Here is a 137,001-nt window from a genome sequence, read left to right as displayed (position 1 = left end):
TGGTTGCTTGATTTCTTAAAAATCATAATCAAGTTTCTATTAAAGAGATGCCTGACAATTCCAGGAGCTGAATCTTCTGCTGCTCTGTTCCTCTTGTTTATTTTTCGCCCCGTTTTGGTTCTCATGCTTCTCTAGGCTTGCTTGTTCCTGATTTAGGACCAGACCTGTTATATAAAAATCCCAGGAGATGATCAGAAGCTCTGAAGGATGTTATCACCCTCCAGAGAGGGTTTCCTTCATCATCTATCAGGTGATGGGGCTAAGAGGATGGTTGTAATTCACTCTAGAATAGAGTTGACTTAAAGTGGGTCTCAGTCTACGAGGCAGGTGGCTTTCGGCTCCCCTTTCCCCATGCGTGTGGCGCTCCGGGGTCCCAGCTCTGACCCTCGTGGTGCACTCAGTCCCTCCAGCCGGGGGAGACACAAAACTCCCCTCCCTTCCTCCAACTCTCAGCTGCTGAGATCGCTTTAGGAACGTGTAATCTCCCGAAGATTCTGGCCCCAGCACTCTTATCTCCTCTCTGAATCTTACACAAATAAATCCCGGCAGCCCTGTTAAACCTCCATTGTCTTCAAAAACTCTGTTTTGCTCTTTTGATGTTTTCTCTGGTTGTTGTCATCAGGAGAGGTCAAGCGGTGTAGTCCGTCATTCCCAGAAGCTGCATTCCTCCTCCCTTTTTTATGATCTGGGAACTACTGTTATTTTCTAGAAAGCTCAGCACTGTTTTAAAGGCTCATTGTTGAGCACGTCTGGCTGCTTTTACGGGGCAGATAGCGGGGCTTTCTATTCTCCGTGCTGCTGTAAATTACGTCTCCGCTTACTTTCTTAACCGCTTCCTGGAAGAATGTAGAAAAGATGTTTACACAGTGCCAGATCCTTCAGGAAAAGAGCAGTCACGGAGACGTGCCGTCGCGAGGGGTGTGGGTCTGTCTCGGTGAAGGATGGCATGTGTGCCAGGTGCCCCTGGGGCCATTAAAAGTAAAATTCTCCCTTTTCACGTTGACCAGACTGAGTCTGAACACAGCCCCGCCCTCTGCATGGGGTCTCCGAGAGGACACGTGTCCCCCACCTGGGGATCTTCTCCAGCCTGGAAACTGGGGGACACGAGCCTGCCGGCTGTGAGTGGCACCCGAGTGGGAGGGGCAGGGGTCCCGGGTGCGGAGTGAGGAACCCTGACAGCTGAGCTCAGGGCCTGCAGACCCTGTGATGCTGACGTGTCAGCTAAGGGCAAACACACGACGTGGAGCTCGTGGGAAGCGTCAGTGGGGACTCACGAGGCAAGCTCCCGGGACCGTGGAGCGAGGCCGTGCTGCCTGCCGCCCAGAGCTACATGCCTTTGGGTCAACAGCTCCTGCACATACCCGGGCCCTGCCCGCCATCCGTGCCCACGATGAGCTCAGTTCTGTGCATAGCAACTTGGAGGTGGTACTCCGAGACCAAGCCCAAGTGGGACCAAGGTGCGCACATACGGTAAGTGACCAGCTAGTCCAGAGCCCCGAGTCCCTGGCCACAGGGCCCTCCCCCGCCGCGCCTACGGCCACAGGAGGGTCCCTCGGGACCAGGTGCGGGAAGGAAGAAGGCTCTGCGCTTAGTGTCCCGACAGGCTGCTCCACACGCAGGTGCGAGTCAAGAAGGATGGTGGCTGCGTCCACCCGGTCTCAGGCGGCCTTGAAAGATGTTGGAGAAGGAAAGGCACCCCGATGGGCGGGGCTGAGCGCCGTGCACCTGACTGCCCACCTGTGTGGAAGGGGAAGTGGCCCAAGCTGAGAAAACACAGACTTCTGGGCAGGGCCCAGTGGCTGGGCTCTCTGGTCGGGGGCCTGTAGGAAACGCACTGAAGGTGGGAGATGGGGAGAGTCTCACGTAGCAGAGCCTCCAGCCGGGGAGCCCCAAGGGGAGGATGCGGGGCAGGGCCCGTGAGCACGGGGTCCACCGGCCATGTCCACACCATGCCACACGGAGCACGGGGATGGTCCTCTGAAGGCATCACGGAAGCACCACATGGAGACGACGTGACGGAGGAAAGGGCTGTCATCCTTCGGCATTAGTGACGCACACCCAGTCCACCTCTACACTGCTCCCCGCAAAGAAGGACGCTTGGGTCCAGGAGAAAGGGTGGGAGCGTGGCTTAGTCAGGGGCCTCTAGAGAAGCAGCCCCAGTAGCTATAGAGAGCCCCGAGGAGATTTATGATAGGCACTGACTCAGGCCATCGTGGAGCCCCATGTGCAGGAAGGGGGGCTAGGGCAGCTGGTGGTGGTACTCGGTCCACGTCCGAAGGCCTGAGAACGAGAAGGGCCAGTGTCCTAGGGCAGAAGACGACGGAGGCTCCCACTCTAGCAAGGAGCACATCCCTTTGTCCTATTCAGGCTCTCCCGGGCTGGATGATGACCTCCTGCATCGAGAAGGGCGTGTACGCGGCCACCCGTCAAACGCCAATCTGGGAACGCCCTCACAGACCCCCGAAACCCGTGTGGTACCAGCAATCTGGGCCTCCCTCGGCCAGTCGAGCTGACGTGTGAAGCTGACTGTCACAGAGCAGAGGCAGCCACTGGCCGTCACCCCCCAGGACACTCTGGGGGCCGTGTGCTTCCTGGCCCCACTGCCCTGGGCCCAGCACAGATGGAGGTTCCGGTCCCCGAAGGAGGCACGCTCTCCCGGGCACGTCATTTGACCTCGCTGTATGACCTTCCCGTGCCGCCCGCCATGCCCAGCCCCACCTCCCACCCTCTGCAGCTGATGTGGTAAGGTGACTCAGTTCTGGCCAGCGGTTGCAAGCCCGTGTCCAGCAGCTTCTGGAACCTTCCCTGAGAGACAGCAGTTGTTTGGCCTTTGTCCTCTTCTTCCTTCCTCCATTCATCTGATGCTCCCTTCATCCAGAGCACGGCAACGGGCATCCTTGCCCACAATGTGAGGGCCACGGGCTGGGGACGATGGAGTGGTGAGCTGAGCGGATGCTGCCGTGTCTTAAGGAGAAACTCACTCCTAGTGCCAGCCAGAGACCCCCCACTCACACCTGACCCTAACCTGTACCTGTGCCCTGGACTCAGGGTGGGTGCCGCAGCCTGCCAGAGGCCCAGTGACATCGGCCAGTGGAGCCCGTGTCCCGCCTGAATGCTTTCGCGCTTGCGTTGGTGAACTCAGGTGGCCAGAACAAAGTCCCACAGCCTGAAGCTTTAACCACGTTCACTGTCACCCAGTCCTGGGGCAAAACCTCCTCTTCTTACAAGGACCCCAGTCACACTAGGTTAGGACCCACCCTGGTGACCTCACTTTTACCTTAATAACCTCTTTAAGGGCCCGGCTCCAAAGGGTCACGATCTGGGAAGCTGGGGGTCAGGACTGCAGCGTGTGGCTGTGGGGGACATAGACCAGCCCATCACATGGCGCGCAGCACACAGGCAGGTCCTCTACAGCCCGGGGCACGTGCAGAAGGACGCAGTGGGAAGGCTCGGCCAGGCCGGCCTACTGGAGGGCTGCAGCCGGCAGGAGGACGTCAGGGAGGGGTCCGACTCTAAGCCTCGGGCGGCCCCCGCCCCTGCCCACCCCCCAGCACTGGCCCGGCTGCGGGAAGAGGAGACACAGAGCAGAAAAGGTGCTGCTGTTGAGTGCCGAGCGGAACCAGGGAGGCGTGGAGGTGGCCCGCGGGTGGCAACCGTGCGAGGCGGCCAGGGGAGCCTCTGGGCACCTGCACTAGCCCCCCGCCCCAGCTTCTGGGAGCAGAGACCTCCTTTCCCTGCAAGAAACAACCCCTCCTCCTCCGCTGCAGCCATCTCGGTGGGCCTGCGGAGCTCCCCCTACACGGGCCTTGAAGGAAGGATGGCAGGAAGGCCCCGGCGGGAGTGTCCACTTGTCCCCTGGCCAGGAATCCGCGTCCCCCGTCCAGCCTGGGCCTGGTCCTTTGGCTCCTTCTTGGCTTCTGCCCGCTACCCCTGCTCCTCCCCTGAAACCTCCTTTCCTTTTTCTCGGCTCGGGGTGGCCAGGGACCACCTGTTATTTGTCACTGGAGAGCCTCACCCGATGCCCGGGTCCTGCGATGATTACGCTGGAATTTCCTGAGGGCAGTGGGGCAGGGAAGGCGCTGACGCCTGGGGCTGCGGGCCAGTGGCCAGGCTGGGAGGCGTGGGCACAGGTGGCCTGGGCCTCAGCGAGCCCTGTCACCTCCTGGACGGCCAGCGCTTGGGGCAGCCCAGGACAGCCTTCCTCGTCGTGCGCGGTGCGGTGTCCCAGGAGAGAGGCCCAAACCCCACCGCGTGCGCTGCCTTCGGCGGGAAGGGCCCCGCAGTCCGCAGCAGTGTCTCCATCCGCGAGCGGATCCGGAGTGTGTACCGTCCGGGCGCACTGAGGACCCGGGGCCTTCCAGAGGATAAGCCATCATCTGAAACGGCTGAGCTGCCCAAGCCGCGAGCGTGTTACTCCGTTATCAGTGACCTTTGTGTGACGCGGCCCTTGTCCCCCTGGGTGGGGACCAGCCGCTGATCTCCGGGTCCGGGCACCGAAAGGGAGCAGCTGCAGAGCCATGTGGGTGCTTCCAGGACAGAGCTGCCTGGACGGGAGTTTCAGGAGGCAGCGGAGGACAGCTCCAAACTGCCCGGACATGTACAAGGTGGCGTGTGTCAGCCCACGCTCAACGCCCTCCCTGTGGGAGCAGGAAACTGGAGGTGCCCCACGGGTCCCCAAGTGGGGTCTGGTGGGACAAACCCTGGGGTGGCCGCTGGATGGTACGGGGTCCTGCGCGGGGGAGGAGGGGGCCCACAGGGCGAGGCTGGTCTGCAGGGCCGGAGTCGGGGGAAATGCAGGGGCAGACGGGGTGAGGACCTGGGTCGATTTTTTCAGAAAGGGTCTGGACGTGAATAAAGACATTTTAAACAGGTGGGAGAGTAAATCAAAGCTAACAAAAAAGGTAACCCAAGGGCACAGAGGAGACCACCCTGCGGAGCCTCCCGTGCCCTACAGCTGGGACTTCAAAATCACAGAAATGAGCCATGGAGTGTGAAACCCAGTGGGGTCAAAATGAAGGAACCAGCCGAAAGGGGAGAAGATGAAACAGAGAACTGACCGCATATGCGGAGGCGGTGACTTAAGCACCCGGAGGACTTTATTTCAATCCACTTTAAAGGACAGTCATCTGAAGACAACTGTCAAATGTGGTGGACTGTGTGTGTGTGTGTTTACATTTATATGCTGTGTGTGTGTGTAATTGTGTAAAATGCCCTTAGGAAACAGATTTTCAAGTTGGCAGATATAAATATACAGTTGAAGGAGTCAAGAAAAAGGCTTGAAATTCTGCACTGGAATTGGAAATATCGGTCAGGGTATTCTTTATTTTTAAAAATTCCTATTTCCTAAGTCAGACACAGAAGGACAAATCCTGCACCATTTCACCTGAATAAGGTTCCTAGTGTAGTTCAGTCCATAGAGACAGACAGTAACAGACAGTAGGATGGTGGGGCCTGGAGCTGGGGAGGGGGCGGGGGATGAGAGTTTAAGGGGGACAGAGTGTCAGTTTGGGAAACGGAAAGTTCTGGAAGTGGTGGTGTGATGGTTGCACAACAGTGGGAAGACACTTAGTGCCACTGAACTGCGCACCTAAGGGTGGCCAAGGCTCTGAATTTTCTGTGTATTTTATTACAATAAAAATAATTGAAAAAATAGGAATGTCCTCATTCTGTCCACTGAAAAGCCTGGAAGCAATGACCACACCAGCAGCAATGAGCACCCCAGAACCCGAAGTGGGACCCCTGAATACCCACTAACGTCCCTCCAGGAAGGAGCCCAGGATTCCTGGAGAAAAGGCTGGCACGGGGGCTCATATAAGGTGAATGGAGAGCTCGGGTCCTGCCTGAATGCATGGAAACGATCAAATCCTGCCGCATCGTTGCAAAATGACGCACTGGCGAACTTGGTCCAAGATTTGACCCCTTGGGCACTGGTCAGGATGATAGGTACGATGAGCTGCAATGCATCTCAGCCCGCACACCTGGCGTGACCCCCATGAGTCCTGCTGTGACACAACCGACTCCCTCCCCTCAGTGTGGGTGGGGGTCTGCGACTAGCTTCTGACCTGCAGGCGAGGGCAAAGGTGCGGGGTTTTCGGAAGTGACGGGTCCTTTGAGTTAGTCGAGGGCAGCTCCTCCGGGTGGGTCTGACCTGAGCGGGAAGGCTCTTTCTAAGAAGGTGGGGGCCTTCCCTGGAGTTAGAGGCTCGAGGGCGCAGACATGGGAGTGAACCCTGCTACGACCTGAGTGGGGCCTTCTCCAGCCTAGCCTCTGGATAAGCGCACCGCCCAGCACACGCCTCGGCCCGGTGAGGCCCCAGGCAGAGGACCTGGCCCAGTCACGAGTTACGCCAGGACTGCTGACCACAGAAATGCGAGGTCATAACGGCGTGCGATTTAAAACCTTTAAGCTTCTGGTGACGTCACTCAGCAATAAAAACTACTACATGCATGAAATGTATTTAAATATGTTCAAATTCATGAGTTCATAGGATATATATGCATGTGTGTATCTATATGTGTCTGTATATATATAATAATCAGTATCTCTGGACCTTTTCTGCCTTCCCTGTTTCAAATATGTGATGTGGGGAAACGTATCTTCATAGAAGAATTCTTACAAATAGTTGCTGAAGAAACGCTGGGCTTAGAAAACGGCCGCTTTGCAGCCCCTGATGAAATAGTGGATCCAGGCCTTCGATACTCAGGCTGGGGAGATTTTATCCCCCAGAGCACAGTTGGCAGCGCCTGGAGACAGTTTTGATCGAGATGGACGGGGTACCACTGGCATTTGGGGGGGCGGGGGTACTGATGGACGTCAAGGGAACAGCAAAGATGTGTCTGTGGTGGGCTGACCCTTCCTGCCCCTGCCCCCTGTTGTTCATGCCTTCATGCAACCCCACCACCTCACCTGAAGGGGACCCACGCCTTCTTCTTACAGAGTGGCTAAGGGGCGGGGTGTTACTCCTGGGACCGGGCCTCGCCACTGAAGATGCTGGGGTCACTCCCTCCTGCTGGCCTTGCAGAAGCACCATGTGGGAACAGCCCGTGGTGGGGCCCATGTGACGGGGACCCTGGGTGCCCAGAGGAGGTGAGGACCTCCTTCTATAACCACGGAGAAGTGAACTCTGCTCACCTGAGCGAGCTTGGAGGCGCACCCTCCCCAGTCGGATCTTCAGATGAGAGTGCAGAAGCCACACCCAGGTCGAGCCGAACCACAGCACCTGTGAGAGAATAACAACTGTGTGTTCTTTTCAGTCTGTGGTGATTCGTTTCAGCACAGAAAATGCACACACTGGCCCCAAAGGCCAGCACTGCCAAGGCTGAGCAGCTGATCTCAATTATTTTTTTCTGTAAAGGGCCAGGTAGTAAATATTTTTGGCTTTTCTATCATCACACAACAAATGACTATGGACTTAGCAGCCGAAACCATACCCAGCGACCAGCTTGTGGTTCGGAAGGACTGAGGTTCGGTTGGGTTCTGCCAGGTTCTCTGCTTAGGGCCTCATAGGCTGAGCTCAAGGAGGGCTCCCTCCTGCTGGCTGTGGGGGTGAATCCACCTCAGGGCGCATCCCAGTGGTTGGCAGAGTTGCTCCTTGTGGCTGCAGGACTGAGGTCCCGTTTTCTGACCGAGTGTCAGCCAGGGGTCCTTTCAGCTTCTTCCACGGAGCCCCCTCTGTCTCAGCCGTGAGAAACCTCCTTCCCGTCAACCTCTTGCTTTGACTTCCTCCGAATTCCCCTCTGATACCAGCTGACACACATGGGATTAAATTAGGCCCACTTGGGTCATCTCTCTATTTTAAAGTCAAATGATAAGACCCTTAATTACATCCTCAAGAGTCCTTTTTGCCGGCAACATTACACAAGCGCAGGAGGGATCTCTTATGTTATTCACAGTTCCTGGAATTAGGGCAGAAAATCTGGCCAGGAGTGGGATTCCTTAGAATCAGGCCCACCATAGCCAACGTAACATGAAAGAAGCCATGGACAGTCTGTGAACAAAGGGTCGTGGCTGTGTTTCAGTAAAACTTTATTTACAAAAACAGATGGCAGACTGGATTCCACCTGTGGCTACCGTTGTTTGCCAACCCCAGTCTAGCAAAGGTCACCAGTGGCTGCTAAGACCATGGGAACAGCTGACGGGGAGATGGACGGAGCTCTGGCTCACCACACGCCGCCCCCCGATCAGTTTCACAGACGAGACACGCCGGCCACCGCACGCCTCCAGCGCCGGTGCAGCAGGATGTACCATTTCTACCTTCGAAGTGGCCTTGCCCGTAGATTTGACCTCAAACGGATCAGGGCTAACAAGAAATACAGAGCGTGGAAAAACATACGGTGTGATCCATGAAATCCGGAATATTGGAAATTCCCTAAAACAGACGGTCTTGCTCCTTCACAAATAACTGCAAGAATGAAGGAGGGGATACTTCTGGATGAAAGGGGGGCTTTGGAGACACGGCAATAATGCCTGTGTGAGTTCTGTGTGGATTTTGACTTGAAGAAATCACCTGTAAAACCCGTTTATGAGACTATTGGGAAAATTTGGACTTGTCCGCAGATCTGATGATATGAAGAGTTATCGATGTATTTTTAAGTGTGATGACGGTATGGGGTCTTTTTTAGAAAAGAGTTCTTACCTTTCAGAGACGTGAGAAGGGATAGGGGCCCACAGACATCGAAGGATGAAGTGTTTATGGGTGAAATAATATGGTGTCTGAGGTTTGCTTAAAAGTATCTGGAGAGTGAGGTAGGTGGGCGTCCAAGACACAAGACTGGCCGTTGGTGGTCATTGTCAGGTCCAGGCAAGCGTTATAATGTTCTCTATGCTTTCGTACGTGTGTGGAATTCTCCCAACAAAGGCTTCTGATTGCAGCACAAGGTTTCCTAATGGACAAGCTGGTGGGTGGTGGGGAGCTCCTCGGAGCTGTGCGGGAGCCGGGACCCCTCTTGTCAAGGGACCTCAGGGGAAGGGGCCTTGATGCGGGGGTCAAGGGACCCCAAGGACTTGCTGCGGGGGCCAGGCGCCAGGCGGCGGCCAGAGCTCCCCAGACACTTGCGGTGTAGCTGAGTGTTTACGAGTGTTTATGAGCGTGTGTCTCGGGACCATCGGTAGCCGTGAGATCCTTCCCCTCCGTGTGACCCCGAGGGGCACTGTCCATGTTCCCAGAGGCCCAGTGGGCCCTGAAGCTTGCCAGTAACCCGGGACACGGGGGCTCAGAGCAGGGCTGAGAGCGAGACCATGCCTACACCAGGGGCAGCTTGAGGGAACGAGAGCAGACCGGGCAAGCCAGGACAAGAATTGGTGAGCAGTGCTTACCGTGGGGGCCTGCGGTCAGTGTCTACCTCTCTCACTGGCCTCCACCCGAGTACCATGTAGCAGGACCTGCCTCTGCTTCCTGGTGGGGTCAGAGGTGGGGTCGCCCACTGACCACATCCCGGGTTGCAGGTGGCTCCGGCATCCTCTGCTCTCCCAGGGGCTTGCCCGCACACTCAAGAGATCTTGTCAGCTCCCAGCTGGGTCCCCTTTGGTGCAGAGCCCTCACCCAGCTCAGGCTGAGAGCCTGGACTGTGGGCAGAGCTGCTGTGGCCCGTAGATGCCAAGTCCCACATCCCCTGTCTCGTGCTGTCCCCTCCAGGGACGGGGACTTGGTATTTCCTCTACCTTGTCCCTTGCTGAGCAGGTCAGGGTCCCAGGCTGGTCAGTGGTGCTCCCAAACCTCCTGGCTGGACCTCAGGGCCCCACATCCTGCATTCCCAGCCCTGCACACTCTCTGGAGGCTCTTCCTCCTCCAGCCTCAGTCCTCTAGAGGGTCTTGGCGAGTCCTGCAGCTGTGGCTAGGCTGACCTCCGTGTTCCCCAGTGTTGGACACCTTCAGCTGATGAGGCCCAGATATCTTTACCCAACAAACTTGTGGGGGATCTGGGGCTTGAGGGGCCCCATTCCAGGTGTTGGAAGGCTTCTGGGAGAATTGCTTGTCAATGGTTACTTACATATGGACACCCCCGCCCCAGACCATCAGAATCCTTGTGCACAAGCTCCCATGCCCCACCCTCAAGATGGACTCAGCGAGAAGGAAGAAGGGAGGGAAGGAGGAAAGGAGGAAAGGGAAGAATGGCAAAATGGATGGATGGATGGAGGATGGACAGATGGATGATGGATGGATGGAGGATGGATGGATGGAGGATGGATGGAGGATGGAGGATGGATGGATGGATGATGGACAGATGGATGAAGGATGGATGGATGATGGATGGAGGATGGATGGATGATGGATGAAGGATGGATGGATGGATGGATGGATGGAGGATGGATGGAGGATGGATGGATGATGGATGGAGGATGGATGGATGGATGGAGGATGGATGAAGGATGGATGGAGGATGGATGGATGATGGACAGATGGATGGAGGATGGATGGATGATGGATGAAGGATGGATGGATGATGGATCGATGGAGGATGGATGAAGGATGGATGGATGGATGGATGGATGGATGGAGGATGGATGAAGGATGGATGGATGGATGGATGGATGGATGGAGGATGGATGGATGGATGGATGGATGGATGGATGGAGGATGGATGGATGGAGGATGGATGGATGATGGATGGAGGATGGGTGGATGGATGGATGGATGGAGGATGGATGGAGGATGGATGGATGTGTGGATGATGGATGGATGGAGGAATGGGTGAATGCATGGATGGATGGGTGAATGGCGGGATGGGTCGGTGGATGGATGAATAGATAGATGGGAAGGTGGGTAGGTGGGTGGGCGGGTGGATAGATGGAAGATGGTTGGAGGGATAGATACACACATGCATACAGAGAGTGATTGTTAAGGACCCACAGAGGATGGAGGAGATAACAGACATGAATACAGAGGCAGACACAGCCCAGGGGTGTGGTGAATGTGCACGGGTAGGAAGAGCCACTAAAGCTCCCACTACCATTCTCAGTTCTTCCCGTGTGGTAACTCGTTCAATTCCCAGCAGCCCTCAGAGGGGGCCTCTGCTATTCTTCCCAGTTACAGAGGAGGAAAGCGGGATGTGGAATGGCTACCCAGCTGGCTCAGGGTCACAGGCTACAGGGTGAGGAACCCGTACCAAGTGCTTCCAGGCGCCGAGCTGAGACCCACAGAAGCACAGGGGTCACGCAGGCCCCCAGAGGTCAGACGGAGCCACAGACACGGGGATGGGGTCAGCCTGGGACAGACCCACAGCGCACAGAAGTAGCCCAACACACGTGGGAGCAGTCGGGGAGCCCACAGAGGGGCCCTCAAAATCAGGGCCCCCAGTGGGGGGCCCACACATGCAGACCATAGACCCCAGGTAGGTCAGTTCCCAGGATCCCAGGGCAGTGACTGAGCGGGTCTGTGGAGGTACTCATTGGGGAACCTTTCCGGCCCCATGGCCCCTTGTCGTCTAGCTCTGCCCACACCTAGGCCAGTGGGAGGTGGCCGAGAATGACCAGGATTTCTGGTCCCCAAGAGCCGACTGAGCTGACCAGCAGCAGGTAACAAGTCTCACCTGAAAACCTCTGAAGCTAGCAGCCCCCAGCCCCCACTCCCACCCTCCCAGGTCTAGGAGCCACAGCCCTGGGCCCCTGCAGGGCGGGCGGGGTCTGAGGTCGGCCCCAAGCCCTCTCCGAGGGTCGGGCCTGAGCCTCGGGGCGGGGCGGGGGGGGTGGGGGTGGGGGTGGGGGTGGTGCGCCTGTGTTCCTGTACTTAGGTACCCTGTTTCCCAAACCTGCAGCCTCACCAGGAGCCATCCCTGCTTCAGCTAATGCCCCACCACTCCGTCCCGGGGCCACAGCCCTGCTGGATTTGCACTTCCTGCCTCTGTGCTGAGCATGTGAGGCTCCTTCTGCCAGGAATGCCCACCCCGCTCCCTAGGATGCCCACCAACTCCACCCCCAACTCCTTTCCCCCAGCACAGGGTAGGCCTCTCCTCCCTCCCGTGGGCAATCGGCACCCCTAGCCCAGCGCCCCTGACCCCACCTCTATCTGCGCCCCCAGGAGAGGACAAGCTGCCCTGTGGGGTGGGTCTGCTTAGATCCTGGGAGGCCCTTTCCCCAAGGTCAGGGTCAGCGTGGAGGCCCTTTTCCCTGTCTAGGAGAGGGCAGCGAGGAGGGAGAGGCCCAAGGGGCGGGCATGGAAGGCTGCCCTGGAGGCGGCAGCACCCCTCCCCAGGCCAGGGACGCTCCAGGCCCTCAGCTTCAGTGCAGTGGGCACAGGCCCTGTGGTCAGAGGCAGAGAGCTAGGCCACTGGGCCGGGTGGGGCTGGGCAGAGGGTGCCCGGCGGAGAAGCGTGCCCAGCCTCTGCCCCGTGCTGCTGGGCAAGGCTGGCTCTGGACCAGGTGCTGGCCGCATCGGGCCCCATGTGCTCTGCTTGGGGCCCAGGGCCGTGGCCCAGTGGTTGGTTAAGAGCAGAGAGGGAGGCAGCCAGCCCCCAGCCCCCAGCCTGAGCCCTGCAGGAAAACGCTGGGCAGCCCGGCCAGTGTGCACTCGTGCCCAGGGCTGGGGCAGCCCCTGCGGAGGACCCTGTGTGTGACAGCCCAGCAGGGCAGTGAGGGGGCTTGGGAGCCGGTGGCCACTGTGGAACAAGACTCCCTCCCCCCGTGGCAGGTGTGGCTGAGACAGGGCGGGGGCAGAGCGACACGCTGCCCCAGGCGTGCGGGGTCCCCAGGGGTGCTGACGTGGCCTCCTGAGAGCTCCTGGAGGGAGGGAGCGTGCATGTGTGTGTTACATGTGTGCCAGCGTGTGCACTCGCCCACGCCCGCAGGTGCGGGGAGTCACCCGCACAGCCCGCCGGGAACCTGCAGGCTCCGAGGGCCCCGCCTGGGTGTGTGATGGCAGCTTCATGACTGGGGGAAGGGGGGCCGTTCCGCCCCTCCAGGCCTGGTCCACAGGCAGCCCAAGGCCCACGCTCCCCTCCCACCTGGCGCCCACCTCTCTGCCTGCGCCCCCACCCGCACCTTTGTCCTCACAGCTCCTCCGGCCCCACCCATTGCCCTACCTCAGCCCTGACCCCGCGTCCCCAGGGCTGTGGGCTGATGGCCTTTGTACCCCGTTGGAAGGTCCTGGCTGGTCCCCAGCCTGTCCTGGGGCCCAGGTGCCGGGTGATGTCCTTGTGCATCCCCGGTTCCCTTCTCCTCTGTCCCGGCCACACAGAGACTCCACTGGTGGCCTTTGAGGCCTTGGTGTGACCCTCTGAGTGAGCGTCTGGGGTACGATCTGAGGTCAGGGAGCTAAAGCTCTTTCCCAGGTGATTGTGGGTCTCCCGGGGCCCCAGCAAGCCCTGGCCAGAGCTTGTCTGGGGAGGCGGGGGCCCCAGGGTGGAGAGCTGCTCAGTTCGGGGGCTTCTGCGCAGACCAGGCCCTCAGGGTGGGGGGCCTTTTAGCCATTAAGAGGGTCGCATCCTGGCAATTCTGTGGGGAGGGGCCCAGGATGGAGGGCCTTGAGCAGTTGGGGTCCCAGGACTGGCCTCTGGGAGAAGGGGGGTCAGACCTCGGACCGCGCATGGAGGGGGCCCAACACGAGGCCAGTGTACGGAAGGGGGCGCCCAAACGCCTGTCAGGGCAGCTGGCAAGGGGCTGGGCAGGAGGCAGGCGGGTGGAGCCAGGCGGCGGGAGGGAGCCCAGGGTCCCCGGAGCAGGAGGTCAGGCCTCCTCCAGGAGCGGCCAGCGGACAGCAGGGGGAGCTTGGGACCGGCTGATCTTGGCTCTGCCGGACCACCCGGCCACCTCGGCCCGGGCCTGCCACTCTGGCCTCCCAGGCGAAGTCGCTGATGGGCCGTTCAGTCCTCTCGGGCCACTCGTGGCCCTGGGGGTGACCGCCTAGAAGGCCGAGAAAGGCCCACGAGAGGGCACCTGCAGGGAACGGATCCTAGGTGGTCCAGGGCGTAACTCAGTCACCTGTAGAAGGAGCAGGGGGCCTGGTCAGGGCCCTGCAGAGACCAGCTGCGCTCGGGAAGAGAGGGCAGGGACCTCACAGCAGCCTCACGGGCCCCTCAGACCCAAGTGGGGACGGGAGGGGCGTGCAGCAGGCTTCCGGGTGGCCGCGAGCCCCCAGACCTGGATCGGATGGCCTCTCTGGAGCTGCGGGGGGACTGGGGTGGGAGCAGGGGACCGCTGGGTGGCCCAGCTGTGCCCTAATTCTCTGTTGTGAGTCATCATGACGTGGTGGGGTCCCCACAGAGAGATGTCCAGTCACCTCAGGCTCGGGGTCCCCTAGCCGCTGTGCCCATGTGACAGGTGCCTCCCAGCAGCCCAGGGACCCGAGACGTGACCAAGAAGAGGGCCACTGGCTACAGAGCTGTCCCTGGCAGTGACGCATCCGCACACCCTCCTGGGCCCCATCTGCGCTCACAGACCGTGGCCCAGGCCCTGGTGTCCGGGCCTGTGGTGCCCACCAGGCCGGGTTCAGTGTGGCCCACCCGCCAGCCAACATGCAGGGAAGCCTCGGGTGCCCCCACCAACCCCCCAGGCCTGCTTGAAAGGGGCTCCCGTGCATCTTGCCCGAAAGCCCGGTGGGCCCAGGGCAGCCCTGGGGAGCCTATGGAGGGGCGGGGTTGGAGGACTGGCAGCCGGTCCCTGAGCTCCAAGAGAGCGGCCCCACGGAGAGCAGAACTGGCCTGGACGGCAGGGATCGGGGGAGCCAGGGGCCCTTCAACCCGGGGGGACGCCCGGACCTCTGGATCCTGAGAGAGGGGACCCTGCCCGGAAGGCCCTCCCAGAGAATACACCAGCCCCCCACCAGGAGAGCCTGGACAGCCCCCCTCACAGGCGGAGAGCCTGCATAGCCTTCCATCCCACCCTCGAAAGCCTGGACTGGGCCCCTCGCACAGGGCCCTAGAGGGCAGGGCTCAGGTCCTGGCACCCACAGGGACTTCTGGGAAGCTGCGGTGCTCCCTGACCCCCAGGAACCCCCTGGGCAGGAAGTGGTCACATTCGCACAACCTCACATCCTGATACGAGGTGGGGGACAGTGGAGCCAGCCCCAGCCAGAGTCTGACAGGGAAGGGGCGCTGGAGCCAGGGGCCCTTCCCCCGGGGCTTTCATAGAACCGAGGTGGCGAGGTAGTCAGCCAGCCCCCGGCGGGGGTCATGGCAGGGGGACAGGGGTCTGCAGCCACCAGAGGTGGCATTCCCCTCTGCCCGCCTCTGCTCCCCACTCTGGCCTGGGACCCTGGGACCCTGCCCCAAGCTGATGTGGACTGTCTCGCAGCCAGGATGCCCCCACCCTTCCTGGCCGGGCAGCCGGCGGGTGGGCTGCAGGGCCGCCTGGGCAGGATCCGCCAGGCGCGGTGGAGGGGTCTGGAATGTGCACTCCGCCGTTGGCAGCCTGTCCGGGACACGCACCGCGTAGGGAAGGCTTTGATCGCCGGCTCCCAAACCGAGGGTCCCCAGTCTCCCCTCTACATGTGCGACCCCGCCCCGGGTCGCTCCCCAGCCCTGCCCCCACTTGCCGCTAGTGCCAGCAATCCCGGGGTTTGCGTTGGCTTTCGGCCAAACCCCGGAATGTGCCTCCTGGCTGCACGGCAGCTGTTCCTGGAACTGGGGTGACAAAGCGCAGACTGTCTTGGAGACGTGGGCGGACAGGGTTCAGCCTGCCCAGAGCCACGCATGAATAGGGCACAGAGATGCCGGGGCGAGGATGGATGGGGTCGCAGAGGCCCAGACACCCGTGAATGGGCACCGGGAGTCCAAAGACGCAGTGGAACTTGGAACTGGCCACGGGGGGCCTGAGACCTGGGACGCGGGCCTACGTGAGGTGTGGGATGTAAACCACCAAGGGTCTCTACTGCTGAGATCCCCAATGAATGGAGAACAGAGCACCCCAAAACTCAGACTCAAGGGCACACATGACTCAGGCACTCAGGAGTGGGGTGCAGGCTGCAAGGCCCAGAAAACCAGGTGAGCGTTGACATTCACAGCCAAAGGGCGTCCCGCGGACTCGGAAGCGGGGGTACGAGGCATCGGCTATCCATCGTCACAGGTGTGCAAGGACCCAGAGCCTTCCACGAACGGGGTTCACATCCTTCAGAGGCTCCAGGGATCGCGGAGACTTCAGACGCCCAAGGAAGGGGTCTAGGACCCTTGGACGCTTGCCTGCCTGGAGCCCCACGTGAGCCCAGTGGAGACGCCGGGGCGAGGACGGAGAGACTCACAGAGGCCCAGACACCCATGAACGGGCACCGCGCATCCAAAGATGCGGTGGAACTGGGAACCGGCCACCAGAGGCCCGAGACCTGCGATGTGGGCCCACGTGAGAGGCAGGCGGTGGGGTTCAGGCAGCTCAAGACCGTGATGAATGGGATTCAGGCAACTAGAGAAGAGAACGTGGGAACCGGAGGGTGCCCGTAGCCCGACACTCTGAAGCGTGGGGTACGCCGATGCCTGGAGGATGAGGCGTGGACCGCACAGAGGCCCTGGAAACGGGGGCAGGGTACCCGTCAGGTTGACAGCTGGAGTCCTTGTTACCGTGGTGACCAGAGGAGTGGGGTACAGGCTGCCCAGATACTCAGAAAACCGTGGGCCAGGACCTTACAACGGAGCCACGGGTTCCTGGGGCCTGAGGCTTTACGGGGAAAGGGTACAGACTGCAGCTGGACCCAGAGGGTGGGGGGCGAGCGGTCTGGACTCAAAACAGACGAAAGCGGGGACTCCAGAGCTGAGGGTGGTGGGTGCCTGGCCCCGTCTATTCAGATGAATGAGGTTAGAGTCGTCGGCCTCAGGGGAGCTGGGTGCAGAGACAGGGAGTTACCAGCCCCCCTGAGGATCTGCATACACAGAATTCGGGGGGTGGGGTACCAGCGGCACCAGCTGAGATTCCGAGACTGGGCCCCCAGACCCTCACGTGGAGGAGTGGGACTCAGCTCGTCTCATGGGGCTGGGCTGTCTCGGCCAGGGTTCCAGTGCCTGGGACCCCTGGCCCCCAGAAACTCAGATGCTCTGTCCACGTTGCCCTGATGCCCAGAAAAGTGGGGGGCCAGGCCCCCAGTTTCTCAGTCAGATGGGCATAGATCATCAGGGTGACAGAAGGCAAAGACTGGATGACGAGGAAGCCACCCTCATTCTCCAGGGAATGGGGTACACGTCCCAGGGCCCCACGAGCAGAGCCTGCAAGGACTCGGTCACTGAGGTGCCCCTAGGCATCTTAAGGGGTTGTGGACTGGGCAATTCAACCCCCGAGCAGAGTGGGGTATGGGGCCTCAGACACTCCACTAGTGGGTCAGAGGACCCCGACACTCCAAATATTGGGGTCCAGGATCCAGACATTCACACTAATGGGTACAGAACCCAGACACTCCAACTATTGGGGTACTGGATCCAGGCACTTAGACTAATGGGGGTACAGGACACAGTCCAATTATTGGGGTATAGGACCCAGACACTTAGACTAATGGGAGGTATAGGACCTAGACACACTAATGGGTATAGGACCCAGACACTCCAATTAATGGGGTACAGGACTCAGACACTCCAACTATTGGGGTACAGGACCCTGACACTCAAACTACCGGGGTACAGGACCCAGACACTCACACTAACGGGTACAGGACCCAGATACTCCAACAATTGGGGTGCTGGACCCAGACACTCCAACTATTGGGGTACAGGACCCAGATACTCCACTAGTGGGGTACAGGACCCACACACCCAGACTCATCGGGTAGGACCCAGACATGTGTTGGGTGGGGGTCCAGCTCTTGGGAAGCATAGGTACAGCCCCAGACACCTGGCCGTAGGGCTGCAGGCGCCCAGCTTGGGAATGAGTAGCACATAGAGCCAGAGACAAGGATGAACGGGACACACACGGGGGTGGGGGGGGGGCGGGAGGGGTGGATGGGGCACAGGACCTCCAAAACCACAGCAGCGAGGCCGCGGGCCCTGACCTGGCACTCAGGCCTATGTGAGACGTGTCGGGGGCTTTCAGCACCCAGGAGCCCCACAAATGGGTACAGACTTTCCAGGAACCAGGTGACCACAGAACAGAGTCCTGGTGTCCAGACTAGCGGGGAGCATGCCCCCGGCACCTGGGGTACGAGGCGAGAGGCTGCCGGAAGTTCAGATGGTCAGGTGTGTCTCCAGGTATCCGCAGGAGCGGGGAAGAGACGCTCTGACAGCAGGGGTGCCCCGATGAATAGATACCCCAAGAGAAGGTGAATGGGGCCCCAAAGGTGCAGAGGAACCAGGTCCCGGCCAGCAGGGTCCCAGAGGCCCTTGGGAGAGGCAGTCAAAGCGGGGAGGGTGCAGGCGGCCCCAGGAGGGACCCTGAGGCCTGGGCCACGGAGAACCCCAGGTCTCTGACGTGAGTGCTGGTGAATGGATTACACACACACTACACGCGCAGCCAGACGACGGGGAATGTGTTCCCCGGTCTCCAGGCGAATGGGGTATAATTCACGCAGATACTCCGAGAAGAGGGAATTGCATCCCATGGAGATCCAGACTCACAGCTGCCAGGCAGACCTTCGGAAGATGGAGAGAAGCTCAGGGAACCAGCACTGCGATGCCGACACTCGGAGGAGGGTGCTCACGCGGGTGACAGGGCGCAGGCTCCTCAGAGGTTCACATGATGCGTACAGGTCCCCCAGCATGCCAACGATGGGGCACAGGTGCTCGGATGAAGAGGGTACGGTGAGCCTGAACCAAGGATGACTGGGGCACGCACAGGCTGGGACCCGGTGAGCGGGCATGGGGTGCCCCAGTCCTCGGAGACTGGCAAGCCGAGCGCCCGCTCCCGTCCTTGGCCTGGGCCCCGCTGCACGGGGCGCCCCAGCTGAGCGGGATGCGGCAGCCGGGTCAGTGCGGGCAGGGTGCACGCGTGCCGTCCCAGCACGTCTCACGGTTCCTTGCCAGCAGCTCCCGGCTCCCCCAAGCCGGCGACTGCCATGAGTTCCAACCTCAAACATTCCCCAAGCAACCTCAAAGGAAGCATCCCTGTCCAGGAGCCCCGCCAGGGTCTCCATGTGGCTCTTGGCTGCCAAGCCGCCGTCTCGGGGGCCGCAGGGCTGGCCTGGGGCTGCCAGCTCTGTTTGGTTTTCCCCTTCCTGCCCTGGAACCTCAGACGCCCGTCTCGCCACGGAGGCGCCCGGATCTGGGGAAAGGCACAAAGGCCCTACACAGTCAGGCTGGGGAGAGTCGCATGCAGGGCAAACGCGCTGCGGGCTGGATCCCGCCGCCCGTGCGCCCCCATCACGCCCACCCACGCACCTCGCTCCCGCAGCACGGGAGCCTGCATGCCCGCTGCCCTGCCACAGGCCTCCTCTGCGCCCCAGAACTGTTTAGCTGCCTCTTCTAAACCCCCACCTCTGGGTGGGATGAGCAGAGGGACCCAGGCCCTTTTTAGGGGAACACGTGTCCCCAGAGCCACGCGTGACCAGCATGCACGCACGTCCCACCTGTCACGTCCCCAAAGCAGCCTCAACCTGGGCTGAGTCTCCCGGAGTCCTGCCCGATGAGCCCTGCGGGCTGGGTAAGCGTTAACCCTCTCCTCGGCGGGCCGTCCGTTGATAGTGGGTTTGGAGAGACACCCTGACCTGGGTGGGCCACTCAGAGCTGGGCCCCTCCAAACCCAGATGTCCCTGTGGCTCGGAACACCCCGCCTTGGGGTGTAGAACCTTCACGAACCGAGTCCAGCCCCACCTCCCTCCCTCTGCTTCACCCAAAGGTCAGCTCAGATGGGCCGGTACCTCCTCTGCTAAGGCCTCTAGGAGGGCTCCAGACGCCCCAGTCCCAGGGGACCCCTGCAGGGGGCCCCGGGCCGAGACGCCGGGGGCTTCGGTCTCGGGAGGGGCCCTCCTCCCAAGGGAGTTCCCCGACTCCTGATGGCCCGAAGCCCTGCCCCCCCTCCCCCCACCAAGGAGAGTTTCTCGGGTCACTAGAGGCCAAGCAAAGCCACAGGCTCCGAGCACGGGATCCAGTGCCCAGTGTCCGAGAGGAAGGCCTGGAGGCCAGGGTGGGGGCACAGGAAGTGCAGGCATCAGGTGAGAGTGTGTGACACCTGCGGGGGGCTGCCACCCCCAACACTTGGGGGCATCTTGCTCTTTCAGAGGGAGGCCCCAAGAAACTTGGTCCTATCAAAGCATAAAAAATTCCAGTTAGACCAAAGGGGGAAGGGGTCAGTCAGCACAGCTTTGATAGGTGCCCAGCTGACAGGGAAGGCCCTCCCCCTGGGAAAGCTGGCATTCCTGACTCGGGGAGGGTGCAGGGTGGAATCCAGCATAACCCCAGCAGGTCGGTCGGAGGGCCAGGGCCCGGAGTGAGCAGGGAGGGCTTCCTGGAGAGGTGGAGCTCACTCAGGTCTCCAAGGCCAAGTAGGATGGGCAGGGGGTGGGAGGGGGTGAGAAGGAGGCCGTCCTGCCCAAAGCAGAGAGTGGAGCAGCTGGGAGGGAGCCCCGGAGGAGGTGGCTGGGGACTGGGGCTCCATTTAGGAAGGATGCCTGTCCCCCTTTCCTGGGAAAAGCAGCCTTAGCACCTGGAGGTTTTTCCCCAGCTGGCCCACAGAAAGTAGACCCCAGGAGGGACCTCCTGCCTTCTGAGGGGTGGCCCAGGCCAGGAGAGCTTCCAGAGGCATGGCACGGGGACAGGGAGAACCGGTCAGCCCTCACAGGACCTGGAGGGCTGCCCCTGGGGCACCTGCCTGCCGGGGGCGGGGGCAGGGTGGGGGGCTCCTGCAAGTTTCCCCCAGGAGCCGGGGCCTGGAGGCTGGACGGTGGCGTAGCTGGGGCCAGTGGAGCAGACGGCGCCACCTGGTGGCTGTGTGCCTGCCGGAACCCTCACCAGCACGGGGACAGGGCAGTCCTGAGGGACCCCGCACCTCCCCAGGCTTCAGGGCCCCCCACTGCTTGTGGCTGGTGTGCCTAGGGATCCAGGGTCCTCTCGGGTCAGCTCCCAGGCACCCCGTGTTTCTGGGGCTCAACCTTCACCAGGCTGGCCTGGGAATCCCGCCAAGCCAGCAGCACCAAATTCCTGTGACCCGATGCCCACCGCACCCCGGCCAAGGCCAAGAGCAGGACACTAACCGAGCAGGGGTGCGGGGAGAGGCACACACATGCCCACAGAGGCGTGCGCACGCAGCCGCACGCAGGTGCAGGTGTGCACGCGTGCGGGCACACACAGATGGACGTTCTGTGAAGACAAAGGACAACTGACCCCACACTCTCAACCGTAAGAACCTCGACTGAAGCTGTTTTCATTCCAGAGCACACCTAGACTGACATTTCAACAAATGAAGATGGGCTTCCAATCCCACAAGGGCAGCCGGGCCTCTCTGCCCTGACCACTGGGCTGCTCCAGGGACCCCTGCGCACCGTCGGTTCTCAGGCCAGCCCATGCCACCAGCCGCCACCAGGGGCGCTCTACCTGCTGACCTGGGAGTGTCCTTGGGAGGAGGGTGGGCAGTGGCCAGAGGGGCGGCTGAGACACCTGTGAGTCCCCTGAGTGCACCCCACCGCACCACAGGGGCCTCGCCCGGTGGCCCCCCAGCCAGAACCCGCTCCATAACTTGTGGGGCCCCGGCAGGAAACGTACAGCCTCTAGTTCCAAATGGTTAGAACTGTAAGTCGGCTGCAGCAAGCAGTAGAGCAGGCCGGGCCCTCCTTCTGAGCCAGGGCCGGTGCACAGGCCGCCTGCCGTCCCTTCACTGCGTGTGTGGACGCCCCCGGCCTGGCCTCTGCCCTGCTGCGAGCCTCAGATGGCTTTTCCTCCAAAGACCTCACGGGGACAAGACACGCGCGTTTGCGAGGGAAGGGGAGGCCAAGCTGGGGCCTGGGCCCCCCGCTTTGAGCTGTGGTCCCTCCTGCAGACAGGTTGGCTTGGTGCTGGCAGTGGGGCATCGATGCTGTGCGCATGGGGGCTGGGGTGGGGTCTCTGAGATCACGGTCCCTCCCCACGCTGGCATGCGGGTGGGCAGGGAGCGCAGAGGGGCAGGAATCGGGCTCCGGTGCCTGGTTATTCCTGGACTGGGGCCCGGGCTTGGTCCTTGTGACCTGGCTGCCCGCGCTCCTGGGAGGAAGGGCGGCTGGGGGAGGCTGAGTCACGGAGGCTAGCCGTGGGCCCGGGGTCCCAGCATGCAGGCCGAGCGGGTCCTTGCCAGGCGCGCTCCTCCGGGGGCCCCGGGGTGCAGCGGAGCCGGCCCACCCTCCTTCCCACCCCGAGCAGGCAGGCGGAGCTCTGAAGGGCAGCAGGGCAGGTAGTAGGCAGGAATGTTCTGGCCGCTCCCAGCTACACCCGGCCCTGCCTGCCCCCACCTCACCGTCCTCCCCTGGCGCCAGGAATGCACCTTCAGCCCGGACTGGCTTGCACGGAGTTCCCGCAGGCAGCCGATCCCCACTCCCCAACCCTCCCGTCCCTCATGACCCTAGCAGAGCCCCTACCCCTCAGGGCCTCCATCCCCAGGCTCCCAGTTGCTCCAGGGCCGGGACCCCACATGTAAACACTCTCCACCTATGTCAGTGGCAAACCATGGGGGGCCCGAGGTCGGGGTGGGGGTGCCGGGATGGGACCCCAGCGGCGACCCCCAGGAGGGCCCGGGGCCCAGGGAGAGAGGTCAGGAGGGAGGGGGCTTCCTGGAGGGAGAGGCCCTGCGGGAAGGAGTCGGAGGTCTCCTCCGCGAGGCCTGGCCCGCCTGGCTGGGCGCTAGGGGACGTGGTAGGAGGCCAGGCCTGCAGCAGCTCAGCCCGCACCTTGGCCAAGGCCCAGCGCCCCCCTACCGTCGGTGCCGTTCGGAGCCCTCGCCCCGGCCGCCCCGGGCTGCCTCCTTGCCCAGGCAGACTGAGCTGGCCTCTGCTGGGCAGATGGGACGGTAGGCAGGGGCCCAAGGGGCCACCCTCACAAGTGACCTGGCTGCCCCGGCCGTTTGCTCCAGGCCAGCAGTGAGAGGAGATGAGTCGCCCCCCAGGCCCCCACAGCGCCCGGGCCCCGGCGGGCTCCACGGCTCTCCCCGGGCGCATTCCGGACCTGGTCGCCCGGATCCCCTGCGAGTTTTGGGACCTCTGGAAGGGGAGTGGGGATGGCCTGGCTGGGCGGGGGGCAGCCGCTGGCCATGGATGCCCCTCAGGCCCATCTCTGTGCTCCCCCCCGCCCCCAGGGCTCCGCTGGGCGCTCATAGCCGCTGCGGTCGTGGCTGGCGTCCTCGTTGTTTCCTGCCTGCTCTGTGCCATCTGCTGCTGCTGCCGCGGCCGCCACAGGAAGGAGCCCAGAGACGAGGCGGCCGTGGGCCTGGGCAGTGCCCGCAGCACCATCAACACGCAGCCGGCGAGAAGCGGGCACCCAGCTGGGCCAGTGCCGACAGGCAGCCCAAGGTCCAGGCTCGGGGGCGAGCTCAGCCCCCAGCGTGCTCTGGTCTGCCCAGAGCGGAGGCGGGGGGGCGCCTGGCTGGCGAGGCGATGAACAAGGTGAGGGAGGGCGTGGGCTGCGAGAGCCACAGCAGTTCTGGAGGAGGGCAGCGGCAGAGAGGTGGACTCGGGGCAGTTTCGGCCGGTCCCGTGGAGCTGAGCTGGGATGTGAGCCCTTCTGGTGCCCTGGCCTGGAAGTTTGACCCATGATGGACCCGCTGCCTGGGACGCCGGGGCTCTGATGGGGGCACGGTCCCAGAGCACCTGTCGCCAGCCCCTGTGATACCACCCGGGTGCAGCCAGATGTGGATAAGGAGGAGCCTGGCCCTGGGGGGCCCCAGCAGTGGGAGTGCCTGCAGCTGTCCGTGGAGTACGACTTTGGAAGCCAGGAGGTGAGGGGCCCCGAGGACGTGCGGGATTTTGGAGGGGCGATGGGGGAAGGGTTGGCACTGGGTGCTGGGTGGTGCGGGGCTGACCAGGAAGGGGGCCCTGGCTGAAACACCCCCTGGCTCCTAGATCAAGGTGGGCCTCAGGCAGGCAGCGGACCTGAGGCCCCGGGGCCCAGGCGGCACGGCGGACCCCTACGCCTGCGTCAGCCTGTCCCCTGAGGCCGGGTGCAGGCACGAGACGAAGGTGCACCGTGGTACCCTCTGCCCCACGTTCGAAGAGACCTACTCCTTCCACGTGAGTCGGGGCTGGGTGGCCAGGGGCCTGGGCCGGGCAGTGGGGGCCGCTCACACCCCTCCCCGCAGGTCGCCCCCGTGGAGCTGTCCCGGACCGCCCTGCGGGTGCAGGTTCTAGACTACAAGCTCTTCTCCCAGCATGGGCTGCTGGGCGCGCTCAGCCTGCCGCTGGGCACCGTGGATCCGCAGCCCGTCCTGGAGCTCTGGCACCCTCTGGGCCTGCCTAGCACTGCCGAGGTGAGCCTGCTGACCCCCGGGCTCCAGTCCCGCCCTGCCCGGTGTGCCCGGCAGGGAAGCTGAGGCCCTTCTTGCTGCCCGCAGCCCGAGCAGTTGGGGGAGGTGTGCTTCTCGCTCCAGTACGTGCCCGGCTTGGGCCGGCTGACCGTGGTCGTGCTGGAGGCCCGAGGCCTGAGCCCGGTTCTGGCAGGCAAGAGCCGGACCTGCCCCTCCACATGGATGGAGGGAACCCTGTGCTCAGCCCTCAGACCTGGGACGCCCTATGACTCCTTTCACTTGCCCAGAGCCCTACGTGAAGGTCCAGCTTGTGCTGAGCCAGAGGAAGTGGAAGAAGAGAAAGACATCTGCCAGGAAGGGCATGGCCACCCCTTACTTCAACAAGACCTTCACCTTCCTTGTGCCTTTCAGCCAGATCCAGGTGGGCTGCCTGGAGGAGGGGGCGGGTGGAACCTCGCTCAGGGCCAAACTGATGTCTATCTTTCTCCCCCTCCCACTGCACCTCTGCCTGCCTCTACCCAGAGCGTGGCTCTGGTGCTGGCCGTCTGGACCTGGGGCCCTCAGTTCCAGGCCAAGCCCGTGAGCAAGGTTCTGCTGGGCGCCCGGGCCTCTGGTCAACCCCCACAGCACTGGGCAGACATGCTGGCCCATGCCCGTCGGCCCAGCACCGCCTGCAGCCGGCCAGGGAGGTGGACCAGGCCCTGGCCTTGCAGCCCCACCTGCGCCTGCCCTTGCCTGGCTCCTGAAAGCAGCCCCGGCCCTCGGTCTCCCTGGGCTGGGCCACGGGCCCCGTGCAGGCTGCCCTGGGGACCCACCATAATAAACGCCTTCTCCCCCATGGCTGTGCGTCCTTCCCGAGCCCCGTGGACACAGCAGGGTCAGGGGCTCCACCGACATCGCCAAGGACAAGGAGAGGGTCTCCTCTCCAGGCTCAGCCAGGCCCTGAGGGCTCTGACCCATGCCTGACCCCTGAGTGAGGGTGAAGGGGCCCTTCCTGGCCCAAGGGGGACGATACTGGGAGATGCGAAGCCCTCCCCATCGGTAGCAGCTGGAGAGTGAGGGATGGGCCCCTGGGGACACAGTGGGCAAGTGGGAGATATCTGGGGGACGGTGACAGTGGACAGAGGGGAACCCAATCCCAGGGACCGCCCCAGCACCCGAGGGGCCCCAAACCCTCCAGATGGTGACTGCAGGGCGTCCCCTTCGCGAGCAGCAGGGGGCAGTAGATGCCTTCAGAAGCCGCCCCAGGCCTTTGGGGGCTCAGCCTGGCCCGGAAAGCAGCTCTAATCCCCGCACATCTGGACGGCTTTAGCTCTCCCTGACCCTCCCCATGGCCCGAGAAGCCGGCAGGGCTGGGGCCATGCACCCCCAGCTCAGAGGGTGCCAAGTCATGGTTATCCGGATGCCTCTGCTGGGTGGGGGCCCGGGCAGGGGGCGCAGGCCTGGAACCGGGGTGAGAAGGGCAGTGCCGGGCCTGCCTGGGGCAGCCAGGCGGGCCCCAGGCCCCCTCAGGTCAGGGAGAGGTTCCCAGGTGGGTGGCGCCGAAATCCTGGGTTTGAAGGATGTGTTCCGAGCTGTGCAGGGAGCTGGCCCGCGGGCAGGGCGGCCCAGGCAAGGCTGCACGTCCGTCCAGGCACCCCCCCATCCTGCTCCTGGGTGGGAAGCTGGGATCACGCCCATGGAGGGAAGCCCTGCCCCAGAGACCCTGGCCACTGCCGCAGGCCCCAGAGGCCGTGTTTGGGGGTCCGGCCTTGCCCCGGGCCAGCTTGGGGACAGGAGGACATGGCCAGCTCATGCCCGAGACGCCTGCTGGGTTGGGGGGGGGCAATAAGGAGCAGAGTGCGAGGCTGCTGCTGTTCCCCGGGGGGCCCGGAGCCCTGGGGAAGCCGAGGAAAGCAGTGTGGATCCGGACTCAGAACAGGTGGGGCTGGGCCGGAGTGACGCCTTGGCTGACCCCTGAGCTGTGCGCCACGGCTGGCGAGGCCGTCGTCCTGTCCTCAGGCTCCTTGTAAGATACAAGGGAGGCATCTCGAAGTCATCACTGAGCCCTAAATAGACCAACCCAACCTCAGCACCGCCCCCCCCCCCCACAACTAAGACTTCTTGGCCTGGAGGGCAGCACGAGGCTGGGCCGGGCCAGGCAGCCTGGGCAGGTGGGGAGGTCCCTGTGCCCCCATTGGTCTGAGGAGGGCTCCATGCCCTTTCTGAGCAGGGGCCCAGCCTGGGGGAGGCCATTTATACCCCTCCCCCTGGGCCCACCAGCCCAACTCGCCGCTGCCGGCCTGACCCCACTCCCAGCGCTGCTGTCCGGACGCGAGGTGAGGCCGGCCCGGAGGCCGGGACAGGCACTGCTGGAGCTCGCTTGCAGGAAGACTTCCCGGGGCGGGGGCCTGGGGGCCAGGGCCGCCGCCAGCAGCCTCTCTGGGGGTCTTGCACGGAGCAGGGGGCGAGAGGGAGATGCCTCCGGAGGCAGGCTGGGGTGGCGAAGGGGCCCCGGGCAGCACCCCGACGGCCAGGCCTCACTGCTGGGACACGGGAAGGGGTTTTACGGATTGAGGGACCCCAGGCCCAACTGGCGGGTCGTTTCTTATATGCACTTGGGGCAGAAGCTGAAAGAGCAGAGCTAAAAATAACTGGTCGCTCCCGCGGCACCTGCGATGGCCGGACCGCCCCTCCCTCGGGGACAGCTGCAGCGACTCCAGGCCCGCCTGGGACATTTTGGGAACACTTTCCTCTTACTCCTCCCCTCCCCCGGGGAATTCCAAGAAGCGTCCCCCAAGGAGGTGGGGGTTGGGCGGGGTTAGTGTGTGGGGCGAGGCGCTGCACCCCCAGAGCTGGGGTCCTGGGCCGGGGCCCTAACACCCCTCCCCTTTCCCTCCCACAGGCTCTAAGCCCAGGACCTCAAGATGGGCGAGTAAGTGTAGCCCCGCAAGCCCGGTGCCCCTGCTGCCCCCCCCACTCCCCACTGGGCGAGGGTCTCTGCATCTCTCCGCCAGGCCGCCTCCCGCCCGCCCCCATCACACAGCCCCATGGCAGGGCCCTAACCTCTCTTCTCTCTTCTCTCTTCTCTCCCCACCTGCCCCCCGGGACAGTGAAGAGGTGAGTACCTGCTTGGGGGTGAAACACGGAGGGGGTGGGACCCCCCAACTCAGGAGAGGGCAGAGGTCGGAGTTCCAAGGCCCAGGGAGGCCGCCCAGCCCTCCCCCTTCTGTGAAAATGCCTCACCGCACCCCCACCTCCCCCAACGGAGACACTGACAAATAGAGGAAGTGGCTGCCTGGTGCCCCAATGCTCCCGGAGCAGGGGAAGTGCGGCTGTGGCCTGCTCACCGGGGACTCGCTTCTTCTTTCTGATGGCTGCATCCCCTCCCCCGCCTCCTGGGCCCCGCCAGCATCCCCCTGCCTCAGAAGCACAGCCCCTTCTCCCGACCCCAGTCCTCCCAACCCGAAGGGCCACGGGGGCAAAGGGTCACCGTGCAGCGCCGTGTCCTGGGCCCAGCCTCCCCACCAGGCCCAGGCCCAGCCGCCCCTCGGGCAGGACCCCCTGGCTGGACGGCTGAGCCCCGCCGACCCTGACTCTCCCTCCTGCATCTTCTCCCTGCCCTGCAGAAGCGCAACAGAGCCATCACGGCCCGCAGACAGCACCTGAAGGTAGGTGCGGGCCTGGGGAGGGCCGCCCGGGCGTCTGCAGGCTGGCGTGCCCCAGGCCCTCACCACCGCCTACCCCCCGCCCCTCCAAACCCCCCAGAGCGTCATGCTCCAGATCGCGGCCACGGAGCTGGAGAAGGAGGAGAGCCGCCGGGAGACGGAGAAGCAGAGCTACCTGACCGAGCACTGCCCGCCGCTGCACATTCCCGGCTCCATGGCCGAGGTGCAGGTACCCAGCCCCCACCCCGCCCACCCGGCCGCCCAGCAGCCCCTGCCCACCGCCCCGTCTCCCCCTCGGTCCAGAGGGCAAGCAGGGTGGTCAGGGCGGGCGGAGGCCACCCACCCACCCACGGCGCCCCCCCCCCCCCCAGGAGCTCTGCCAACAGCTGCACGCCAAGATCAACGTGGCCGAGGAGGAGAAGTACGACATGGAGGTGAAGGTGCAGAAGAGCACCAAGGAGGTGAGAGGCCGGGGAGGCGGGCACGGTGCGGGGGGCGCCCCGACCGCGAGGTCTCGGCCCCCGCCGCCTCCCGCCCAGCCTTGCTGCCCGCCCCGCAGCTGGAGGACATGAACCAGAAGCTGTTCGACCTGCGAGGCAAGTTCAAGCGGCCCCCGCTGAGAAGGGTGCGCATGTCGGCCGACGCCATGCTCAAGGCGCTGCTGGGCTCCAAGCACAAGGTGTGCATGGACCTCAGGGCCAACCTCAAGCAGGTCAAGAAGGAGGAAACCGAGAAGGTAGGAGGGTCCCCACCGCGCGCCCCGCCTGCCGGGCCGGCTCAGACCCCGGACGGGTCTGCCAGGAGGGGACTGGGAGGGGAAGTGAGGCTGGAGGCGGTGGGCCTGAGCCCTCTCCCGGTGCCCCTGCAGGAGCGGGACCTGCGTGACGTGGGAGACTGGAGGAAGAACATCGAGGAAAAGTCGGGCATGGAGGGCCGCAAGAAGATGTTCGAGTCCGAGTCCTAGGCCGCCGCCGCCCGCTCCCGCCCGAGGCCCTCCGAGCCGGGCTCAGCTCCTGTCAATAAAGGATTCCAATCCCCCGACTGCTCTGCTGTGCTCGGGTCCGGCCCTGCCCCAGCCTCTCTGCCCACGGGCCGCCGTGCGAAGGCCTCTGAGACCGGGGACCCTGGGCTGGGGGTGGAGGAGCCGCACATGGGCTTCGGGGGACTTCGGCTGGGCCGGGAGGGCCACTGCCGGGGCAGGGACCCCACCCGCCCGCCTGCCGCCTGCGGCTGCTTGGTGATGTTGGTGTCAGACCCTGTAAGCTTGGACACAGGTGCCCGGGGCCATGGCAGAGCCAGTTCCCTAGATGACCATTGGTCCATTGTCACTGTCACCATGAAGGTCCCCACAGGGCCCCGAGACCCGGTCCCTGTGGCACAAGTCCAGGCAGGGGCCTCGTGGGCCTGTGTCCCGTGCCCTGTGGGCAGCCCCTTCCTCCCAGGCTGCTCCTCCCCAGACCCCCGCCCCCGCCACCAGGGGGCACGCGGGGCAGTCCTGGATCAGCTGGCCCTCCGGGGAGTCTTGAGCTCATGGGGCAGGGGTACGCCGGGTAGGGTCCGTGCTCCCACTGGAGACTGATGACAGGCCCAGCTGGCCTGACACCGGACCCAGTGAGAGGGCTAGCTTCTCCCTTCTGCACAGCCCCCGGCCCTGGCCCACGCCACACATCAAGGGACGATGTGGCCGACAGGCCCAGACACAAATGTCACAGCAAGGCCGCCGTCAGCCTCCTCTGTGAGGGATGGTGCCGTGGCCCGCCAAGGTCCTGCGCTCAGATCCTTGGTGGGGAGCCCGGGGAGGCCAGGCTGCCGCCACTGATGGAGCGGCCGTCCACCCTGCCCTTGCCCTCAGAGGCCCCAGCGATTGATGTGCCGGGGCCGGAGCCTTGAGCCTCAAGGGACAGACGTCAGCCTGCCCCGCCGGCCTTGGCCAGTGTACTGTTCCCCGGCCCCACGGCAGCCCAGGGCTCAGCTCCGTCCTGCGAGCAGCTCCCCACAGGCCCTGGCTGGGCTCGTCAGGCCCTCGGGCCCAGGCCTGGTGCCTTGGCTGCCTTTCCCGCTCGTGGATGCGGGGTAGAGGGGACCCCTCGACGTTCCAGGCTGAGGCTCAGCCCGTGCGGAGTCCAGAGCAGGCAGGGCAGCCAGTGAATTCAAGGAGCGAGTGGGTTTTGGCAGCGAGAGCTGCCGGTGATAGAGGCAGTACCTGCCTCGGACCCGGCAAAGTGAACCGGGCAGCTGCGCAGGGGCCGCGCCCGCCGGGAAAGGGAGCGCGAATCTATGCCCAGGGCCACGGCGGGTGCAGAGATCCCAGGGATGCGGTTCCCACAGGCAGGACCCAACTCGGTCAGATGTGGAAAATGGTCTTCTTTTCAAAAGGCAAGGGAATGTCAAACACAGAAGTCCAGACAGTGATCCCCCAGGGTGGGGGCCAAGCCGGGGACAGGTGGGGTGGAAACACGGAAGCAGAAGTAGGTTTGGGGGATGATGTTGTAATTCTTGGGCAGAACAGTGGATTCATGGGTGCTTGTTCCATTTTCCAATGAATGAGTGAAGTGAAAGAGGGCCGTGAAGAATGAGTGAATGAGTGAAGTGAAAGAGGGCCGTGCAGAGCAAACCAAGGCAGTAAGCACCTGGCCAGCGCCGCTCGGCCTGGCTCCACGCCCCTCTGCGCCCCTCTGCCACTGCCCTTGCTGGGTGACCTCGGTGTCCCTGCAGCCGTGTGGACGTGGGGCTGAATGGGGCAATTCTGGGCAAGTGCATGGTCCAGCACCTTCTAGAAAGATCTCTGCAGGGTGGAGAACAGTGGAGGCTGGAGGTGGGAGAGGGGAGGGGGGCCACTGTCACCTCCTTGGGTGGGTGGAAGGCGGTGGTGGATGGAGAGAGATTCGAGAGGCAGAGCCTCCAGGACTTGGTGGACGAGGGAGAAGGGGCACCCAGGCCTGTGCTGAAGGGGAGAGGGCGGAGGGCTGTTCTCCAGGGCAGGAGCCTGGGGCAGGTGAGGGGCTGGCTTTGGGCTGAGATTTTGGGGGGCTGGGGAACGTGGCAGTTCCCAGGCACAAACAGCTGGGTGCAGGGGTCCGGGCTGGAGATGGGGTCTGGGCGTCCTCAGACGTGAGTACTGGGCGACGTCCCTGACAATGGACGGAACGAGACAGCAACCCCTGGAGGGCGCGAGCTGGACGCAGGGCAGCAGAAGGAGGGCAGCAAAGGTGCAGGGGACATGGCCCGCTCCGCGGGTGATGCTGGAGGTCAGGGAGGGAACACAGGCACAGGAAGCCCCGGGGCACGTGGCTCGGCCGGACAGCGGTGGCAGGCAACGCTGGCGGGCCTGCTCCTCCGTGGTGCGGGGCATATGCGGGATTGTGCCCTCAGCTCTCTCCCCGGCCTGCCCCTGCGAGTGCGCCCGGGCCCCCGGGCCTTGGTCCCTACACTGTCCTCCAGGAAGGGACCAGGTCTCCGGGAGGAATGGCTGACCACAGGGACAGCTGGTGCACAGAGAGCCTGCACCCTCTCGGTGAGCCAGAAAGGACGTGGGCAGAACAAACAAAAAACAAAGTCACCGAGGGGAGCCGGTCACAAGGACACAGACTGGCCGATGAGACGACCGTGGTGTTTCACATCTGCTAGACTGAGGTTGGTGTCTGCACTGTGGTCAGGGGAGAGGGCGCCTCCAGTTTCAGAAAACAGGTCACGAGGGCCTTAGGAGTAGAGGAGGGGAGAGAGTGAGAGGCAGCGACAGCAGGTGATGGAGTTAAAGATGCTCTTTGCATTAATCTTGAAACTTTTCTATCAGTTTGAAATCATTTCCCCAGATTAAACTTTTCTTTAAACATCAAAACAAGAACACTTTTTTAAAAAAATTAATTAAATTTTGGTTGCGTTGGGTCTTTGTTGCTGTGCACGAGCTTTCTCTAGTTGTTTTGAGCGGGGGCTACTCTTCGATGCGGTGCGCGGGCTTCTCATTGCGGTGGCTTCTCGTGTTGTAGAGCATGGGCTCTAGGCGCACGGGCTTCAGTAGTTGTGGCTCGCGGGCTCTAGAGCGCAGGCTCAGTAGTTGTGGCGCACGGGCTTAGTTGCTCCACGGCATGTGGGATCTTCCTGGACCAGGGCTCGAACCTGTGTCCCTGCATTGGCAGGCGGATTCTTAACCACTGCGCCACCAGGGAAGCCCCTAAACAAGAACACTCTTAAACAACCGCAAAATAGATGAAGCAAAATCAACAAAGATGAATCGCCCAGACTTCTGAAGATGGAGATGTGGGCGGACGAGCCCAGAGAGCTTGGGAGACCGGGCAGGGCCCGTGGGCTGATGACAGGGCAGCGGGCTTGATGGACGTGGGAGACCCAGACAGGGGTCTTGGGAGGGCTCTCCACACGCCCTTCTTCAGCAGGTTGGGTGAGTGCAGTGGGCCAGAGAGACGGGGCAGGGTGGGCGGTGCCAGCCTGGGGGGGGGTTGGGCAGAGCCGAGGGTCCACTTGGAAGTGGGTGGAGCCGTAAGGACTAGTATGGGTTGCGGTCCCCCTGGGTTTCCTGCACCTGTGGGACAGGCCTCCCCTCCCCCCTCACCTGTACCCCCACCTGGCCAGGGGGAAGCCAGCGTGGCCTGGAGGACACAGAGCTTCTCCGTGGGCATCCACCTGCAGGGCTTCATGGCGCCCCACCCTCTCTCCAGCTTCGCCCGTGACCACCTGTCCACACCTGTCCCCTTTGGTCCCCAAGCACCAGCTCCATCCAGGCCCAGATCTGCTCCCCCTGCCCCTTAACCAGCAAGCCACAGGCCTCCCTGTCACCCTCCTCCTCAGAGCAGCTGGACCTCGGTTTACCTGACAACAAAATGGGTGTGCATGTGAGTATACCCGGCTCACAGGATGGACAGGTGAGGAGGGAGCTCTGGCCCCTTCTGGGAGTCCTCCAGCTGCCCCCAACCTCTCTGCCATGCCACACCCGCCTCAGCGCCAGGTCTGGAAGCGTCTCCTGGGCTCTCCCTCGGCTGCCCCCTCCCCACCTCCTCAAAGAAGCCTTCTGTGAGCCCTCAGCCCCGAGAGCCTGGCACATGGTCCAGGCCATGGTAACCCTGTGTAGAGGGCAGGTAGCCCTCAGGCGGGGCAGGAGTTTGCGTGCCCACTGTCCACATTGGGTCCCAGGGCTCCTCTCACATCTGGACCTACCTCCTGACCACCCCCATCACCAAAGTCCTTGCTGGACTCCCAGCTTTCATCTTCTGTCGTCCTTGGTGGGGGGGGTGGTGCCCGTAGGAAGACCCTTTGGACAGCTTCTCCCTGCTGTGCCCACGGGGGTCATCGTGGACCCTCCACCTGGGCCCCCTCCTCATGGTTTCTCCTGCTTCCGGAGCCTACTCCCTGACTCCCTGGGGAATTTCTGGCAATTCCAGGCTCACCGCAGCTGCCCGCTTCCAGGGAGACCCGGCCCGTGCGGGGGGTCTCAGCTGCGCCCCTCTGCCTGACCCCCAGACCCCATCAGGTGACACGAGTGTGCACAGACACCTTTATCTGCTCCCCTGTCTCTTCCGCTGTCCCTGTCCCCGGTGGCTCCTGTAACCCACCTGCCGCCCCGGACTCTCACCTTACCTCGTCTCAGTGAATCTGCTCAGCACAGCCACTCCTGGCTGCCTGTCCTCGTCCTCCCGGGCCTCCCTCCGACCTGTCTGTCCCCCGCCCACCCCGCAGACTCCCTGCCCTGTGCCTGTCTGTCCCCAGGCACCTCCGGCTCCAGGACCCAGCTTGCCTGATGGGGAGCGTGGAGGGAGCTGCACCAGCAAACCCTGCAGCTCCCCCCCAGGGCACACACGCAGCACGTGTGCACACGCGCACTGGCTGACCGGCCTGGGAAGCCTGAGCGCAGGAATGAGGGCCAAGCCCCAGCGGGAGACCCTGGGCCTCCCTGCAGCCTGCGGACCCGCTGGCCGTCTCCCTCCCCGCGTCTCTGCTCTCTGCCCACACCCACACGAACGGCCCTGGCCACCTCTGCTGGGTTTCCACAGCACCTCAGCCCCGGGCGTCCGTGTCCACATCCTCTCGTGCCCCTGACCTTCTGCTTCGCACCTGTGCTTAGTGATGGCGCCCCCGCTGGACCCCTAGCACATCTGGGCACCCCATCTTCTCGCTCCCTGGCCTCTGTACCTCGTGGTGGCAGGAGCTGGCTGGCTGCCCACCACACTGCCCACCTTTTCCTACTGGGCACACACTTTGAGGACAGATGAGGCATAGACCCCCCCCCAGCCTCCCTCATGGTCTCCCCGCCCCTCCCCTGCCAGCTGGGACTCTGAGGTCCTCGGGGGGCGGAGCCTGGGGTCACAGCACGAATGTGGACCACCTTCCCGCCCGCCGTGGCCGGGACTGGGCTGGTGCTGAGCCCCCGAGGTGTAGGATTGTTTGTTACAGCAGCTTCTTCCTTCCCTGACTAGCACGTCCCTGTGTCAGTGTCCGGGGCACCCACAAAACAGCACCGCAGCCGGGGCGCTCTAACAGCAGCGCTCACTGGCCCCCGTCCTGAGGCTGGAATTCCAGACCCAGGTGTGGGCAGGGCTGGTCCTCCTGAGGCCTCTCTCCTCGGCGTGTAGACGGCCGTCTCCTCCCTGCGTCCTGTGTCTGTGTCCTGACCTCGTCTTCCTATAAGGACCCCAGTCCTGTGGGACTAGGGCCCCACCCTGGTGACCTCATGTAACCTGATCATCTGCAAAGACCTTATTTTGTAATAAGCTCACGGGGCCTGGGGGTCAGGACCGGAACATGTGAAATTTTAGGGGCCACAATTCAGCTCACAGACCTCCCAGGCCCCCTCTCTCTCCAGTCGCACCCCCCACCCTGGTGTTTTCAGAGCCTCAACATTTCTCTCCTGGATCAAGACGCCCTTCTCCTCATCCATCCTGCTTCTCCCACTGTCCCCCCTCCAACCCACGGAGCCCCCAGTGGGCTCCTAAACGGTGCTCCTGTGGCCTCTGCCACCCCTCGGCCCTGGAAGGCCACTTTCCGACCCTTGGCGACATGCCCTCCTCCCACTGGCAGCCGGCCTCAGACCCGTGCTGGCCGACTTGTGCCCTCAGCGCTCCAGATAGACCAGACTGACCACTTCTCCCATCCCCTCCCCAGCATCTAGTCACCCAGTGTCACTTTGTCACTTGAGCGTGTGGTCCTGACACTGGTCTCCCTGGGGACCCGTCCCACCTGGGCCTTGGAGGCCACCTGGTCCATGGACCCAGCCGCCCCTGGACGTTCCTCCTTGATGTCCCACAGGCAAGGCAGAGTCAGTGCGTCCCGTGTCTCTCTGTCCCCGTCTGCCTCGCCCAGACCTCCTCGGGGTCTGGGCTCAGCGTCTCCGGGGCCAGAAGCCTGCCTGGCGTCCACCCCACCCTCCTGCAGAGCCTGTTGCGTCCGGGCTTCGGACTAGCTCGCTGTTTGCCTCGGTCATTCACTGTGTCACTGGACACTGCACCGGGCTTGGGAGAGAGAGGGGGGACTACAAGGGGTCTCTGCCCTCCCAACAGCCCCTCTAGTTTGAGTGAACGATGCCAATGGAACAGATGATGGCATGTCTGCTTCTTGGGTGGACTCTTAGTTCTTCTGAGGAAGTCCGGCTCTGCTTAACCTGCCAGCAGGGCACAAAGGCCCCCAAACCTGGACACTGGGTCCCCAGGGATGCCTCTTGCTGACCTTGGAGGGAGGAGTGAGAAGGGCGGGTCCAGGGCGCTTTTGTTTGAAGGTGTGAGAGCTTCTAGATACACACACACAAATGGGATCAGTGGGGGCGCAGAGGCTGGAGGGATGGGAAGAGGCCCTGGGATCTGGAGAGGAGCTGAGTGCTGGGGAGAGCAGAGTCTCAGAGCAGGAGCTGGAGCTTGAGAGGGGAGGGGACGGGGCCCGGATGGCAAGACGGGAGATGAGGGCAAGGGGGGGAGGCCTGGATGACCATGGAGGGCACTGCAACCCGGCTGGGGGTGAGGGGAGGATCCGGGGCATCCTCGGGCATGGCCGCCATGCGCTCCCACCTCCCACGCATGGAGAACGGGGTGTCTCCCACTCTTAGCCCCAGGAAGTGTCAGATGGGGCGGCTCCAACGTCTCCCAGTCTTGGAGGTGCCACGGGAGCTCCTCCTGGGCTCTGAGGGAGAACCTGCTCTGGGCCCCTCCCCCAGCCTCTGGTGGTTTCCTGGGGACCTTTGGTTTGTAGACGCGCCACCCCCATCTCGCTTTCGTCTTCACATGGCGTCTCCCGGCGGGCAAGCCTGCCTGCAAATTTCCCCTTTTTATAAGGACGCCAGTCACCTTGGATGAGGACCCACCCTAATGACATCCTAACTGATTATATCTGCAATGACCCTATTTCCAAATAAAGTCCCATTCTGAGGTGCTGGCCATGAGGACTCCAACCTATGAATTTGGTGGACACAGTTCAGCCCTTAACAGGAGGCATGAGTCGTTTCTGGGCCTTCGAGGGTGGGGATGGGCAGAGGGGGGAGAGGGCAGGCTTTGGAGGACCCCGGGGTCTGGTGAATGCTTGGCAGGCGAGGGCCAGTTCCGAGGCCCCTGAGTGCAGGAGGTGGCAGAGTCCAGGGGCAGCAGAGAGACTGGGGACCCCAATAGTTCAGGAAAGTAAAGAAAACGGCAAGAGAAGACGTGGGGCCTGCAGATGGGGCAGCTCATGCTGGGCCCCAGAAATCGCCTGGAGAACACAGACCAGTGAGGGGTGAGCCAGGCGATGGCCCGAGGCTCTGGGGTAAGAGTGTCCGAGCTCTGGGCACACTCCCAGAGCATCTCCCTCCAGAGAGGTCACCATGCCTAACGTGGAGGCTCGGGGACCAGGACGGCGCCCTGTGCTTGGGGCCACCAGCCACGCACAGGTGGGCTTCGGGGCCAGGGCTGCAGGGGGCCCAGGGAGTCCCAGCCCCTGCACCCCTGCACCCACGTCTGCCTCCACCCGTCCCTCTGTGCCCTCCAGGCCCCTGCAACTTGCTTAACGTTTCCTGATAGCTGTTTTTTTTTTCTCCTCTCCTCTTACAGCAACAGATTAAAAAACAACACCCCAACCCAAGCTCCGATATGCTCCAAACCTCAACCTGCCGCCAGAAGGGGGAAGTGAAACCCGGCTGGGGGTGAGGGGAGGCTCCGGGGCAGCCGCCCCAGGAAGCGCTGAGAGCTGCAGCACACACGCACAGCAGGGACCAGCAGGGACCAGCCAGAAGCCAGCCCCAGCCCATGGCCATGGCGGAAGCTCCCAGCCACCCTGGCTCCGAGGAGCTGCTGGTGGAGGAAGGCACAGGGTAAGGCCCGGGCCGGGCCGCGTGAGCGCTGTGGGCCCAAGAAACCTTGGCCTGTACACGTTGCCGGTGGAGGGGGGGGATGCTTAACTCGGAGGCCAATGGCACCCTTGGGGCTCAGGGGAGGCACACAGGCTGCAGGGGACCCCGTCTCACCCAGGGCAGGAAGACGCCTCTTCTGTCTGCCTCTGCAGCTGGGTCTCACTGGGAGAGTCCGGGTTCCCCACCAGCTAGTGGGATGCTGACCCAGGACCAGGAAGCCTGGACGCCTGGTACAGGTCCAGGATGTGGCCTGGACACCCGGGGAAGAAACCAGGCCGTGAGCGGGCAGTGCCGAAGCCGTGTGGGCAGGAGGTGGGGAGGCCCCAGGCCAGGAAGCCTGGCCTCGGGATCCTCAAAGCCTGTGCCGGAGGCCTGGCCGGGCCCCCTCCCCCAGGCCGCCCCCTCCCGGTGCTGCTGGAGGCCGAGGTTGCCGCAGGTTCTGAGCGCCAGGCAGGCGCCGTTGGTCGGGGGTGGGATGTGAGGGGACACGAGCCGAGGCTGTGTGGCTTGCCAGCGAGAAGGCCCAGACGTGTGGCCGCAGCCAGAGCTGGGCAGAGGAGCTATGTGACCCAGGCTCCCTCAGGAGGCGCACTCCCCGCGGCCCCCCACCCCCACCCGGGCCTGTGCAGGGGCAGAGGAGGAGGGCCCGTGGCTGGGGGAGGGCTGCCGAGGGCAGGCATCCACGCTGAGCCACACCGTGGGGGTCCGACTGCCCCAGGGGGCAGGTGCCAGAGAGATGGGAGTGGTCAGGGCTCCGGGAGGGACACGTGTTCTGACAGTCAGGGGTGGGAGCTGTGTGGAGAGAGACCACCAGCCCAGGAGGAAGGGGGCAGGGGCTGCGGCTTCTGCCCCCGCGAGCCGAAGGGAAGGAGCAGGGGCTCCAGGCTGGGGGACATGTGCAGCCACAGCACGGGCTGGAGCCGCCCAGGGCCGGCCCCCGCTTGCCCCAGAGCTGCTGCTGGCGGAGGGGGTCCCACTAGGACCCCCGCTGAGCCCCCGAAGGCAGGGCTCCCCACAGCCTCAGGGTTGACTTGCAAAGTGGATCCAAGCCCAGCTCTTCTGCGTGATTCTGTGATGCTGCCTCTATCGATAACGAGAGGACAGAAATGTGTGCAGGGCGTGCGTGCGTGTGTGTGTGTGTGTGTGTGCGCGTGCGTGCGTGTGTGTGGAGGAAGATTGTCTTCTCCATGCTGAATACCACGGGGACCCGGTGCGGGGGCTTCAGGGGGCCGAGCCCTGGGGGAGTGGAGAGGCTGGGCAGCTGGGATCCGGCGGGGGGCTGTTGTTGTGGGGGAAGGGCATGCTAGACGGGACCCATTGCTCGCTTGCCGCCAAGGAGGGGAGGGGGGCACGGCCCAGGCTCTGTGCCCTGAAGACAGCCCCATCCTTCTAGGGAGGCAGGTCGCTCCACACACAGCAGGTGACTGGGGAACAGCTGTGTCCCCGCTCAGAAACGGCTCCGTACGTCAGCGCTGTCCGGCCCTGGGCGCCTCCAGCCACCTCATGCCCATAGAAGGGCACGGCTTGAGCGGCCTGGCAGGGCCTGGCCCTCCTTGGCCCCCTCCTTGACCCCCTTCCCAGCTGTCGTGCATGCCGAAGAGAGGGAGGCGGCGGTGGAGGGCACGGCCGCCAGCCCAGGTCGCGGCGGCGCGCTGGTGCCTGTCCCCGGGCCTCGGGCTGCACCTGTGCGGGGTCCATCGGGGGCTCCGTTGGAGAACCGGCTGGACGCACCCCCAGGCCCTTGGAGCCTGGGCGCCCCAGCGACATCACCCCCACGGGGGTGGGTGTGCCGCTGACATTTCAGAGTGAAACTGAGACCCAGGGTGAGTGGGGTTCTCGTTTCACAAGGTGACTAAGGGAAGCAGGGATTTTCCTGTCCGAGGTGAGGGAGAAAGTCCCCGACGCCTAGGCAGGGGACTGAGGCTGGGAAGCCCCGCCCAGGGGCCCCCAGGACAGCCAGGGTCTGCTGGGGTCAGAGCCGAGCAGGTGAGACCTGCCCCCCTGCCCCCCTGCCCCCCATGTGCTGCCCATGGGGGCTTTCAGGTCTGTGGATCCAGGGCAGGCCGTGCCCCTCCAACTGGCCAACTTGGGCCATCCCCTCAGACTGCCCCAGACCCCTCGGGGGCCCCATGTGCACCCCAACCCTCCCCAAGGCCGGACGGAACCACGCTGGGCCCTTCCCCTGTCTGCACCCAGGCAGGACTCCTGCTGCCGCCGGGAGATAGGCTTGTAAGCCCCCTGGGCCGCCCCCTGCCGCAGCCCAGCCCCTCCCTGGTTGGCCCGGATGACAGGGTGGTCTCCAGGCCCCTGCCCCTGCCACGTGCTCTTTCTCTGGAACGCCATCAGGCCACGTTTTCCCATGCGTGGAACCACTCACCGTGGAGCGCTGGAAATCCATGCCCCAGGGCGGCCACTGCAGCCACCTGGCCTCCCCTCCCCCGCCACCTGGCCTTCCCAGCTCGACCCAGCTCGACCCAGCTCTGGAAGGCGCCGGCATCATCGCAGACTTTGCACAGGCCCTTCCTCAACCTACCTGGCCGCCCCACCCCCTCTGCAGACTTCCCTCCCCTCCCCCGGGTGGTCGCTACCCCAGGCTCCCTTCGCATCTGCCACTGCTCGTGGTGGGGGCCGGCGTGGAGCGTGGTCTGTCCTCTCCAGCACCCGCCCCGGGTAGGCTGGGCTGCTCTGGCCCTGGATGACCCTGAGTGGGGCGGGATGGGGGAGCAGGTGTCTCCATGCCCCAATCGCTGCCTGTCACTGCCTCAATCACTCCTCTGCGTGCTGAACTAAGGGGGCAGGCAGGGTGGGGACAACTTGCAGGGCCACCCTGGGCAGGGTCCCTTTCCCGGCCATCTGTCCCTGCAGACCCTCTCGGCCTTGCCCTCTGGGCTGCAGGGTCTTCAGGAGAGAGGCCACAGGTCCCCACGGGGCTGCGGGCAGCTGGCAGCTGGAGGGAGGGGCTGAGCCAGCCGGGAGGCCTTGCTTGCCTCGGTCCCCCTGAGGGAGCTGGCGGTGGGAGGAGCCTGTGGCATGTGAGGGGCAGAAACCCACGGGTGGGAACCCCCCCACTCAGCCAGGTACCTGGTGGCCCTCCCTCCCTCTTGCCCTCTCCGCAGGACCGGCACCACCTGGTACAGCCGGGCACACGGCCCTGGAGGAGCGGGCAGTGCCAAAAGCCACTCAGGAGGATGGTGGAGCCGGGCGGCATGAGGCCCCGGCCCCGGCAGCGGGCTGATGGGGTGGAGGGATTGGGGGCCGCACGCTGGGGCTCCTTCCCCAGCCCTGCCCAGGGCCCAGACCCAGAGGCAGCAGTCAGAGCTTGGTCAGGCCTTGGGACCCCTGGGTGGACCTGGTCTCCTCCGCCCCACGTCAGGGGTCTCGGGCGCCTGGAAATTTCCCAGGACGGGGGGAGGCCTAGGTCAGCCCAGATGATGGATGCCTTCCTCCTGCGCCCACCTCCTGCCTCCATCTGGACACTTCCCATTCCCTCCTTGGGTGGGGAAGAGGGAGAGGACCTTGACACACATTTGGGGAAGTCGCTGCACGGCCCACCCTGCTGATCTGGGAAGCTGGAACCCCTTCCCTGCATGCCCGCCCCCTTCCTGGTCCCCAGTTCTCTCCTCATAAACAACCCCGGAGCCACCGGGGCAGAGCCAGGAGGGTCTCCGGTCCAGAACGGGCGGGCCCCCCAGGGTGGCACTGTGGGTTTGGGCATTGCTGCCCTCCCTCCGCGACCCCCCCTCCCCCGCCTGCCTCTGCCTCAGTATCCCTCAGAGGGTGCCAGAGCAATGGGCCAGCCCTCAGTGGGGAAGATGAGGGTCCTGACAGCAGCAAGAGGCCCCCGGAGCTGGCAGGCGTGGGGCCGTGAGTGTTGCCTTTGCTCTCCTGGGCTCTGAGTTCCAGGTGCAGGCGGTAGGAGGCGGGTGGGCACAGAGCCCCAGGGCACACGGCACCGGCTGCTGCACCTGGCCTAGTACTTTCTGGGGCGACTGCGCCTTGGCCCTTAGGCCTCAGTTTCCCCATGTACACGGTCAGAGTCACAGTACTCAGCAGTCACTCAGCCACGCCAGCCTCGCCAAGCTCTGCAAGCCAAGGTCCTCACTGTACAGCCAGTGAGGCAGGTGCTAGGGCCTCCCTTTCCAGGGGCAGAAGCTGAGGCTTAAGGGTTGAGCCTGCTGCTAGCATGTGTTTCCTAACGCGGCTTCCCTGCAGCGGCTCCTTGGGGAGCCCAGGCCCCCTGCGACCCGGCTAGGACTCAGGGTGACCCAGGGTCTGGGCTGCCCCTCGTAGGTGCTCAATAACCCCACCAGTGCTGGTCCCTGAGGTTCCCATGAAGACGAGGGCCACCCCGAATAGGGCACAGCTCAGCAGACACCCCTAGGGACCTCCTCCAAAGCAGAAAGGGGACTTAGCTTGGCCATAATGAGCTGGTCCTCTCCAGAGCCACCTGCAAAGGAGCCCTCAGCTTCTCTCTCAGGCCCCAGCCCTGAGCCCTTTGCATCTGGGGATCCTCTTTCTAGGGGGGCCCTGGGCCATAAGACAACCAGTGAGGGGAGTCCCCAAAACTCCCCAAACCCCGAGTGCAACCGAGGCAGACAGAGTCAGACCCTCTCTGCCGATGATGAATTGAGACTTAGAGGGGAAAGCACAGGCTGGGGGTGCAGGGCCAGGGGATGTTCAGCCAAACGGGAATCCAGGCCCGTGGTTGGGAAGCCAGCCCAGCCCCTGCCCCTTCCCCCATACCCATGAGCCTGAAGGGAGGGGGCTGGGGCCTGTGCGGGTGTGGAGTTTATTGGAGATAAGAGGATTGAGAAAATCAGGCCTCCTAACACTGCCCAGCCAGCACAGCCCTGCAGTGCCAGACACAGGCAGATAAGGGGGGGTGGGGGTGGGCGGTGGCGGTGGTGGCGGGAGAGGAAAGCCCCGGCCCTTTCCCGGGGTCAGGCCAGTCTGTCCAAACTCCATCAGCTAACTGTCTCCAAGCCGGGAAGGTGGGAGTTGGTGGGTTAGCAGGGGGAGCACTGTCTGGTCTCACTGGCTGGCAGGGAGGGGCTGTCTGGGAACCTAGGAACTGAGTCCACCTCACCCCGTAGGAGTGGGAGGACCTCGGGGCTCTGGCCTCAGAGCCTGGAGCAGGGCCAGCTCTGGGGGTGGGCATTTGCAGAGGTCAGCAAGGACAGCCGGCAGAGGGTGGGGGTGACAGTAACTGGGGGGTAGTAGTGGTGGGTACAGCCTCGGCTTCCCCACTACCCCAGGAGCTGTTGGTGAGGACAAGAGGCTCACTGCCCTGCTCTATGCCTGGCAGGTGGCATCACAGATGCTGTTCCTTCCTGCTCCCAGGGAAAAGCACAAACCCCTCACTCTGAAGGTGTCTGTACCCCCTCCTCCCTAGGGAGAGGAAACTGCTTTGTTGATGGTTTCCCTTCTGAGGTCCCAAGGCTGCCAGCTCACCCTCTCCTCCTCTCTCAGTTGCCTCCCTTCGAAAGATAAATGGGACATGGGACAGATGCACCTAGCTAGTTGATTCTAGAGGAATCTGGAAAGAAGCCTTCAGTCCTTCCCCAAATCCCAGCTTCATCTCTATACCCACCACTACACCACCCTGGCTCCTCTCCCTTTGCTGGACCTAGGCACATATAAGACAGATGAGTACTCAGAAACACCACTCTACTTGGAGTCTCCCAGGAGCCACTGAAACCACCAGCCCTGACCCCTCTTCTGCACCCCACCCCCCATGGGCTCTCACTGCTTAATGCACCTTTCTTTGGGATACAGCTCTATAAGCGTGGACTCGTGTGTGTGTGTGTGTGTGTGTGTTGAGAACATCTGAACAAGAGGGCAGATCCCTCCCTCTCCAGCCTCTATTTAAGTTCTATTGTGGTACTCAGCCTACTGGGGAGAGGGTATGCTCTCTTATGTTCTTCAGCCACAAGCTTATGAGCCATGTCTTAGTCACAGAAGAAAGAAAAAAGGCTCGACAAGAGAGAAAAGTGTGAATGAAAGAAAAGGTAGATGAAGAAAGGTAGGAAGCAGGAACAACTGGATGATGGATGGATGAATGGATGGATAATAGGTGGATGGAGGGATGGATGGATGGGTGGATTGATGAGTGAGTAGATGGATGGATGATGGGTAGAGGGACAGATGGGTGGATGAATGGGTGGACGGATGGATGGTTGGATAGATGGGTGAATGGATGGGTGGATGGATGAATGGATGGTTGGACAGACTAATAATGGCTGAATTGATGAGTGATTGCATAGATAAATTGTTAGTAGATGGATGGGTGGATGGATGAGTGGGTGGATGGATGAGTGACTGGATGGATAGATGGAAGAGGGAATAGATGCATGGAAGGATGAAGGGTAGAGGGATAGGTGGATGGATGGAGAGGTGGATGGGTGGATGAATGGATGAGTGGATGGATGGAAGGATGAAGCGTGGATGGATAGGTAGATGGATGGATGGAGGGATTGATGGATGAGTAAATGGGTGAATGAGTGAATGGATGGAGGGACGGATGGGTGAGCGAATGGATGGGTAGATGGATGGATGAATGAATGGTGGGAAGATGGATGCATGGGTGGGAGGGTGGATGTTTGAACAGATGGGTGGATGGATGGATAGGTGGATGGATGAGTAGATGGAGGGAAGGATGGATGGATGCATGGTGGGCAAATGGATGAATAGGTGGGTGGATAGATGAGTGGGTGGATGAATAGGTGGGTGGATGAGTGAATGGATGGATGGATGGATGGATGGATGGATGGATGGGTGATGGGACAGATGAGTGGTGGGTAGATGGATGGGTGGATGAATGGATATAGGTTGGTGGATGGATGGATGGATGATGGACGGATGGATAGGTAGATGGATGAGTGAATTAATGGATGGAAGGATGAAGGGTGGATGAATAGATGGATGATGGGTAGATGGTTGGATGAATGAATGGATGGATGGAAGGATGGACGGACAGATGGATGGATGGATGGATGAGTGAATGAACGGGTGAATGGATGGGTGGGTGGATGAGTGGATAGATGAGTGTATAGATGAATGTTGGGTAGAATAATGGGTACAGAATGAAGGGATGGTTGGATGGATAGATGATGGGTGGATGGATGAGAAGACAGGTGAATGGATGGATGAATGAATGGATGGATGGATGGATTATGGATGAATGAATGTGTGGATGGACGGGTGAACATATGGATGATGGATGGATGGATGGATGAGGGGTGGATTAGTGGATGGCTGAATGGGTGGATGAATGGATGAGTGAATGGTTGGATGGATGGATGGGTGGATGGACGGGTGATTGGATAGATGAATTTTGGGTAAATGGATGGGTGGATGGATAGGTGAGTGGATGGATGGATGTATAACGGGCAGATGGATGGATAGACGGATGGGTGATGTATGCATGGATGAGTGAATGAATGGATTGATAAATGTATGAATGGAGGGATGTTTGGATGGATAATGTGTGAATTGATTGGTGGATGGGTTGATGGACGGATGGATGGATTGGTGGTTGGATGGATGAGTGAATGGATGAGTGGATGGATGGGTGGATGGATGGATAATGGGTAGATAGAAGGGTGGATGGGTGGATGGATGGGTAGATGGATGGATGGATGTGTAATGGGTGGATGGATGGATTGATGGATGGATGGGTGGATGAATGAAGGGATGGGTAGATGGAGAATTATGGGTGGTTGGATGGGTAGATGAGTGGATAGATGGATGGACGACTGAACGGTTGGATGGGTGGATGGATGGATAGATGGAGGGATGAGTGAATAGATGGACTGATGAATGATGGGTGGCTGAATGGGTGGATCGATGAGTGGATGGATGACTGTATGGGTGGGTGGATGCATGAATGAGTGAATAAAGGAATGAATGGATGCATGGATGATGGATGAGTGGATGAGTGGATGGCTGGATGGGTGGATGGATGGATGGGTGGATGGATGGTTGGGTGGATGGACGGGTGATTGGATAGATGAATTTTGGGTAAATGGATGGGTTGATGGATAGGTGAATGGATGGATGGATGTGTAATGGGCAGATGGGTGGGTGATGTATGTGTGTATGTATGTATGGATGGGTGAATGAATGGATTGATAAATGTATGAATGGAGAGATGTTTGGATGGATAATGTGTGAATTGATTGGTGGATGGGTGGATGGATGGATGGATTGGTGGTTGGATGGACGGATGGATGAGTGAATGGATGGATGGATGGATGGATGGATGGATGGATAATGAGTGGATAGATGGGGGGGATGGGTGGTTGGATGGGTGGGTGGGTGGATGGATGGATGGATGGATATGTAGTGGGTGGATGGTTGGATGGGTGGATGGATGGATGAATGAATAGTTGGATAGATGGAGGTTGAGTGAATGAACAGATGGATGATGGGTGGATAAATGGGTGGATATATGGGTAGATGAGTGAATAGATGGATAGATGGATGGATAGATGAATGATGGGTGGATGAATGGGTGGATGGATGCGTGAATGAATGAACGGGTAGATGGATAGATGGATGGATGAATTGGTGTATGGACACACGGAGTGGAATTATGAATTGGTGGATGGGTAGATAAATGTAATGTTACAGATAAACGACTGGACAGATGAATATAGATGTAATTGGATAATGGGTAGAGTTTTAGATGAACAGATAGGCAAATATAGAAAGAGACAGAAGAATAGGAAGACAGATACTGAGTAAATAGATGTATGGCTTGGTGCTGGATGAACTATTGAAGAGATAAATTGGTGAAGAGTCAGACCTAAATCAGGGATTTTTCACTCACTGTTCTCTTTTCCTAGAACACTTTCTTCCATCGATGTGTGGAGCTACTCCACTCAAGTGTCTTTACAAGTAAGGAAAGGCTTATTCCTCCCCATGAGGCTTTCTTTGACTCTCATATATAAAATGTCACCCCCCCTCCATAACTCCATATCCTCTTACCCTGAATTCCATCTTCTATAGCATTTACCGCCATCTGATACATTGCAATATATATTTCCTTGTTTATTTATTTTTTATTCCCACTAAATGTCATTTTGTGAGAACAGGAACTTTGCTAATTCTAAACAACTCCAGCACCTAAAAAGTGAATACAGTCAGCATTCAATAAGTTTGTGGAAAAATATATAAAGATAAATTTAGAGATGAATGACTACGTGGTTGTTTGGATGAGATGTGGATGAATGAATAGATGAATGAAAATAACCGTAACTAACATTTATTGGCAATTTACTATGTTCCAACTACTGTTTTAAGTATTAACTCATTTGGATGGCCTTATGGGCAAAATAATGGACAACTATGTATATGGCAGGACAAACATATACGTATTCAGGCACAATTGGATGTCTGACTTGCTAGGTGGCAAGACGGTTAGACATATGGATGGATGAATAGGCAGATATACGAATGGATCTATGAAAGGGAAGGATAAATAGTAAAATATTTAGATAAATGGGAGGACAGTAGAATATTTGGAGAGATAGAAGAATGTATTAAAGAATGAACAAATAGTTCACCAGTTGCATATATGGGCAGATAGATATACAAATTGATGAATACATAGATAATAGTAATTAACATATTGAGTAGATATTATGTTCAGGATAGGTGGATGACTAGCTAAATGCTTCTTTTAAGTGTGTTACATGTTTTACATGTATTAAGGCATTTAAATAAATGGATGGATGGATGGGTATGTACATGGATGGATGAATGGAGGGATAGATGAGTGGGTGGGTGGGTGGACACTTGCTCAATGAAGAAATGTAAAGAAATAGGGATGGACGTGAGTATATACACATTGAATGGATTGAATGAATTGATGGAAGAATATATTGCTTACATGGACAATTGAATGGATAGATATATTGAGAAATTGATGGATTCATAGACGATACAAGGAAAAACAGATAGCTGTATAGAGAGGACAGATGGAGAGCATGGATGGATGGATGGATGGAGGATGGATGGACAGATGGAGGATGGACTGATGATGGATGGAGGATGGATGGATGGGTGGATGGATGGATGGATGGACTTACGGAGTATGGATGGATGGACGATGGATAGAGGATGGATCAATAGATGATGGGTGGAGGATGGATGGATGGAGGATGGATGGAGGATGGGTGGATGGTGGATAAATGGATGGATGGATGGATGGATGGACAAATAATGGTACAGTTGACAGCAAATACTCTGCCCTATTGTTCGCGTTGGGACATGCCCTAATTGGGAAACTGAGTCCTGACCACCGCATTTAAAGATCTTTTCTTGCTACCTCCCACCCATCAGTCTGATGAATAATCGTGCAACACTATTTAAGTTCTAGTGACAGGAAACTCCTGCCACCCCAAGGCAGCCCTCTACCCTGTGGAAATATTTTTCCTTCTTTTGAACCAAATATACTTTGGCACATTTCATGCCTGGCTGTCTGTGACTGGGATTCCAGCAGTAAGAGCAGGAGGCAGGGGGAGACGGGCAGGTTGAGATGGAAGGGAAACACACGCTTACTTTCCCTGGGTGATCTGGCTCCGCTCGAGGCCTGGCCCCGTCGCCCTCCCTCCTCCCACCAGAATCCTGAGGTCTCCGCAGCTCCGGCTGGAGGCCGGGGATGGGCAATGGGCACAGCTGTTCTCTGCGGCACACCCCACATTCTCTGGCTCCTCTGGGTTGTGCGGGGGGAGGGGCAGGCTGTGGGCCACGGGACACGGCCTGTTACGTGGGGGGGCGTCTGAGCCGGACGTCCCGACCCCCACAAAGTCTTCACCAGACAGCCACCACCTGAGCCACTGGGACCTATGGGCCACGTGGAATTCTTCTGACGCCGCTGCCCCCTCCAACACCCAGGGATTCACCCACGTGTCCACCTGCTTGCCGGTCCGAGCCTAACCTGACCCTTTGTCCACTCACACATATGCAGGTGCTCACTGGCCCTGACCGCCTGGCACAGCCAGAGGGCAGACTAGCTGGGGAAGCAAGAGGGCCATTGCTCTGCGTGCGGCCGTGGGGTGGAGGGAGGTGGCCGGGCCAGTGCTGTGGTGGCCAGCTGTCGGTAGACGGGCTTGGTTCCGGCTGTGCCGGGCCCCTGCTCTCCGACCTCGGGTACTAGTCTGAGCCTCGGTTTCCCCATCTGGGACACAGGTACGGTGGCGTCTGCCTGTCAGGGTGGTCGTGGGCGTTGGCGAGCCTGGTGAGGTCCTGGATGTGAGATGGCTCGGCCCGGAGCTGGCCCTCGGCGAGTCCCGGCGAGTCCCAGCGAGCGAGCCCGAGTCTGGTCCCTCCCTGGTCCGGCCACTCGCCTCGCGTGTGCTCCAGTGAGTCACGGCGACTCAGCCCAACCGGAGAAACAGTGGGCTGGGCTGCTCCTCCTGGGGCCTTGGCCAGAGCCCGGGGGCAAGGGGGGCCGCTGGCCAGGCCACCACACCGACCTCGTGCCACTGGCCACTTCTGGGGAGCATGGCTCTCCCATCCCGACGGGAGAGGCTGTGTTGGCCTCTGCCTTGTGGGGTGTCGCTGCTCCGACCTTCCAGTGCCGTCTGGCAGGGGACGGGGGAGGGCAGCAGCCTCCCCACTGGGGAGCAGACAGGATTCCTGGGGTGCCCCGGCCTCCCCCGTGAGGTGATAACAGGAGCAGAGGGCTGGAAAGAAACAAAGGGAAAATGGAGAACGGGAGGGAGGGGAGAGGAGGGAGGGGGAGGAGGGAGAAGAGGAAGGGAGGGGAGAGGAAGGGAGGGGGAGGGAAGGAGGGAGACAGAGATAGAGACAGAGAGACACCAGAGGGAAAAGAAAGGAGAGAGGGGCTGAGTGTGGGACCAGGGAGGCCGGGGGGCAACGGAGGAAGGAGCACGGGCCCCGGGCCGGGCTGGGCAGGGCCGTGGAGAGGGCCAGAGGGCAGCTAGGCCAGGGCTGGGCAAGGGGAGAGGCGGGCAGGGATGGGGAAGCAGATGTGGGGGACCAGGCACCAGTGAGCGATGGAGATGGGATGCAGGAGGGAGGAGCCTGCAAGGCAGGGAGCGGCCGCCAAGGTGGCCAGGGCAGGGGAGGGGGGAGGCGGGAGAGGAGGAGGGAGGGAGGCTGCCGCCTGCCCATCACAGGCCTCTGAGGTCCTGCTAAGCCCCCAGGCTGCTGGGCTGCGAGGGTTTTCTCTCTGACATTTTTACTAGTCTCAGAAGGAGGGGGAGGTGGAGGTGGAGAAGACCGAGGGGGGCGGGGGAGGGGGCTGGGGGGAACCAACGGGAAGCAGCTGCTAGGCGTCCTGGAGCGGGAGAGGGGCCGCGAGACCCAGAGTCCGCGAGGCCGCAGAGGCAGGGACAGAGGGGCACTCGGACAGCCCGGGGGCAGCCAGTGGGGAGCTGGCCCAGGGGACCCCCAGGGGCCAGAGGGGCCAGGACAGACAGGCGGAGGGTCACAGACCAACAGACACAGAGAGGAGGCAGGGGAGGGGGTGTCAGAGCCAGAGACCAGCCAGCCAGCCAGAGGGAGAGACAGAGCAAGAAGGAGGGAAAGGGGGAAGGAGAGAGAGAGGGGGGAGAGGGTCCCAGTGGCAGGGGGAGTGGAGGGGGCAGGGCAGCCGCAGAGGGCCGCAGGCAGGAGCCTTTGAAGAAGCAGCCGCAGCGTCCCGTCCCCAGGGCTGGGGTCAGGCCAGGTCGCCGGCCAGGCGGGCGGCCGCATCATGAGCAGCTCTGCGCTCCTGAGAAGGAATTCTAGCAAACAGGGCCTGGAGAGCCTCCTGAGGTAGGTCCCTCCGCCCAGGCTGGGGCGCGGAGGGCAGGGCAGGGTGCCCGCGCTGGTGCCACCCACGGAGGACTGGCACCGCGGAGCCTGGGCCGCCTGGGCGTGGGGCTCCCCAGCCTCCCCCAGGAGCCTGGCCCCAGCCCGGCAGCTCTGCGGCCCCTGTGCCGCGGGCAGGGTGTGGGGTGCACCAGGCTGTGGGCCTGGCGTGCGCACGTGCGTGTGGGTGCGTGCGCGCGGGCCCGTCCCTTCCTCTGCGCCCCCAACATCGCGTCCTCTTCTCCCAACTGCACCGCCGGGCCTCAGGCAGTGGCCACTCTCTGCTCGAAGACCCTTCCCCGGGCCCTGGGTCTCTGCGCAGGCTGCACTCCCCGGCTGAAGAGCGTGGCCCCAGCGTGGCCTCCGAGGCCTCCTCTGGTCCTGCAGGCCCTCGGGGACTGTCCAGTCACCCCTTACTTTACAGATGATGAAACTGGACTTAGTACCACATTCACCACCCCGGCCCTTCGGGCACCAGCCCAGCGCGGAAGGGGCCGCGGGCCACGTGAGTTCTTGGGCCTCAGAGCCGGATCTTCCCGAGCTGGAATCCTGGCTCCTGCATCCTCGGGCCATGGGCCAGTGCCCAGTCCTCTCTGGGCCTCAGTTTCCTCCTCTGTAAGGTCGGGGTGTGGTGGCCCTGCCTCGCAGAGTCCTGGAAAGAGAGCAGAAGCAAAGTGCCGCAGGTGGGCTCAGAGCCGCTGCGCACTGTGGGCGGCTCCCTGCCTCCCTCTGAGCCGCCTGCAATGCCCTTCCTCCTCCTCCACCCTTCCAGGCATCTAAGGCCCAGCGGAAATGCTGCCTCCTGCGTGCAGCCCGCCTCGGCTTCTCCTGAGCTTGGAGGACTGCCCTCTTCCGCCAGGCCTGCGGGCCTGCTCCCTGCCCCCTTGGACGGCATGGCACAGGCTGGGCAGGCTGCCAGCTCCTGGAGGGCACCGGCATCCCTCAGCATTCCCAGTCCACCCCAGCTCTGACTCTGGGATGAGGGGGTCAAGGTGTGCAGGTGGGCTTAGCAGCCTCTGAGGGGAGTTGAGAACAGCCCCGGGCCCCGTCAGCAGGGTCTCTGCAGTCACGGAGGGATGGCTCTCTCCCTGCCCCACCCTGGCCTGGCCTTAGGGCTGCGACCCCAGGGTGGGGCCCAGAGAGAGGGTTGGAGGGGGCCCTGCTGGGCGTGCTCCCTTGGGGCCCCGCTCTGCCCGTGGAGAAGGCAGGCCCCCCTGGGTCTCCTGGGCTTCACACCTGCCCAATCCACGTGTCTCAGGCGGGACCTCCCGTTCCTGTCAGTTGGGATGTGTCCTCCCAGGAGTCACTGCTGTCCCCCGTCCCCAGTCTGTGGTCCAGGAACAGAGGAGTGCCTGCTGGGTCAGTCCCCGGGGCTCCCCAGCGCCATGTAACAAATGGGGAAACTGAAGCCATGGGAGCGCGTTGCCCAGCCCGCTGTGGGGGGTGGTGCAGGGAGAGCCCCAGGGCCTGGCTGTGTGCACAAGCATCTGTTGTCACAAGCATCCGTCCAGGTATGACTTTGGCTCAGCTCCCAGACCTGGTGCCAGGTTGCTGACCTGGGTGAGCGGGGGGCGAGCTGGAGGCGCCAGCGGGGCTCAGGGGGTGCAGCTGGACTGAGGGTGGGGGCAGGTGGGCACGAGCCCCGAGGACCCAGGCATGTGGCCAGCCAGGGCAGGGACGGGAGGAAACCTCCCTCTGAGCTCCCCGGGGACTCCCGCTGTGGAGGGTGGGGCGGGGGGGGGAGCACGCAAGGGTCCCTCGTGAAGAGTCGTGGAGTGCGTCTGTCCGTCCGGCCACGCTGAGCAAGCCCCCTGCACGTGGTCATGCTCCCGACGACGTGCACAGACCCGCACACGCTCCAGGCCCCTGACCCAGCGGCCGGCGGGGCTACACATCGCACACCACACACAGATGTGACTTCCTGCCGCCCTCTCTCCCGAATCCAATGGGCCTGCCGGCCGACAGGCCCCTTGTCCCCGATGGGCAACAGAAAACAAGGCTCGGAGAGGCTATGAGTCGCCCCGGGTCCCCTTGGGAGTGGGGAAGCCGTCCCCCTCGCCCCCTGCCTCACCCCAGTCCCTCACCTCGAACGCCTGGGCGCAGGGGAAGGGGGCCAGCAGAGGGGGCGCCGTCCCCTCCGTGACAAGCGCCGCGAGGGTTTGCTGACACCAGCAGTGGCTGGGGTGTAGACTGAATCCAGTTTAAGTGGATTAAAAGCGACCCTATGGGCCCGTAGGGAAATCGCCTCCCCGCCCCGCCCGCACCCCTCACCCAAGCGGCTCACGCTGGGCTGCGGCGTGTGGCCACCGGGTGCTGAGCGGAGCCGGTAGGCGGGCAGGGTCGGAGCCCAGGGCTGACCCCCTCCCCAGCCCCCGTGCCCCCAAGCCCAGCTCTGGCTGGGAGTCACTCCCGGACTCCTCCAGCCACCCTGGGGGATCCAAGCCTCTCCCCAGGCCCCCCCCCCAGTGTTAGGGGCCGTCGGAGGGCAGCGAGAGGACCCTGGGTCCATTCACTCCCAGAGGACGCTGACGCGGGGCCACCTGCCGGGTCACACGGTCCTCAAGGGCCTGGCTTTTTAAGGTAGGGGCTGAGCTGGCACAGTGCAAGGGGCTCCTGGTCCCCCAGGGGAAGCTCTGGGCGCCAGAGGAGCCCCCAGCCCCCGGCTCCCAGCACACATCCACCTCGGACACGTTGGTGATCTCCATGCCTGGCTCTCCCACCCTGGCCAGCCTGTCCCAGGAGGCCTCTAGGGAGCCCAAGTGGCAAGAGGGCGAGGGATGGGGCCGGCTGCGTGCTGGGCTGGCCCACGGGGACCGGGGGAAGCCAGGCCAGAAACTACGGTGTCAGAGGGGCGTGGCTGCTTTGGGCCCACCCAAGGGCCCGCATCCGGGGGTGGGGTGGGCGCCGGGCGCCCGGTGGGCGGTGCTGCCACGGGTCCGGGTGGTCTGTCGTTCAGAGCGGGTACTGCCCTGGGAGCCCGGGCGAGCCAGCAGCCGGGGGTACAGGGACCAAGTGGCCCAGCCCCTTGGGCAGGGTGTCAGGGCCAGAGCCCAGAGCGCTGAGGTTCAGGCCAGGCTCCAGCCCCGACCCGCAAACCAGAGTGGGAGAGAGCGGCAAGTGAGTGGCGGCCAGCGCGCACCGGGCACCTGGGGGCTGGCGCCCCTGTCCCTGCCAGAGCCTCGAGACGGCGCCCCACGGCTCCTGGGCCCTGAGGGACAGCTGGACAGGGTGTGGGCCCCAGGAGCGGCTCAGCACAGGTGGGTGGCCAGGGGCTGACCCACTGCAGGTGGGCGCTGGGTGGCACCAGACCCCGGCCCACCCCAGGAGGCGAGGGTGCCGGGCACATGAGGGACGGCTGCTGCCCATGACGGGCGGGGAGGTCCTGAGGCTTGTGGAGGTGAGGCTGCGGCTGGGGTGTGCCCTGTGGACCCTGAGGCTCTCCCGCCGGGATGTGTCCTTCCCGGTGGTGGGTGGAAGAAGTGGGGGGAAGACAGAGTGGAGAGGGCAAGGGGCAGCGGGGCCCCTGTGAAGACAGAAAGGGGACGTGTGGGGACAGGACGGGATGAGGGCAGGGGACAGGACAGTGGTCAAAAGGAGGGAGAGGCAGCAAAGGAGGGGCTGGACGAGGCAGGAGATGGGGATGCTCGAGGGGTCCTGGGATGAAGGAAGGGGCCCCCGGGGGCCGGGTGGAGTGGGCACCCAGTATGGGGGGATGGGGAGGGCAGCAGTGACCACCGCCTGCGGTGACCCTCCCGGGAAGGTGGGTGAGGGCAGGCAGGTGAGAGAAGGGAAGGCGGGGAGAAAAGGGAAGAGAAGGAGAGGAAAACCCAGTGAGGAGAGGGGAGGAGGCAGGGGGGCCCGGAGGCGGCACCCCATTCCTGGGCTGGGCCCTCCTGGATGGTGACCCAGGGGCTGCGGGGTTGGGACCCTGCCTGTGCCTCCTTGGGGTGGGGGGCCCCCAGTGAGACGCTGCATCTCTGAGCCTCAGTTTCCTTGCCCGTGGAGGGTCACTTTGCCCCTTTAATGGGGTCGTTCCGGCCGAGCCCCTAGCTCTTGGCCAAGACTTTGGGGACAGAGGACCGGGGTCTGGTGGGACATCCAGAAGCGTGGCGCCCCACAGAGCCGCTGAGGCTGAGCCCACGCCCCCACCTGTGCGGGCGGGGAGGCTGGGGTGTTGGCCCCGCCCTGGGGGACCGGCAACAGGGTCTGCAGAATCACAAGACACACAGCCAGGGGTGGCACGACAGAGTGAATTAGGGCCGGTCCAATGGCAAAGCCCCTGCACCCCCAGAATGATCGCTCCCAAGGGGTCAGGGATGAAGGAGCACCTTGAAGGAAGGGCTGGGGGCTGCGTGTTGGGGGCTCCGGTGGCACAAATGGTGTGGAGGCATCAGGGAGAGGGTCCCGCTGCTCCGTGCACGTGGGGACCCAGGGATCTCGGGGAGGGCGGAGCCAGGAGCAGACGGACAGGTGGTCAGATGCCAGGCTGCACCTCCTGCCCAGGTGGGCAGACAGGTTTGGACGACGTGCAGACCCCGGGACTCGGCGGAGGAAGAGAACCCCTTTGGTGCCGACCGCGGGGAGAGCCACGTGTGGGGCCTTGGGGAGTGGGAGGTGGACCCGGGGCTCCGCACAGGAGGAGGGGGAGGGGGTGGCAGAGGCTCCAGCCAGTGCCAGCCACCGGTCGCGTGTCCTGGAGCGTGCCAGGGCCTGGCCCCGTGAGCGCTCTGAGGGCTGTGCCAGGCAGTCCCAGCTGGACTCGGCAGCGTCCGGCTCTCCTGGAGGGCCGTCCGGCGCCAGGAGGAGACTGGGCCGGGCCCGGGGATGCGGCTGGAGCTGGTGCTGTGCGGTCAGCCCCCGGGTCCCATCCCCCGGAGGTCGGCCCGGGTGATGCAGTGTGTAGGCGTAGGGGTGGGCAGGGCGACTCACTGGTGTGAGGATGGGGCGGGGGTGCCTAGGGAGGTCTCCTGGGCTGCCGCGGCATTTGGCCCAGGCCCCCGCGGCGCTGTGGTCAGTGACTCGGAGGGGAAAGGAAAGACCCGTGTGCGTGGGGCACAGGGCAGAGGGGGGAGCGGCGAGCGCAGGGCCAGCGCCGGCCACAGGCACGCCAGCCACCCCCAGCCCAGATGGGCAGGCTGGTCTGAGCAAATGGGGGCAGAGGTGTAGAAGAGCCAATGCCAGGAGGCCGACCATGGAGCCCATCACAAGAGGTAGGCCATCCAGCCAGAGGGAGGTGACAGGCTGGGCAGCGCGACATTCAGCTCTGCTGTGGACCCCACGCTGGGGACCGAGCCTTGACGACCCGGGGGAAGCCTGAGGTAGAGGGGCTCAGGGGCCGTGTGCCCACTTTCCAGGCTCGGCGGGGTCTTCGGGGCCCAAGGCGTGGGGCTCTGTAGGGCTGAGCTGTGAGAGGGGGTAAAGCCCCACGAGGAGGGTCACAGACTCCTTAGGCAGGGCCGTTTGCCAGTGCGTGGGCGCCTGGGTGGCAGTGAACTCCGGCTGGGCACCTTTCCCATCTGGCTGTTTGCGGGGGTGGGGTGGGGTGCTGGGGGGTCCACCCGACCAGCCTGGACGACTTTGGGGTCAGTGGTGTGACGGGCAGGCCTGCCCTGCTGTCGCCCCCACCAGCATCAGAGCCTGGTCCCCCGGGGGCCGCGTGGGTCCCGAGGCGGCCGCTGCGTCCCAGGTCTGGGGAGGAGGCAGCAAGAACCCAGGCGTCCGGCACTGCACGGTGGGCAGCAGCGACTGAAGCAGGGATGGGGGCCCAGCCAGAGGGCAGGGTGGGGTCTTGCATGGGGCGTGCAGCGAGTGGGCCGCACCGGGGAACGGGGCTGGCACAGGTCTGGGACCGGGCAGGTCTGCGGCAGGATGTAGAGCCGGTGTCCATGGGAACAGAGGCCCCTCCCACACCACCCTGTCCTGCAGGTGGGGAGGCAGGAGACAGGCACACCGGTCTGGGAGGTACCGGGACTGTGGGTCACACGGTAGAGGGTGGGCTTCACCTCTGGACCCCGGGGGAGGATGGGAAGAGAGAGGCGGGGCTGTGGTGGGGGTCCCGGCTCTGTGTGCTGTGCCCCGTCCATGCCCGCCTCCCTTGGCCGCGATGCCCCTCGTTGTGTCTTCTAGCGGCCACCTTCCTCTCTCCCAGGGCCTCCTCCCACTGTGGCCCCTTGTCCCTCCAGGCTGGGTGCAGGCACAGGGGCCCCCTCACCTGAGAGGGCCTCTTGCCAGTGACTGCCCCCCAAATAAAACTTGCTATAGGGGTCCTCTTCTGGGGCCCTTGAGCCACAGTGTGGGGTCAGCACTGGTTTTCCTGGCGGCCTCTAAGATCTGTAAGGGCAGAGGAAATGGCACCCATCTCTGGGTCCCTAGCACCTGGCAAAGCAAAGTGCTGGCAAAGAAAGGGAGGGGGAGGGAACGGGGGTGGGGAGAGGGAAGGGCATGGGGAGACAGAGGCCCTGGGGATGGAGGAACGCGAGAACACAGGTCATCCCAGGCAGGCTGAGGGGAGCTGTCTGCGCTGGCTGGGAGGCTGTGGAGCAGGTGTCGGGTGTCGGGGTGTCGTCCGGGGTAGCCCGGCCCAGGGAGGGAGGCTGGGGCGGTGACGGTGGGGGGCTGTGGTCCCCCGTCTCCCCTTACCAGGGGAGACCTCAGGCCCTGCAGCATCATCTCCCGCTTTCTTGTCAGCTCTAAGGTGGGGTGCCAGCCGGCCGAGAACCGGGCGGTGGAACTGCCCCAGCTGAGCGGGGTCTGGAGCCGGCAGACGTGGCCCCCAGGGGCCAGTGGGGTGAAGGCCCAGAGGAGACGGGGACGGGGGCTTGGCCCGAGGGTCCCTGGTGGCTGGAGGGCCGAGGCAGAGGCAGCCTCCCCAGTTTGCCCCGGGGCTGGCTGGAAAGTCGTGCAGGAGGGGGTCGTCGCCTTTGGGGGCTCTGGGCAGGGCAGTTGGGGTTCCCCCGAATGAGACGCCCCCCAAGAATTGCCCCACTGGGAGAAGACGAAGGGGTGTTGGGCACGGAGGCCACACTGTGATGCGCAGATTCGGCCCGTCTGCTGTGAGACGGGGCGGTGCCCCCTAGGGGCGGGAGGCAGTGCCGGCGGCGGGGTGGGGTCTGGGCTGACGCACTGCTGATGAACAGGCCCCACCCACAGGCTGCTCTGGCCGCTGCCCCAGGGCCACCGGCCCAGGTCCCAGAGCCCTCCCCTCCCTCGGGGCTGGGGAGCAGCTGCGGTCCTGGGGGGGCAGGACGCTCTGCCCTTCATCTCTGGGCCGCCCTAGGGTGCTGTAGCCTCGGGGCGCGTGAGCCCCTGCAGGGTTGGCCTCTCTCCTGCTAGCTTCCGGCTCCCAGAGGCCGTGGCGGTGCCACCTCCCCCGAGCTCCGCCCGGTGCCCTGGAGACACAGCCGCCCTGGCCCACGCCCTTCGGGGTGCCATCCTCTCTGCGGTTGTGGGGAAAGCCAGCTTTGCAGGTAGATGTCCCCTCATCCAGGGAGGCTTCCTGCACGTGACCTGCTCACGTGGCCAAGAGGAACATGGGGCGGGGTGCGGGCCGGGCCTCCCCTGCTGGGACTGCAGCCTCCTTCTTGGGGACACAGGTCTGCCGGCAGTGCCAGCCATGGGGAAGCGGGAGCTGGGCCCGCCTCGGGGGGTGGTCTCAGTTTTACTCCCTGCCCAGTGGGTCAGCACCCCTTTTAACGGCTGGGGAGCTTGAGGCTGGGCCTGAGGTCTCCCCCTGCAGAGGAGGGTCAGGGAGACAGTACAGAGCCACAGCCTGGCTCGCCCGCCCTCTCCTCCCTGGAGCGCCTGGACTGCTTCCCAGGCCCAGCAGCGGCCCCTCCCCGGGCAGCCTGGGCCCTCCCTCCTGCCGGGGTGACTGACAGCCATCCCTCCTGCCCCTCCACGCCCCGTCCCTGCGGGCCTCATCGGGTCACCCCGAGGATGGCAACGGGCTCCCCACCTCAGGTCCCCTCCAATCACCCTCCCCCCTGCTCGGAAACTTTGGTCTCCCCCAGACCCACAGCTTAGCCTCTGCACCCCATCTTCCCGGGTCCTTCTCTGCCCCTGAGTCCTGCCCCACAGGACTCTGGAAGAGCTGGCACTCCCACACCCCCAGCAGAGGGGGACCCCGAGGCCCCCAGTGGAGGCTGACCCTGTGACCGCCCCCCTGGACAGCAGGCCCTGGGGGTGCCCTGCAGGGCAGGGAGAGGCCGGAGCAAGGGAAACCAGAGGGAACCTCTGGCCTAGAGCCCCTAGGGGCTTGGTGCCCCCCAGCCTTTCCCTCTCGGGGTCCCCATGGCTCCCTTAGAGGTTATTCATCCCCAGGTGAGCTGGGCCCCTCCCCACCTGCCGTTCCTTCCTACTGACTATCTCCCCGAGGTCTCCACGCACCCCGCACGTCCAAGCTCAACTCAGTGACCGCCCCCCCACAAGGCGGACCCCTCCCAGGTGCCCACCTCTCCCCTCCTGTCCCTTTGCCCCTGCAGCACCCAGGCTGCAGCTTCCCCCCCTAACTGCCCCCCGCCCCCAGCCGGCATCTCCCCCTTCTCCACGTCCCAGCTGGGCCTCCCTCCCAAATGCTGATCTGACGGCACCTGTGCTGGCATGGGCTCGCCCGGGGACACCCCACGGGGGAGGCGGGGCACCACTGGGAGCTCTCCCGCCCGCTGGCCCTGCCTCTGCTCTTGCCCTCAGCCTCTGAGGCTCATCTTTCAGACTCAAGTTCAAGTTCGATTCCTGAGCTTCCCTGGACAGTGGGGTGGGGCTTGCCCTGTGGGGTGTCTCCCTGGCATAAGACACCCAGTGGGGTACAGACACGCCCAGGAAGGCACTGCTGAAGGGGGGTGGGCCGGGAGGGGGGCTGGACCAGTGCCAGGGCAGTCGGGAGGGCAGGGGGGCGGTGGCCAGGTTCCCAGCAGCCGTGGCTCCCGTGCCCACACCCTCTGCCACCCCGCCCGCTGCCCACCTGCTCGCTCGGGGCCATCTCTGTGCCTGGCTCACCCCTCACAGCTGCCTCACTGCACAGATGAGTGACAGCCAGCATCCCGGTGCCCGCCGTGGACCCTCCCCCGGGCTGCCTGGGCGGGACCCACGCTGCCCACCATTGAGGGGCACCCCTTGAGTTGTGGGGTGCGGGTGCTGCCCAGGCACCACTGCCCTCTCCTGAGCTCCCGGCGGGGCCCAGTCTCTGCGCTCGGGGGCTGCTCTAAGCTGAGGTGGTGGGGGGTGCGTGCTGTCCCCCAGCCCCGGCAGCCAGGCTGGGTGGCCTCTCTGGGGCTCGGGTCCCCCCACACCCCGTCCCTTCACGCGTGGGCTCTGTGGTCACTTGAGGCGCCGGTTGCTCTGCAGATGTCCACCTTGGCGTACAAGACCCCAGGGCGGGGGCACGGGAGGGGACTGGACACCTTGATGGTCACAAGGAGACAGGGGCCCCCTGCTCCGGCTGGGTGACCAGCCCAGCTCCCCAGGCCTCCCAGCCAGCTCCTGCCCGTGGTATCCAGGGGACAATGGCCAGGAGGGTGCCCTGCAGGTCTCAAGGGGAAGTTCCCCACTTCTGGCCTGGCCCGCAGGCCGGTCCTCCCTTGGGCTCCGGCCCCCCAGCTGAGCCCCGAAGCTCTTTCCAGAAGGCTGAAAAGTTTTCAGCGTCGAGAAGCAGGTGGGGTGGCCGTGAGCTGCCTGCAGGGGGCAGAGTCGAGACGGGACCGAGGCCTGATGCCCCCTCTGGAACCGCCACAGGGCAGGGGAGGAAGGAGGTTGGGACCGCGGGGAGGGCCAGACCGGGCCCAGGACTGGCACCATCGAAGCCTTGGTGGAGACTGGGGGGCTGCGGAGGAAGGAGAGGAGGGGCCCAGTAGGCGGTAGACGCGTTCAGCAGGGCTAGCCCCTGAGCTTGGGGAGCCCAACTGAGGACGGGGGGCCATAGCCGGCCCGTTGGGGTCTGTGCGCACTCGTGTACCTGGTGGGGCGAGGCGCCACGCTGGAGCGTGACGGGGGGGGGGGGGGCTGCAGAGCCCATTCAGCAGCCCCTGGGGCTGAACCCTGGGCGCGCCCGGAGCCAGAGCAGACGCAGGAAAGAGATAATTGCATTTGTGCAGGAACACCAAATCCCTCGCAGCTGCGCACGGGCTGAGCCAGGGCCACGGGCGGGCCGGCCAGCCGACGCCAGCATCCTGACAGCTCCGCCGAGCGTGCCAAGGGGTCTGGGCCGCCGGCCGGGGGCGCCTTTCCCAGGCCAGAGGCCCCCACCCCACCCCAGGAGAGCCGCCCCCCTCTCAGTTCCCAGAACGAAACCCAGCTGTGGAACAGTGAGGGGGTGAGGTCATGGGAGGGGCCAGGAGGGGCCGCATTACTCACATCCTGGGGCAGGCGGGCGGGAAGGGAGGAGGCCCAGAGGAAAGGGGCTGAGCCGGCTCCGTCCTTGGGCCGCTGGGTCAGGGGCTGGGGGCCAGCGCAGCCTCTCCCAGTGTGGGGCTGTGGCGAGACCCCTACCCTGCTACCCTGCTCCGGCCCCCCTGAGCTCCCTGCCCCGAGGGCTCGGGGGTCACATGCAGACGGCGGGGAGCAGGGGTGGCCCTCGGAGGGGCCAGCTCCTCAGGAGCAATGTTCTCAGAAAACATGCCTTGGCCTCTGGCCAGGCGCGTTGTCAGGACGACGGCAGGAAAACACTAAACAGTGCTGGGGCCCCCTGGACGGCCCGGGGCCTGGGCTGCCACCTTGCCCTCACCTTGCTCCCCTGCCCGACTCTGTCAGCACATGGACGTCCGTGTGCACACGTGTGTGCACAAGTGTGCCTGGTGGGGGGCATTGGGACCCGTGCGTGGAGTGTGGGTGTGTGCGCCCACGTGGGCCTGAGTGGGGCTCAGGAGAAAGTGCGTACGTACACGTGTGCATTCCTGCCACGTGTGCGTGTGTGTGTGTGTTGGTGTGTGTGTGTGCGTGCGTGTGTGTGCCAGGCCCACTGTGCATTGCGCGGTTGAGTGCAGGCCTGCGTGGGGCTTTGCTGGCCGGGACACATCGCCCTACCGGTGGGCTGACCAGGCCGTGTGGCCTCTGCACTCAGCTGTGCCAGGGAAGGGTCCCCGGGGCTTGGGGGAGGGGCCTGGGGGGCAGGAGCTATCGTCCTGAGAGAGGCCCCACCTGGCCCACCACACATCCCACTGGGGCCCGTGTACACACCCCCACATGTTGGCTAAAAAAATCCCAAATGCCCAGCACAGCCATCGGCGTGTGCAGCTTGGACATGGCAGTGAAAGGGGTGCAGTGCTGGTCTCACCCCTTGGAGGAATCCCCCCGGGCGCCCCCAGGAGAGGCTGTGGGCACCTTCTGTCCCCCCACTGCCCTGCTAGGCTTCTGCCCTCCGTCTGGAGGGGCTGTTGGTGCTCATGTGGGGAGGAGCCCTGGACCCTAGGTCCCCAACATCCCCGAGATCACCCCAGCCTCTTCCTCCCCAGACAGGACGTGGCCCCCAGCCCCCAGCCGAGGGCCTGGAGCAGGACGCTGATGGGAGCCAGGTGTGGGGGATTAAGTGGCTCCCTGGGGCCCGGGTGGGGAGGGGGTGGGAGTCAAAGTCGCTTCTGAGGAGCGGCACGGGGCGGGGGGCGGACTGGGGGTGCCGAGGGCTGAGCAGGCGGTTCGGTTTGCGTGGCTGGGGTCCCGTGTGGCTGCCGCGGGGGGAGTGGGCCTCGAGCTGGGGCTATGGAGGGGCCTGGCTTTTGTCTGGGAGGCTCCGAGGAGACCTAGGAGAGATTAGATCATGTGCTGGCACGGCTGCCGAGACCACAGAGCCGGCCCACCCTGGCCAGGGGACGGGGGCCCTGAAGGAGCGGGCTGCGGGGTCAGGCGGGGGACACGGCAGGAAGGGGCTGAGACCCCAGCTCGGGGCAGTGAGCGCTGTGGAACGGAGACCCAGGACCCCGCTCCCGGGCTCTGGGGGAGCTGGGGTGGCAGGCCGTGCCAGCTGGCCGAGGCCTGCGGTGCCCACCAGGTGCCAACAGCCTGAGATCTGCTGGGCCGGGGCTAGGGTCGTCTGGCCCCGGACCCCCGGTCTCAGGCCGACCTTGTGTGGACCCGAGGGAGGAACCCCAGGAAGTGTGGGAGTGAGGTCCCCTGCGCCTGCCTCTGCGTGGGCCTGTTTCCCCATTGACAGCACAGCCCGGAGAGACGCTGCACGGGGGCCGGGGGCGGGGGCGGTGTTGGGTGAGCTGAGAGCCCTTTTCGGGTCCTCCAGCAGGGCCGCCGTCTCCCACAGCACGGTGCTCCTGTGGGGCAGGAAGGATCGCCCCTGCTGGGATGGTCGCGTTAGGGGCATGGCTGCCTAGCTGGGCCGCCTGGGCCTGACCTCAGCCCAGGCCACCAGCGCCCAAGTGGCCGAGGCTACAGCCGCTTGACTCAGGTAGAACAAACGAGTGACCCCAGCTGTCCAGCGGCCACAGCCAGCTCTCCGCACCTCCGCCGGCTCTTCCTGTAGCCTCCGGGCCCTGCCTGGGGCCAAAGCTACACTAGCCAGTGTCCTGGCTCCCATGAGGTCCAGGGATCCAGCCTGCTGGAAGGGGATGGAGGGTCTGGTCCCATCCTTGGGGTTTCCCCAGGCCTGTCTGACCCAGGGGCCCCCACATCACCGGGAGGCACGTGGGCGCCCAGAGACCAACAGCACCCTGGGACCTCCCCCAACCCGAGCACCCCTTCCCGACCACCCTTCAAGATCTCTGTTCTAAAGATGGGGAAACTGAGGCCTAGAGAGGCCTTGCTGGGGCCTGCTCGGACGGGGGAAGTGGGGTACGGGCCCCGGTGTTGACTCTTTCTCCGTGTCCCTCAGGCTCGCCACTCAGTGGAGCGTGGAAGGAGAGGAGGGTGCCGCCCGGGGGCAGCGCGAGCAGGAGAGGGCCTGGCAGCTTCGGGCCCAGGATGAGGGCGAAGGAGGCCAGTCCCTGGAGCAGCTAGAGCAGGAGAAGCTGTAAGCCGACACTGCCAGCTCACTTGTCCTGCGCCCCTGGGCAGAGGGCTGCCGCGGGGTCAGGCCCTGGGCTGGAGGCCCCAGAGCAGCTGAGACAAGGAGGGAGGGGCCCAGCCCTGGAACCCGGGCCGGGGGTGGGGGTGCCCTTAGGGTGTCGGTCGTCACAGCCCCAGGTGCCAGCGGAGTCTGCCGGACACCTGGCCGGAGACGTGTGGAGCCGCCCCCTACCGGCCAGCCTCCCGGGGTCCCGACTCCGGCCCTGGTCACCCTGCGTGGTCCCCCTTGCTTGGACCGACTCCGAGCGCAGCTGTGGGGCCCTGGCCCCCGAGCCCCTTGCCCTAGTCCTTGCCGTCTGTGACTCACTGAGGCCACATCCAACTTGGCGGGCCGAGGGCCGGCTTGTTCCCTCGCGGGGCCCGGGAGGCCTCTGTAGCTGGGCTGGGCTGTTTTTCCAATAACGCTCCCCCTCCCCCAGGCCCTGTTTTGTTCCATTTTCTCCGAGTCAGCAGCTCTGGGTGGAGTGGGGTGCTGTAGCGGTCAAGGCCCCTCGGGCCAGGTCCCCAGCCTAGCAGGCAGGGACTGGGGGCAGGCAGGGACCACCGGAGCACAGGCCCGCCGTGGGGGACAGGGTGCAGGGCTCAGGCGGGACAGCAGAGGGAAACTCGGCACCCACCCGCGGGGGCCGTAGGTGGCGGGGGAGACACAGCCCAGCATTCGGGGAGCCCCAGGCTGAGCGGGGAGACGCGGCCCTGCTCTTGGGGAGCCCTGGCTTAATAGGGCGTGGCCCGGCCGTGGGGTGCTGCCCCTGCGGCAGATGGGGTCTCCCGCACTTGGAGCCCAGGGTGTGAGAGAGGGAGGCGCTGTGGACGGGGTGGGGGCGGGGGGTCGGCCCCCTGCCCCGCATCTGGCCCAGCCCTGAGAACGTGCCTGCTCTTCCAGCCTCAGCCCGAAGCCCTCGGAGGGCCCTGAACTGGACGAGGACGAGGGTTTCGGCGACTGGTCCCAGAAGCCGGAGGAGCGGCGGCAGCACCGCGGGGCTGGGGAGACCGTGGACGGTGGGGCCCCCCCTCAGCGCGAGAGTCCGGAGGGGGGGCAGGAGGAGGACAGGCAAGTGGGGGTCAGAGCGTGGAGGAGGGGTGCTCTGTCCAAGCCCCCAACGTGTGTCCGAGCGACTCCCTCTGCTCCCGCCACCCCAGTGGCCCCCCAAAATGCCCCCGTGGCCGTAGGGGGGGAAGGAGGAAGAGAACGAGACAGGAGGGCGGCGGCGGGGGTGCTGGTGCCGCGGGTGGGACGGGAGGAATCTCGTTGCTGGGCTCCCCAGGGCCCCGGCCCGTCCAGACCAGCTGCGGCCGCCGGGGCGGTTACTCCATCAGCACATCTGCAGCCCACTGACGTCAGGGAGGCCCTGCGCCCCCGCCGCCGCCCCTTCCTCCCCCGGGGCAGCGAGCTCCATTCCCACGGAGGGGAGCAGGTATTTCCAGATGTGCGGCCGCCAGTCGGCCTGGGGGGACAAGCTTTCCAGATGTGCAGGCGCTCTGAACCAGGGCAGGCAGGGGGAGGGGCCCTGGGCTGGGGTCTGCTCTGGGGCCTCACCCGCCCCCACCCCGGGGGTCTGAGCCGCTCTCAGCACCCCACAGGCCGGGGTCAGGGGCCCAGCTCCGCTCGGGAGCTCCAGGCTCGGGGCCCTGTGGCCTCGAGGGTCGCCGGAGCCCCTCTTGGCCACCTCCCGTCCCCTCCAAGGCCCCTGAAGCAGCCCCGAGCTCTCGCTAAGACCCCTCCCGTCACTCCACCACCCCTTCCCATCCGCCCTCAGAGCCAGCTGCCTGGCCGGGGCCCTGCTCCTGGCGTGGCCCTCTGCCCACGGCCGCCCTCCAGGCCTCAGTTTCCCCCATTTGTCTCTGGGGGTCAGAGCACACTCTGCGTTTCTGAGCTGGGGGCGGGGGGCGGGGGCAGCAGGGTGGCCCGTCCACTGGCGCTGGGGTGGCTGCAGCCCTGCCGGTCCTGTTCCCTTTGTCCCCAACTGGCCGCCCAACAGCAGGGGGCACTCTAGCTCTTCTGTGGACCCTCCTGCTCTCGCCAGGCCTCCCTGCCCCCCGCACCTGCCTGGCCTCCTGTAGCCCAGCTGAACGGGCCCTCTGTGAGCCTGCCGCTGGCTCGGACCCCGGCCCACCTTGGGCGGTGGTCTGCGTCTTGGCTGGCACGAACACCGAGGGGCCTGAAATCATGGAAAATGCGAGAATTTCCCATCTTCTTCTCCAGGGTCAGTCCCGCTCCAATGCAGAGTCGCGCAGGCTGCCAGCGGCTGGCCTCCCCCGCCCCGCACAGCCAGCCTGGTCTGCCCTGCTCCTCGCGGCTGCGGCCCTCTCTGTGACCCCAGCCCTTGCCTTGTCCCTCAGTTGACCAGCCCCCAGACAAGCCTCAGACCCCACCTAGCTCCCACCTGCCGCCCAGGCCCGCTCGCCCCAACCCGGAGCAGGCCGGGAGCAGGGGCCCCAGGCGGCCCCGGCGCCAGGAGGCCAGCCAGCAGGGACACCAACAGGCGAGACACGGGCCAGGGCTGGTCCTGAGGGCCTGGAGCCCGGGCCTAGCCTCAGTGGGCACTGGTCACATGGCCCTGGCGACAGAGGGCAGGCTCTGAGGCCTTGGGCTCACCTCCCCAAAGAGGCCGGGGTCTTGAGATTCCTGGGCGCTTAACTGGTCTGACTGCCCATCTTACAGTTGGGGAAACTGAGGCTTGGAAACGGGAAGGGACTCGAAGTGATCAAGTGACCTTCGACCTGTTGGATTGCCTCCCCCTCCCCGCCACAGGCCCCGCCAGCACGCCTTTGGGAGCCAGGGTGGCGACGAGCTGACCCCAGCCGGGGTCTGTCTGGAGGAGCTGCGTCTGAGCCCCGACTCAGAGCCCCAGGAGGGGCCGGGAACAGAGGACACAGAGCCCAACGGCCCCGAGGGAGCCGTCCAGGGAAGCCCAGGGCTGGCAGAGACCGAGGAGGCAGAGGATGAGCAGGTGCCGGTGGCTTCCCAAAGGGTCTGGGCACACCCCGGCCCCCGGGCTGCATCTGTCTCTGCTACCTGCATGCTCTGCGGGCTTCGTGGGATGGGCCCGGAGGGAGCCAGCACCCCCGCAGTCTCAGAGGGCGGTGGGGTTGGTAACCCTGCCTGATGGAACGCCAGCTCCTGCTGCCGAGAACTCCAGAACCAGAGAATGGCAGGGCGGGAAAGGACCTGAGGCCCAGGGAGGGGAAGGTGTTTCCTTCAACCAGTCCTGGGTGGGGCAGGAGGGGTGCAAAGGGGGCGATCATTCAGACCCCGTAACCGCAGACGTTCTGTTCCCAGCACCAGAGATGCCAGCAGCGCAGGACGCCCAGCCCCTTGGTCTTGGAGGGGACGGACCCGGGCTCGCCTCCCCTGAGCCCCAGCACCAAAGTAGGTTAAGCCCCAAAGCCTAGTCCTCTGTCCCGGACTCATGACCAATGACAGTCCCAGAGAGGCAGCCACAGGGCAGCTCCAGGACAGGAGCACGGCCTCCTTCTCTGCCAGGCTGGCTCTCAGCAGAGCCTTGTGAAACGCATAAACTGGGCAATGGGACTGGCGGGTGGGAGCAGCTGGGAGGGGTGGGCTGGGGGCCTTGCTCTGGCTTCGGAGGCTCAGTCTCCTCCCGCCCTCCACAGCTCAGCGACAGAACTGAGTCCCTGCACCGCTCCATTCAGAAGAGGTACGTCTGGTTGCTTCCCAGGCAGGACTCGGGGATCTCCAAGGGAGGGTTGAAGAGGGGACCCAGTAGGTGGAGATCTGGGGGCCCGAGAAAGCTCTGGTAGGAGCTCAGGGTGGGCATAGAAGCTGAGTGAGGGGGCCTGGGCCATGACCCTTCTCCTCTCCTCCAGTAACAGCATGAAGAAGTCCCAGCCAGCCCTGCCCATCTCCACGATTGAAGAGAGGCTGGAGCAGTACACGCAGGCCATCGAGGTGCGCACAGGCCCCTCCGCTTCTGCAGGGCCTCCTCCATTCATGCACCCATTTCTCCAGCCAACCAGTGTCTCTCCATCCAACCAACTCCTGTCCTTTCACCTGCACTCTTCCATCCAGCCAACACCCCTTTATCCAACCAACCCACTCCATCCAACCAGGGTCCCTCCATTGATCCTACACGCCCCCACATCCAACAACTAACACCCTTTTATTCAACTAACACTCTTCCATCCAATCTACACCCCTCCATCCAGTCAACACTACTCCATCCAACCAACACCCCTCCATCCTAGCAATGTTTTTCCATTCAGTCAATGTCCTCTCATCCAACCACTATTTTTTGTTTGACCAATGTTCCTCTACACAACCAACACCACTCCCTCCAACCAACACCCCTCCATCCACTTTCATCCAATTAGCTCCCCTCCATCCAGCCATCATTCCATCCAACCAACACCCTTCCGTTCAACCCCTGCTCCTCCAACCCTGTGCCAGGGGCAGCTCGAGGACAGCCCCACATTTGTCTCGTATCTCACCCATCACCTGTGCTCTGCAGAGCAAGGGCGGTGTTTCACAAGTACACCGAGGGGTACTTTTTTTCCAGAGCGCCTTCTTCCAGCCCTGCGTTGGATAAGCAGTCCTGGGGGAATGCAGCCACACAGAGGACGTCATCTGTGTGCCGGAGCGGCTCACACAGGCCTCTCTGATGTGTCCCATGTGGCTGTCCAGTAAAGTGGTCCTGGGCTCTGTCTCCTCTGCAGACCTCTGGCCGGACCCCAAAGCTAGCCCGCCAGCCGTCCATCGAGCTGCCCAGCATGGCCGTGGCGAGCACCAAGAGTCGCTGGGAGACGGGAGAGGTGCAGGCTCAGTCCTCCGCCAAGTCCCCCACCTGTAAGGTAGGCTCCCGTCCTGGGGCACGGCTGGGCTCCCTCTGGAAGGCTAGCGTGAGACTGTCCAGGCTGAAGTGTGGGCAGAGGGCACTGTGGTGCATGGGGGACGGGGTCTCCGCCAGGCTGGCTCCTGTGGAGGGCTGGGTGGGAAGGCTGCTGGGCCAGGTGAAGATGGACCATGTCACCTTCCCTTCCCGGCCTCTTCCCCTGGGCTGTCACCCAAGGAGGCAGGCGTGCGGGCCCCGGGGCCTTGGCCCTGCGAGGCCAGGCAGGAGAAGTGACCAGGGCTCCAAGCCCCCAAGTCAGGGCTCTGCCCCTGTGACGTGGCTGCCTTCTGCCCGCAGGATATTGTCGCTGGAGACCTGAGCAAGAGGAACCTCTGGGAGCAGAAAGGAGGCCCCAAGGCTTCGCCGAAGCTCAAGGTAGAGTCGGAATGTGACTGATGCGGGAGGGCGGGTCCAGCGGGCGAGGGGAAGGGGAGCTGCCCTCAGCGCACCTGGGGAGGCTTCCAAGAGGCAGCGCCACCTCCCCCTGCGCCTCTCACCTTCGCTCTCCACCTCCTTCCCCGACAGAGCACCCCGTCTGCCAAGAGGTACAAGTTTGTGGCCACTGGACACGGGAAGTACGAGAAAGTGCTCGTGGACGAGGGCTCGGCGCCCTAGGCCGTCCTTCTCGGTGAGTCGGGGGCGGCGGCCAGAGCACGACGTGTCGTGGGCAGAATTCGCCGCTCTGGGTGCGCGGTGGCAGGGACTGCGAGGTGACATGTGAGGGCTGAATGCCCGGCCTCAGAGCTGGCCACAGCCCGTCTCTGCTGGTCCTCCAGTCCACAGACCCGTGCCCCCTCCCACCCCACCATCCCCTGGTTCCTGCCCTGCTCCTGTAGCCCACAGGGAAGCGCAGGCTCCCTGCTGGGAGGAGGCCCCCCCCCCATCTCCCAGCCGGGCTCCTCGGGCAGGTGAGCCCGGCCCGGCCACCACAGGGTGAGCGTGGCAGGAGGGGGTTGACACGGATCCCCGGGAGCTCAGGTTCCCACCGGGCAGTGGGCTGTGAGGGTTTCAAAGGAGCCAGAACCTTGTCCTCGCCCTCCTGCCCCAGTGAGGAGCCGCTCCCACCCCGGCACCTGGTGAGGAGTCAGAAAGGTGACCCGCTGCCATGGTTACGGTTACGCACACTTTTATTAGCGGCCTGGGTCCCGGGATCCGTTTACAACATCCATCATGTCCCCTCCTGACGGCTTCCTCCCTTCTGAGTCCTGCTCCGGGGGCTGCGGCTGGAGCTTCCCCCCAGCACCTCCGTGTCCGCCTCATAGCACGGCTGCCCCGTCTGGGCCCCAGTGCTTGTCCCGAGTCAGACCCCAGCTGAGTGCAGACTGGGGGTCCCCATCGCTGCCCCCTCCGGGCCACCCCCCCCCCCGCCACTTGGCCAGGCTGACTTCGGACCTCCCTCCTCATCCAGCATCTAGGCTGAGACCCCAGCCCTCTGTCTCCCATCAGCGAGTCCCCCTCAAGCTCTGCACCCAGGCGGGGGGAGCAGAGGTGGCAGTGAAGGGGCAGGGGTGTGGGGCCAGCTCCCCCCCGGGCCTGGACCTGGCTCCCCGCACCCGTTGGGCCTCCGTCCTTGGGAGGCGCGGCTGCCAAGCCGCCGATGCAGCTAACGGAGCCCACGGTGCCTGCGACTGAGTCACCCCGACCACTCCCACTCTGCACGACAGCATAGCTCGTCCCCCCAACCTTTCTCGGCAGAAGGGCCGGGGCCCCAGAATCCTGCTCATCCTGTCAATCATCAGGGCTCGTCACCCAGAGCATGTGGGGCTCCGCTGGGCCCTGATCCCCGCCTGCAGCTTCCCTGGACCCAGGCAGGGTCTCGCTGGTGACCACCTCCTGCACTCCTGCCCCAAGCCCTGTGCGCACACTCAGGCCGGCCCTGCCCCGCAGGGTCACGCATGCAGCCCCAGCCTCAGAGCAGACTTGTGTACGGTCTGTCTCCCCAGAAGTTCACCCCAGAAGTCCCCACCCCCCACCCCAGTGCAGAGCCCTCCCTGCCCCTCCACACCGTCCAAACCCGCCGCCTCCCTAATCCCAGCTGCTCCCGGCCGCGTCCACCTCCCACCACGGTCCTTTGTGGCTGTGGCTTTCCAGCTGGACCCTCAGCCCCTCTTCTGTCCCCCCACGGTCCTGGGGTCCCCCCCGGCCATTCACTGGGGCCTCCAGCCAGCTGCCGAACGATTGAAGTTCTGGGGCTGGGGGCTCAGGGCCGGGATGGGGTAGCGCATGGGAGGGGGCTGGGCGGCCACCTCCTGCAGTTTCCGGGCGTTGAAGCGAGGCCAGTAAAGGAAGGGCAGGCGGCTGAGGCCAGGCGGGGCGCGCACCCCATCCCGGGGCCCCACCTGGCCGCCACGGGACTCTGCCACTGACATGCGGCACAGCACTGCGTCCCACATCCTGGAGGACCGTGAGGCGGGGGCCGGCCGGGGCGCCGAGTCAGTGGGGGCTGCCCCTCCCAGCCCCGCGTGCCCCGGGCTCGGCTCTGGCCCCGGGAAGGGGGCCTCTTCCAGCAGCTGCTTCTTGAGGCGTGTCCAGCCGCTGAGCTGGGGCTTGGGCGCGACTTTGGGGACAGGGCACGGGTGGGTGCCTGACGGTGGGGCAGGGGATGAGGCCTCTCGGGGGCTGGAGACCTGCTCAGCCTCAGCGGCAGGGCCGGCCGGGGCGGGGTCCTCCCGGTGCCCGGCTTCGGGGGCCACAGAGGCCGGCCTGTAAGGCGAGGGTCCTGGTGAGCGGTAGGTGGGGGCAATGGACACCACCACCCGGCTGCTGGCCTCTCTGGGCCCTGAGGCCTGGAAGCCGGGGGCCGGCCTGGGCACAGAGGGCTCGCCGTGCCGAGGGCTGGCAGCCTGGGCCCTGGCGGGCGGTGAGTGGATGCGGACCACAGGCAGCAGGGGCTGAGCCCTGGGAGGGCGGATGGCTGTGCCCTGGGCCCGGTCGCCAGGCCCACCATCCGGGGCCATTGGGGAGGGCGCAGGGGTCCCGGCCTGTGGGGACGGTGCCCGGCGGAAGTGCACCTGGCTGTTGTGGGTGCCCCTCACGGTGGGGCCTGAGACCTGGGCAAAGCCGCAGGGGGACTGGGCGGGTTCTGGCACCGGGGCTGCGAGCCGGGGCCCCGTGGGCTTGGAGCGTGAAGCCAGGCTCCTGAGCTGGGTGAGGCTGATGGAGAACGTGGACCTCTGCAGGGGGGACGCCACGTGGTGGATGACGCGGGTGTGGGGGGAGCAGGGCAGGGTGGCCACCGCCCGCGGCGCCTCCGCGGGCCGCGGGGCCGGGGTCTCCTGGTCATGGCCGGCCTCGCTCACGGGGGATAAGGACGTGCGGAAAGCCCCGGGCGGGGCAGGCGGCCCGGCCCTGCTTGTCCTCTTCCGGGCTGCCTTCCTCAGGAGCTTCTGCAGACGCAGGTTGTCCTTCCCGGGCTTGGGCAGCAGCGGTGGGGGGGGTCCCGGGGGCCCCGGGGGGCGCCGGCCAGCCATCTCAGGGGCCACGGAGGCAGCCGAGGTGAGCATCGCTGCACCCTAGGGCGGGCGGGAGGGACAGCCGTGGGCCCAACCCTCCTCCCCACAGGCCGCCTCCCTGCGGGAGGGCACACAGCCCCTAGTCACGCAGAGGACCCAGGCCCAGAGGGCCTGCAGCCTGACCGTCAGAAGCTCTGCTGCCTCAGCACGTGGCCCCTGCCACGCGCGCTCCAGGCATGAGCGTTTGCACGCCCATGGGGTGGCCCCACCATCATTCCGCTTTAGAAACGAGCCCACGGAGGCCCGAGGTGCTCTGTGGGTGACGGAGGAGGGCTGGGACCTGGCTCCGGGTGCCGCCCGTGTGCACAGTGGGGGCCGGGAGACGCACAGGCGGGCGCCAAGCGGGAGGCACGTGCTGGGCCAGCCGCCTGCGAGGGCAGGAAGAGTGCCCGCCCGCAAGCGTGAGGGCCGCCTTGCTGTCGCCGGCCTGACCACAGGCGCGTCCGCTGCGAGCCAGCGGAGAGGTGGCGGCCAGAGGCTCGGGAGGGCTGCGGCTGCATCATCAGAGGTAGACGGGGTGGGAGGTGGGAGCGGTTTTCGCTGAGCTACGCTAAACGGGATGTTCCCGCAGACGTCCCGGCGGGGTGGTCCTGGCCAAGCCGCCCGCCCTGGTTTCTGGGCGCCACGTGCTCCCGAGGACGTTGACAAATGGCGGCTGGGCCGAGCCAGGGCCGCCGGCCTGGGGGAGGAGGGAGGCCTGGGGGCTGCTGCCATGAGGCCGGCTCTGTCAGGCAGGAGTGCGTCGTCTGCTCAGGGAGGGGCCCGAGGGGTCTGCTGGGGCTCGCTCTGGGCTGCTGCCCACCTCAGTGAGGGGGGGCCGGGACCCCAGGGTTAGCCTGGGGGCTGTCAGGCCAGCTGGCAAACAGGCAGTAGGCAGCGTCCCTCCACCCTGAATCCCGGCAGGGCCCAGGGCACCAGAGCGTGGTATCAGGAAGCAGGCTTCCAGGCCGGAGGTGGACACAGGGTCTCGGGGGCTGTCGCAGGGAGGCTGCTCCTCCAGGGCTGGGGGGAGCGGGGTGGGATGGGCAGGCCAGGGACCCCCAGAGAGAGGCTGCAGGCCCGGACAGGCAGAGCCACGGCCCCTCCTCGGACTGCAGCCTGATGCTCCCCCGACCTGTGTTTCAGCTTTCCCAAGACTGCAGCACCGCCGGCGGCACCTCCTGGCTCCCGACCCACGTGCCCAGGGGAGAGGCCGGCCAGATGAACGCCCCCCCGCCCCCCACTGGCCCCGCCGAAGAAGCTGCTTCTCATGGTCTGCCTGGCCCGCGAGCACCCCCGACATCCGTCACCTCTTGCTCCTGGACCCTCCAACCTTTCCCTCTGACCCCCAGCTCTGCCCCTCACAGTTCCGGGAGGAAAGGAACTCTGGCTGTTGGTTGGCAAAAGGACCACCTCCAGAGAAGCTGCGAGCTCCCAGGGAAGGCGCAGCCGGTGCAGAGAGAGGCCACGTGCTGGGGCCTCCGTGTCCAAAGCCACCAACACCCACAACAGCACTGGGCCCCCCCCGCCCCGCCCCGCTTGCAGCCCTCCACTTTGTGCAGTAAACTCCCTTTGGTGTCTCCACGTGCTGGCTCTCTGGGGCTCACTGACGGGGGAGGGGCCGGGAGCAGGGCCCATTGGAAAGGCCATCCGCCCTGCACAGTGGTAGGGCCCAGGCCTCTGGCCTTCAGATTTGGACACTGTCCTGTCCAGTGGCCTTCTGCGTGCTAGGCTCTGGGGTCTCTGAGGGTAGTCAGGGCGAATGTGATGGGTGGGGGCTCAGTCGTCCTCTTCCACTGTGGTACTTGCCCCTTGACTGGCCCCTTATAAACTCTACAGCCCCTGAAACACCGTGCACTTCTGGTCTGTGCCCCTAGACTGTGCACCCTTTGAGTACAAGCCCCACCTTGGGCTCATCCCTTCCCAGCACCCAGGAGGTGCTCAGTGAAGACCTGGTGGATGGACGGATGAGTGGATGATGGAGGATGGCTGGATGCAGGGATGGAGGAAAGGATGGATGGGAAGGTGATTGGCTGGCTGGCTGGATGGGTGGTTGGTCAGGTGGTTGGATAGATGGATGGAAAGATGGATGGATGACGGGATGGAGGCATGGATGGATGGATGGATGGGTGGGTGGATGGTGGGATGGGTGGAAGGATGGATTGGTGTATAAATAGAAAGAGAGGTGTTGAATCCTTGGGTGATGGGTGGATAGTTAAAGAACAGGTGGATGGGTGGGTCTGCAGAAGGGATGAGAGGTCAATGGGCAGAAAAGTAGTTGTGCAGAGAGTAGACAGGAGAAGAGATGGAGAGGCAGTCAGATCAACGCCTGCTTCACGGAACGGTGGGTGGATGGCTGGTGGGCGGGTGGACACTTGGTGGGGGTGGATGGATGGGCGATGGACGGGGGGAAGGCAGGAGGGAAGGAGGGAGGGAGGGAAACAGACAGTGACGGCGAGGATGTACCTGTGAAAATGGAGGTGCAGTGGGTGGATGGACACGCGTGTGAAGGCGGGGACAGGGTGGGGCTCTCTTCCCGAGCCCACCCCCACGCCCGGCCTGTGCACAGGGCTAACATGAGGCCCTGCTGCCCTCGGAGTCAGGGGAGCCCCTTCGAAGAGCTGCCCTCTAGACCTTTGGCATTCGAGGCCTGGGTCTGCTCAGAACCTGTTCTCCAAAGTCTTCGTGGTCAAACTCCTGCTGCCTCCCAAGGGGAGCGTGAACGTGGGCAGCCCGGAGGTGTTAGAAATCAGCTATGTCACACCTTTGCTGCCTGTGGCCCACTTCTGAGGGTGCCTCAGGGCTGTGCTCTGCCAGCTGGGGAGCTTCTCCCAGGGGACGCGCCCCTCCTGTCCACCTGGCTGGCTGGGACGTTAGCCGAGGGCAGCAGGCAGAGGCAGCCACGTGGCCCACTGGACGGCCAGAGGGGACCAGAGTGGACGGCACTGAGGGGCGAGTGGCGGGTAGGGTGGGCAGTGCCAGGAGAGCAGCCAGCCACTCAGCCCCACTCGGGCTCCTTGGCACTCGGCCCCGCCTCGGGGACAAGGACCCAGGGTCTGTCTCCTCTGCGGTGGTGACGACCGGCCCCTGCCTTGCAGAACCTGGGGGTCAGGACCTGCCCACCACAGAGGCGGAGAGGCTCAGGGGAGCCATTGCCCGGGTGCTGGCCCTCTGCCCTCCGTTCTGACTGCCTGAGAGGCCCCGCCAGGCACCCTTCTGCTCCCCTGCTGCAGGCACTGGGTGCCAGCCCCGCGCAGAGCAAAGCTATTACAGCTCCCGCAGAAGCCCCCAGGGCGTGTGGGCGGCAGCAGCGCAGGCTGGGAAAGGCTCATCCCCGAAGTGGTGTGTCAGCGGCTTCTATCTGGGGCCTGGCAGCGCCCGAGCCCGTGGGCCGGGCTTACCGGGAGCTTGGCTGGCACTGGCGCGGGCACCCAGGTCAGCTCAGGGCTACCAGGCGAGGTTCGAGGTTCAGGGTCCCTGGGCCTCGCCACCCTCAACCGTGCACACTGCGGGCCAGGACCAAGACTGAGGGACCCCTGCCCTTCCCCACCACCCTGAGGGTGGTTGAGGTGACCCCTGCAGAAACCTAGAGGCAAATCTTTGGGGGGGCCGGGCCCCCACGGCCTCCCCACTGCTCCCTGGCTCAGCTCGGCTTTGCAGAATTGAGAAGCCCACCCCACTCCTACCGTCCCCGGGCGGAGGCTCTGCCCCAGGAGCCCTCAAATCCTTCCTGGGCTTGAGACCAGTCCCGTGCCTCCACCCCAGGTCTCCAGCCCCTCCAGCCCCTCGGGGCGGCCCTGCCCTGCCCTGCCCCCTCTCCTCCCACCCTAGCCCGGCCTGGCCAGGTGGACCGGGGTGTGGATTACCTGTCGCAGGCCCTCGGCGGCCGGCAGCCCGTCCAGCAGTGCCCGCTCAAGGCTGTCCTGCGGCACCACGGGCCTGGCACCCCGAGGGGTAGGTTGCCGATACCCGAAATAAGATCTGCCCCATCCCTCTGACCTCAGCGCCCTCGCTCTGGCTCAGCTCGCTCATGGGACAGCGCCGGCCAGAGCCCGAGGCCACTGAGCAGACAGCCACCTTCCTCTGCTGGCCGAGTGGGGCCACTGCAGGGCCATGGAGCGCCCACCTGTGGGTGCAGCCCCCAAGAGCACGCCAGGCCCGTGGGAGGTGTGGCCGGCAGCTCCCAGGAGCGAGACACCCACCGTCGGCGGGGCCGGGTGCACACGGGGCTCCCCAGACTCAGCGCTGCCTGCTGTGCCTTCCCCACGCGCGCACCTGCCCCTCGGGGGGCGGGGGTGGTGTGTGACTCTAGCAGAGTGAGGGGCCCCAGCCTGAGAAGGGCTGTCAGCTCCCACCGTGAGGACGAGCTGGGCCGGGGCGGCCCCAGCAGCCGCTCGGGGGCCTTTTGCAGAAGTGGCTCTACTGCTGACCCCACTGGACAGAAAGTTGGTCAGAGTCAGCCGAGGGCCGGGCACGCGTGTGGCCCGTCAAACGCTCTCCCATCCGAGGACCTGGACAGGAGGAGGAATTCAGAGTTCCGACAGGGGAGGCGGGAGCGGCCCCAGCAGCTCTGGCCTTGGGGGGCTTCCCGCCCCCAGGAGCTCTGGGGAGGTGCTCTGTCCTGCCCACTGGGGGCCCAGGGCTCTGGCTCCCCTTGCTGTGGCCGGTGGGCCCACCCTGCCTATCTCGGGTCCCCGTAGCCTTGTCTCCAATGCGTAGAAATTGGATGAGGTGCTGAGAGAAACCTTCCAGAAGGCTCTGGGGACCCAGAGTGGGGTGCAGAGCCAGGGGAAGCCCGGGCTGGGCTTTGAGAGCCGGTCGTCCAGACGCCCCCAAGCCTCCAGAAGGCAGGTGCTTCATCTGAGTCTCCTTGGGGCCAAGCCCTGTCCCGCGCTCCAGCCCACCAGCCATTGCTCCGGATCAGGCCAGCATCCGTGGCCCCCGCCATCCGTGACCGACCAGCCCCTCGCCTGGAGCCTTCCACGTCCGGAAGGAGGCTTGGGGCTGCTCTTTCCTACTCTGTGTCTCAGTTTCCCTGATTCGGGGGGGGGGGTGCGTAGGAGCTCGTGGCCTCACTGGCCAGCGTGGGGACCATGGAAAGCCCTGGGTGAGGTGTCTGCCGGTTGGATGGTGCCACCTGGAGTCCCGAGCAAAGAAAGACTGGGCTCCACGGGCGAACGGTGGAGCCCGCTGTGGGCAGCACCCTGAGCCTGGCCCGTGGCGAGAGAGAGGCCTGCAGGGTCAGGACCCCCACACGGTGAGCTCCCGGGCAGACCTCAGAGGTGTGGCCCCTAGCGTTGGGAGGCACCAGCCACTGGGGAGATGCCAGACCCTCCAGTCAGACTTGAGTTAGTATTTCTGTTGCCCATTTATGCTGTATGTCCTAACGCCATCACGCAGAGAACCACTCGGTGGGGCTCGGACCTGCCGAGGGCCTGGCCGAAGGCTCACAGGGTCTTCTATCCTTGGGGGTCTCGGGGACCTCCTGCCGCTGCCTCTGATGGGGAGGCGGAGGGGCCTGGGGCCTGCGTAATGCAGCCTGGCCGGGCAGATGCCTTTCCTGGGCAGACACCTCGGAGGGAGGGGCAGCTCCCCCGGGGAAGATGGGGCCCCAGCTCTGGGGACCCCACACCAGCCTGGCCCAAGGAGAGCCCTCAGCTTCCTCCCTAGGGCCACCCAATGCCCTCCTTCACCCTCCTCCGCCCGTGAAGAATGTGCCCACTGTCAGAGAGTAAAAATAGAAGCTGACACTTCCTGGGGGAGGGGGGCGGCCCTCGTCTCCTTCCCCCCCATCCTCGCCTCCTTGCGCCCCCTCCTCTGTTCTTGCTATACTTGGTAAGGGGCCTCAAGGCACAGCCCCTTCCCGCCCGTCCCACGCACCCGGGCCACACAGCCCCTGGCCAATGGGCTGCCGGGAAAGATCGAGTGTCACTATAACATGAGAGCATGCGGCGAGCGGGCAGTGCCTGAGCCGGTCCTGTCCGCAGGGAGCTCCTGCCCATCTCTCCAGACCCAGCCGCAGGTCAGTACGTCTGAGAGCAGCCCCGGGACCGGGCCGGCCTGCTGTGTGCCGGTGGGCCTGGGTGCGTCCTGGGGCCCCGGGTGCAGGACGCCGTGCCGCCCTAGCCTTTTGCCGCTTTAAGCATGGCGTCCTGGAGACCCAGGAAGCCACCGCAGGGTCCCAACGGCCTGGCGTGCTGGCATCGCGGGGTGACGTTCTCTGAACATCAGAGGCAGAGGAAGCCCTTCCAGACCAGAGTACAGGGGCAGGGGAGGCCCAAGAAGGAGGACGGAGGGGGCTCCCCGGAAGGCCCGGGGGTGAGCGGGTGGTCCCAAGGCAGATGGCTAGACAACGGTGACGATTCGAGGTGAAGAAGCCGGGAAGGGGCGCTGCCCAGGGCTTCGAGGCCACCTGCTGCGGTGCGGCCGCCCTCCCCGCCCTGGCGTTTCCACGGGGCTCTGCTAAGCTGAGGGGCGCCTCGGCCAGCTTCTCCCAGGAGGCTGGAGCCCTCGGCCCAGCGGCCACCGCCTCTAACGCCGCCGTCTGTAAAGACGACAGCTACGACGGTGGCTGGTGGGGTTCACCGCAGGAGTGGGTCTGGGGGAGGGGTGGCGGGGACCCCAGCAGCCCAGAGGCCAAGGCCTGGAGTGGATGGGGCCTGGGCTGGGGGGGGGGACAGAGGGAGGGGTGGGGAGCTGGGCGTCTGTCCTGTCTGCCCAAGGCAGACGTGTCCCACCTCAGCCTGGACGCGAGGAGCACGAACTCCCAGGAGGCCCCTCCTGTCCTTCCTGTGCCCCCTCGAACCAGGGCTCAGCTGACCCTCCTGACGTCATGGGATGGGGCGCCTTCACCGGGCAGCAGCCTCTCTGGTGCCCTCAATCATTCTGAGAGGAGATGGGATGTCGGGGGGGGGGGGCGAGGGTCAGGGAACAGGGTCAGGGCCCACAGCAAGCGAGCGGCAGGGCCTCCTGCCTCCCCGCCCCCATCTTGTCACTTGGGAAGGAAGGAAGGAGAGGGTGTCCCCAAGGAGTGGTGACCTCAGAGGCTGTTTTCACAATGGCCCCTCTGGGGGCAGGACATTAAATGGACAACTGGTTTCCTTCTCAGCTGTCGAAATGCCACCCTGCCCCCAAGCACACCGCACCCTGGGCCCCTCTCAGAGGGAGGGCGGGTGGGACAGAGCAGCCCGTGGTGTCAGCCCCAGGGCTTTGCTGGGAAGAAAAGGAGCCCAGAGCGGCCTCAGTTTCCCTCTTTAGAGGGTAGGACACCCTGCCTGGGTATGCGGGAGCCCGCCTGCACGGCCCCTGGGACTCTGGCCCAGAAGACAAGAGGCCCAGCCCCGGGGACAGGCGGGGGGTTGGCGGGGGCGGGGACGCAGGCCAAGACCTGAGCGGGGGCTGCCTTCCCAGTCCCCCCTCCCATCGTCTTGGGTTTCTGGGCAGAGGTGTCTTGGCTAATTCGGGTGCCTATTTCTGGACGTCTCAGCTGCCACTGGCTCCTTAAAAATAACCCACCCCTGGACTCAGGCCACGACCACCCCTTGTCAAGGCGGCTGACAGGTGTCGGGCCCTGCCAGGGGGAGAGGTGGGCACAGTAGGGCAAGGACAGTGGCCTGGGCGGGGCGGGGGCCCGACACCCAGGGGCAGGGCCCACCAGGAGGGTTTGGGCCGAGGGACCGTGAGACCCCAGCTGTAGACCGAGCGAGAGGCTGTAACCTGAGGGGGCAGCAGAGCCCCGGGAAGGGACCTCAGGATGCGAGAAAACGGCTCGGCTTCCTGGAGGGCTTAGCAGAGACCCATCCGTTGGTTAATTTTGCATGGAGCTTAAATTGCTCTGGGAAAATTAACATTCTTGACAGAGGCTTCGGAAAACTGTTCCCACCTTAGCAATGCGATGTAAACGCATTTTTAGATGATGAACTTGTGTTTTTCTTATACAAATCTCCCGGGGCGGGGGGCCATAACTATTGTCTTCAAGCTGTAGCAAGTTGTCATGAACTCTGTTTTTCGAAACCCGGGGCCAACATTCTGATGCAGCTGCTCCGAGCGTTCCCAGGCCCGGCTGCCTCAGGTCTGTGTGGTGGCCAGCTCACGGATAGACGGTCCCTGAGAGCGCTGGCCCGGCGCCGCCCACACCTGGACACATGCAGCCAGGCCCGGGTACAGGCTTCCCCGCAGCCGTTGACACGTTCAAGGGCATCCACAGGGCCTGGGAAAGCAGGCTGAGGGAGGGACGGGGCCGTCCACTCAGTTCTTGGAGGCCATGTGCGCCTGGCAAGGGCACCAGGCTGAGGGGCCCCCACAGAGAAACAGCCCAGACCCCGTCCTCACGAGCCGGGGCTCAGTCTGCTGTCTGCTGGGGCAAGGGGGAGACGGGGGTGCGTGTGGGGGAACAGAATGTCTCGTGCACGCTTGTGATTCTGGAAGAGGGCTCTGCAGAGGGCCACGGGAGACCCCAGGGGATCCCTGGGCACCCCCATAAGAGGACACGGGGTCCTAACGGGAAAGCGTCAGTCAGAGAAGGGAGCCTGGGCTCACACCTGAGGAGGGGGCCTTGTGGGGATGGCGGGCGGAAAGGCCAGGGAAGGTCCAAGGTTCCCACTCGGAGGTGCCAAGCTCTGTAATTTGGGGGCTCCCTGGGAGCCCCCCCCATCTAGGCCCGAGAGCAGAGACCACCAAGAGGGAGGTTTTGAGGCCGCAGCAGCAGCACGGCTCCGCGGTGCAGAGCAGCCCGCGGGCCCCCGCCCCCGCCCCCCGCCGGCCTGGACGAGCTGCGTGCATCCTGGATGACCCTCCTCGGGGAATGCTATAGAGAGGATGTCTGCCCTGCCACGACCTTCCAGCATCCCGTCCAGCTCCGGGAGTCCAAGCTCCAGGCTGGAGCCAGGGCAGGAAGGGGGGCGGAATGGGATCAGATCAGGGGCGAAGAGGGCTGGGGGGCCTGGAGCCCTGGAGGAAGCCAGGCGGCCTGCTGGGGAGGCCCCGAGCGCAGGAGCCGCCCGCCCAAGGCCGGAGAGTTGGCCCAAGACCCCTGTTGACGGGCGTCCCCTTGCAGCCCCACTCCAAGGGCCCATCCCCCACCCATTCCAGCCCCTCTAGGTCAAGGCAATTCGTAATCCTCACCCCGGTCTCCCTCCACCCCTGCAGAAACCACCCACCCACCATGTCTGACGAGGAAGTGTGAGTACCCGCCCTGCCTCGGGACCCCTGGACCTCGGCTGTGCTCAGAGGTCAGAGGACCCCCCGCCGAGAGCTCCCACCCCCCTCACCCCCCTCCCCCTCTCTCCCCCACAGTGAACACGTCGAGGGTAAGTGTGGAAGCCAGACTGTCTCTGCATCAGCCTCTAGACAGAAAGTCCAGGTGGGGAGGGCCAGCCGCTGCTGGAGCCTCTCCCAGGGAGCCCCCGTTGGAAGCCGCGTCCGATCGCCCCCTCTGTGAATGGGCTCCCACTCCTGCCCCTGCACCTCTTCTCAAAGGCCAGGGCCCGAGGCCCAGTCCCTGCACTGCAGGCTCGTCTGGGCAGCGGGGCCGCCCTCCCAGGATAGGACCTGGGCCTCCGCAGCCCAGACCCCTCCCCGGGAGCCACAGTCACCGCCAGAGCCTCTTCCTCCTCCCAGGCCCCTCTCTGGCCGGCCGGAGTGGCGTGGCAGTGGGCGACGGGGCAGGCAGGCGCCACCCTCCTCACCTCCCAGGCTGGTCCCTGGCGCGCCCTCTAGCTGGCCCCTCTCCTTTGCTCTACCCCTGGCAGAGGAGTAGAGAGGGACGGTAACCGAGGTAGCCCCGGAAGTCCCCCCGCCCCACATGTCCACTCTCGTCCCCAGGGGGCCTCCAGTCCCCCCCCACAGACTCACCAAGTAACTGTCCACCTTCCTCATCCTTAATCCCCACTCGCCATCACCCCTAACTGCCCACCTCGTTACTCGATTAACAGGAAGCACGCACTGGTCCCTCATTAACACTTTTTGCATTGTTATGTGTTACTTATACATAATAACCTCATCCACGGTGTCCATGGTGTGTGAAGCTACCTGGGATTTGGTTGTGAAGACACTCACCCCGTTAATAGCAAGTCTGGGTGTGTGGGCCCTGCCTGCCTCTCCACAGCTCTGCCTCTCTCTGTCTCTGCCTGTGTCTCTGTCTCTGTGTCTCTCTCTGTTTCTCCCAGCATCCTCCCCTCCCCCCTCCCTCTGGGAGCAGGAACCTCCAGGCGGATCTGGAGACCCCTCCCTAGCCCAAGTCTGTGGGAGCCTCCTGGTGGGCCGTGCCCAGGCAGGCGTGGGAGTGGAGCCACGGCCCCTGGGAAGGGTGCGCACGGGTGGTTCTCAGGCCCGACGGGCGCTCGTGCGCGGCCGCTGGCACCCGCTCAACCGCGGGAAGGCTTTCCCGAACTCCACCAGGCAGGCTTCTCCTGTGGGGCGTTCTGGGCGCTAGGTTTTGAAAATATTTTGAAAACACTTGGCTGCCCTAACAACGTGAGCAAAACATTTCTTTTTCGGCTGAAAAGGTAGAAAGACTCCTTCTGAGAGGGAGCCGTGGCCCCGGGAGCCGCCCTTCGCCAGGGAAGGCGACGGGGCCGGGGGCACAGGTCCCCCGAGCTGGGTCCTCTAAGACCTGCCTTGGCCGCCCGCGTTCAGGCCCACGTCTCCTGGGCTTGTCCCATGACACCTTCAGAGTCAGACTTAGCGAGACCCTCCGGTGCACAGGCACCGCAGTCCAGAGCAGGCTCCCCGCGGATGCGGAAGGGGCTCGGAGACCCCCAGGGCCGGGAGGAGGTCACACTGCAGAGGCGAGGCCGAGGCCTGAGCTCTCTGAGGTCCTGCAGGCCCTTGAAGCAGGGCCAGCCTCCCCCGGTCCCTGGAGCGCCTGCTGCCCACCACCCTCCCCTGCACCTGGGACTGCCTCCCTTCCTCGCCCCCACCACGTGGCCCCTAACAGCTGTCCTGTTCCCTCTCTCCCTCCTGCACCCTCTGGCTCCCTCCTCAGAAGAGGCCCAGGAGGAAGGTAAGTGGGGTCCAGGACCCCAGCCCCTCGCCCACCCGCCAGCCCTCTGCCCCCCGACCTCAGTGACCCTGCGTGCCTCCCCCGCCTAAGGACGTGCAGTGTGCTCCTGGCCTAACCTCTCCTCTCTCCTCCTGCCACCGCACACCCAGCGCCCCCCTCGCCTGCAGAAGCCCATGAGGTCCACGAGGAAGGTACGAGGACACAGGGCTTCTGGCCACATGGGGCGCCCGGGGCTGGCTGGGACACGCAGCGGGGGGCGGGGGGAACAGTCAGGCGCCAGCCAGCCAAGGGGCCCCCACATGTGGCCCCAGCGTAACCCATTAACCACGGCCAGTGCTTGACCAGATAGGGGGCCCCGAGGGCCCGCACCCCCAAACATGGGCAGGGTGGCAGATGGGGTCCTCCACCCCCTGGCCCAGGGAGGGCTGGTCAGTGGGGGACTGCTGGACCAGATGTAGACCTAGCTGCCCCGGAGACAGCCCTGAAGCCAGCCTTCCACCCCAGGGTGGGTACCTCAGAGCCCCACAGCGCCCGGCCCCTCGGCAGGGCCGGGGACCCGGGCTGGATCTCGGTGAGCACAGGGCGATGGCGGGGCAGGCCCCGCGGTCAGCGCCCTGAGCCGGGCCCGTCAGCCCCCCGCCGGAGCCCTTGTCACTCCCCAGCCGTGCTTGGGTCCTTGGTCAGAGCAGCTGAGGGCTGGCGCCTGCTGCCCGAGCGCCCTGGCAGGCGTGTCCCCCACTCTCGGGCTGGTAGGAAGCTTCCTGGGCTACAGGCCCCCAGCCCCTGGTCCCACCCCGCCGGGTCACAGCCCTGCCCCTGCACGGAAGTCTTCTGGGGGCCTGAAGATGGCGGGAAGAGGGGAGGCGGCAGAGGCAGGCAGGGCCCCGACAGCCCCGTGCCCAGCAGCGAAGTCCTGACAGGAGCAGAGAGCGGGGCGGGAAACTCCGAGGAGAGGCAGGGACGGGACCTGGGGGGACGCTGCCCCGGGCCAGCACTGCCCTTGTCTCGCTCACTCCCCGCACCCTCCCCACCCCTCGGCCTCGGCCACTGACCCTCCCATGGCCACCGGCTGTCTCCATTAACCTTGGATCCTTTCTCCTTTGACCCCTGACCCACGCATGGCCTCCTTAGTCCATGAAGTTCATGAACCAGGTAGGTGCCATGACTTCAGTCTCGTGTGGGCGCATGTGCACACGTGTGTGAGCTGCCTCCCGGCCGCGAAGAACGAGAGGGGCCGTGTAACCTACTCACCGTGTGTTCCGCTCGCCCGCGGCTCCCCTCCCCTCAGCCTCTGCCCCAAGGTTCACAGCTGGTTCTCTCTCTTCCCCCCCTTTCCCCCCACGGTGCCGCTTTTGCAGAGGAAGTCCAGGAAGGTAGGTTCGCCCCCGACCCCAGTCCCCGTACCGGGGCCTGAGCCCCCACCACTTCTTCCTCCTTCCCTGCATGACTCTCGCTGCCATTCCTGCTGGGGACAGGGTGGGGACAGTCAGGCCTGGGGCGCTGGCTCAGGCGGGACTGGCTGCCGGGAAGCAGGCAGAGGGCCTTCAGGGCTGGGGGCACGAGGCCGTTCCCGGGTCACCGGCAGGCAGATGGAGGTGGTCAGCCTCGAGGTCAAGAGCAGAGCCGAGTGTAGGGCCTGAGACGGGTGTGGGCCTCGAGAGGGTTGTGCTGGGGTCCACTGGGACCCTCGGGATCCACCAGGGCTGGGTGGGGAAGAGCAGAGGAGGAGAGGCAGGGCAGGTGGCCTCCGCCCTGCCCCAGATAGCAGGGCAGAGAGGGGAAGTAAGGCGGGGGCTAAAGGAAGGGTGGAGAGGCAAGTGGGGTGAAGCAGAAAGTCAGGCTGAGGCTGAGGTGGGGATGTCGGGGACCCGGAACAGCTGGGGGCCTTGCGTGCAAGCGAGCAACAGTCAGGTCCCAGCATCCCACCCATCGCCTGGGCTGGAGCCAGACACACCCAGGCGCGAGGAGGCCCCCTGGGTGGGCCTGCCCTACCCGGGTGGAGGTGACGGCGGTGCGGGCTCAAGTCAGCGCCCTAGTCGGGCAGCCCCTGCCTTCACACAATGTCTCAGGGGGCCACAGGGGGCCTCCCGGCTGGGCCAGAACCTGGAGCACAGCCCCCGAAGCGAGGCCACCTGTAAGAGAAAGGGATGTGCCGGCCCCGAGGGTCGGGCAGCGAATGCTGAGCCTTGCAGGAACCGGGGTGCAAGCAAGGGCTGTGGTGGTCACAAGGTCACCAGGTCACCCTGGAACCGGCCCTGAGGCCAACAGACAGACAGACAGACAGGGCTGGCGCTGCCGGGCCGCTGCCCGCCTGCCTGCTGCCTGGGGAGCTTTGCTGCGTGGTACCTGGCCTCCCCCCACACCCTCCCCTGGCGTCTGCTCCCAAAGCGCCGTCTCCCTCAGTCTCCCCAAGCTCATAGCCCCCCACCAGGTGCGGGGGGAAGTGACGTCAGGCCCGCCTGAAAACTGAGTCGTGCCAGGGGGCTGGGGGCGCTCTTTGTGGGAGTGGGGTTGGGTGCTAAGGAACCGTGCGATCTGTGAGCCGAGGGGGATGTGAGGGGAGACCCTGCCCAAGGCCCTCCCACCCCCAACAGGCCTGGGGCCAGACCAAGTGCAGGGGGCGTTGGCGGTTCAGACAGGCTGACGGCCAGGCGTCATTGCCACCAAAGGGCCCAGGGCCGGGACTGAAGGATGGGGCTAGGGTGCTGCCAGGCCCCCTGCAGATCCCGGGCTGCATCCAGGCCGGCCAGGACCTCCCCAGGGCCCGGGGAGGCAGGGAGGGTCAAATGAAGCAGCCCCCCACGTGAGGGTGGCTGGGTTAGCCCAGCCAGGTGGGGTCTCAGGTCTGAGGGCTGCAGCCCGGACAGGCCACCCGTCGTAAGCCCAGTCCTGTGAGATGGCCCAGCCAGGCTCTGGAAGAGAAGCCTCTTAAGGGGCTGGGACAGGCTCCCTTGGGAGTCAGGAGCCCCCACCTTGGGGCCGAGCGGACGCAGGGCCCTTCGGGGCTCTGCGTGAGCACCCTCGTCTCCTTGGGCTGGGACTGACCAGGTCTGAGGCCCCAAGAAGCTTTATTAACCGAGTTGTTCCAGACCCCCTCGGGCTTCAGCCCAACCAAACCCAGGCGTTCGGTCCCCAGAACCGCTCACCCCTGGTGGAAAGACTCAAAGAAGCCAGCACCCAGCACCCACAGGCCGTCAGCGGCCTCTCCAGCCACGGCCTCCTGGGGTGGGGCCGGGTCTCTCCTGGGGCATCCTGGCCGCACAGCTCCTCCAGCCCCTACCCAGACGCAAGTTCTCTGGCCTTCAGCTGGGGTCACAAACAGGGTCCAGGCCAACGCACACCCAGGGGAAGAGGGGTCGGGGTGTGCCCCCTGGCTGGCGTCTGCCCTGGGCCCTCACCCGTGCCCCTGCTCGCACCCCGACTCACCCCTGCTGCCCTGCCGCTTCCTCTTGCGTGTGCACTTTCCTGACGATGCCGAGGAAGGGTGGGAGGGTGAGGCAGGTAAGGCCCCTGGCCGCACGCAGCTCGTCCGCACAGACGCGCCTGCCCGCCTGTGTGTCCTCTTCTCCCAGCACCGGGGCCTCCAAAGGCCAGGCCTTGCCGCTTCGCTCTGCGTCTGCCTCGGGACTTAGCACTGCCTGACACCACGATGGGGCGGTCAGTGGGGAACGGCCAGCAGACCGGAGCCTGGGCAGGGGAATGCTCCCCCCACCCCCGGTCTTTGCCCCCCCTCCGCCCCTCACCCCCACCGCCATCTCTGGTCTTTCTCTCCTGCCTCTGCCCCCTGAGGATGCTCTATGTCTGGGCTCCGTTTTCGCTTCTCCCGCCAGTGTCCTGGGCCCCGCACCCGAGCTCCCCTCCTCAGACCCCACAGGGACCTCCGTGGGCCCAGAGTGGGGGCAAGACCCCCTTTGCTCCTGGTGGGGTCTTTGCCCCCAGCCTGAGGCCCCCAGGGACCCGGTGGCCGGAGTGTGCTGTCCATCTCACTTGGTCTCTCTCCCCTCTCCCCTCTCCCCACGCCGGTGCCCTGCTGACCAGAGGAGAAGCCAAGACTCAAGTGAGTGTGGGGTGGGCAGGGATGGACGTCGGGCGGGCGGGGCGGGCAGGGTGAGGCCTGGAGCCCAGGCTTGGAGGAGAAGCCCGGGCGGGCAGGCTGGACGGGGCCCGAGGCCACCTGGGGAACCAGGTGCCCCAGGGCTGGGCTCCGGGCCCCCGAGGAAGCAGCAAAGTGCATCAGGCTCTGGAGACCCCACCCCTGAGAGCAGCAGCTGCTTCTTTGCTCCTTGGTTTGGTGTTGAAGGTTCCAGATTTCTGCTGAGGCATCATGGGAATGGGGTCACTGGGGACAGCCCCCCCCCCACACACAGGTGGGGGTCAGACCTCCCAGAGACGGGCAGAGACAGACTCTGGCAGTCCAGTCGGGCGTGGTTCTGCCCCGGATCATCCAGTGTTGGCAAGGAGGGCTTCCTGCAGGAGGAGACAATGGACGGAGGGAGGAAGGGGTGTAGGAAGTTGGGGAAGACAGGGCAGAGAGAGGGAGGCCCCACGCAGCTCCCTGTGCCCTCTCCGGCCCCCCTGTACCGGCCTGCTGCCCTCCATCTCCCAGGGCCCTAGATGTGAGATAGGCGTGAAAGTGGGGCGGTGGGAAGGAGGGTCTCACCCCTGAAATCCACTTGGGAACAAAACCTTGACCGCAGCCACGATCCCTCCCTTCACGGGGGCCTCGACCCTCTCTGGGGAACCATCTTCCTTGCTCGAAGGGACTTTCTTTCCCTCGTTTTGCCCACATGTCAGTGAGTGGTTCAGAGATGTTTTGTTTTAGTCCGACTTTCCTGACTTTTCTGTTTCTGATAAGTACGTACGAAGCCACGGCACTTTGCACATGCTTCACCCCCTTATCCTTCAGAGGATTCATGCCTGCCTTTGCTCTGCACGGGATGGAATGTCAGCGCGTATGAGCGCACGCCAAGTGTTCGCTCCCACTTAGGGGAGCCTTACGGACTCTCCAAAGAAGACTGGAAATATGTGAGCGTATAGCCAGCACATTTCCGTCCGTTACACTTTATTTTTCAGCAGTTTTAAAGAAAGCTGCCGGGTCACAAGATATTTTCTAGTTTTAAAAAAATGTTTGTGTTTTCATTATGAAAATAAAACACCTCATTAAAGAAAATTTGGAAAATACGTAAAAGTCCAATGAAAAAAAATCATCTATAACTCTCCCACCCCGCCTGCCAGACTGCGGAAAAGAGTAGAAAGGAATAAAAAGGCCTTATTTCTTCCTACTCTTTTTCCATGCATCGGGCTCGGAAAAAAAGACTGAAACTGAGCTGTTTTTCAAACATCGTCCTGTCTATACAGCCTTGAATTCTGCTTTTTTTAAAATGCAGCGCTGTTTCTAAGTATTTTTCCATGTTTTTACATAGTCTTCTTAAATATTTTGAATGGCCACATAATATTCCATCAATTGGACAAACCATAATTTTCCTAACCATTCCTCTATTGCAGGATATTAAGGCTTTCCCCAATATTTTACTATCATAAATAACGCTGGGTGGAAAGCATTTTCTGTCTTTCGGGTTATTTCCCTAGGCCTCATTCCCAGAATGGAATTACTGGGTCAAAGAGTAGGAACGTTCTTAAGGCTTTTGATATCGTCTGCCAAACGGCTTCCACGAGGGCCGCCAGCGCGGTCTCCACGCCGCATGCCCGGGGACCGCGACGTGCCTGCACACGGAGCCTCTGACGGGTGGATGAGAAACGGCCTCTCTGGGTTGTTTTCCTTCGCATTCCTTTGATGGCCTTTCCCTCGTGTGTTGACTGGTGGTCTTTCTTCTTGGGGAGCTGCTAGCTTACGCTCTCTGCCCATTTATCTAACGGCGGGGGTGTCTCTGTGTTTTCTTAATCATCAGTTTGCATAAGGATATAAGTCTTCTCTGTATTTGCTGAAAAGATTTTTCTAGTCTGGTTTTTCTTCCCCCCCTTTTGCGCTGTGTCTTTTTCCATGTCCATAAGTTTTTCATTTGCATGGAGTTCCCGAGCAGGACCTTCCGAGCTTAGAAAATCCTTTCCTGCGCCAGCATCCCGGTCCATATTCAGTTCCACTTTCTTCTTTTTTGAAGAAATTGTTGTTGTTCTTGTTGATTTAACTCTTTGCTCCATCTGAAATGTATTCAGGGGAGAGTGGAGAGCATGGCTGTTACAGCCGGCCGGATTCAGGGAGAGGTCTCATTTCTTCTTCGCACTGCTTTCTGCCCAGCCCCCCTTCCTCTGGGTCCCCAGAAAGAAAGATCAAAGAGAGGCCAGAGAAACGCAAAGGGTCATCCGAGACAGCCGTTCCTGACCGCAGAGGCCAAAGGCCCTGGGAGGGTGTGCGGTGACCACCCTGCCCTCTGGTCTGACCTCGCCACATTTGTTTATTTGTTTGAGAAAGAAGGCTAGGCTACCCTTCCTGGACAGAGGGGGGTGAGACAGCTCTTGCGAGGTCCAGAAGTTGGCAAAACAGAGGGATGCTTGAAACCTCCTCGAAGGGTCAAGCCATTCTGGGGACAGTAGGTTATATGTGTGATAAGAGCAAAGGTCAGGCAGTGCGTCCCCGGCCAGGTGCCAGGCTGAAAGGCGGGAGGGCCAGGCCGGGTTGGGTCAGGCCAGCTGTCCTGGTGGGGTCCCCACTCGTCTCCACTCATGAGCCTCTCTCTCTTCTTCAGACTCACGGCTCCTAAGATCCCGGAAGGGGAGAAAGTAGACTTCGATGTAAGTTTCGGGGACCCAGATCAACACACCCTCCCCGCAGCCCCCAGCTTCCAGGCTGCAGGCTAAGCCTGAGGAGGTCACCTCCTCTAGAGCAGCCAGAGCTCAGGCTCCCTGGTTCCACGCAATTCTGCTTTGATTCATTCCTGGACCGGAAGAAACTCCTCCAGTAATAGATACTTTTCTTCCCTCCTCCCCCACCCATCCATCCATCTGTGCGTCCATCCATCTGTCCTTTTCTCCATCCGTCTGTATCCTTCATCCCTCCATTCATCAGTCCGTCCATCCGTCACTCACCCATCCATCTATCCACCCATCGTCCATCCACTCAACCAGATACTCACCCACCGATCTACATATCCATGCTTTCCTCCACCCACCCACCCACCCACCTATCCATCCATTCTCCGCCCACCCAACCATCTATCCACCCATCCATCCATCCATCCACTCAACCAGATACTCACCCACCGATCTACACATCCATGCTTTCCTCCACCCACCCACCCACCCACCTATCCATCCATCCTCCGCCCACCCAACCATCTATCCATCCATCCATCCGTCTGTGCATCCACCCATCTGTCCTTTCCTCCAACCATCTATAGCCTTCATCCATCCATTCATCTCTCCGTCCATCCGTTTATCTACCCATCGTCCATCCACTCATCTACCCACTCATCCACGCACCCACCCACCCACCCATCCACTCACCCATCCACTCACCCACCCATCCATCTGTGTATCCAACAGGCTACCTCACTCCCCAATTTCCTCTCTTCCCGATCCACGCAGGGCACCACTGGGCACGACAACGGGGCCACGTCAGGGCCAGTCCGTCCCGGGGGTGCTGACCGACCTCAGGGCCGCGCCCGGCCTGGACTCACCACGGGGAGGGCACCGCTCCTACCCTGTGGCTAAGGGAGCAGGCAGCCGCCGGCCCCCAGGAGGGCCAGGGAGCCCAGAGTTCCGGAGGAGGGCTGGGGGTGACGGGCCTGTTCCACACAGGACATCCAGAAGAAGCGGCAGAACAAAGACCTCATGGAGTTGCAGGCTCTCATTGACAGCCACTTCGAGGCCCGGAAGAAGGAGGAAGAGGAGCTCGTCGCGCTCAAGGAGAGAATCGTGAGTGCCGGCAGCCGTGGGCGGGCGCGGGCCCGGGGTGGCCAGGCCGCAGTGACCCGGCCCTCGTCCGGCTGCAGGAGAAGCGCCGTGCGGAGAGAGCCGAACAGCAGAGGATCCGGGCCGAGAAGGAGAGGGAGCGTCAGAACAGGCTGGCGGTGAGGCACCCCCCAGCCCCCGGCCCCAGAAACGCCGGGCTCCCAGACCCCCTTTCTTCCGACGTTCCCCTTGACACCGGCCAAGGACCCGGGCCGGTGGCTAAGGTCCCCACGCCCTGCAGGACCCCCGCGAGAGGGCTGACCCGACCAGGACCTGGACCTTCCAGAAGGTTCCAAGCCCAGGCAGTCCTCGATGTCTTCCCTGAGGTCTCGGGGTGGGGTCTCCGCAGGAGGAGAAAGCCCGGCGGGAGGAAGAGGACGCCAAGAGGAAGGCCGAGGACGACCTGAAGAAGAAGAAGGCCCTGTCCTCCATGGGCGTCAACTACAGCAGCTACCTGGCCAAGGTGAGCACGGGGCCTGTGGCCCGGGGGTCCCCGCCACGCCCTCAGGCCGGCCGCGCCACGTCCCCACTGTCGTGTCCCCTCAGGCTGACCAGAAGAGAGGCAAGAAGCAGACGGCCCGGGAGATGAAGAAGAAAGTCCTGGCCGAGCGGCGGAAGCCCCTCAACATCGACCACCTCAGCGAGGAGAAGCTCACGTGAGGACGCCCCTCGGGGTGTGGGGGGGCCCGGCCCCAGCCTCCCGGGGCTGACCTGCCAACCTCCCTCTCTGCCGCTCCCTCCCCAGGGACAAGGCCAAGGAGCTCTGGGAAACCCTGTACCAGCTGGAGACCAACAAGTTTGAGTACGCGGAGAAGCTGAAGCGGCAGAAATACGAAGTGAGCTAAGCTCCTGTGCCCTCGTCTGCCGGCGGGCACCCCTGGGCACCCCGAGTCCCCCCGGACCCCGCCGAGGCCCCTGTCCTGCGGGGGCCCTGCCTGGGTGTCCTCCAGGCCAGTCTCCCCACATCGTTCTGGCTCCCAGGGCTGGCAGGAGGGAGCATTGGGGCAGAGTGCCCTCGGGGGGCTGGGGGGAGACCGTGGAAAGCCAGCAGTGTCCCAAGCCCACCAGGTTGGCACCAAGCTCCTCTGTGGTGGGGGTCCTCCCCAGTCCCCTCCCAGGCCCCCAAGCTCAGAGCTGGGGAGGGGGCTGGGACAGTGCCCCTCCCCCGGGGGCTGGGCGCCGGCTCGGCTCACGACTCAGGACGGCAGCCCTGGGTGGACACCGTCCCTCGGAGTCTGGGCCTGGGGGTGGGGCTGGGGGCACCAGTCCGGGGGAAGGACCCGCTGCGTGAAGCACAGACCCTTCTGGCCTCCAGGGTCCCGGGGAAAGGACCTTCCACTCTCAGGGCACCTCTCCCAGCTTCCTCTACTGGCCCCTGAGATGGAGGGTGTGGGAGACCAGTACTGACAGACAGGCAAGTCCTGCCTCCTTCTCAGGATCCCGGTGCCCTTGGGCGAGTTGCCTGGTCTTCCTGCGCCTCGATTTCCCCACCTCTAACTGGAGCAGGACCACGCCCCTCCCAGGCCACCCCCAGGGGCCTGTGTATCGCTGCCGGCCTGCAGGCAGGACCAGGCGCGGTGGCATCACGGCTCTCTGCTGATACTCCCCTGGGAGGGCCGGCCTCGGAAATGGGCTTCAGAGAGAGCCCAGAGCGGCCCTACTCCTGTCCAGGAGGCTGAGCCAGGGCCGAACTGCTGCCTGATAGACTGTGCATGGCCCACGATGGGTCCCCGGGCGCTAAAAGAAACACACGAGCCCTGGCCCAGAATAGCCCAGCGCACGGTGGGTGCCGGAGCCTCAACTGCCCACCCAGCCCCCTAACCGTCTCGGTCTTTCTAGATCATGAACGTCCGGGCCAGAGTGGAGATGCTGGCCAAGTTGTAAGTAGCCGGGGTCCACCCTGGACCGGGCTCTGAGTGTTCATGCACGGTGGGCCTCTCGCATGGCGAAAACCTGGGTCGTTGCAGGTGTCGGCGGCAGGGGGCACGGAGACCCCGGAGGCCTTCCTCTTCTCCTCCCGCCTTCCTCCTCCCCCCTGCCTGCCACCTGGGGGCTGCTGAGGCTGACCTGCTGTCTCGGCTGGCAGCGGGGGCCGGGCCTTGCCTTCCCCCAGCCTCCCCCCGGGCAGTCGGCAGGAGAGAGCAGCTGGGCGGAGGACTGAGAGGCCGCAGGGCTCTGAGCTCGGGCCCACCAGGTAGGGGCTCTGCTTGCAAGCCTCGCCTCCGCCCCGTGCCCCCTGCCCCACATCCCGCAGAGTCTGGAAGGTAAGTGGCAGCTCCTGGGCTGCTGTGTGTCATAGCCCAGGTCTCCAGCTCGGGCCATCAAGAGTAGGTCGGAGGCACAAGCCCAAGGGTCCTCCAACCAAAGGAGCCGGGACGCAGTAAGAGCGCCGAGACCTGCCAGGGCCGCCGAGGGGCCCACAGGGCAGGAGGCCACTCCCCGGCCTGGCCCTGCTTGGACGCGGCAGGTAAGTCGCCTGTGTTGTTTGCAGATTACCAACCTCAGGAGCCGCATCGACCAGGCCCAGAAGCAGTGAGTAGCTCTGCCCGTCCCTTGCTCTGCACGGGACACACGGCCCCACGGGTCAGCTGCCACGGGCGCGCCAGGGCCCTGGCGATTTCAGCCTGTGTCGGTGGCAGCTGGCCTTCAGCAGGGTAGTAACAGGACTAGCCAGACGGCCACTTGGGCCAGCATGTCGGGACCCTGCACCCCTGGACCCACAGCCTCCTCTCAGCCCTAACCCCAGAGCCCAGAAGGATGGCAGCTTGGGGGAGGGCTGGCAGGAGCCCCCTGGGCAGCCTTCAGAGTGGCCTGGTGAAGCCAGACTGGGCTCCTGGACGTGCCAGCAGCGTGTCACTTCAAAGGTGACCTGGGACCAGGAATCAGGGGGCCTGGGCTTTGTCACCGGCTCCTCCGTGGCCCTGGGTGAAATCACTGGTTCCTCAGGACGGTGAACCCTCGGGGTCCATGGGACCCTTTACAATAACTGCTGGGTAAGGCCCAGAGAGGGATTTTGTCCCGGAGCCTGGTGGCCGAGATGGGGCACGCCCCAAGGTGGGCAGTGGGGCGGGTGAAGGAGACGCGCCCTCCTCCCTGCCTCCGTGCAGGGCAGGGGTTTTTGCAGGTCCCTTCGAGAGGGGGCCGTTTGGCCAGGTATGTGCATGAGCACGTGTGTGTGCGTGCGTGTGCATGGCTGGGAGGGTTCTCAGGCTGTGGGCACAGCCCCAGCGCCGGGCCTTCTCCTGAAGCCTTGGGAGCTGCAGGGCCCATTCCAGCCCGAAGTTGTCCAAAAAAGAGCTCTGATCACCAGCCCGTCCTAACTCGGCCCCCAGCTCGCTCCCGGCTCACTGGCGTGCAGAGGGCTCAGCCAGATGCAGCGGGTTCCTGAGGACCACCGTCCCTTGGGGTGGGACCTCCCGACCCGAGGGTCCAGTTCTAGCCAGTGGCTGATTCTGGAATAAGACCCTCCCTGCTGCCGAGTCCACCAGGCTGGGACTGCTGGCCTGGAGTGCAGGACCAGAATAGCCCACTGCCCCAGGAGGCTGTGACTCAGGGCGCAGAGACTCTTTTCAGGACAAAGTAGCTGGGAAGGTGGCAGCTTCCCACGCGGTCTGCTTGACGTAGGGCCCCAGAGTCTCCCTGCCGCCTGTGTCTCGAGCCCCTCGGGTGGGGGAGGGAGGGAGGGGGAGGGGGACCAGGCTCTCGCCAGCCCCCACTTAGCCTCACTGACTCCCTCTGCGCAAAGCCGCCCGAGCCTGGCTAGGCAGGTGCAGGTGAGTCACTGCTGCTGGATTGGAGCTGGGGGACGCTCTGGGGATTCCAGAGCCGGGCCGGGCAGAGCTGCCAGGGTCTGGGGTCTGCCAGGGGCCAGGGGAGGGGTTGGCCAGGGTCCCGGATCCCCTCATGCTCAAGACCACCTTGCTTCCTATTTGTAGCAGCAAGAAGGCCGGGACCACGGCCAAGGGCAAAGTCGGAGGGCGCTGGAAGTAAAGCAACCGAAGAAGTTCCCAGAGGCAGAGACCCTCAGCCTGTGGGGCCCACGTGGAGGCATCCAGCTCCCGGGCACCTCCTGTGTCTCTGTCCTCGCTGCCCCCAACCTCTGGGGTCTGTAAATAAAGCTAGCAGACTCCCCTCGGACAGGTGTGCCCTGGCTCATGGATGGGGCCCTGGGGGGGCGGTGACCATTGTGCAGCTAGGGGGCCCGCAGGACCCTGGGCAGTCATCTCAGGGGTCAGCTCAGGAGACCGTGGGGCCATGGCTCTACTGTGCTTCCACTTCTGTCAATGGGTTTTCACCCCTAGAACCTTCTGTCTCCACTCCGAGAGCCCACACACTGCTCGGTTCTCCGCCCCAGCGCCCAGCCCCCCAGGTCAGCTCTGAAGCTGGTTTGGGGCAGTGGAGCTTGGCTTTTGCAGGGGTTCTGGGAGGCAGGCCCAGGGCACAGTGGGACACTTCACAAACGTCCCCCAGAGATGGGGCGGAAGGAGAGTCCAGAGCACGAGAGGTGCACACAGCCCCAGGAAAGGAGTGGAAAAGCACATTTCAGGGAGCAGACACAGCAAACACAGACCGTTCTTTCTATATTATCTGAGAATACAGTGCTCACTGTGTAATAAGTCTGAAAGTCCTGACCAAATAGAATTACGGAAAATATAAATCACAAAAATTGGATCAAGACGTAGGAGCTCGCACAGCCAAGTATCCACAGAGGAAGCTGCCGGAGTCTGGACCCGCCCCCTGGGAAGGCTCTGCAGAGCGGTGGAAAGTAGGGAGCATCTCCCATCAGCCCGCCATGGGGGCCGGGACCCCGACAACGAGGTCGCCCGCCCAGATGGCACACGGCACGCAACCCGACGCACACATCCGTGCCCCCTCACGTGCCCTCCCCCGCATATACATCCATAGATATGCGTGGACTGCGCCCCTCCCCACCCCCATGGCAGGGCTGTTTGCAGTCGGTGCAAATACCCTGAGCACAGCCACTGTGCTTTCCTGCAGGGATTCGAAGATGAACACCTTCATGTAGTAAGTGGTGGGGTCCATTGACCCCCTAGCACTGTCCCTCCACTCGCACAGAACTAACGGGACTAGAGCTGCCCTGGGGAGAGGTGGTCAGCACATGCGAGAAGCAGATTCAGCTCACCGAGATGGTACAGATTCAGAGCAACGTGCGCTGAGTCACACATGGCGGAAGCCCAGGGAATGAACAAGTCCGGGATCTGAGTGGGAGATTTTCAAGCACGTCTCATAGTCACAGAGAGGTCAGGAGGATCTAAGTTGAGGGGGCAGGCATGTGAGGTTCAAAGAAAACAGTTAGACTCGACCGATGGAGGTTGATGGACCACGGTTCCTCCAATCTAGAGCGGCGTGTGAAACATTTCAGAAGCAGATTATAGAGGAGGATTCAGAGCAAGTCTCAGGCTCTAATGGGAATGTCCCAGCCAACGATCTGCGGCCCAGTCAGAACCAAGGGCACGTAGCTTATTAGCGGACGTTTAGAAATGCGCAAACACACTGAATAGATGAGGAGTCACAGAGGAAATTGGGATGGGACTTGGGAAGCACCTTGGAGCTGAGCGATAATACGGGACCAGAGCAGAACTCGGTGCTGCTGACTCCAGACCTGCAGGGAAATGTCAGGGCCTGAAGGTTGGGGTTGGGGGAGACCCATATTTTTAATAAGTTACACATCACATTCAAGAAGTTAGAAAAGGAACAAAAAACTAAAACAGTAAGAGAAGCATGGAAATGAGTAAGGAAAAGAGAAGAAGACAGTAAAATAAAGAAACAAAATTGGCAGGGAAGGTCAACAGAGAAAAAAATTGGCTCTTCAAAAGGACTGATAAAACAGTCCAACATCTGGCATGAAAATCAGGTAGGAAGGGGAGAAGACATAAAGCACGTTGAAATGAAGAGAGAGCATGTGACAAAGGTGGCAGAGACTGAATTAGCAGTAAGAGCAGAGCATAGACAACTCTATGACCGTATATAAGAAACCTAGATAAAGTGGCCAGTTTCCAGGGGAAACAGACTTTACCGCATTGAAGCATGAAACTCGAATACACTGAGTTCATCTTAAAGATGTTGAACCAACAATTGAACAACTCCCCACCAAAAAATACGAAGATTTTGAAAATTACATCATGACCAAGGGGGTCCTCTCTAGTGCAAAAAGAGTTTTATATTAGAAAACTGAGTAATATGACGATTTATGACACATATAGAGTTTAAAGGCTGGCGAAAAAAATTGGATGACACAGAACACAGTTTACGAATTCTTAGTCAATTAGGAATAAAGGGCAATTTCCGTGACCTGAGGAAGACATCTTCCAAAATCCTGCAGCAAATCATCTTAATAGTAAAAGGTTAGAAGGTTTTCTTGCCTACTAGTCCCTTAAAAGAAACTACCATTATTCACAATCAAATAACTGTCTATAAGGAAACCCAGGAAAATCTGCAATTCTAAGTTTTTAGAATTAAGAAGAGTGAGGATGTGTGCATGTGAGCACAAGAGAGAAAAATTGAAAGGTAGGAGGCAATGTTCAAAGATGCCATTTACAAGAGAAATGTAAAAAACAGGATAAGAACAAATCAAACAAAAGATGTGAAAGATAATTAGAGTGATAATAAAATCCCTTTATTGAAAAGTATTACAGAAGAGCTACGTCACTGGAGATGTCACCATGTTCCACAAGATCTTTAAAATGTTTTTTCTCCCTAAACTAATCTGTGAATTCAGGGCAACTCACCCACATTCCAATATGGATTCCCATGTAAATTGACACTGATTCTAAAATTCCTGTGGAAGGAAATGGGGTCTGAATATCAGAAGACTGAGGTTGGGGAATCTGACCTACCAGCCACCCTCCCATGTGAAGCTGGGTTCCCTAAGCCGCTGGAATGTCTGCTCCCAGATGGACACAGAAAAGAGAGTGAAGCCTCCCACACAGGGGAACTTGATGGGGGGGAGGGGTGGCGGGCAGACATGGTGCCAGGAATAACCGGGGAAACGATGGGATATGTTGACTGAAATAAAAACGTACAATGGGAGAGCTGTGCGTTTCAGTTTCATTTGGGGTCTTACTAAAGACTATAGCCTGGGAAACAGCATCGCAGTAGCTCTGAGGAACTGTTCCAAAGATGTAGGAGAGGGCAATCGGTATATACGTGATTTTGGTAAAGGGGTACGTACCATCAAGAGCACATCTTGGTAGAAGGTTGCTGCTGGTCACAAGGAACAGGTATCTCAGTTAATGATTTTAGTGTTTTTCTAAGTATGAGAAGATGCAAGAATCTGGGTTCATAAATTTTCCCCTGAAAATATCAAACTACCTGAGGGCCTGTTCTGCCTGTTTTCCCAGAGCACAGAGTGTCTCATTCCTGATCTTTGCCTTGAATTCCTTTCAGGGTGTGTTGTAGGTGGAACTGGGTGGTGGGCAACATTCTTTTACAGCTGAAACAGCTGCATATCCACTGAGAACAAAATAAAATAAGTGCTGTCCTCCTTCATACCATCCACCAAAAATCCACTCCTGGTCATCGAAAGACCTAAGTCTGAAAATGAAAACCTTCAAAATTTTAAGAAAAAACTATAGGAGAGTAATCAGAAAGCTCTCCTACCAGGGAAAATTTCTTAAATAAGGCATAAACCCCCCCAAATCATAAAACATAAGACTGATAAATTCAACAAGAATAAAGTTTCAAAAATAAACTTCTCTGCATCGGAAGACACCATGAGTGAGAATGCAAGGCATCTCTCGGGAGGAGATATTTGTAACACGCATCAGTGATGAAGAGTTAGTATTCAGTGTATACTGTAGGCCCTATGCATCATGGAGTCAACCAACCTCGGACTGAAAGTGCTCAAAAAGGAAAATTCCAGGAAGTTCTCAAAAGCAAAACTAGCATCGGCCGCATGCCAGCAACTATTTATGTAGTATTTACAACTAGTTACACAGCGTTTATATTGTATTAGATATCATAGATAATGTAGAGATGGTTTGAAGTACACAGGAGGATGTGCTTAGGTTGCAAACACATCACTGTTTTATGTAAGGGACGTAACCATCCCTGGATTTTGGTATCTGTGGAGTCCTGGGACCAATCCCCCTCAGACACGGAGGATGGATGTATGAGGAACTTTAGGATACCATTAGAAAGGCAAGCAATTGTGTAGAAAAATGGGCCAAGTTGGGAGTAATCAGCTCACAGAAAAGAGAACCTGAGTGATCATAGCAAATGGGAAATCAAATGTAAACTACCGCTGTTGCCAGTTCAGACCAACTAGGTGAACAGAACACAGATGTCAGTGAGGGGAAGGAAAGAATGCAGCTAATAAATGCAGAAGGAGGGAGAGAACGAGAAAATCTTCATTAATGTAATGCTTGACTCAGGCAAGGGTCATCACTGACATGACCAGATGAAAAATTAGTGGAGTACAGAATTATTCAGTAACACCCCTCTGATGACTTATGTTGACAGAAATACTCAAACAGTCTACAATAGGAATAGAAAAGAATTTTATGTGAGCCAAACTGAGGACTATAGCCCAGAAGATAGCCTCTCAGATAACGCTGAGGGACTGCTCCCAAGAAGCACGGGTTTCAGCACAGTTTTATGTATTTTTGGAACAAAGAACATCAAACAAGTCAGGGGTACATTCCTTCAAGTTTTCGAGAAAAAACAGATCAGCACGTACACAGTGAGTCAGCATGGCCTGGGCGCCTGGGAAGGGAGTCTTATCATCAAAGGAGGGCTAGCATTGGCATCCCAGGAAGGGAGGCATTTATCTTTATTTTTAACGTGGACATTCTTTACTTCTGGTCAATATGCTCTTTCCTTTAATGATTAAAGCAAACGCACAATGCATGTGTGCTAGGCTGTTTTTCTTAGCATAAAATTCAAGTTAAATCATGTATAAGCCAGAATGATGTCCCCAAACCTGAATATGCGAAAATTTCTTTCATTATTTCTCCCCTTTGATCATAAAGTCTCAATAGAAAGCATTGACGATCAACATATTTGTCCCTTGATGCCAGGGTGGTTGCTATCCGCCCTGGGTCCATCATGCCCTTTGGTGTTAGGCCTCCTCTGTTTGTTTACACGTGTGCAGAGATTTAGTTATCCACGTTGGGGGGAAACTAATCAGACACGGTAAACAAGCACAGAAGTACGCTAATGGGGAAACAATTTATAGGCTATGCATTTGATCAGTTATGCTGAATGGTCACACAAACACCGTACATGTGCTTTTAGCAGTAGACTTAAAGCAGGCAGTGGTACATGTCACAAGTAGGTTGATAGTTAGGAAAAGAGCGATGAATACATGTTGTGAAAATAATAATCATCTGTAAAGCAGAGTGAAAAAATTACTAATGCCTGAAGAGAGCAACTAAACAGCTCATTTAAAGCGTCAGTTCTTCTTACATCTTGTAACCCACTTGCCTTTTGGGAAAGTCTTTCTAGACGAGTCTCAGCTTCTCCGGAGGTAAACACAACAAGTAGTGTGAGCAATAGCGCAAATCCCCCCCTGTTTAGCCAGCGGGACATCTAAGGCAGCCCTGTTATCTAATACGACTTGGGCTAAGGAGTTTGGGGATGTGTGCTGTGCTTCAGTGAGTTCTGCAGTCTCCTCAGCTATTTGACCAAGGGTGGCTGATAGATTTCCGATCACCTCTCTGTTTACATACGTTCCTGCATTAGGAATTAGGTTTTCTGAGAGAATTGCCACCAGGTTTCTTGGTATCCTGCTAACATGGATCTGTTGACTCTGTAATGGGGAGAGAAAGGAGGTTCATTTATTTCCTTGTGTATTGACAATGGGGTAACCTAATGACACAATAAACATAAATCTATTTGCCAGCTGTTAAGTCATTTATGTGCCCATCCTTGGGAAGGTGGATCAGTTCCAATATCACACATGAAGACAAAACCTGGGGGAGTGAAAGTGATCCTCCCAGAGAGCTCTCATTGATAGCCTCATTAATTGGAAGTTTTGTTAACATGGTGTTAAACCATGGGTCATTTCTCTTGCACTCTTTCCAAAAGCCATCTGTACGGTATTTGACATAAGGGAGTTGCTGGCATAATTCACTTGTGCTTTCCTCTTTACGACATTTGTTAATTAAGTAAGGGACAGAGTGGGGGTGGGGGTGTCCTAGCATAAGTTGTGCTTGGTCTCTAAGGACAGAGGGTAGTACCAGACAAGAGACGGACACATTCGTATGTTGAAGAATTTGAACCTGAAAGGTTAGGTTTGGTGTAGGTAAGTGGTTACATTAGGAACGTCTGAGAAGTCGGTGACAGGTATTCTGAGGAGCCTGTATCAGTCTTGTATTGACCGAGGAATTTGATGACAGATCTAACAATGGGTTAGATCGCTGCCGGTAGCTATACCTTTTGTGACAACTTGACCAAAGAATTTTTTTTCCATCCTAAACAATGGGGAAAAAGTATAGTCAAAACAGTAACTTTCTATTTTGATAGGGAGACAAACATTTGAATAACAGTTCAATTGAACTAGTAGGATGGGTCTTACAGGCCTGGCCTGGATTCTTGGGTCGGCTGTGTCTCCGCTGTTGTAATCGTCTTCCTGTTCTGTCTTGATGGTTGTTTTAAGGTGACTTTGAGGTCAGCAGTCCTCTCTATAGACGAGTCTGATGCAGAGGCCTTTTTTGAGTGGAAATATGAATTCCAGAGCCAATTCCCTTCAGTTTCACTGTGCATGAGCTAGTTAAGAGCACCTGATAAGGGTCCTTCCATCTAGGTTGGGGTAGTCCTTTAAATGATGTCTTTTCCAGTCTGCACAGTCTCCTGGGTGCAGGTCATGCAGCATCTGATCTTCACCCAAAGATAATTTACTATGATCAGCTTCAGAAACAAGCTTAGAATATCCTCTTAATAATTCAATTGAACTCTACAATACTGTAACACAGTAACAAGGAGTCATCTAGGAAGTGAGTTTTAGGCAGAAAATACCAAACCTCAAAGACAATAGCACTAGAACTTAATATCCACAAAGGTATATTGTCTGAAACATAATTTTTCTCTCTACAATTATCCTTCTTTGCCTCAAATATAGCCAACTTGCAAAGTCTTGTTTGCAAAAATAAGTCTAGTTTCAATAAATTTGGCCTGATTAGTTACATAAGTGTAATTGAACATATAGGCTCTTTTATTTATTTTTTATTGAGGTATAGTTGATTTACAATATTATATTAGTTTCAGGTATATAACATAGTGATTCATCATTTTTATAGATTATACTCCATTTACAGTTATTACAAAACAGCGGCTGTATTTCCCTGTGCTGTGCAATTTACCCTCGCCGCTCATCTGCTTTATACATAGTATTTCGTACTTCTTAATCCCATGCCCCTATCTTGCCCCTCCCCCTCCTTTCTCCCCACCTGTAACCACTAGTTTGTTCTCTAGCTCTCTAAGTCTGTTTTTGTTTTGTTATATACAGTCATTTGTTTTATTGTTTACCTTCCACATTATAAATGATAACATAGAATACTTGTCTTTCTCTGCCTGACTTATTTCACTAACCGTAATGTTCTCTAGGTTCATTCACATGTTGCAAATGGCAGAATTTCATTTTTTTAGGGCTGTAATATAATGGAGTAATAGTCCATTGTATATATATGCACCACATCTTCTTTATCCACTCATCCATTGGCGAGCACTTGGGTTGTTCCCATGTTGTGGCTTTTGTAAATAATGCTGCTATGAACGTTGGGGTGCATGTATCTTTTCAAATTAGTGTTTTTGTTTTCTTTGGATATATACCCAGAAGTGGAATTGCTGGATCATATGGTAGTTCTATTTTTAGTTTTTTGAGGAACCTCCATACTGTTCTCCATAGTGGCTGCACCAATTTACATTCCCACCAACGGTGTAGGAAGGTTCCCTTTTCTCCACATCCTTGCCCACATTTGTTATGGGCAAATGTTATGCCCACATTTGTTATGGCCTTTTTGATGACAACCATTGTGGCGGGAGTGAGGTGACATCTCACTGTGGGTTTGACTTGCATCTCTCTGTTGATTAACGACGTTGAGCATCTTTTCATGTGCCTGTTGGGCATCAGTATGTCTTCTTTGGAGTTACAGGCTCTTTTAAATTTGGCTGTGCTGTAACTATTCATAAAGAATCTCAAACTGGACTTTGAAAAGTCCTCTCATGGCCAGGAAAGCTATGCCAAGGACTTGCCATCAGATTCTGCCAGCAACGCCTAGAGACTTAGGTGGATTCCTCCCTTCGCAAGGTCCAAACATCTTGAGGTTCCTGCACCTGCCAGGAAGTGGCCTTCCTTATTCACCTGGAAAGGCTGCTGGGAACGTTAAGAGTTTCCAAATTCTGGAGGGATCAGGTAGAGAGAAAAGATAAATGCTTCGATTCTGTTTACAAAGGTGTAATTTACTACATTGTTATAAGTCATAATAAGCCTAAGGGGAAAGGTTCCCTTACATCTGAAAAACAAAGATTAAAAGCTGGTAATATGTCAGACAAAAAGTCATAAAAATTAAAATCATACTTATCAGTTCATTCAAAGCCATATTGTTTATTTTTGTTCTGTTTAAGTCCAGGTTTTCCATTAGTTTGGGTGACCTTGCCTGATGATTGAGGACGTTAGTGACAGTGATAATTCCAAGAAGTTTGTGAGATGTTTTTGTTAAGACTCATGTGATTTGCCCAGTGAAGTGGGTGCCTTGATTATTGGAGATTGTGGAAGGTAAATCTCAAGTGGAAAACACACTTTTTAACCATTTCTTTGTCACCATGAGGGCATAAGCCTTGCAGCAAGGGAAGGCTTTGATCCATCCCATAAAAAATGTGGTTTGCCAGGGAGATGGGAAGAACCAAGTGGCCTTCTCGGGTTTCCCACAGCCCTGACTGTTCATTTAATTTACAGCCATTGTTTACCCATCTTAATTTTTCCCACAGCCCTGGCTGTTCATTTAATTTACAGCCATTGTTTACCCATCTTAATTTCTCTGATTCAGGAGCAGACTGTTGCCATGTTACTAGGACATCAGGATGGGAAAATCTGACGCCGAGGGATTAATTTTGTAGAAGCACAATGGACTTTATCTACATGTGCCATAAACTTTACAGATTCTGTTGTTCCCTTTGCAGGAAAGGGCATTTCCCTAATACTCGGGCTCAGCCTCTAGTGTGAGGCTCAGTTTTGATGTCAGCTAACACTTTATGTCAGGACATATAAGACTTCCAGGAATTTCATAGAATTTCTGGAACACATAATATATATTTATATAGACATAACATAAAGAAGGCTTAATGTTATCTTTTATTTGATAACACTTCCCATGTAACTTAATGTACCAGATAAGCCTAATTAGTTTAATATCTCTCTCAAATGCTTCACTTCCTTTTCCTGTAACAAAATGTATTTCCATTTTTCATACTTTTTTTTTTTTACTGAAAACATACATCTTATTTTTTTCCTTCTTACTTTCATTGTCTGCTGAAATGTTTCCCTTTTTAAAGTCTCTTTAATTACATATATACTATAATTTTTAACCCTTAAAAAAACCTGAATCTCTAGCAAAAACAGAGAGGCAGCTCTGAACTGTCTGTCATACCAGCATTTCCTGATTGGCAAACTCATGAACATATTCTATAACCTCTAGAAACATACATTTTCTCACAGCATTATTTCCACCCTCATTGTGGTACAAGACATGTCACCAGTAAACCCAAACATCTTTAGTTTTTCTCTAATAAGAAGACAAAGTAGGTAAACTTAGACTTGCTTAGCAATTAAGGTCTTAGTATTTTTACCTTAATTGGAAATGATCTAGATATTCAATGAGTTCCCATCACTTAACTTAATTTAGCAAACGTAAAGTTTCAAGATACCAAAATGTGGAGAAGCTGTTTTTAAGTAGACATACCATAAAGCATAACTATTCTTTTTTGTTCAATTAAAAAATTGACGTAGAGTTGATTTGCAGTGTTGTGCCGTTCTCTGCTGTACAACAGAGCGACTCAGTTATACACATATAGACAGCCTTTTTCATATTCTTTTCTATTATGGCTAATGACAGGGTACTGAATATAGTTCCCTGTGCTCTGCAGTAGGACCTTGTTGTTTATCCATCCTGTATATAGTATATAATCTGCTAGTCCCAAATTCCCAATCCCTCCCTCCCTCACCCCCTCCCCCTTGGCAACCACAAGTCTGTCCTCTATATCTGTGAGTGTTTCTGTTTTATAGATAAGTTCATTTGTGTCATATTTTAGATTCCACATATAAGTGATATCGTAGGGTATTCGTCTTTCTCTGTCTGACTTACTTCGCTTAGTATGATCATCTCTAGGTCCATCCATGTTGCTGCAAGTGGCATTATTTCACTCTTTTTTATGGCTGAGTCGTATTCCATTGTATATAAAAACATAATTATTCTTGAAGAGTTTACCTAAAAACATCTATCCCATTGATCTCTATTTCATTACTTATGAAAATATCATCATACCGAGTTAGATTTCTTGTTGACAAATTCTGTAACTGAGATAAAAAAGATGTGTACCATTGGCTTGTAGTAAGCCTGGATACAATAAAAGTATTATACTTAATGTTGATGGCTCTAAAGACATGTCTGTGTTAATCAAACCAACGATTTAAACTTATTTTTATTTATTAAAGCTTAATCCTAGATCACGATTCCTTTTTTAAAAATTAGGTTAGCTTTTTGCTGTATTTAAAAATAGTTGATTTGTAAGCACTTACATGTAAGTCAACTAAATAGAGCTCTTTTACAAATTAATTTTGATAATATTATCCACAGGGAGAGACAGATCATATTTATAAATACACAAAGATGTACCTACATCCAGATAGACACAGACAGAGATCTCATAGTTTTCCTGCTTGAGTTTTAAAAGTTTCCCCTTCATTTTTTTCAGTTTTCGTTTCTACTAATTGAGCCCAGGCTGTTGTCTCAGGCAATGCGTGTTGTGCTTGCGTTTCAAGGACGTGATAAGTGTCATGACATCAAGAGTTCTCCTAGGAGTACTTTTGTTCTCTCAGGGTCTGAATTTTGAAAAGATGTTTTACCAAGCTAGCTTTCTTTACCTGAATGTGCAAAGAATCAGCTTTGGAATGTCAAAAGAGTCCCGCCCAGGCCATTTTAGGGCCAGAGACATACTTGCAAGTACTGGATCCATGCCAGTTATAGGAGCCAGCCGGGGCTCCAGTGGGTCGCTGCCCATCTGGGAGCCGATAGGCTTTAGAAGCACAATTTCTCACTTTTAAAAATATTTATTTACTTATTTTTGGCTGCGTTGGGTCTCCGTCGCTGCGTGTGGGATTTCTCTAGTTGCGGCGAGTGGGGGCTACTCTTCCTGGCGGTGCGCGGGCTTCTCATCACGGTGGTTTCTCTTGTTACGGGGCACGGGTTCTAGAGCGCAGGCTTCAGTAGTTGTGGTGTGCAGGCTCAGTAGTTGTGGCACGCGGGCTTAGTTGCTCCGTGGCATGTGGGATCTTCCCAGACCAGGGCTTGAACCAGTGTCCCCTGCATTGGCAGGTGGATTTTTAACTGCTACGCCACCGGGGAAGTTCCTCCCACTTTTTAAAAGTTTCATTTTACTATAAAGTACAAATCTTTCTCATTTTAAGCCACATTTTAAAAATGGTCAGCCAGCCCCGTTCACTTCAAAGTCCCTCCTAGGCCTTTCCTGACTAGAAATGCCCCCCTAGGTTCCTTTGACCTAGGAAGTGTACTGGTACCCCCTTAAGACTCCACGTCTTAAGATAACAGCTAAAATAAAAGTCGTGGACAATCAACTAGTACAAGGAGATCCGGATGTGAGGAAGAGCTCACCGGAGCATCTGGGGGTGCTGGGAAGCTGGGGAGGGGGCTGGGGGGCGGCGTTCGAGGAGCCTGGGCTTGGTCCCGAGCACCGGTCCAAAGTAGATTCCAGGTGACCTCCGGTGGGTTCTTCTAACATCCTGCCAACTACACCAGGCAATGAGGACAGAAATAATCAGTAAACAATCTATATAATAGGGATAGAGAAGCGTTTTACTTGAGCCAAACCGAGGACTATAGCCTGGAAGCCCGTGTCCCAGATGTCTCTGAGAAACTGCTCCAGAGAAGCAGGGTTTTCAGCACAGGTTTATATCTTGTCAGAACAAAGACCGTCAAGCAAGTCAGGGAGACATTCCTTCAAGGTTTCAGGAAAAAACAAAAAACAAGAGATCGGCACATACGCAGCGGGTCAGCACAGTCTTGGCCCCTGGGAAGGGAGTCTTATCTAAGGGGCACCAGCATTGACCTCCCAGGAAGAGAGGCATTTTTCATCTTTTATTTTAACATGTGCACCCTTTTCTCTAATGATTAAAACAGATGATAATGTATGTCTGATAGGTCACAAACAGTCTGTTTTATTTAGCATAAAATTCCAGTTAAATCAGAATGAGTTCCCCACGTTTCTTCCGTTATTTCCCAAGCTAAAAGGGTACCATGGAAACAGAGAAAACTGGTGGGTCCCACCTTAACCTGGTGATCAATCCTAGTATCGCCAACAGAGAGACAAATAGGCACTAGGCACCTGGCAGTGAGTAGCACTGAGGACCCAGCACCACTGAAGCCATATTCTGACCCAAAAGTTCAACCTGGGTCTAATCGTCAAGAAACTGTCCAACAAATCTGATTGTGGGAACTTCTTCCAGACAACTGGCCTAGAATCCTTTTTTTTTTTTTTTAAGTCTTTATTGAATTTGTTACAATATCGCTTCTGTTGTATGTTTTGGTTTTTTGGACACAAGGCATGTGAGATCTTAGCTCCTTGACCAGGGATTGAACCCATACCCACTGCAATGGAAGGTGAAGTCTTAACCACCGGACCGCCAGGGAAGTTCCTAGCCTAGACTCTTCAAAGCCGTTGCTGACCCTGAAAGCCAAAAAAAAGAAAACAAGTGGTGCCTGTTCCAGATGAAGAGAGATAAAGGGGCAGGACACCTAAGTAGGATGTGTTGCTTGGATTGTGTACCGGACACTCAGAGGCCCTGTAGCCGTGGTGTGATCCTGCAGCGTGGTCCAGGACGGACACTTGTTCTCAGAGGCCTCCTGTGCGCGTCTTCTTCGCAAAGCTCTGAGAGGGAGGAATCTGTCTGCGAGGGTGGCTCTGAAGCGTGCTCTTTTTCTCAGGAGAAGGCACACGGGGTCGAGGGCTGGGAGAGCGATTGGGCCACATCTGGGCAGCTTGGAGAGGCCCATCAGTTTCTGCTGAGTGCAGATCCCTGTCGGTAATTACTGAAAATTAGAGCAGCTCTGAACCTCCACCGAGAAGAGGCATGTTGAGGTATATTTGTGTGTGGAATCGACACGGTTAAAACAATGACCTACAGCTACATGCATCCCCTGGCAAAGTTTCCCAGACACAGCGCTGGGAGTGGTGAGAAAGTCGCCAAAGGAAAAGCACAGGTTGATGGGACTTCCACAGCAAGGTTCAATAGATGGAAATAAGTTACACACGCCTGGATGCGAGGAGCACACATCGCAGAGGAATGGTCCCCTCCAGCGGGGGAGGGGTTCTATTGTGAGGGGTCCCCCAGAGCCCTGGGACCCGTCCTCATGCTGTGTTTCTTAAGCCAAGTGGTGGGTGGGTCGATGCAGGTTCTTCCTATTTTTATTTATGTTTCTGGTGTGTCTTAAATAGCTCATGATTGTTAAACGTGGGGGGAAGGAGCTTTGCTGAAAGTCAATCCTTATTTCTGAGAACAAAACAAAAGCTCAATAAACTATAGAAAATTATAACTAAGCACTTCCTTTATCTACCCTGGATGGTGGAACACAGAGGCGTTTGCAGCCCAAGACAGGAACCAAAGAAGGATGCCTGCTTTTACCATTACTGTTCAGCCCTGGTCTATAAACTGAAGACAATACAAAAGATGTTAAACGGAAATAAGATGTACAACTTCTGGAAAGGAGGAGACCAAAATACCACATTCCTAGGAGCCCCAAGAGAGTCAGCGGAAGAACTTTCAGAATGAATGAGAGAATTCAGGAAAGTAGCCAGACGCAAGATACATATTTTAAATCAATATTTTTATTATTTTCGAGCAAAACCACCAGTTAGAAAATAAAGTAGAATTTTTAAAGATTTCATTCTCAAACGAAAGGGGAAAAAAAACACAAAGAACATAAAAATACTTAGCAAAAACCCTCTTCAGAAATGTTCAGGGTCTGTAGGAAGAAAATGACAAACTTTAATGAGAAATATAAACATGAAATTTGAAAAAGAAAGAAAGAAAAAACACATCATGTTCTTGGGTAGGAAGTTTACACACATCAGGTCTTCCCAAATTCATGTAAGGGTTCACCAGATTTTCAACCAAAATTCTGATAGGATTTATTTGGGGGTGAGGGGTGAGTCAGGGGTGGGGAGGTAGTTGGCAAGATGAATCTAAAATTCATATACAAGAAAAAATAGGCAGGAATAGCCAAGAAAATTTTGAAAATTAAGAGCAGATTTCAAAAGTGAAGGCAACATATCTGACGCATGTGGAGAGCTCCCTGCAGACTAGCAGTCAGGCAGAGCTGCTTTGCCTTTGTCTCCTGAAATCTTCACAGTGGCCCCAGGAGGTAAACACTCTCATCCCTTGCATTTTCCAGAAGAGCAAACTGAAGTTCAGAGAGGGTTAAGCAGAGTCCCAAGGTCACACAGCTACTAAGAAGTGGACCCACATATAGACAATAAATCATAACCCCACATCGTCCACTTTTATAGGTTGTACAAATTATTTCAATTCTACAATGTTTATCATCCTGATACCATGAAAACGTAAGGATCTGGGATTAACTCTGTCAAAGGTGGCAGGGTATTTAATCAGGAGGTTGAGAAAATCAGAAATGTATAGGGGAGGAGAAAAAGGCAATGAGATTTTCACTCAAAGCAAATACCAAACTACATGCCAGGAGAGTTAGAGAGGTCAGTATGCAAAAAAAAAAAAAAAAAAAAAAATGTTTACAATAAAACTAGAGAGAAATGTTCGTGTGCATTTACCTGCCTTCATGCTAGGGAACAGTTTTCTAAGCTTACAAACAATTAAAGTGTCATGGAAGAAAAGGAAAGGCTCAGTAAACTTCATTACTTAAAATGTTTACGTTTCTATGTACCAGAAAATGTTCATCAAAATTAAAAGGCAGACATTTGCTCTGGCCAAGATGCAGAAACAGGGACCAGATTTATCCTCCTGCCTGAAACAACCCCCAAAACAAAACAACAACCACCACCATAAAAGTACATGAAACAACATATTTTTCGAGACAGTAGACATCAGGCCGTGAACAGCAGCGGTCCCTAGGAGACGAGAAACATCAGCTTGAGGCTTATAATTGCTCAGCTTGCTTTCTCGAGAGAGGAAGGAGGAATTGAGGGGGAGCCAGACAGAATCCCTGAGCTGATGAGAAAGAGCTGAGGGTCTAGGGAGAGCAAGGCAACAAAAGTTCATAGGACAGATTATCAGAAAGCAAAGCATGCACAGGGAGGGAGCCCTGGAGCCCTGCAGAGGGGACCACTCACGTATTCAGTCAAGTAAAGATAAGCACATGCCTGGGAGGAAATTATTCAAGGCTCAGAAAAGAAGCCCTGGGAGGACTGGAGGGACCAATGCGCACTGCTCATGCAGGGCTAGGAATAGGGTCTGTTCCCACCAAGCAGACTAGGAAAATGGACACGTCCCGGGGTCTCGGGTACTCAGAAAGGTCCTGCCTCAGTCCTGGGAACAGTTCACCCTGAATGGGGCACGGTGCCAGACGCCCTGTTACAAATCAGAAAAACAAGACCAGAAAGGATCAAACCATGACCAGGTAACTTCACTGCACCCCAGAACAAAGCTCCAGAATATTTGTAGAAATACAAAAATAGCCTCTGTACCAACGAAGGGAAAAGCTCCTCACAATGTCTGGCGTCTGATCAAAAATTATCAAACAGGCAAAGAAGCAGGAAACAGTGAGCCATAAGGAGGAGAAAAATCAATCAATCAAAGCCAACCCTGCAAAGTTAACACTGTAAACTAAAACCCCTAAGGAACCCACCACAAAGTAACAGCCCAGAGTTATAGCTAAAGAGCCACAAAGAAGATAAAGTGGAAAACATGAAACTCTTGACTGTGCAGAAGAAGACAGGAGAAGAGGAAAGATGGAGAAAGAAAAGACGGGACAGATAGAACGTGCGTGAGAGATGATGCACTCACACCTGTGGGTGAGCACGTTAAGTGTAAGTGGTCTAAACACCCCGATAAGAGGCAGATATGGTCAGACTGGGTTCAAAGGGCAGAGCCCTCCCAGGTACTGCCTACAAGAAACACACTTTAAGTATAAAGACACACACAGGTTAAAAGGAATTACAGACCTTTGAAATATACATAAAGCCAAACATGATACAACTGAAAGGAGAAATAGACAAACCCACAATTACAGTCAGAGATTTCAGTATCCTTCTCTCAATCATCAGACAAGTAGGCAGAAAATCAGCAAGAAGGTGGGCAACTTGGGCATTACTGCCAACCAACTTGACTGACATTTGTAGAACAAGCCACTCAAATACACGTTCTTTCCAAGTGCACATGGAACATTTACCAATACAGACCATGTTCTGGGCCATAAAACAAGACTTAATAAGTTGAGAAGGATTCAAGTTACATAAATTATATTCTTTGACCATAATGGAATTAACTTTTAAATCAATAACACAAAAATCCTTGGGAAATTCTCAAATATTTGGAATTTAAATAACACACTTCCAAATAACCCTTGAGTCAAGGAAAAATCAAAAAGGAAATTAGGAAGCATTCTCAACAGAATGAAAATAAAAACACAACACATGGGAACTTATGCAAAACTGCTACAGCAGGACTCAGGGCGAAATTTCTACCATGAAATGCCTACATTGGACAACAAGAAAGCTCTCAAATCAATGACCTCAGCTCCCATCCTAAGAAAAACAGAAAAAGAAATGCAAATTAAACCTGAAGTAAGCATGAGAGAGGAAACAATAAAGATCAAGTAGAAGTTGATGAAATAGAAAACAGAAGAACAATAGAAAAAAACAGGAAAATCAAACCAAAACTTTGTTCTTTGAGAATGTCGATAAAAACGGATAACCCATGAACAAATCTGACCAGGAAAGGAGACAGATAAAGAGATAGAACTGAAATGACCAATGTCAGGAATGAGGGAGGTGACATCACTACAGATTGTACAGCTATTAAAGGAGTAATCAAGGAATATTATGAACAACTCTATGACAATAAATTTGACAGGTTAGACGAAGGTGTCTTTAAAAACGCAAAATACCAAAGCCCACTCAAAGAAAAATAGATAACCCTTTATCTATTAAAGAACTGAAAGTGTAGTTGAAAACCTTCTCACAAAGAAAACTCCAGGCCCAGACGGCTTCACTGGTGGATTTTACCAAACAGTTAAAGAAAAAATAATAACGATTATATACAAATTCTATTAAAAAACTGACTTGTTCTATGAGGTCAGCATTACCTTGATACCCAAACCAAAGATAATATAAGAAAAGAAAACCACAGACCACTATTCCTCATAAACATAGACACAAAAATCCTACACAAAATTTTGCAGATAGAACTCAACAATGTGTAATATGGATAACACATCACGACCAAGTGTGTTTTATCCTGGGAAGGTAGGGTTGGTACCACATTTAAAAATTAATCAGAGTAATTCACCACATCAACAAACCCAAAAGGAAGAGCTATATAATCACCTCCATAGGTGCAGAAAAAGCATTTGACAAAATTCAACACTCATTCCTGATTAAAAAACAAAGCCCAAACTCTCAGCAAACTTAGCAGTAGAGGGAAACTTCGCCAGCCAACAAGGGGCATCTAAGACTGAATGTTTTCTCACTTAAATCAGGAACAAGACAAGAATGTCTGCTCTGACCACTTCCATCCAACATTGCACTGGAGGTTCTTGCAATCTGGCAGGAAAATGTCATACAGATTGAAGAGAAGGAAGGAAAACTCCTTTGTTCATAGACAACCTGGTCATCCAGAGGTGCAGGGGCAATTCAGTGCATAGGTGATAGCATTTCCAATAAATCACGCTGGAACAAATCGGATATCCACAAGCAGAAAAGAGAGAGAGAGAGAAGGAGAGGAGGAACTTGGATTTATATCTCCTACTACATCCAAAAATTAACTCAAAGTGGATCATAGAACTAAATGTAAAACTAGAACTATTAAAAACATAAGGGAAAATCTCTGTGAATTCAGACAAAGCAAAGATTTCCTACATTCAACATGGAAAGCATGGTCCTTAAAAAAACAAACTGGTGAGTTGAAATTCATCAGAATATTTAAAAAATTGCTCTTCCAAAGACAGTGTACAGAGAAGGAAAAGATAAGCCACTGAGAGGGAGAAAAGTTTAGCAAAGCATATATTTCATAAAGGGCTGATCCAGAATATATAAAGAACTCTAAAACTCAACAATAAACCCAGTTTTTGAAAATGGGTAAAAGATTCTTCACTTTGCTAAACAGACACTTCACTAAACAAGATAAATGGATGGCAAATCAGCACGTGAAAAGATGCACGACACCATTAGCTATTGGGGAAACGCAAAATAAAATTGCAGGACAGCACTCTATAAGAATAGCTCAAATGAAAAAGACTAACCATCCCAAATGGCCATAATGTGGAGAAGCCCCACATCTCTGTTGGAAATGTAAAGTGATACAGTTTGGCAGTATCTTTTTTCTTTAAAATTTAAGCATAGATGTGACCTCATAATCCTACTTCTAGGCATTTCCCCACGAGAAAAGGAAATGTTTGTCCTCACCAAGACTTTCACATGAATGTAAAAAGCAGCTTTATTTTTAATTGACAAAAACTGGAAACAACCCAAATGTCCATCCACAGATGAATGGATAAACAAATTTTTGTGTATCCATACTACGGCAATCAGAAGGAATGTTCCACTGATACACAGAAAGGCATGGATGAATCTCAAAATAGTTATGTTGAGAGAAAGAGTCAGACAAAAAAGAGTACATGTTATATGCTTCCATTCATAGAAAACTGTAGAAAATGCAAACTAACCAATTCATTGGTTGCTTGAGAACTGGGGGGGTGGGGGGTGGGTGGTGGGTATGGCATGAAGGATGGGAGGAGGGATCGCAGGGGCCAGAGGACGCTTTTAGGGATGATGGATGTGCTCGCCATCTTGATGGTGGTGATAGTTTCATGGGTGTCTTCACAGGTCAGAACTTGTCATATTGTGTGCTTAGTGTCTTGTGTGTCAAGAATCCATCAATAGAGCTGTTTTTAAAAAATTAAAAGGCAAATGACAAAAGTGGGAAAATATTTTGAGTCAAATATGACAGACAAGGGGGTAACATACTTAATGCATAAGGAAAACATGAACATCCTAATTAGTTTGCTAGGCGACCATAACAAAGGCCCACAGCCGGGGCAGCTTAAGCAGCAGACATTCACTGTCTCCTGTCCTGGAGGCTGGAATCCCAGATCCAGGTGTGGGGAGGGCTGCGTCCTCCTGAGGCCTCTCTCCTCGGCGTGTAGATGGCCGTCTTCTCCTTGTGTCCTCACGGGGTCGTCCCCCCATGTGTGTCTGTGTCCTGATCTCCCCTTCTCATAAGGACACCAGTCCTATGGGATTAGGACCCACCCTAGTGACCTCATTTTACCTTAATCACCTCTTTAAAGGCTCAGCTCCAAACACAGCCACGTTCTGAGGTGTTGGGGGTTAAGACTTCCACATATGAACGTTCGGAGGGACACAAGGCAGCCCATAACACAGCCTTACAGAAAAAAAATGAGCAAAAGGCATAGAAAAGTTACAGAATCAGAAATGCAAATGACTGACAAATACATCAAAACGGCGTGAAACTAAAGTATCAATGAAAACAAATGAGACGCCGTCTCCCCCCTCCCCACTTCTCCCTGCTCCAGTTTGCAAAGGTCCCCCCCAGTGCTGAGGACCCTTGGTTATTGTGTGCCAGACCCCAGCTAGAGGTGGGTCTCATGAAGATGCCGAGAACCCCTGGGGAAAGACCCGCAGGGCTCAGGGGACGTCCTCCAGACAGGCCACGGTGGTGGGGGGCACCCCACAGAGCTCGTTCTGAACATGGACGGCAAACACCTGATGGAAAGGAATTCAAGTTCTAAGGCAGGACAAGAGAAATGTCAACATGAAGTTTTCTCTCTGCCCTTTGGCCTCTCCCCTCCCCTCTGGTGGGCATGATGCATCTGCATTAGGCATTAACCAGACCTCCCCAAGGAAAGAAATACCTGCTCAACGGTAAAAATCTATTTTTCTTCTTTTGACGTCAGCCATGTAACTCTTTAGAAGATAACATTCCTTTCTCAGCCCTGCAAGAGGTCACGATGACCCACCACTGGCCTCGTACGTGCAGACATCTTTGGTGGACTTTATGAGACACAGCAATATATCATTTCCCTTAAAGATAGCAACTGGTACAGAACAGACTGGCCAGATGACCGGGGGAGATACCGGGCCACACCTAACAGAAGTTCTTAGCTTAAATGCTTGCTCGTGACCTTACTAACGTCCTTAGCTATATGACGTGCATCCCGCCTATTTTACAAGACGATTGTTTCTTGCACTCCCACATGTGTGATCGACCCTCAGATAACATTAATGATGATTAGGAGACGTGAAATGATTGATCTAATATACAGTTCTATAAGATCAGTGATTGTAATAGTGTAACTCTAGATGTAGGAAGAAGTACAGACAGGGACCCGTTTCCTGGGACCATAACAGACTAGTAGGACAGGGGTCCAGAGGCTTTGGGTGACTGCTAATAGGGCCTAGTCCAGTAACAGCACCTTGCGTGACCCGTCACGGAAATCCTCGTCTGACTCGGGAATGAGCACTCCTAGCGCCATGGAACAAACTGGTCACGCAATGCCTCCCGAAGCTTGGTTGAAATGAAGACGGAAAGGGAGGGATTGTAAAGTAAAGAATGTTGCCCACCATCCAGTTCTACAAGAATGAAGTCATCAGCCACCACAGTCGCTGACCTACAACACACCCTAAAAGAAGTCCAGGACAAAGGGCAGGATGAGGCACTCTGGGAAAACTGGCACAACTGTGGCCCTCAGATCGTTTTTCAGGAGAAAATGTTATGAACCCAGTTTCCTGCATCTTCCCATTCTTAGAAAAGCACTAAAACCGTTAAAAACATCTTCCACAAGACGTGTGCTCGACTGCACGTACCCCGTTATCAGGATCACGTATTTGCTGGTCTGCCCCCTTCCCTCTTTGGAATTGTCCTCGGAGCTTTCTGAAACGCTTGGAGTCTCCCCGGTTACAAAAACAGGCTGTAATGCCGAGATTTATAAGTAATATATGTCTGGTCTTTGCCCCCGCTCCCTGGCTGCCAGCTTCCTCCCAAGACCCTTGGAATTTCCTGAGCATCATTTATTATAATATTTGGAGTTTTGTCCTCGGTTCCTTAAACCGCTGAGAGCCATGAAGGTGAAATGGGTGTCTCGTTATTCATACTCACAGCAAGTCCCTTTGCAGCGCTACTGGGTTTCTGTTCATGAGGAAGTTTTGGGAAAAGACCCGAGGAAGGGGGCTGATGTCAGGAGAGCCAACCCTGAGCAGGGGAGTAGAGACGGGCTGGAGGTGGAATCCACAATCAGTGGCCAATGATTTAATCAATTGTTTTCTATAGTGAAGCCTCCGCAGACCCAGGAAGATGGGGTTTGGGCCGCTCCTGGGCCTGTGAACCCGGGGAGATCTGGGGGAGATCCCAGCCCCCTCCCCACACCTCGCCCTCTGCATCCCTCCCATCTGGCTGGGGGCCTTTGCACAAGCTGTCTGCGTGCCCTGGAAATGCTGTCTCCTCTGTGGGGCCTCTCTGACAGCCTCGTTTAAGCCCCCTCCAACCTCTGTTACCCTTCCCCACCCCACGTTTACAAGGGAGTCCAGTGCATCTCACGCTTTTATTTTATTCAGGTGCCCCCATCCTCAGCTGCAGCCCCAAGGCCCTTCCAAGCTCATCTTGTCCCTCCCTTGGAGCACTACAGGGATGCCCACTGCTCTCTGAAAGAAGCCCCAGCTCCCCAGTCTCACTTGCAAAGCGCAGCGGGGAAGCTGTCCTCCCAGGAAGGTTCCTGCTCACCACCACCGCCCCCCTCACCTGCCCATGGGGGGTCCTCCTCCCCTGGGCCACTTCTGGGCCTCTCCAGCACCAACGCGTGGTGGGGCCCCAGGTAGGGATGTCAGATCTAGCAAATGAAAATGTATGTTAAAAAAATAAAAGCATTAGGGGCTTCCCTGGTGGCGCAGTGGTTGAGAGTCCGCCTGCCGATGCAGGGGACACGGGTTCGTGCCCCGGTCCGGGAAGATCCCACATGCCGCGGAGCGGCTGGGCCCGTGAGCCATGGCCGCTGGGCCTGCGCTTCCGGAGCCTGTGCTCCGCAACGGGAGAGACCACGGCAGTGAGAGGCCCGCGTACCGCAAAAATAAAAAATAATAAAAATTAAAAAAAAATAAAATAAACGAATTATATCCCTACATGCCTGTTAGGCCCACATCCAAAACACTGACACCAACAAATGCTGGCGAGAATGTGGAGCAACAGAATCCACACTGCTGCTGGTGGGGACGCAAAACGGCTCAGCCACTCTGCAAGACAAGCTTGGTGGATTCTTACAAAACTACACACGCTCTGACCGTAAGATCCAGGCATCACGCTCCTTGGTACTTACCCAAAGGAGCTGGAACCTTACGTCCACGTAAAAACCTGCACCTGGAGGTTTACAGCAGCTGATTCATAATTGCCAAAATGTGGAAGCAACCAAGATGCCCGTCGGTGGGTGAGCGGATACGTTTCTGCGGTACCTCAGACAGTGGAATATTATTCAGTGCTAAAGAGAAAGGAGCTATCATGCCATGAAAAGACACAGAGGAAAACATAAGTGCAGATGACCAAGAGAAAGAAGCCAGTCTGAAAGGGCCACATACTGTACGATCCTAACCACAGGACATTCTGGAAAAGGCAAAACCGTGGAGACAGTCAGATGGCCTATGGTTGCCAGGGGCTGGGAGGAGGGGCGAGAAGGAGCACAGACGGGTTTCAGGCAGTGCAGCCACCCTGCAGGACATACTGTCATGGTGGGCACAGGTCATTACACATCCGTCACAACCTGTAGAACGTGCAACACCAAGAGTGAACCTTAATGTGAGCTAAGGCCTTCAGCTAATATTAATGTATAGGCATCGGTCCATCAGTTGTAACAACTGTATCACATGAGTGCAAGGGTTAATGATACGGGAGAATGGGGGGCAGGAGAGACAGAGTATAGGGAATCCTTCGTACCTTCTCAGCAATTTTTCTGTACGCCGAAAATCATTCTTAAAAGAGTCTATTAAAAAACAAATAACAAAAAATGTTGTTTATCTGAGCTTCAGATTTAACTGGGCCTCCTCTCCTTTACTTGACAAACTTAGCCACGTGAAGCCATGAAAAGCAGTGAGGGGAGAGAGGTGATGACACAGGGGAAGAGGAGGAGAGAAGGGCCACACGTGGCTCCCCAGGCTGGGGGGGTGAGACCCACCTTACACTCACAGGTCCCAGGCCTTGAGGGGAGGAACCCAGTTGGCAGGTAATCAGAAAAGCACGGGCTGAGTGTTGGCGGCCGGCACCATTGAGACCCCATCCCTGCCCCATCCTCCTCGAGGACCTCAGCTCTCTCAGTCCCACTGATCAGAGCAACGCCCACTGAAATCCAGCGCTGCGCCTCACGCGGGCCCCTCCCATCAGGCCCGCACGGCTCTGAGCTCCGGTCCCGGCCACACCTCTGAGCAGCACCATGACCTTTGGGCTGGAATATGGCTGCTGCATTAAAGCTTTACAGAAAGAAGAAGAAAGCCTCCTGGCCTCCAAGTCCGGGGACCCCCATTTGCCAGCTCCAGCCATCTCCCCACCTCCTTGGGCCCTGCCAAGGTCACCTGTCAGCCTCACGGGGCCCTGGCACAGCAGGCCCTGCAGCTCAGGCCCCCTCCAGCATGGTGTGTCCCCCTGCAAACGAGCCTGGACCCCCTCCATCCCACAAGGGCCGGACATTTCTCTGCCCTCCCCTGGTCCTCCCCAGCAGGCCGTTGTCCCCCCCAGTCACAGCTGACCCCGCCCCAGCTCCCGCTCCCCAATGTCAGTTTCTTCATCCTAGACGAATCCACTTAAGGTCTCCACCACCAAACACTCCAGTAAGGAGGGCGCTCCAGCCCCCTGCCCAGCACCCAGCGCCTCACAGGAGCGTGACGCCTGCCCCTCCTCAGGGTCTTTCTGCTCATGCCTCCTTGCCGTTCCATCCCCACCCTGGAGGCCTAGACCTTCCCCTGCTTCCTGGGGTTCCTTCTCTCCCTGCAGGCTGTGGAATGCCCTCCCTGCCCTGAAGAGCACTTAGGGTGGGGTGCTGTGGGGTGCACAGGGGAACCAGACAGTCTGGTTGGGGGAGGCTAGAAGCAGGGAGCAGAGGGGACCGGGGAAGAGCAGGGCCTGGGGACCGGCACCGGCAGGAGGGGGGCTGCGGCCCTCGCCTCCCCACAGGTCTGCCTGCTGTGTGTGTGTCTGCGGGGGTGGGGGGGGCAGTGGGCCCCGGGTTTGGCCCTATGGAGGGGTCCCCCGTGAGGGCTGTGCTGTGGGGAGGCTGGAAGTGGGGTGCCCAGCAGAGGCCTGAAGCAGCCAGCAGCCTCACGGAGGAGGCGTGGCTGGGGCACCTGGTTGGGGGGGTCTCAGGGGACGGGGAGAGGGGCCCAGGGCAGGGCCCAGCTGGGCCGGCCAGAAGGACTGGGATGGGGGCCAGGGAGGGAGGGAGGAGACCACCTCCGCCAGGTGGAGAGAGGGCCCTCCGACACACCCTCCCCTCCCCAACTCCCCCAGCCTCCCACCTTGGCCAGCAGCTGGAAGGGTGGAAGGCTCTGGGCGGCATGACCTGCAGTTATCCTGGGCACGGGCGGGTGCGTGGGGGCCATGCGTGGTGGTCCACTGGTGTGCTGGGCCCAGGGTGGAGGGGGGATATGTGGGACTGGGGTGTGCTGCCGGGCATGAGCGGGGCGTGAGGGGTGGGGAGTGGATACTGGGTGTGCGGAGCTTCGGGAGTCAGGTGAGGCTCAGGTGAGCGGGTCGGTGGGGCTGGTGGGGGGGCCGCCAGGTGCGCCACAGGTGCGTGGGCTGCGCGCGTCCTCCCGGGCGCCAGGAGGCGCTGCGGCGGCGTGGGTCCGGGCCGGGCGCGCCCCTCCTTCCGCCCGCGGCCCCGGAAGCCGGCGATGGCGCGGAATGTGCTGTGAGTGGGGGTCCCGGGGTGCGGGGTCGGGGGCGTGGCCGCGCCCGGGACTTTGCTGCGGGGGCCGGGCCGGGCCGCGGGGACGTGACTCAGAGACCCGCGCGGAACGCGCGGCGTCGAGGCGCTCGTGGGGGCGGGGCGGGGCGGGGCGGGGCGGGCTTGGGGCGGGGGTGGTCGTTCCGGAGCCGGAGGGGCCCGGGCCGCCCCTTGGGGGTCGGGCCTGACGCTTGGCGCGGGCGGGTGGGAGAGAAGGTTGGCTGGTCTGGGCTCCGCCGACCTCGGGCTTCGGTCCCCCCCGACCCCCCGGCCGACTGCTCCCCCACCCCCCGCAGCTCCCCAGGGGACCCAGACTGCGCCCCTTGCAGTGCTCGCCGCTGGTCACCAGGGGGAAGGTGTGAGCCTGGGTAGCCGCCCGCCGGCCTGGACCCCCACGAGGGCAGAGCGAGGCTCGGTCCTGCGCTTCCAGAACCTGCCCCTCCCGCCTCGCCGGCACAGCGGAGGAGGCTGTGCCACAGGGTTCTAATGGGGCAGCTGCCACGTGGGACTGGGTCGCCAGGAGACCCCGGGAGACGTTACCTAGCGCTCAGCCCAGCAGTCGTTCTAATGCGGGTGCCCCGGCCCGTGCCAGGGTGCCCGAGCCCTGCCCCCTCAGAGTGCCACACCCTGGACCTCGGCTCCTGACCCCCTCACGCTCCCCGGATTTGTGAGGCCCAGAGGCAGCATGAGATTTGGCTTCACTGAGCCCCCTTCCCTGGTGCTGGGTGCTCCCCAAGATCAGGGGCCACGTGCTGTGCTGCAGATTGGTCACCAGGGACCCTAGATGGCATCCTCAGCCCCTGCTCCCACCCTCCACCAAGACCCGTCCCCTGGGCTCCCAGTAGACCCCTGGCCCCGCCTTGCAGCCCCTGTGTACCTTGGGCCCCCTCCTCACCCCAGCCCCGAGGCCCAGTTGGCAGTGTGGCCCTTCTGGCCCACCAGACCCCACCGGGGGCCTGGGTCCAGCTGGCAGGGGCAGTTGGGTGGGAGCCGCAGGTGGTAGCTTCCTGCACCTTCTAGATGCCTCTGCTCAGTTGGGGGGTTTTGGGGGTGGGGCAGGCAGGCGGTCAGCTTGTAGCTGGTGATCAGCACACACCATCTCTCCCAGCCACTTATCTTCTGATCTTCACGCTTGTCAAGGATGAGCTGGCGTTCCCAGCACAGGGGGTGTGGAGGTGGCCCCATCCCTTTCCCCGCCGCGGGGGTGGGGCCAGTGCAGAATAAGCTGGTTCTGACCGATCCCACCTCACCTGAGCTGAAGGGAGCTAGAGGGCGTGCCCTGTGTGGGGCCCACTCCTGGAGGGTGACAGCCATGCGGGGGCCGCGTGCCTTTGGGACCGGCACTTTGAACAAACACATGACTCTGAGCCTGTTTACGGGGTGGGGTGGGCATGTCCTCTGGCCTCTGTTCATGAATCATTCACCGGTCCTTTCCAAAGGCTGACCTTGGGGGTCAACAGGCCACACCGCCCCGGGGCCTGGGGACTGGCTGCCCACGCCGGGTGAGCAAAGGGGGTGGCCTGTGGGTGACTGCCCCCTTGGCTCCCCGGCCCCATGGGCGTGATGACCTGTGGACCCTGCTGGGGTGTCCCGGGAGCCTCGTGTACTGAGCGTTTGACACGACCCCTCTCCCCCTTGCAGGTACCCTCTGTACCAGCTGGGCAACCCCCAGCTCCGGGTCTTCCGCACCAACTTCTTCATCCAGTTGGTGCGGCCCGGCATGGCCCAGCCCGAGGACACCGTGCAGTTCCGGATCCCCATGGAGTAAGCCCCCCCCTCCCCGACCCCAGAGGAATTCAGGCTGGGGAGTGCCCCGAGGGGCCCACAGCCCTAGAGGTGCCGCCGAACCCCACTCACGAGCAAGGTTCTTCCTGCCGTGAAAATCATGCAGGCGGCTCCACACTGCCCGAGGTCTGGTGTGTGCAGGGCCCGGGGGTGTTGTGCTCCCCGCCGCCCCCTGGGAAGCCTGGCCTGAGACCTGACTTCTCGTCTTGCCTTGGTCCTAGCTGTGCTTTCCAGGAGGCTGGGCTGTGACTCCTGCACCCGCTCACCATGGCTTCCAAAGCCCTCGTCCTCAAATGGGGCCTTCACGGAGGCCCCAGTTGCCGAAGGGACACAGCCTCCCCGTGTCCCATGCTGAAGTCTGAGCGGTTCCGGGGTTGGCTTGAGCTTCCGTGTGAGGCCCATGCAGGGTGAAGAGGCAATGGGACCTAGCCCACCATCCCCTTGACCGTCATTTCTGGGAAGCGCCTGCTGGGAGGGTGCTGCGGGCGGGGCAGCAGCTGCAGAGCGGGCGGCCGGGCGCTGCGGGCAGCTCCTGGCAGCCAGGGGGCACTCGCAGACCGTCCCGTCCCTCCCCCTGAAGCTGGGCCCCCAGGGAGTGTGGCCAGTGGGAGGGAGAAGAGAACTGGGTCCTGGGGGCTGGTCCCCCGTCACCCCCTCACTGCTGCGTCCGGATGCAAGTGTGCTGGGTGGGGACCAGGGGCTGCGTCTCCGGAGTCAGCGGGGCCCGGCCTCAGCCCTGGCCTCCCCCGAGCCCGCTCCCACCCGGGGCCTGCGGTCGGCAGCTCAGCCCGTCGGGCGGGCTGCCTTGTACCTCGGCCCTGTTCAGACTTCCCTTCTTTCTCCTTTGCCCCAGGATGACCAGAGTGGACCTCAGGAATTACCTCGAGCGCATTTACCATGTGCCCGTGGCTGCTGTGCGGACAAGGGTGCAGCACGGTGGGTGCCCAGGGCGGGGGCTGCCCCCTCTGGTGTGGGCTCCTGCCCGCGTCGCTGGCCTGGTCCCCCCTCGCGGCCACTCTGCCACGTGGTCCTTTGCACATGAGGAAACTGAGGGGGGACCGCAGCGGGGAGGTGGCCTCCCAGCGCTAGAACTTGGGTGGCCCGGCCCTGCCGGCTGCTCAGAGCAGGGCCCCACACTCAACCCACCCACCCGCTCCCCCGCCTGCCCCTGGGTCGGTCAGCAAAGCACTGTTTTACTCCCCTGGGCTTTCTCGTTCCTTCCTGTTGACCCCTGCCCCCCAGCCCCCGGTTGCCCAGTTGTAAATATGGCGGCCCTCCGTCGAGGGGAGGCCAGACAGCGAGAGCCTCTGTGCTGACAGGGCAGAAAGCGTTGCTTGAGTTATTTCAGGCACGTTGGGGTTCTCGCCGAGCGGAGGTTGGCGGTGGTGGCGCCTGCCTGTGCGAGCCCGGCCTAGTGGCCCAGGGCGTGCCGCCCGCGGCCTGTAGCCCAAGGTGCCTGCGTGTTTGCCTGTTTCTAGAGTGGGTTCCCGGATTAGTGGGACTGAAAGCTTCATGCTGGGAGTGAAGGTTTTTGTCTTCCCCCGCTTCCGACAGGTTCCAACAGGAGGAGGGATTACAGGAACGTCAGGATAAAGAAACCAGATTACAAGGTGGCGCACGTGCAGCTGGTGAGCGCTCGCCCCGACCGCGGCCTGGAGCGGGGGGTGGGCGTGATCGTGGGGCCCCAGGCTGGCACCCAGTTCTAATCCACGTGGAGCCCCGGGAGGAGCTGGGGTTCAAAGCACAGCTCAGAGGTGGGAGGGGATGGGTGTCGGGGAACTTCTCGGGGGCCAGCCCTGGGCGTGCAGTGGGCGGCTGTGGGCCCGCTGGGCTTGAGGGTGGGTTCAGACAGAAACCAGGGCTGGCAAGCATCAAAGCAAGGAAGTAGCTAATGCCATGGGGGTGGAGGTTCCTGCTGGGGCCTCAGTGTCAAGCCAGACCACTTGGGGTGTGCTGGGGTCCTGGCTGACCCCCTCTCCTCTGGACTGGACTGCGGGGTGTGGCACACTCCCCCAGGTTCTCTTCGCTGTGTCCCCTGCCTAGCGAGGGGCTCCGGAAAGAGGGTTCAGCACCCCATCTGAGCCTTTGCTGACCGAAACCCAGAGCTGGCTGGAGGAAGACGCGTTTTCCAAGCCCCTTTCCGGGCTCTTCCTTTCCAGCCTGAGCTGCCCCAAGACGTACTTTCCCAGATATGCTCTTGACTCAGAATGGACAGCCTTGGCCACCCAGCACCAAGGCCCCGTGGGCTGCAGGCAGGATTCCTCTGCCGGGGCAGGTGACCTTGGACCTGCCCACAGAGTCTGTTAACTGCCCTGCGTTTGAAACCCTGGGCGGCGGGGGAGGGGGCGGGGGTCTTCCAGTTTCTTTAGTTTCCTCGTAAACAGCCTGGCTCGGAGCGGGGAGCCCGCGGGCCCCGGGGCCGCTAGATGGCAGCAGCGCTATTATGAAAACACCCTCTGGCCCCAGGGCCTGTTTCGGGCCTTAGGAGGTAGTTTGTTGAAAGACCACGTTAGCATGGCAGCTTTGCTGAAAAACGGTCACAGTTGCTCTAAACAGGGGCCCCCGTAATTATTTGGCCTAATATTTGCTGTGCATAAAATCAGCCAGTCCAGGCAGGGAGAGTGGCCGTTGGCCTCATAAAGGCGCCTGTGTCCTCTGTGTTCAGTCGGGCCATCTGTCTTTGTCACGGCACGCCGGTCGACACCCCATATGTCGGCATTCGCCACGAGGCCCTTCAGCGAGAGCTATAGTTACAAGTGGCTTTTGAGTCATCCGAGCCCTTGCGTTTCCCGGGCCCCACCTCACTCTGGAAGCTGAGCTGCGCGGCCTGGGATCTGGTATCTGCAGCTGCCACCCGGCCTCCTTTCTTCCCCTGTGAAATCAGGGCAGCACAAGTGGGAGCACAGGGCGTCCCCGCCGGGCACGCTTCCCTCCGTTGCAAAATTAAATTTGTAACGGATCCCCCCCACCTCCACCCCGCCCGGCTCCGGCAGATCTGTGCCTGGAAACCGGCCGGGGGGTTGGACACTCGCCCCCTGAAGGGGTCCCCTCTCTGTCCTCCGTCTACGGAGACGTCCTCCCCGTGTGTCCCTTGGGGCCTCGTTTCTGGGCTTCTCATCACCGAGCTGATCGCAGAGCGCACAGAGGTCCATCAGAAAGACAAGTGAAATTTCCGGATTTGTTCAGAGTTGGCTGCTTCGGCAAAGCCGGTCCCCCGTAGTGGGGGTCCCGGGTTTCCTCCCACGAGCTGATAACCGTCTCTTTGGCCCAGAGTCGGGGAGCTAGCGAACCTGGGTCACCCCACAGCGAGGAGCCTCGGCCCCCAGGCTGACGCTGACGCCGGCTGGTGACGGAGCGCCTGCTCCCCCGACCCCGCCTGCCCCTCACCATCCCAGGCCGGCGTCTTCGCTTTTCACTGCGACACTTTCCTCCCCTCCTGCTCTTTTCCGCTGATCAGCTTTGGAAGGATGGAGGGTTTTATTTCTGAAAGTACAAGGTGAATTTCTCCAGGAAGGGAACCCCCGGGAGCCGCAGTCGGCCCCCACACCCGGCGCTTGTCTCGGTGAGAAACGAGGAATTTCTCCCGGCGGCGCCCTCTGTTTTTTCCCAAGCTATTGCGGATTGCCATCTTTGTATTTATATCTTAAAATGTCATTTTGGGTTTCCCCCACCTCAGAAAACTAGCAGAATCACCTCGGTATATTAAACATAAATCCCCCATTCTGGGCAATCAGCCCTGCATGTAAACTATTGCCCTTTGGTATTTTAAAGAAGAAGAAAGAAAGTTTTGCAGTGTGTAAGCGAATCCTCCTGCAGGCTGGCTACCGAGCACTCGGTTGCTGCCTTTCATCACTCGGGGCTGCACTCCGCGCCATGTGAACCTCCCGTTCTCAGGGCCGAGGATGTGGGCTGTTTCAGATCACGCTTGGCCGCCTGCCCGAATCCAGATTTCTTTACAAAACAAGGGTCTCCAAGAACCAAGCGCACTTCACTGATTTTACTTATTAAAATTTTCCAGATCCGGTCCTTCTCTGCCCGTCTGGAGGTGGACGGCGCAGCCCTGGGAGTGTTGGCCCGGGCCGCCCCCCCGCCCCCCATCCTTGGAGCTGCTTTGCGATGTGTAACGCGTGGAGGTGGCCCCGCACCTCACGTTGCTTGGGGTCCCCTCCTCCCTCCAGCCCACTGACGGGCCAGGCTGGTACCCCGGCCACGTGCTGGGGGTCCGGGCTGGGACTTGGCCGGCACTCACGCGTTCTGAACTTCTAGTGAAAGACGTAAGACCAGTTAATTTGCGAAGCCGGCCTTGATTCATAGCGTGCTCGCATGTACGTTTCTTTGTACGTTACATGCGTTTTATTTGCCAAGCTCTGAGCCGGGAGGAGGGTTCGTCTTTAATGTGGGTAAAGGCCTGCAGGTATTTTGGGTGGAAGACGTTCCAGGGAGGCAGCAGACACTATCTGTGCCTTGTTTCCTCGCCCCTGCCCACAGTATGGCCGGGCGACTCCTGCCGGGAGTGGGTGCTCTGCTGGGCTCCCCCGGATGGGGACACGCTGCCTGAAGAGCTGGCCTCGATGAGGGGCCTTGTCGCAGCAATGGTTTCCACCGCGGAGGGCTGGGGCCCAGCCTGCGTCTGTCCTGCAGGCGACGGGCGGGCGGGTTCCCTCTGGCCACGGACCTTCCCACGGGGCTCCTGGCCTGTCCCGCCCGCGCTGCAGGCTGAGCCCGTGTCTCTTCTCCCCAGGCGCACGGACAGACCTTCACGTTCCCAGATCTGTTTCCTGAGAAAAAGAGGGCTGAAGGCAGTTCTGTGACCGAGGACCTGCAGGACCAGGTCCTGGAAGACCAGCGGCGGAGGCAGAGCTGCGACCCCCGGCTCGGGGGCGTCCCTGGCTGGTTCGGCCTGTGACGGGCGGCTGACAGCTCCGCTCAAATAAAAGTGCTGCTTGTGGAGACCGGCCCAGGCCCCCCACCCTGTGCTCTGTGCTCTGGGCCGTGCCCCTAGGCTGAGAGCAGGGGCCCGGCCTCGGGTGTGCCCGCGTGTCTCGTCCTGGTCCCATGGGCCCAAGGCGAGCCAGGCAGGCCCGGAACCCTGTCCAGTTGGGGGGAGACCCACTTCCAGAGCACCCAGGAAGTCATCCTGAGCTGCTCTGGCTAAGAGCTTGCTTTGGGCGGTGTGTGGGGGAGATCAGAGTGAGTGCTGAGGGCAGGCGTCGGGGTGGCCGCTGGGCGAGAGCCCGTCCGGGCTGGGGGTCCAGGGTGGCCCAGTCCAGTGTGGTCTTGAGCAGGGAGGGTGGGGGATCCAGAGAGGGTGGGGTTTAGGGGACTAGTCCAGAGCAAGGCCGCGTCTGGAAAGATTGCCAGCCAAAGGCTTGCGTGTGGGAAACGGAGCGCCGTCAGGGACGACCAGCACCCGGGGACCCGTGGGGTGGGGTAGAGGTGGCGCTGGTCCCGGGGGGTCTGGGAGCCCGGTTCCCTGCATCTCCGGTTCCTGAGATGCACCTACAGCTTGATTTCTCTCTGAATCACGCTCTGCAGCTAAAAGCCTAACCCTGAGCGCCCCCGGGAGCCAGCGCCCCGCGGCCGCCCCTGGGCAGGGGGGCGGTGAGGCCGCCCCGGGCTGGCTGGGCCCGTCTCTGTGTGTCCGCGGGCCTGGAGGTCTGGGGAGCGAGCAAGAAAGCACCGTGGGTGCCTCGGGGAGTCGGGCCACGTTGCCCCGGGGGTGGGACACATGCCAGATGCCACAAGGGCTCAGGGACCACCCTCCTCCGCGGCCTCTCAGCTCCCCGCTCTGGAGCTTGGCTCTCCCCTCCGCGGGGGGCGGGGGGGACAGTGGGGAGCCGGCTTGGCCGGCCCCCTCCACCCCGAGGGACACGGGGGGCGTCACGTGGGCCTTTGAAGCTCCCCTCCGGCTGGAGGGTGAAGGTCCGGGCAAACTCCACCCTTCAGCGTTGATTTAAAGTGATGGGGAAGGTCAGGAAGGAGGCTGGAGAACGGAGTCAATGGTATTTTCCTGAGAGAAATAATTCATGGGGCCCTGAGGACCCCGACTCAAGGCCAGGGGAGGAATCCCATCCTTCATCCGCTGCACTTCCAGAGCTGGCCGCCCGCACGCCCCCGGACGCAGCCCCCAGGCCCTTCCCACACGGCGGCCCTGTGCTGTCCTCGCTGTGCCCTCCGCATCCCCCAGGGCCTGGCATCTGCCGGTCACGGCCACGGAGGCGGGCCGTGACGTCCTGTGTCCTCGGCACCCCCGGGGCTGGTGGATGGAGTGGCCACAGCAGCGCCGAGTGGGGGTGGGACACGGCGTCCGGCACAGAGCCGAGTGTGTGGGGCAGGGGTGGAGTTGCCTTGCAGGGCGCTGAGCAACAGGAAACGGGCTTTCAGCTGGGGGGCTGCTCGCCCCCCCCCCCCAGGCACGGAGCCTTGAGAAGGTGCTGTTTGACACCCCTGCCCCTCCCTGGCTGGAGGCTGGAGGCTTGGCGGGGAGACAGCCGGTGCCTCCTCGGGAGGTCTCTCTGCCGCAGGTCGGTGGGCCCCGAGATCGTCTTCTCCCAGCCTCGGTCTCCCCCTTCCTTGCCGGCTGGGAGATGGTGGTCAAGACTTCCGGTCCCAGCATCCTCTTCCCCTCTGCTCCTCCACACGTGGGGACCAGAGGAGGGTCTGCTGGGGGCCCCCTAGGCTGTGTGTCATCCTCCCCACTCATGCCTTTGCTGGACAGCCTCACGTGGGACTGGAAACAGGGAGGGCCCGACCCAGTGGACTTGGGGGCTCCTTTCCCGTGGGGACAGCCCTGCCAGGAGCACCCCGGGCCAGCGCCTGGGGGAAAGTAAAGGGACAAAGGAAGAGGACTAGAGCCCACAACACCGCCCCCTGTGCCCCCCCCCCCACTTCTTTACGGCCATTCCTCGCCTTGCGGGGGCTGTGAGACCCTGGTTACAGCAGGCAGAGCCCGCGAGGGGAGGCGCTGGGGGCTGGGCCAGCCGCCTTCTCAGGCCCCTGTGGCTGCCACGGGCCCTGCTTGGAGCCAGCAGGCCTGTGCTGGTGAGTTATAGTCGCAGCAGTCCCGGCCTGTGGCCCACGGGACGCATCCCAGACCCCCCAGCAGCTCCAGGTGAGGCCCGGCCGCCAGGGCTGCCAGGATGGAGCGGAAGCCCATCTGGCCGCAGCCCCTCCGCCAGCGTCTGGTTTTCCTCTTCGAGGGCCAGAGTCTCCCCGGGGCCGCATCACGCTGTCATCCCAGCTCCACGTGCATCGTTTAAGTAACCGACTGCAGGTGACCCACCGCCTGGCTGGGCCCCTCGGCCGGGGGTAGGGGGGCCCGCTCACTTCTGCAGCTGGGACCCCCAGTTGAGTCGGGGGCTCCATCCTCTGGCCTCTGGGCGGCCTCAGCAGGGGACCCGGGCCCAGGGACACAGCCGGTCATCTGTGCTGCCCCTCCCCACCCCCCGCCCAGGCATTAAAACACAAAGGAAACTAAAGAAATCAGTCCCCTTGAGGGTGACTCTGGAGGGGGTCCCCTCCCACCTCCCGACTTCCACGTAATTCTGAACTCCATTCGTGAATGAACAAATGCATGAGTGTGGTGGACCCCCCCCCCCCACCCCCGTTCAGCACGTCAGCTCGGCCACTCGGGAGAGCCCCGCCTTGTCCGCGGGTTTGAGAGTCGGGCAGGGCCTGGGGCGGGGTCCAGGTGGGCCCCCAGCCACTATTCTCACTGAAGCTGGAGGCTGCGGCTGCCGCCCTGCTTCCTGGCTGTAAAGACGCCCCCGCCGCCCGCTCACAGCACAAAGGGCAGAAGAGCTATAGCTGCTCAAGGGCTGTTCCTTCTGTTCTCAAACAGCTTTATTGGGATATGGCTCACATCCGCCATGGAAAGTGTGACATGGGATGTCTTAGCGTTCAGGCAGGTGTGCACCTATCGCTGTGATCAGTTTGAACACGTTCTCGTGCTACCCACAGGGCAGCCCCGCGCCCCCCACCCCAGCCCCGCCGACACAAGCCTCTGCTTCCGTCCGTCTCTGCGGATCTGCCTGTTCTGCACACTTCATGGACGTGGAGCCTGTGCTGGCTTCTGTCGCTCGGCATCACGCCCTCGGGCCCGCGCTGCAGCCCGCATCAGGGTTTCCTTCCGTGGCGTGTGTGGGCCGCGGTCTGTGTGTCTGTGTGTCCGCGGATGGCGCTTGGCACGTGTGTTATCATGGCTCGGGGATGTCGGGTGCTTAGCCTGGAATGTTTCACGGGAGGCCGGGGCTGCCTCACCACCGACAAGGGTGTTTATCAGTCCCTGAAGGTCCCCGAAGGCTGTGGAGAGATGGGCCACGTCCGCAAACTCTCCGGCTGCTGGATAGGGCCTGGACGGGGATGTCAAACAGCCTGCCCCCTTGGGGCCCTGGGAGCTCCACTGGGGTCAGGGTTGGGGTCAGGGGCTGGCACGGGGAGGGGGTTTCCAGACAGCCCCAGGACCCCCATCCCTGTGCCTCTCTCCTTCCCTAAATGCCGCACCTCGGGTCCAAAAGGTACTCGGCTCCGGCCCTCGGAGACCCTCCTTTCCCCGGGCACGGGGGCTGGCACACTCGTGCACTGGTCCCCAAGTCGCCCTGCGTGTGGGTGCCTGTCCCATCCTCGTAACTGACACTGAGTCCCGTCAGGACAAAGGTTTCCACCTCCTCTCAGAGCTGAGCTGGCTCTCTCTGCATGTCCCACCGTGCGCAGGGGCACCCCACCCCAGGGAAACCCCTCTATTTCTGCCAGCGCCCCACACCTGCCTCCCCGGCCTGGCCCCCGGGCGCTTGGCTTCTTGGGAGAAAGGGAAAGGTGCCCCGGAGACCTGGGTCTCCTTCCCAGGTTCCCATCCGCCCTGCCTGGAGGGAGCTGCACCCCACACAGCTTGGCCCAGACACCGCAAGATGGACGCAGGGACACCCGGGCCACCGGCCTGGGAAGCAGCGGCCAGGACGGCTCCCCACGCGGCCCGCCAGGCCGACCTGTTCAGCATCTGTGTCGCTCCTTCCTGACTGAGATCATCCCCAGCACCAATTCCCCCAGATCACTTCGTTATTTCTTTGTAAATAGGGCTTTTCCTAGTCAAAATAATCACCATGTTTTGTGCTGCTCCCACATCTGGCTTTGATTGGCCCCCACCTCCTCGGGTGGACCCGGACCCCTGACGCTGTGACGGAGGGAAGGCAGCCCAGCCCGCTTTCCTCCCTGCGCGAGGTCGGCCGGGCCTGGAGGACCCCGGTTCTGTCCCTGCACGGCTGCACTCCGGCCTGGGCCTGGCTCCGCCGGGCGCATCCTTGGTTCTGCCTTAGCAGAGTTGGGGTCCCGGGGCTCCCCCGTGGCTGGATGCTCCTCTCCCTGCAGCTCCCGTGGCCTCTGTAGGGGTCCCGGCAGACACACGGCGTGCAATTCACCTTGCCGGCGGTCCTCTCCTTCCCGTGTGGGCGCACCCGTCTCCATGCGGGAGCCCTCTGGGCACCCCTGAGAGTGTCTCCGAGGAGAGTCCTGGTTTGGGGCACCCAGCAGCCCAGTATGCAGGCAGAGGTCAGCCCCTCTTTCTTCTGACCCGCTCCCCTGGGTGACCTGCCCCTTTAATCCTCCCAGCCAGAGTCCCAGGTGGCCGCTCCCCTTCCCCTGGCCCTCCGTCCTGATGCCAGGTCCAGACCGGGCCCTCCCGGGTGATGGAGGCAGGACCGCACACGCTCTGCCGTTCGGGGATGCTGCTGTTTGGGTGAATGTGACGGTGCCCGAGTGTCCTCTCATCAGCACCTGCGGCGTCTGGGCTTTGCGCCTCCCGCCGTCCACCTTGCCGTCCCTCCTCCAGCCCCGTGACATTCCGTATGGCCGTTGGATCCACCAGCCACAGACGCCGGGCAACAAGCATCTGGGCAGTGGGCACAGGGCAGCAGAACGGCACCTGCCTGCGGGAGCGTGCCCGCTGACTGCCCAGAGGGGAAGACTGAAACACTCCGGAGGGACCTCAGAAGACCACTGCGGGGGCGGGGCCTCGTGTCCCTCGGCTCAGGGAGGTGTCCCCAGAAGCCTTCGTGCAGGCCCCAGGTAGGGGTGCCACGTCCCTGCGGACAGCACAGGGCGCTGACCTCATCAGGCCTTCCCTTCAGGCCGTGCTGGAACTCCGACGGCCCTGAACAGCTGATGCTCCTGACAGGTTCTCCCTGGGACTTCACCGGGGGCCGGGGCCCTAAATAATTTTTACAAAACCCATGTCAGCCCCAAACTGTGTGATATCTGATTTGTAGCCCTAACAAAACCCCATGCCTGCTGCCAGGGGGGGTGCGGTGTGAGCCTGGTGGTGCAGAGGCCCTGGGTCCCGCTGGTGCGTGTGCACACGTGTGTGAGCGAGTGAGGGGGGCCCTGGGGGGCCTGGGCTCCTGCAGCTCCGGGGCTCCACTGAGCCACCACGGTGACGTCCTCGGCCGGACAGGACAGAGGGGTTGGCAGAGGTGGCAGCCGCTCCCTGCTGGACCACCTTGGGGAGGGACCTGGAGGCTGGGGCACCGGGCGGTGCTGACCAACCGGCATGACTGCAGAGCAGGAGGCCAGCTGCCTGGAGAGAGACGCATCTGGCCACCCGCACACACTCAGCCCAGCCACTCTGGCCCTCCAAGGCCCTTCTGCAGTGTCTGAGGCCAGAGCACAAGGAACAGGAGGCTGTGGGGACCTCAGATGTGAGGGGCCCGTCTGAGGACTTCAGGGGACACAGGCATTCCCCTCCTGGATCCTAGTGGCCAGCAGACGAGGGCTGCCACGCGGACAGGGGCCTGGGCGGGGCCGTGAGGGCCAGGCGTCCCGCCCTTCCCTCCCAGCTGCTGGCCTTGCCTCCAGGAGGCCCTCGGCTGCAGCCTCGACCTTCTTGTCTAAAATGTGGACGTGATCGTGTCGGCCAGTGGGGAGACAGGGCCAGGCTGGAGGAAGGTGCCCAAGGGCTGCTCCCAGGACCCTGTGCCCCTGATGCCCGGTCCCCTTCTCCACCCAAGTGTGTGTGCTGGCTTCGTGCAGAGCCTGGAGCCCCCTGCCCAGCCCAGGTCTCTGTCTCCGTGGCTGCCCGTCACCACACCTGGCCACCCGTGCATCCTGCCACGTCCCGTGTCCTGTCAGGTGTGGCGGCCAGGTTGGGGGTGAGCTCCCGCACGAGGCCACGATGTGGCAGGGCAGGCTCGGCAGAAGCTCCAGCCAAGCGGCCGTGCTGTGGAAGGGTTCGTGCGGCGTCCAGGCTAGAGGCGGCGGGGGGGGGGCTAGAAGCGGGCGCCTCACCACTGCCCAGCGTGGCGGCCCCAAGCCCTACGTCCTTGGAACTGCCATCAGGCCTGCTGGTCTAGGACGGAAACCCCCAGCCCACGCGGCCCCCCAGCCGCCTGCCCCTCCGGAGCAAGTCCGGGGTCCCTCTACTCCTCCAGACCCCGGGCCATCTCACCCTCTTAAAGATTGTCCCCGGGAGCGCCCCCAGCCCCACGCGCTGTCTCTCGCGGGCCCCTTGCCTGCTTCCTCTGTGGCTTGGGGGTGCCGCCGGGGCCCCTGCCTGGTCTCAGGGGCTCGACCAGGTGCGGGCTTTGTGCTCTTGCTGGTTCTCTGTCCATTTAAGACAGGAAGGCCCTCCGTCCCCGGGTCCCTTCCTGCTGCGTCCCTCGACCCCGAGTGTGTTCCTCAGATCTGGGCTCGTGAACTTCAGCCTCCCACTGCTCTGTCGGGTGGCCCATGCGGCCATGAGGGGCTTCAGGAAAGGCCCCCGACGCTCACCTCCCGGGGGGTGGGAGTGGCCGAGTGTGTTGGGGGTGACGCACCCAGAGCTCCAGCCCTGAGATTCTGGTCTCCTGTCCCCAGAGCCCAGAGCCCACGACCAGGGAAACCCCTCCTGGATCCTGGGACCACCTGGCGTGTGACCACACTGGGCTTGTCCTGTGTCCTCGAGAAAAGGCAGCCCAAGTTGCAGAAGCTGCCTCCTAAAAATAAAACTCAGGCGCGAGGCCCTGTGGGGCCGGTCCCGAAGGAGGCCAGTGAGATTAGGGCCAGCTGCTGCACCCGCCCCTGGCCTGTCCTCACCTCCCAGAGCATCCCCTGCTTCCCTGTCCCCTGGCCTCACCCTGGCTAAATCCGCCTTGGCCCCTTGGCTGGTACAAAACAGGAAAACTGTGTTCTGAGCCTCCTTTGGGGCTTAGGGGGTAAGGGGAGCCGGCAGCTGCCCGGGGAGAGTGATGAGCGAGGCCCTTTATCTGAAAATATCGTGTTGCCCGCCTGGATGCCGGGGGCCCTGCGTGCCAGCCCTCCCGACTCCTGCTACAACTGAAATAGCTTCGGGAGGTGGACGCAGCTGTCCACATCAGTCAAGATGACCCCGGCCAGAAAGGCGGGTCCGAGCTTGCACGAGCTCAGGCTTTTCCAGGGGCTGCTGGCCTGTGGTCCCCGGACCCCAGGGCCAGGGCACTGCAAGCCGCCCCCCCCCCCCCCCACCGAGAGGCCCCTAGGAGAGGAACGGAAAGTGGCCACACTGGCCATTCCAAAGCCCTTGCTGTGGCCTTGGCCTTGGTTCCTAACGTCGGCCTAGCTCCTCCTGGACTCTCCTCCCCACCCAGGAACCCTATGCCGCCTGGGGTGCTGGGTGCGTGTCCTGGGCAGAGCAGGGAGACGGACTGAGGGAGCGGCTGGGGGACCGAGGCGACGGGGGACCCGCAGAGCAACCTCGGAGTGCGAGGGTGCGGTGCGGGACGCGGGACGGGAAGAGTCACCAAGGGTCTGTTTGCAGGGACAGAAAGGCAGGGAACCAGGAAGCTCCCTGCAGCAGGAAGCTGGGACCTGAGAGCCACGAGGAAGAGGCTCCAGACGGGCAGGGTGGACGCGGCCGGAAGGCTCCGGGCCGGGCGGTGACCCCGGGGTGGGAGGGTGAGCAGGCGCCGGCCGGGCGCGCTTGGCCTGGCATGCTGGGCCACATGCTTGCCCAAGGGGCTCATGGAACATTCTTGCAGGGGGCCGGAGCCAGGGCCCGATGTGTGTGCGTCCCAAGGGTGGGGGGCGCCGGGCGCTATAACGGGCGGCACACGGCGCACTTAGTCACCTCCGAGGCATGGCTCCCCGGCCTCGCCCCGTGTCATTGCCACGGCAACGCTGGGAGGGGCCCACAAACAGCCCCAAACAGAGTGGCCCCCTGACTCCTGGTCGTCCCCTCGAGGGGGTGGGACACTCGGAGAGACACTGCCAAGTTTGGGAGAAGAAGCTTGCAGGCTGGCCTCGCTCCAGCCCTTCCCTGGGACGTGTGCGCCCCTGTCCCATCCCTGTCCCACCCGGCCTGGAGCCAGGACACCACGCGGGGGCCTGTGCAGCGGGGGTGGGGAGCTGGGGCGAGATGGCCAGGCCCCTGGGTTCAGGGTACCCCAGAACATTGGGGTTTGTCAAGAGAAGGACTTGGACTGCTTGAAATACACGTTCGGGGGGCTCTCGGGGCGCTGGCTCACAGACAAACCCCCTCCCAGCTCATCTGCCTCTCCCTCCGTTAAACGGGGACAGTGACCCCACCGCAGCTACCCCTGCCCCTCAGGCTGTCAGGCTCCCCGACCATCCAGAGCAGGGTGGGTGGGGCAGGGTGGGGTGGGGCGGGGGGGGGGTCACCAGGACAGAGCCCCAGGGTGGCCGCCTGATGGGGGCAGTAGTGTCTCATGGTGAGAGGGCAGTCAGTGGCACCCTGCAGCCCCGGGGGACCCTGCCCCCAAGAGAGGCACCTTCCCACAACCCCTTCCCCAGGAATGCAACCCCAGAACCGGGGTCTGGCACCCGAGGGGCACCCACCCACTTTTCTGGGGTGCCTGCCCGGCCCGAGCAGTGACCCAGGAGTAGAGGCCTCGGCACAGGCATTAGCCAAAGGCTGAGGGGGAACTTTGTTCCAGGTGGGGTCCGCTGGGGACCCCCTAAAGAAGTTTTGTCTGCAAACCGGGGCAAGCGCTAACGGTCTGGGGGCCTTCGTGCATCTTCCAGCCCTCCCCGACCGGGCTGACACCTGGGCCGACCAGGGCGGTCCAGAGCTCCCAGCACACACACCCAGGCTCACCCCTGGCAGCTGAGAGATGGGGTGGACCCAGCGCCAGGGCCTTGGGTGGGAGACAGTGTCCCCCACGGACCTGACCTGGAAGCACAAATGTGCATGCGTCGTGTCCCCCAAGGGTGGCGCCGTCAGCCAGGAGGGAGCGGGACCCTGCTCGGAAAGGTCGTGTGCGGTGACGGCCGGCCAAGCTGTCCTTCCTGGCTCAGCTGTCGGCAACCTGAACCCTCCACGCTGGCCAGGAGGCTCGGGGCCTAAATTAGGGTCTGCGGGATAGGCCGTGGCATCACGGGGACGTCCAAGCCACCGTTGCAGCAGAAACGTCCCGTTCCAACCCCGGAGAGGCCCATCCACCCAGAAGGGCGGCCGGCAGCAAACATTTCCGGGAAAACTCAAGCGAGCCCACCGCGTGCACACCCGGCCTGTGAGGGCCTGCTCTCAGCCCCCTCCCCAGCCCAGGCAGGGCCCCAGCCCCCGTCTTCCGGCCCGGCGTGCCCCCGTCTTCCGGCCCGGCGCCTGTTCTCTGGGTTAAGGATCGGGTTCAGCCCTCCGCACAGGGCTGCGTCTTATCTCTGGGAAAGAGATTATGGCGTTTCTGACATTAAATTCTCATGCTGACGTTTTCAGCATGTAGCTTGAGAAGGAGTTTTCCCCGAACAACACCTGGAAGGGAGGACAAGAAGGTTGCTGGGGCTGCTTACACAAGACTTTGAACCGGGGGTGGGAGGGAGTCGCCATCCATCAAGCCCCCTCCCACGCCGCGGCCAACGCCACCCCCTCCCCGGACGTGAGTTATGCATCCCAGTCACGCAAGCCTCCCCGCTGCGGCTCGGCTCCAGCCAGACCCCCTCCAGCCGCCCAGGTGCTTCCAGCTGCCCGGGCCCTGGCCCCGTGGCGGGTGCCGAGGGTGGCGTGGGGTCACGCTGCTTTTAGCGGTCCGTCACCCATTGTTCTCTTTCTGTGCCTGCCCCAGGCAGCCCTGCTCACGTCCGCGGGGGCACGGGCGGCCAGCTGGCCTGGACCCTGCCCCCGGGAGAGGTGGGCCGACCGAGCCGCGGTGGTCCTGGGGTCCCAGCTGCGTTATCGTCTGCGGGAAGCGGTCATCGACAGGGCCTGTCCACTTGTGTTTTCGGGTGATCGAAGGGCCCGCTTGCAGAGTCTACTCTCAAGCCCGTCTTTTGGGTCATTTTGATTTGGGGATTTCCAAACGTTGGGGCTACAGGAGGTCACCCCACTGACCCCGGCTGCCTCATTATTTCACAGCCAGATCGCTGTGACACCTGATGGAGTCCAGAAGGCCCCGGGAGGGCGGCGGGCCGGCGGTGGGGGCGGGGGGCTCCGCTCACCCAGTCCCACCCGTACCCTGGGCGGCACTGCCCCCCACCCCCTTCCCAGCCTCCCCGGCCGGCCAGCCGGGCCCCTACACCCTGAATCCCGCCAGGCTCCCCGTGCAGCTGCCTCTGCTCCTAAACTGCGGCCAGGCCCACATGCC

General features: G+C 60.8%; 6 protein-coding genes across 12 annotated transcripts; 5 read left to right on the top strand and 1 right to left on the bottom strand.

The window, feature by feature from the left end:
- The first annotated feature begins 22,889 nt into the window (after positions 1-22,889).
- On the top strand, positions 22,890-25,004 carry SYT8 (synaptotagmin 8). The gene is given in 9 exon segments (XM_033861749.1): positions 22,890-22,983; positions 23,095-23,257; positions 23,631-23,733; positions 23,858-24,025; positions 24,094-24,261; positions 24,346-24,451; positions 24,546-24,679; positions 24,781-24,919; positions 24,922-25,004. Coding segments are annotated over 9 exon segments (1,158 nt in total).
- Positions 25,005-27,681: 2,677 nt separating this feature from the next.
- TNNI2 (troponin I2, fast skeletal type) lies at positions 27,682-28,946 on the top strand. Its single transcript, XM_033861693.2, has 5 exons — positions 27,682-27,908; positions 28,006-28,134; positions 28,277-28,366; positions 28,465-28,641; positions 28,774-28,946. The coding sequence occupies exons 2-5, from the start codon at positions 28,012-28,014 to the stop codon at positions 28,867-28,869; spliced, it is 486 nt and encodes a 161-aa protein (XP_033717584.1). The 5' UTR covers positions 27,682-27,908; positions 28,006-28,011; the 3' UTR covers positions 28,870-28,946.
- Positions 28,947-37,026: 8,080 nt separating this feature from the next.
- LSP1 (lymphocyte specific protein 1) lies at positions 37,027-72,966 on the top strand. Of its 5 annotated transcripts, none has more exons than XM_033861447.2 (11): positions 37,027-37,182; positions 62,852-62,989; positions 63,929-64,096; positions 65,798-65,996; positions 66,326-66,415; positions 66,661-66,704; positions 66,874-66,955; positions 67,720-67,854; positions 68,193-68,270; positions 68,421-68,523; positions 72,533-72,966. In XM_033861447.2, the coding sequence occupies exons 1-10, from the start codon at positions 37,118-37,120 to the stop codon at positions 68,508-68,510; spliced, it is 1,089 nt and encodes a 362-aa protein (XP_033717338.1). In that variant the 5' UTR covers positions 37,027-37,117; the 3' UTR covers positions 68,511-68,523; positions 72,533-72,966. The 5 variants fall into 5 exon arrangements, with proteins under 5 accessions (XP_033717338.1, XP_073665463.1, XP_033717339.1 ...); XM_033861448.2 differs by lacking the exon at positions 37,027-37,182 and adding an exon at positions 49,836-50,007; XM_073809361.1 differs by lacking the exon at positions 37,027-37,182 and adding an exon at positions 54,853-54,920.
- PRR33 (proline rich 33) lies at positions 70,043-71,398 on the bottom strand. The gene has a single exon (XM_033861748.1). The coding sequence runs from the start codon at positions 71,396-71,398 to the stop codon at positions 70,043-70,045; it is 1,356 nt and encodes a 451-aa protein (XP_033717639.1).
- Positions 72,967-77,313: 4,347 nt separating the features above from the next.
- TNNT3 (troponin T3, fast skeletal type) lies at positions 77,314-94,433 on the top strand. Of its 2 annotated transcripts, none has more exons than XM_033861692.2 (16): positions 77,314-77,408; positions 80,534-80,566; positions 80,681-80,694; positions 82,371-82,388; positions 82,538-82,579; positions 83,520-83,540; positions 83,747-83,761; positions 86,427-86,445; positions 89,093-89,138; positions 90,144-90,260; positions 90,338-90,415; positions 90,646-90,759; positions 90,843-90,952; positions 91,042-91,132; positions 92,788-92,828; positions 94,232-94,433. In XM_033861692.2, exons 2-16 carry the CDS (start codon positions 80,550-80,552, stop codon positions 94,284-94,286), a joined length of 798 nt encoding a protein of 265 aa, XP_033717583.2. In that variant the 5' UTR covers positions 77,314-77,408; positions 80,534-80,549; the 3' UTR covers positions 94,287-94,433. The 2 variants fall into 2 exon arrangements, with proteins under 2 accessions (XP_033717583.2, XP_073665460.1); XM_073809359.1 differs by lacking the exon at positions 92,788-92,828 and adding an exon at positions 92,136-92,176 and having other exon boundaries at positions 77,315-77,408.
- A 25,146-nt stretch (positions 94,434-119,579) lies between these two features.
- On the top strand, positions 119,580-126,419 carry MRPL23 (mitochondrial ribosomal protein L23). Of its 2 annotated transcripts, none has more exons than XM_033861446.1 (5): positions 119,580-119,641; positions 121,319-121,441; positions 122,316-122,398; positions 123,017-123,090; positions 126,204-126,419. In XM_033861446.1, exons 1-5 carry the CDS (start codon positions 119,625-119,627, stop codon positions 126,366-126,368), a joined length of 462 nt encoding a protein of 153 aa, XP_033717337.1. In that variant the 5' UTR covers positions 119,580-119,624; the 3' UTR covers positions 126,369-126,419. The 2 variants fall into 2 exon arrangements, with proteins under 2 accessions (XP_033717337.1, XP_033717335.1); XM_033861444.1 differs by lacking the exon at positions 126,204-126,419 and adding an exon at positions 125,481-126,197.
- The last annotated feature ends 10,582 nt before the right edge of the window (positions 126,420-137,001 follow it).

This window comes from Tursiops truncatus, chromosome 8, assembly GCF_011762595.2.
Source record: "Tursiops truncatus isolate mTurTru1 chromosome 8, mTurTru1.mat.Y, whole genome shotgun sequence".
Lineage (NCBI taxonomy): Eukaryota > Metazoa > Chordata > Mammalia > Artiodactyla > Delphinidae > Tursiops > Tursiops truncatus.
The sequence above is the reverse complement of the archived record's forward strand: the minus strand, read 5'-3'. Positions and strand labels throughout refer to the sequence as shown.

Bases quoted from the DNA above. Each gene is read 5' to 3' on its own strand.
- TNNT3 (XM_033861692.2), top strand. The intron at 82,580-83,519 runs GTACGAGGACAC...TGGCCTCCTTAG, and splicing joins CCATGAGGTCCACGAGGAAG to TCCATGAAGTTCATGAACCA. The intron at 90,261-90,337 runs GTGAGTGCCGGC...GTCCGGCTGCAG, and splicing joins TCGCGCTCAAGGAGAGAATC to GAGAAGCGCCGTGCGGAGAG.
- LSP1 (XM_073809360.1), top strand. From the start codon at position 54,868: ATGCGGCTGGAGCTGGTGCTGTGCGGTCAGCCCCCGGGTCCCATCCCC. The intron at 54,939-62,851 runs GTGTGTAGGCGT...CGTGTCCCTCAG, and splicing joins AGGTCGGCCCGGGTGATGCA to GCTCGCCACTCAGTGGAGCG. The intron at 66,956-67,719 runs GTGCGCACAGGC...TCTCCTCTGCAG, and splicing joins AGTACACGCAGGCCATCGAG to ACCTCTGGCCGGACCCCAAA.
- TNNI2 (XM_033861693.2), top strand. From the start codon at position 28,012: ATGCTCCAGATCGCGGCCACGGAGCTGGAGAAGGAGGAGAGCCGCCGG. The intron at 28,135-28,276 runs GTACCCAGCCCC...CCCCCCCCCCAG, and splicing joins GCTCCATGGCCGAGGTGCAG to GAGCTCTGCCAACAGCTGCA. The intron at 28,367-28,464 runs GTGAGAGGCCGG...CCCGCCCCGCAG, and splicing joins TGCAGAAGAGCACCAAGGAG to CTGGAGGACATGAACCAGAA.
- MRPL23 (XM_033861444.1), top strand. The intron at 122,399-123,016 runs GTGGGTGCCCAG...CGCTTCCGACAG, and splicing joins GCGGACAAGGGTGCAGCACG to GTTCCAACAGGAGGAGGGAT. The intron at 123,091-125,480 runs GTGAGCGCTCGC...AAAATTTTCCAG, and splicing joins AGGTGGCGCACGTGCAGCTG to ATCCGGTCCTTCTCTGCCCG.
- PRR33 (XM_033861748.1), bottom strand. From the start codon at position 71,398: ATGCTCACCTCGGCTGCCTCCGTGGCCCCTGAGATGGCTGGCCGGCGC.